At 40.3% G+C, this 144,179-nt stretch overlaps 1 protein-coding gene across 2 annotated transcripts; it reads right to left on the bottom strand.

Annotated features, from left to right (window-relative positions):
• Nucleotides 1-40,957: 40,957 nt before the first annotated feature.
• On the bottom strand, nucleotides 40,958-126,572 carry ZNF608 (zinc finger protein 608; the record flags this gene model as incomplete). 2 transcript variants are annotated; one of them, XM_082337101.1, is made up of 8 exons in its annotated part: nucleotides 40,958-41,043; nucleotides 42,291-42,444; nucleotides 43,357-43,529; nucleotides 44,090-44,507; nucleotides 46,278-48,729; nucleotides 49,217-49,304; nucleotides 86,790-87,045; nucleotides 126,531-126,572. In XM_082337101.1, the coding sequence occupies 8 exons, from the start codon at nucleotides 126,570-126,572 to the stop codon at nucleotides 40,958-40,960; spliced, it is 3,669 nt and encodes a 1,222-aa protein (XP_082193227.1). The 2 variants fall into 2 exon arrangements, with proteins under 2 accessions (XP_082193227.1, XP_082193226.1); XM_082337100.1 differs by lacking the exon at nucleotides 126,531-126,572 and adding an exon at nucleotides 122,324-123,211.
• Nucleotides 126,573-144,179: the final 17,607 nt, after the last annotated feature.

Below are 144,179 nucleotides of genomic sequence, written 5' to 3'. Positions count from 1 at the left end.
CTGTTCTTTATTTGTCTGATAGCTACTCCATTCTTCCCTGTCATCAACACCAAAATATCGTGATTTGGAGCCCTGAGTTACAACTATGCCAAATAGCTGTATTTAGTGTAGAGTATATGTGGGAGGTATGTGGAGTTTTTCTTCATGTATTTCTGAGACATAAAACTGCCAGGTGGGAACTGAGAAAGGAAATTTGCAGTTAGAGTAATAAGGAGGAAAAGACATTTAATGTAATGCTGTAATTCTGCCAATTCAATTGCAGAGTAGAAATCTAGGATAATAAAGTTCCTAGAACTTGTGTGAAAATTGGCAGCTGAGTAGAGGACAGAAATATTCCCAGTGCCCCTGCAAAGGGGAAGAGTGGCAGTACTCAGCCATAAGAAGTGCTCTCTGACAGCAGCTGGCTGGCCAGTGGCTGCAAGAGGGGCTCCAGAGCAGCCTGTCCCTGCCTGCAACGGGGTCAGGAGGAGCGTAGAGATGCAACACTGATGAGATGGATGGCACTGTGCAGGATAAAGCATGCTGCTCTGTAGAAAACCTGGTTTCATTAATTCTCCTGTTCAGTGAAAACCATTTTTTTTAAACCACAATAGCAGCCCACCAGTAAGCTCATGGTACTAACAATAATGTGGGACTTAATTACTCTATTTGTCTAAATGCCTTCACCTCTAGCCCTTCCTTTTCCTGCCAATTTAGACTGATGTTTTTAGGAGCAGAGCCTGTCATGCTGCGGGACCTATGCAATTGCTAAAGCAAATGTTCTTAATAATTGTGAAGGTTCTGCAGCATGACACAAAAATTGTGTCTACTGTTTAGTACAGTGTGACTGATTTGGAGGCCAAAATAACCCAGATGAGTAGGAGAGCTGGATTTGGTAGCCAGTCTGGAGCTATCAAAACTGGCTCAACACCACAGATATGTAGAACATCAAACTGAATAACCAGTGACAAGAGAAACCAACATGGTATCAACACAGGGGCTGATAGCAGGTGTTAGACCCCACAATTAGCTACCTACAATTAAAATGCAAGTGATACTTGATGCTACAACAAGCTAAGACCACTTAGAGATCAGCCAGGTGGGGTTTTTCTGTGGCAGGGAGGACAAGGCTCATGCCACAGCTCTGGAAAAAAAATTGAGACTGTAGTTTTGCGTTTGGTGGTAGGGCCCACCTGATTTTTTTTTTCTGCAGGATTGGCTCCTCAGTCCAGGGTCACCTTGCACCCTTGTGGTCTCCTGTGCTGGCAACAAAATGAGTGACTGACAAAAGGTGAAGACTCAGCTTTCCATGCCTTCGTTGCTACTGAAGACATTGCTGCGAGATCGTAGCTTTAGTTTCTGCTGTTTGACCATATGTGATAACCTGGAGATGATCACTTTCATGGAAGACTTTGTAATTCGCAGGAATGGCTCCCAACAGCCTAAGGGGGTTATGCAGACTAGTACCAAATGCCAAAACTCATTTTTCAAATAAATAATCTCAAAACTGTTTTTACCCAGTCTTTCTAAAGTTGAAGCACAAGCTCTTGAACCCAGTGTAGCTTAGGGCTAAGCAGACTTCTCCCTTGCCATTTCTCTGTTCCCTGGCCTGGCTTCAGAAAAATCTTCCCATGGCACACACAGTGGAGATATCACAGCATGCTTGTTTGGCTTTCTGACAACACCCAAACGGTCCTAGACACTTCTATTTTCCTGATCAATGGTACTGTACCTCCAAACAAGCTGTACTGCACTCTGAGCTTGTCTCTGCTATAAAAATGCACACACGATGTATATAAATACATATACATACATTCATTTATATTCTCAGCACAGAGGATGAAATAATTCTGCACCGTGCACATTTTTGTGCTGTTAAGGCGCACTGTTGCTTTGCAAGCAAAACAGTAGATCTTTCATTTGCTGGTGACATTGCACAAAGTGCTTATAATTCAGTGTTAGCTTATCAGCCGTCCAATCTCCCACTCCAGGGAATGTGTCAACCATCAAAAGGAGTGGAGGAGGTGTGCTGAATCTTAATGGCTTCTGTTTCATCAGACTCACTTTCTTAAGGGCATTTAATCAATGAGGACAAGTAGCAGGCAGATTTTTAAATAAATGTGTCACTTTAGGTTAATCCGCAGTACAGTTGAATGTATTTGTTTATGCGATTCCCCGAATATGTTCCTCTGCTGCTCAGCTGAATTGATAATCTGTAAATCAAAACATGTTACAAGTAGTTTTAAACCAGCCCTTGAGCAATAACTTCATTTGACCTACTGGTATCTAAACCATCCAGAAGTTTCAGATCCAAGGGTGTTTAATGTCAGTGTTTCATATTCAGCAGAGCTTCAAGCAAGCTTTTGGTTCAGTGAATCAAATTGGTTTTTGGTCATTGCAGGTTTATAGGAATATATTTGTGGATTGTTTTTATTTGATTGTGTTTTCTTTTTCTTTTTGTTCTTCTCTTTCTCCTTTTTCTTTTTCTTTTTTTCTTTCTCCTTTTTCTTTTTCTTCTTTTTCTTCTTCTTTTTCTTTTTCTTTTTCTTTTTCTTTTTCTTTTTCTTTTTCTTTTTCTTTTTCTTTTTCTTTTTCTTTTTCTTTTTCTTCTTCTTTTTCTTCTTTTTCTTCTTCTTTTTCTTTTTCTTTTTCTTTTTCTTTTTCTTTTTCTTTTTCTTCTTCTTTTTCTTCTTTTTCTTTTTCTTTTTCTTTTTCTTTTTCTTTTTCTTTTTCTTTTTCTTTTTCTTTTTCTTTTTCTTTTTTTCTTTTTCTTTTTCTTTTCTCCTTCTCTTTCTCTCTTCTTTTTTTTTTTTTTTTTTTTGAAGCAGTCTTTTGGGAAAAAGAAAAAACAAATGAGAAAGTGGAAAAAACCCACAAACATTTGCCATATTTAAGCATTGCCTCTTAGTATTGCTTATTACTAATTATTTAACAACTAATGCAACCATATGATAGGACAACGTATATAACTTAAAAAATCCTATTTACTTTTAAAACAGTAAAAACACATGGGTTGTATGGATATATGTAGATATATTTGTGCTTGTACAGGTGATAAGCAGCTACCCACTATTTCTGATTAACTATGTGAACTCCCTGCTAATTAAAACACTGAAACTCTTTATCCTTCCTGCTCAGATATGAAACAAAGATTATCAGAAAATTAATGGGGGGAAAAGGGTTGTGCATCTGTGTACATTAATAATGTTTAGGGCATTGTAAAATGGATTTAAATTAGCCACTGTTACAATGATACCAATATATATTGGTGTTCAGAGACAGCAAAACTGACAAACTAGTGGAAAAAATGGCTAGCTCATCCGTACTTGACTTGCACTGATGCGAAATATTGGCAAAACTGCTTTGATTTACACTGATATGAACAAGATTATAATCAAGGCTAACAGCTAGATTGAATGCTATTTGTGTTATTCAACTGTGAGAATACAGAAGGCCTGACTGTGTAGTTAAAACCCCCTTGGAGACCAATGCTAGTTTTACCTGCATAATGACCACAGAGCTGTACCACAATAGTGTAGAAATTATTCTGTGCTATAATAGAAAACTTTTACCTACAGACATTTATTGAGGTCTTTGGTGGAAATACTCTGCAGATCGAAGCTTGTGACATTGCAAAGGACATCTGTGATTATGAGAGGCTGCTTGTGTTATGCTATATAAATCATTTGAGCATGGGCATTCAACCAGAATACGACTTTCCAGCTCATGTGAAGAGTAATTACATCGGCAAGAGCACACCACGTGCAGAGTAGTGAAATAAAATAAAATGCATCAACCAATCTCATAGACAAAACAGAAAATAAGGCTGAGGAAGTGTAACAGGTGCGCTCAGCAATGTTCTTATGATTTCAAGGTGGTTGTCACATGACCTTAGCCTGCCGCAAGTGCTCTGTTTCCAAGCTATGCAGTACTAGCATTGTAAGTGCTCTATTACAAACATACATATCATGGGTACTTTCAAATGTATATTCATGTGCCAATTTGTATCACAATTTTGCTCTTCTCCATTCAAGACAAATTAAATTCATTCCTGTGCATCCTACTGGTAATGTACAATTAGCTTCCTGAGACTGCAATCTATTTTTCTCTCCTACCTTGCAGGAGGCTTTGAAGACACCAGGTAAAAAACACCTCACCGCTTTAAGAAGGATCTTTAATATGGATCTGAATGCCATGTAAATCAAACCGTTCTGTAAACTGTGCCTCAACCTCTTTAAACATATCTTCATGTTAGCTTTAACATCATTATGTCCCATTGTGATGAAAATGGACTTTCTGTATCCTGTGATAATGAAAATAGCCACTTTATGCAGTTTCTGTCTGCAATTATCCAGGCTTTTCTCAGACTCTAGAGAAATCTAAGCTAATTGCTTTGGGACTTTTGCTACATTTCCATAAATTCTTTGTTAATTTTTCATGAGAAACTGTTATTGCAGTTGGCCTTAAAGTTCCCATTGTATTCAATAATGTAAAGAAGTCATTATGAAAACATAACCGATTCACTAGTGCCTCCATCAAAGCTACACTCTTTTATCTACATGTATTCTCAGGTGAGACTGAATGACTCATCCAAACCCTTCAATGGCTCTTTTTTTATATTTTGATACATGCTTTTCTTCATCTGAGCTTACTCAAAGCAAATCTAAAAGTGGTTCTATGTGGTGCATGACCTTGTCATTATAGGACATGAATTGAGTTTGCTTTATCTGACAGTTGGCTGTGGAATTGCTTTTATACCTACTCATCAAGCCAAAGACAAAGAATTCTGTTTTAAGTGACATTGTAGTAATAAAACTGAGGCACATTTCCAAGGGAACGCTTCACAACTTGTGATGTTGTATTTGATTTATTGATTATTTTGAACTCAAAGTCACAATTTCTGTAGACTAGAAACAACAATAAAATATTAATCTGAATCCACTGTAGTGCACTTTGTGCAGATATTCAATAATACAAACACAGGCTCTACCCTGGTGGGTGTTGAGCATTTCTTATCAGGATCCTTTTGTCCTTTCCTTACCCAGCTGGACTTCAGTATCCTGATGCACATTTTCCTCTGCAACATTCTCTTAAAATGCAGTGATTATGAATGTTAACTGTTATTAATTAGATAATAACCTACAAAACAGTGAGAAAGCTGATTTTGGATGAGGGGTTCCAGGGTAACTGCAGTTTTTTGTAGGCTCCTGAAATAACAGTTTCTCTCTGCAGCTGGCTACAGCGAGTCAAGCATTTTGTGAAAAGAATACTACACAAATTAGAAACCAAGAGCGGTCAAAAACACGGCTAAAGTTGTGGTACTGAGTGTGAAAATGTATGTCGCTGTCTTTTTCTGCATGCTGCAGTACAAAAGCTTTGACTGCATTCTGAGGACAAGATTCTCAATACAAAAATCAGCAGATTTGCATTCACTTTGGTGGTACCATGCCAGTTTACACTTACTACACCACCAGCCTCGATGAGGTCTGTACTTAAACAAAAGCGTCAGTGCAGTCCACCGAAATGCCACTTTAAAAGTCCCTGAACCATATGAAACCTGCTTGGCTCCCCCAGACCCCTGAAAAACACTAATAACAATGAAAGCACCTACCCCACTTTCAGAGTTTATTGCATATTACAGATTTTCACTATTTAGCTCTTTTTGTTGTGATCATAAAATATTGACATATTTGTAATCAGATACGTGCCACTGCCAGCTCTGAAGCAGTTAATGTAATTTGCGGTGCAAGACAGACTTCCACAATGATTTTCCCTTGAATGTTGCAATAGAAGAAAACATACGCTACTGAGAAACAAAAGAAAATGAAAAGGATCAGGGTGAAAAAATCAACCTGAAAAATCAGGATAAGCCAGTATTTTTCTAGTTAGAGAATATTGCTTAGCAATGTGATTTAAGGAAAGCACAGGTTTTGCTGATATCAATAGTAACCATTATAGATTAGAACTGAATCATTTAACGACCTGTCTTTCTCTAAGGTCCTCTAATGTCTGATTGCTGAAAAAGGCAAGGGATTGTAAGCAAACCTCAGAAATCTCTAAGGTTTGACTCAGAAACATGCTCACAAATCCCATTGCTTATCCTAAGCTTTTCTAAAACGCTTTCGTGTGGTAATGAAGCAGAGGATCATTGTATGATTGGATCTCTTATTCTCTTGTAGGTGGTCTAAAATAAAAAGAAAACCAATACGACTTGCGATATTACTCTTAAATAAGTAAAATGCAAAAAAAATTAAATAAGTAAAATGTTAGCTATACTTTCTCACCAAATAGATAAAGCTGGCTTCAATCTTGTGCACAGATTCAGGTTTTTCACATTTGTTTGTTAGTGATTTCCCTGTGCTGGACACTATAGATTCAAGACCTCTGCCCTTCCCATACTTCCCAGGAGCTGGGGTGCTTTATTCTCCAAGGAAGTAACTGACGTGAATGGGAATATTGGCAGCATATGGCACCACTCAGGACGTCTGAAGTGGATGGTGTGTTGTACTGGAGGGAGATTTACTCTGGTTTAGTTCTCATTGCACGTGCTCCCACGCAGCACACATTCACGGCCTCTCTGAGACGGCAGTTTTACTACCACTGCTTTTTGAGGATTTGCTGCCATTGATGCTAGTGGTGAGACGAGTGAAAGAAGCAGTATGGTAGCAAGCAGGCTGAGATTTTGACTACTAAGAGTCTTAACTATTGGGTTTTTCCTTTTTGCAGTGGTAGGAAAAATAGTGAGTGGTATTAGGAAGCTAAGCCCTCCATGTATACGAGCTCAAAAGTGCTTGAACACAGTATATCACTACTTTATCCTGAGTACTGGATATGTATTTTTTTTCCCCAAGAGGTACAGCCACCCTCTCCACATTGGTTTTCTTCCATACAAAATTGGGCTTGCTTTGAAAGAGCGAAATGATTGAAAGGCCTGCCCTCATCCTAAAAGTCTACACCTGTTGGAAGACTAATGGTCTTAACAGCTTGTCTGCCTTTCTTTTCACCATTTTCCCTCCAACATCTGCTCCAAGGAGCAAATCCAGCCCATGGGTTCAGAGTGGCCCAGGGAGGAAAAATGGATCCACTGGCAGGGGTAGGGGGTCTCTCAATTCCTAAGGGATGCAAAAGGTAGGAAAGTGCAATTATGTTTTTCCCTGTAGTTGCGGAGTGGATCTGAGGAGACAGGATGTTATTTGGGATGGGGCTAAACAAGGTATTAACTGAGAGGGGTGGAATAAAGATTAGTGGAAGAGATGCGGGACATGAAATGCTGGAAAATAAGACATCCAAATAGGAAACGAGATATAAACACCTATGCTTGCATGAATGTGCGTGCACATCTGTCTGCTCACATAGGATTGAAGCGGGAGCCAAAGGAAAGGAAGGAAAGAGAAGCACAAAGGTGCAAATGCAGGGAGTGCTTCCAAGTCTTTCTGCTTAAAAGAACAGCAACAGCCAATGTTTCTTGTACAAACACTGCTGCAGTAATGCAGGAAAACAGACTTTGAACTTCTGGGGACTAATGGAATGGTTTGGCTGTGCTTCCCTAAGCAAGTCATTCTGCTTTGTTTGTGCACAATAATTGCAACAGGCTTTAGAGCTGGTAGTCCCTTTACTAGTAAAGAAAATGTCACTTGGGTAAATTCAGTCCAGCAGGCCAGGTTTATTGTATCTTGAATATATTCCCAGGTTCATACACAGGCTAGGTAATTCCTTCTTTTGTAGCTGGGTCTTAATGGTGTTTTCTTTTACATGTCAGTTACTTTCTAGCTTTTCGGTATTTTGTTGCTCTGATATTGCCAGAACCATGATAGCAAATGAACTGATTACACGAGCTAGTGAATATGGATTGGTTCTTTTCCCTTTTCTTTGCTTCACTGTCTGCTAAATAAGTGATAGAAAGACAGCTGCCTGAACTATTCGGGAAAAAACATAAACAAGAGCAAACACATACAGTAAAGTAGCCTTCGATTTTTCCAGAGCGCTTAGTGTTTAGCTTCAGTCTACCAGACAATAAAGAAGATTATTTAGGGAATATATACACAAGGCACGCATAAAATTTTCTCTGAATCGTTAGCTGGCTATGAGACTGATCACCAAAATCAAAGCAAAAAAGTCCTTTCATTCTTACAACAATCATTCTTTTTCTATTAGCTGAGTGTATGGAAAAATCCCTCAACATACATACATATAGTACCAATTTCCATACAAGCGAGTGCCATCCAGCACTATCACATTCCAGCTAGCTCTGCTGTGAAGACAATTGTTCATTGAAAGCTGTTGGGAAGACAAAGTTCACATGCTTTCAAAAAAACCCAAACCAACAACCAAAACAACAACAAAAAAAACTTCAAACTTTTGACTGTTAAAGTCCATTATGCATTATATTGTTCTTTACTTCAGTGAAGGATTTCATAGCAATGCTATTACAATAACAATGAAAAACACATTGCTTTACATGATGCTTCATTTGCGAATTCCCTGTGGCTAGTGCATTTCTTTCTCAAACTGAAAGAAATTAAGTGTCATGTGTATCAGTTTGGTCTTCACTGCTCACGTTCCTCTTTGTGTTTTTCAGTACAAGAATGCAAGAATGGTACTTTACTTAAAGACACTGCGTTATGTTAAGCAGACAGTATTGTCATTATTTAGCAGCTATGGTAGACTGTGGATGCAGTCCTGTTGATTTTATTAAAGAGGCTGTCAGGATCTATAATTCACACATCATTAACCGCTTCATTAAGACTACAGCAGCACTGTGAGCCCTAAACTTGTAGCAGTTTCAAGACAACACAAGTAAATGCTCACTGGCTGAGACATGCAGGCATCTCCAGTGACTTGTTCACTGTATAGTTAAAAGCTAGTACTGTTTTTTAGGAAACACTTTTTTCAAACTATAAGCATAAATGCATAAAACATGTTCACTTAGAATTGATTTGATTTAAGTTAAAAGCATTACTTTGCAATGAGGTGTGCACTCGCACATCGTCAATCAAAAAAAAAGGCAATAACATACCAAAATGTACAGTCATTTAAGTATTTTCATATGGTTTAGGTTTTCTTTACTGGAATATGAAGCAGTCTGTGTGCTGAAACAATGTGAAGCAGAACTCTAACAGACATGAGCAATGTGAATCATATTTATTTAAGAATTTAGAATTAATGGAGCATTAATTATATAGATAAAATGTTTATTTTCATATTATTTTCCTCAAGTCCTTCTATATTACCATTCTAATATACCCAGACCCTTGCACTTGCTTTCACTTCTTCTCTTTCAGTAGACACCTCCTTCCCTCTCTCCCTGCTTCTTTTGTTAGAGCTACCAACTCGGACATAAACACATAGCATGGATTTTGAGCTGCACTTTGGAGCCTTATAGACTTGAATGGATTTGGAAACAAGCAAAAAGATTTGCATTTCTACTGATTAGGCAGAGCCGACTGTGGAAGCCACCTGGGTGGGATGCATGTGCAGGCCTCACAGCACTGCCCAGCTCTTCTCCTCTCTTTTCGCTGACCTTTTTGCCTTCTTCCATTGTGCCCTGCCCGCCCTGTTTGCATGATCCTTGCCATTTGTGCACCCTCTGGAGTGCAGAAGCAGGGAACCGATCCAGTGGCCAGGCACTGCTGGCTTTGACTTAGCCACCCCTGATGCCTCCTCCCCCAGAAGAGTTCTTTGATACCAGGGCACTGCTCGTATTCTGCAAACACACGTCTGCCGATGGGGAATGAGCTTTTCTTCTGTTGCCAGCAACCACAAATTTCCAGCCTTCCCCACCTCAGAAGCTGCAAGCATAGCTTGCTGGAACAGAGTCCCTAGACGTTCCTTCTTCCATGCAAGAAGGCTTTGGGCACTTTGCTCCATGGGGTGCCTGTGAAGATCCTCCCCATCTGCCCCAGAGGCTGCCAGCCTCCTCCCACAGTTTCTTCACCCCAAGCACCCTGATGCCTCGGGATACCCCAGCATCTCAGCTCCACAGCTACCCCTGGAGCTGCCCTAGCTCAGGGCCACAAGGCCACAGGGCAGTCACTGGGCTGAGGCCAGAAGACCAGGCATTGCGGCTGCTCACCACCATTGATGCTCCAATCTGAGGTGTCCTGATGGGTCTGTAGCAGCATTTCTGGGGCCCAGCATCTCGTACTGGGGCTCCCCAGCAACAGCAGCCTAGCACCCCTAAACCAGGGCTCAGCCCAACCTACAGGTACTCTGTAACAGATGATAGAAAATCAAAATCTACTTTCTTTGCAAAAAAATTAGCAAAAGTTATGCTGATGGCTGTTAACGGCTGGCAGCCTTGTGTGGGGCTCATCTCACTGCTAGCATTAGGGTTAGGGTCAAGAGAAGTGCAAGCCCAAAGCTACAGTAAGAGTGGGGCTGCAAGGGGACTGCCAAAAGAAACCAAGGGCTGCCTGGCAGTCACAGTTTTCGCAGGTTTTTATCATGCATTTTTTGAAGGCTGCTAAATAAAAGAAATGGCATGATATTGTATTTGTTGTTATCAGCCCAGGAGCACTATGCAAAGCATAATTGATTGATGTTACCCCAAAAGTCCATTTGAATTTTGCTAACTTAATTCCTTGCAGCCTTACTGACAACTTAAATAGCATAGTTGTTGCCATAAAGTAAATGTCTAGGTAAATGTACTGTCAGCAAACATATTGTGCCTTTCTTGGAATCAGTATGTGAATATCTGCATTGACATTTTTGTAGAGAAATAAGTCTCATTTTTTTTTTTTCAGAACTTTTTTTTTCTCCTCTGCATTTACCTAGAGAGACATGCAGGTAGATTTCTGCTCAGTCACAGTAGGTTCTTTCAAGGTTAAACCCCAGGTCTCCAGGGGAATGTATTATTCTCTATGTGAGATGTCAATGATTCTAAGAATGGTCTAATCAGGAAAAAAATATCTTTTACCAAGAGCACAATGCTGACAACTGTTTTTGCTGGGGGACAGTGTTGCATAATGGTTACCACTTACAACATGCTTACAATTTATTGGGATGTCTGGGCTGTAAAACTCTGGCTAGGGTTGAGATTATTCTTTTTATGTTTTGGTGTACTAGTGGTTACTGAGAATTTAGATCAGCTATGGTTTTCCAGCCTTTGTCTTTAGCGTCATCCAAATGTGTCAAATACTATAGAAAAAAGCTGGCTTTTGTAAAAGGGGACTGAATGAGGAGCTCCATGTTTTTTTTCTGTAATTATCACTGGTGATTGTTGTGCTTTCATCAGCAAAAGTACTGGTTACATTGGGAGCTGGTGGATTTTGTACAAACCGGAAGCGTAGTCACTGTGTGAAAAATTAGAGGCCAAGATTGTTCACCGTGACCTTGCACTGACCTCAGCCTTGAGGTATAAACTTCTTTGTGAGAGCTAAAACATGAATGCCTTCCTGACTGTCCAGGACAGATGGCCTAAGACATGGTAGTAAATTCAATGTGCCCAAGGCCATTCTCTGCAATGAGGCCAACCTACACAGAACAGAGCACATCCTTTCCTTTAAATTATCTCACTCTTCAAAACAAGGATACAACTTGGGTACAGTTGCGTCCCATGCCCAGCAGATGGTACAGGCCAAAACTGGGCTGAGGCAGCCCTGGCATTGTGTCAGTATGGATGGGTGAGCCTAGTGTCCAGCACTGTTCCCCAGCTCTCCTTAATTTAACAGTATAGAAATAGCAGGGGGCCTTCTTCTGGTGCTCCTCACTCTTTCTGGAGAATAAATGTATTCATTCTGTGTTCATTTTCCTTAGAAAACCTGAAGGAAATATAAGCAGTTACCTCTTAAAGGAACGTCAATAGTCACCACAGAAGCATCTGAGCAACTCAAATCATATTCATACTTTTTCCCAACTCAGCTAGCATATTCCTTTCACAGCTTCATCCTTTCCCTGCAACCTGTATTCATTCTCAAGTTTTAAAAAGATGAGAAAAAAACGAATCAGCTCAGATATTCCTAGCTGACCTGATTTTGTGGATGGCTGTTTGTGTCCAGAGCCAGGATGACAGCAGAATTGTATCTATGGTAAATCAATGAGCGCTAAATGTTACAGAAAGTTAGCAAGGCATAATTAATTAGTCCTGCAAGATACCATTGGGCAAGTCAACAGTAAAATATTTTTCCTAAGAAGAGATCATCCAACTTTGCAAGAACCGAAAAACCCAGCAATCTGTGATTATGCACTGGAAACAAAAATCCATGGAACTCAGCATGAGAAAATCTTTGTGACAGATAATTGTAAAAAAAAAAAAAAAAAAAAAAATTAAAATAACTGGAAAAAACAGAAATGTTTTTCCAATAGATGCATAAAAAGCTAAAGGGGAACTGCCCTATGAATCCCATGAAATTCCAGAAACCTGTAGACATAACAAAAAGATACTGTGAAAGCAGCAAGTATACCTGTGAAATTCTCATGAACATTCCTCCCCGTGACAGAGGATCATCATCATTTAGTGTACTAAAGCAACATTGGTCTGTGCTTAGGCCATGCAAAACTAAAAAGCCCTCTTAGGAATATTTCAATATCACCACAACCTTTTCAATTAAAAAAAAAAAAAAGTACATACTGGATGCTGGCTAGGTCTCAGCATGAAATGTTAGCCTCCAGAGCTCATACCTTACCAATGCTTCAAAAATCAGCTATAGATGATGGCCTAGATGGCCAGTATTATGGGCTACAAGAACTTGTGGTAGGACCTCGCAGGACAGTCCTCAACAGCTTGCCTTTCTGATGGGTAATGTGAATGTCCCTTGCTGGAACTCATTCTTTTACTTTTCAGCCTATCCACAATAGCCCAGAAGTAAATTTACTTTCCTTTTTTGTTTTTCCTTTTATACTGTTGTAAGACTTTCACCTCTGATCAGATTCTTCTCAAAACTGAAATCCCTCATTTCTTACCATTCTCATTCTCCTTCAGATTCACTCTTCTCCATCTGCGTCTTGAAGTGTAACGGTCAAAAGAAGGATAGGGCATGGAGCTGACTTCTTCCCATTGCTCAGTAAAGAGGGATCATTAGTTCATGTGTTACAGACTATGCTGTTTCATATCCCAGTATGATGTGTTGATGCTTTCACAATAGCATGACATTGTTGACATTGTTCACTTTGATCTATGATAAACCCCTACAGAGTCACTAACTAACCACTACTTGCACAACTTATTTTTTTTACCTATGCATCACGTTTTGCTTATCTTTTGCACTGCATTTTTCCAATTTGTTAAGATTATTTAGCACTCCAGTCCCATCCTTTAATGCACTTCCAGTCAATTCCAGTTTGGTAGGAACCGTGTATTTTAAAGGGGCATATACTCTACATACTGATTAATATACAGAAGAGTGGCCTCAGAGCAGCTGAATGGGAATCCCCTCTCAGTACACACTCTAAGTTTGACCAAGAAGTGTTGATAGCTATTCTCCAAACACAGTCACATTTGTTTCTACTTCACAACAGCTTAATCAACACCACACCTTCCTCATTGGTATTTGGGAGCATTGTGTAATACACAGTCAAACTCATACTGAAGTCAAGATAGGTAGCGTGGCGATAATCTGATAGTGACATTCTCTTAATGTCCTATCAGAGAAGGAAATTCAGATTTTGGCTTGATTTGTTCTTGTTTTGTTGACAGTTACTCAACTCCTTGTTCTAAGTGATTACAAAGAGTTTGTTTTATCATTTGTTGTAGTATTATTCTGTGAATTTGAAGATGTTAGCCTCCTAGCCTCAGCTAACAAGCTGCGCTAACCCTGGATTCCCATTTTCTCCCCCTTGCAAAGCTGGTTGAATTATTTCTGCACTGTGACACACAAAACAAATCCAACTGGTCCAACTGCTTAGGCAAAGAATCATTTTTTGCACACTTGCACAGACACTCTCTAAAAAGTGAGAGATTTTTAAGCACCTTGTGGCAGTCAGCTGTTTCAAGACAACAATTTCAACCATAAGCAGTTCACTCATCTCTGCTCTTACAGTAAGTTTTGTATATGATCTCTGAAACATCATAACGTTCAAGTCCAAGGCTTGGGAAGAAAACAAAAATCAGCAACTGATGATAAAAGAAATAGATAAAAGCCTCTCAGCAACTAAATAGAAGTCTCCTGGCATAAACACTTTCTCCCATAAGGTCCTTGGCCTTCTCACACTTCTTCTAACCAGAGTGACTGACAGTTCAAACAGCTCCCCAGCAAAAAGTTAAAACACTTGCTAAGTTTCAAGGTGCAGCTTGACTATGGCTTCAATTTCATTACTGCTTCAAATAGTGTCATGATACTCAGCAGATGCCAATGTAGGTTAAACTATTAGCTAAGCAGGTATCAAAATCTCTCATCAAAGTCCTAGAACAACTCTACAAGTTATAAAATTCAATTGCTTACAGGGTTCTTTTGGCTGTGTGGAAACTTGAGTCCCAAAGTAGTCTCATTTTCATATGTATCATGTATTTCACATTCATCATGTATCCTGTATTTATCAGGTACCTCGTATTTGTGGTAGGTACATATCTTTAATCTTGGTAAAACACTACTTGAACTCTAGATCTAGAGTAACCTGAAAAAAGACCCAATATCTGCAATAATCCCTCTGCCACAGATGCTTTATAAAATACCCACCCAACACCAGTGTGATAATAGGAGTCCAAACGATTGATCAACAGATTTTCAGTCATTTCTCCAAAAAAGAGCCTTCTCATTCTAACTGTATATTCACCATCAAGAGTTACAACCAACAGTTGTAATCACACAGACATACATAGATGAAATTCCCCAGAGTGCTTGTGAAGGTTGGGATCAAAGACAACTGCTATAAAAGTATTTATACATCCCCAACGTCAGGTACCATGCACTGCTGTTTTTCTGGGATCTGGCCCAGATTTCTGACCTATTTCTAAGGCCCTATGGTGTACATCAAATTTGTGTACACAGCCAGGATGTATGTAATACACAGAACATACACATGTGGCACTGTGCAAACACAATCCCTTATGTTCACAGAAGCCTGAACAGTGTAGTGACCTCTTCTTGTAGGTTGATAGACTTTATCTTTCAAATCCTTACTATTGTTTTTAGGCTTAACATTAATCAAACAGAGCAAAACGTTATTTACATATAAGCAGATTTTAAAAAAACAAAAATGGCAGTGGTTTAAAAGTGCCTTTTCTATCATGGAAGCAATGTGAGGACAACTAATTCAAGATGATAACATTAATGAAAGTTGATAAAGTGTTTGAGTAGATAGTTGTATGGATTTATCAAGTGAAGCATGCATCTTAAATGTATTAGAAAATGATCATCTCACACTGATTAAGGATGTAACATTTCTTTCCATCGAGATGTGCTTTACATCTGGGAGGCTGTAATGTGTCTTGCAAATGGCTTCAGTATTTCACAGACAAATTATATGTTTCTCACTTCCACATGTTCTGTCACTAAGTGAATGGACACGCTACAAAACTCAGCTCTAAAAAAAGTCCACTGTTTTTTTTGTCCAAAACAGCCTTTTCATTACAAACCAACCTTTTTGCAAGGGCTTTAATCCATTTTGAGATGTTTCTCTTGTATTCCCTTAGGAAGCTGTGACACAGTTAGACAGACATGAGGAAGCTTCAGCCCTGTGAACACTTGCCCATGAGAGACATGTAATCCCTGGCAGTAGTGCTTAATCACATTCCTCAGTCAGGTGTCAAACAGAGCAAAGGCACAAACACACAAGCAAGTTTTGTTTAGAGGACCTCAAAAAACCAGCCAAGTGGCAAATTTGGACATCTGTGCTAGACTGTGGCTGTCCTGTTTTTTCAGTCTAATCTGTCAAGATAACCATTTCCCCATTCTCTTAAACAAACACAGACTTCCTTGTTTAAACACTGCAACAGTTCTAACAGAGCACAGGTTTTAATCATTCTTTGCTAAGTACACTAGCAAGAGACTCGGAAAAGAAGCAAAACATCTTAAACGTAAGCTGCTGATTTTGCTGTGTGCAAAAGAGCAGGGCATGTGACCCTCAGATTTCAGATGGACTGTAAACAGTGGGCTTGTAAGAAAAACGTGTGACTCAAAAAGAGATGAGCTCTTTTTTGGCCTCTTAATTAAACGAGGCCAAATTAAATTCAATTCCACTCTGAAAGAATAATTAGAATAATTAATGGGGGATGTCACTTTTCTTTTCCTAAAGGGTATCCTTTCCTACAGATTCCCTCTGCTACTCAGATTATATTAATGTAGCACTAGTAAAAGATTTTCCATGAGCAATATAATCATAAAATGTGATAAATGTTGAACATCAGTATATAGGTAGCTGCTGCTCTTAATACCAAAATCTTGGAAGAAATGCCTCACACAGGAAGACTATGAAATACAGACAAACGAATCCAATTAAAATAAGTAATCTTTTTTTTTTCTGAATATTGACTTATCTTTTTATTTTCTTCAGGCTTTTCCCTCTCCTTTTCTATTATTTCTGATTCATTCCATTCACTTGTGTATTATTTATCTTAGATTTTTTATTGTTCTGCATGTTGTTCTCTTGCCTTTCTCTTCTGTAACTATTTGTTCTTTTTCTCTCTGAAAGGAGCATTTGTTTTCCATTCATTCTTTACTGCTTTTATGCCCAGCACCCTTTACTGACCCACACACTTTCTCTCTCCTTCTCCTATGATCTTTGTCTTATTTTCTTTTCTTTTGTCTGTTTCTTTTCGTTGCATTCTACTGTTTCTTTCTTGCTCTTCCCTACCACATTCATCCTTCTTTATCCTTTATCCCCAAAGTCTCCTTTTTCTTGCCATTGAATCCCTCCCCTTATCTCTTTCTCATTATGGGATTTCCCCACATCCTAGTCTTCCACCTTTTTCTATCCAACATATGGTGTCTCCCACCCTCTCATTCCTCATGAGGTCCTTCTTCCTGTCCTGCTCCAGAGGATACATTTCCATTGACAGAAACGCTACTCTCCCGTCTTGCTCTTTCACCTCTTGCTTTATTTACACTACAGCACTAGCTGAGTCTTACCACATGCTTGAGAATCGGTCTACCCAGGGTTTGGATTTTGTGATTTCCCACGCAAACGATCCCCATTATTTTCTACCTGCAAGCCTCCTGGGTGTATTTTGGACGTGTATTCTTTGTCAGGAGCCTCCTTCTCCCTTGGGATGAAGGTCTTGGCCAGGTCAGTGCAGAAGCTTCCCATCACAAAGTTTCTTTGGTAGTTCATATAGACTTCCAAGAGCTCTTCTTTCATGGCACTCTGGTCAAAAGTGTTTCTCCTTGTCAACCATCATTAAAGAAAAGAACACACAAGGTCTGCAGAGGAATTTTTGAAACCCTTTTTTCTTGGACAATACAGGAACCACACAGATCCATGCACAAACAAGAGTACCTACGTATGTCTCTCAACCAGAGTTTATCCTCCTCTCCTCAGTGATTCTGCAGGTTCAATTTATGATTGAGGTAGCTATACTCCCTTCCTCTTCTTTGTTACTCTCCTGTTTTCCAAGGCCAGTTCGTAAGTGAAGTAGGGAGAGAGATTAGGTAGGTCTGGAGAAGATACCCATCTTCTGTTAAAACTTTGCTCACCCCTGTCATGTTACTAACCACTTTGATACTCTAGTCAAACGGCTCATACCCAGCTCTCAGAGAAAGACTAAGACAACTGGCTTCCATTAGCTTAGTCTAACTGCTCTTGGCAAAGACAGTTAACAAAATATCTCTTTTCACCTCTTACATTCAGGATAAAAAGAATTAGGCACCTGGTTTTATAGCACAAGTGGGATGAAAAAATCCAGAAGGAAAGTGTCATGGACAGTGAGTCTGAAATACAGTGTGTTTTGACAAAATGAGATGCAGACAAACTATCATGTTTTCTTGCACAGTAATGTATAGACATTACTTCATCAGTAATGTATGGACACTGGAAATAGTATGTCACATACCTGGAAAATGTTTTTCCTACCCAAAAGGTACAGTGTTCTCCTCAGAGCAATGCTTCAGATTGAGCAAAATAGTACCTTTTAAGTGCTACAGTGATATAGCTACTCTTTTTGCTCATTGCTGAATAGTACCGACACTAAAACTAGCATTCAGAAAGAAGTAGTAGCTGAGGATCATAGATTCAGAAAGAGCCAGAAGGCGTGCATGAAAGTCCTAGCAGACATAAAGTCTCAAATGCTTAGAAACTGGAATCAAAAGACTGCAAATTCACCTAGAAAGTATCCCAGGACCAGGGAAATACTAGTCATAGCCACATGAGGCAGAAGTGAAAAAACAGCCCTGAACTGACTAATGGGAAAAAAAACAAAAAACAAAAAAACACACCAAACAAACACAGAAGAAGCAAAACCCGGCTAGGGCCTGTGACCCAAGTTCTGATTGTCTCCAGAGGTGTGTTCCCCTCATACTATGCTCATCAAGCCCAAACTGCAGTTTGCTATAGGGGGTTCATTAAACTGCCAAGTGCAGAACAACTGGTTGTCCATAGCCTCCACCTGAAAACAGTGATTTTAAAGCTTTGCAAAGATTTCTAGCAGTACTTACACAGAAATTCCTTCTGTTGCTGAAGTGTGTGAGCATCCTTAGAAAATCTTTGAATCTGGAACTTACTTACAGACAGATTTTGGAAATTTCTAAAATTGTACTGGACTCTTCTGTGCTTACAAAGATATGTCCATCTTTGTGTCTTCTATAAATAATATCATTTCAGTACTGTGAAAAATAGGTTGCATCCTTCAAAATTATGAGGTCTGTTTTGGAAGATTTCTGTCTACCTTGTTGAGGTCATCCATCAAAACACATCATTCCTGTGTGGAGTCTTCCACTTAGTGTTAGAAAGTTCTGCTGAGGGTTTTTATGCTTATGCAACATTATGGTGCCTTCCATCAGTTGTGATAAGAAGGCTAGCAAATTCATGGAAGGATCGTGAGTTAGAGACACAATGTTCAGATTGCCTTCCATATGTTCTTTCCAATCCTGCCTTACAAGGAGGTCAGCTAAACAATTTAATAATCCATCAAACACTTGAACATTCTGCAGTTATTAGTCACCTGGAGAAATTTACAGCTTAGGGAAAAGGGCATATTTCCCACATAAATCCAAATATTAGTGAAGGCTGAGGTTATAGAGTTAAGGGATTTTCTCACAAAAGGAATATTGTCCTGAAGATTCAAATGTCAGAAGTTTATGTGGGAAAATACCATCTCACTCAGTGAAAAAAAATGAGGTTTTCATAGAACTAGATGCAAAGATCATGAAGTAAGGAATCCAGAGGAAGACAGGATGGATGCTGCAAAAGTCCAGAACTGGAATAGAAACATCAGAGGCACCAGAATGGAACAAGTGACTAGAAAGGAGAAATCTGAGAATGAAGAAATAGGGCTCTGTCAGACATGGTATATGTCTGACTATCCAGATTTCAGGTTGGTGCCAAGGCTAGCATAAAATTTGGCCTGATGCGGCCCAGGACTGGCCTGTCTTGCTGCCAAGGCACACTGCTAACTCATGCTCACCTTGGTGCTCACCAGGGACCCCAGGACCATTCCAGTCAGACTCCAGCCTGTGCTTTTGCTTTTGATTATTGTATCCCAGGAGCAGGAATTCACGTTTACCTTCTTTGTTAAATCTCATGCAATTCTTTACAACCCAATCTTTCAGCCTGTCAATTTCTTTCTGTAGAGTGGCTATTCCTTCCTGTGTATGCGCCGCTCCTCCCATTTTGGTGTCATACACAAACTTGGAGCAGGTGCATTCAGTCCTATCATCTGCGTCAGTTATACGGATATTGAGTACCACTGGTCCCAATATTCACCCTGAGGATCTCTGCTTGTGAGTGGCAGACAGTTTGACTTCGAGCCATTGACCACCACCAGTCAGTTCAGACAGTTTTCGATACATCTTGTGGTCCATGTGTCCTGTCCATATCTTAATGGCTTGTCAGCAAGGACGTTGTGGGAGGCTGCGTCAAACACCCTGCTAAAATCAAGGTAAGTGATGTCCTCAGCAGTCTGCTCACCACTGAGCAAGTTCTTTCACCGTAGAAGGTGATTGGTCAAGCACCATTTACCCTTGGTAAATGTGTGTTGTCTTTTCCCAGTCACATTCTTGTCCTTCACATACCTGGGTATAATAGCTTACAAGAGGACCTGTACCACAATTTTCCCAGGTACAGTAGTAAAGCTTGTAACATCCTGGATCTGTATCTGCTTTGATCTAATTGTGATTTCCTGTAACTGTTTTCAGTTTAACACCATGTGTATTGGAAGGACAGAAAGGAGATGCCTCCAAAGTTTGTGTATGGCACTTGAGGACAGATAATGAGAAATGGCACAGTAGAGGTAGATGCTCCTGTAACTCATTTAGTCCCTAAGAAGGTCTTTAGAGGTTCATTTGGGTCTTAGAGCATCCTATAGTGTAGCTCATGGAACAACTGGACAGCTAAGAGGAAAAAGAGATGAAAAATCCTATCTATCTAAACTGTGAAGAATGTCTTTAGTATACATCGGGCAAGCACCAAAGATGGTACCTCTCCCCTTTTCCCAGTGACCCAATATGTGTCCAATACTGTGTTGCCCACACACACATGCATACAGAATCTGAGCATGGTGAGGTCCTGTGTGCCTGTAACATCAGTACCTTCACTAGCTTGCCTTCTAAGGAGAACATGCACATATAATTTGTACTTTGGAGGTTTTGTTAGTGAATATGTTAAGGCTGTGTGTGAGTGTTTATTTATGAAGGCTGGGATGTTTTGACTTCCACCTTATGATTTCTCTGTTGAGGAGCTGAATCTCTTGCCTGAACACCCTAAAAAACCAGGAGACACGATGAATATTTGCTTGATAAATTCAATAGAAGAGATACCTGAGAGCATTTCTTATAGGGTAACACAAAAGAGGTCTTACAAAATAACAAAACCTTACTTTGAATGTTTACTAAGAGAAGAAATAATAGGTTTTGTAGAATAATATAATAGTGAAGGAATAAAGTTGTCGCTAATACATTTCTACAATAGTATATACCAGCCTTTACTTTTAGGCAAGGTAATTTCATCTTTTACACTGTACAGACAGCACATAAAGTCACAGAAAGGCTGCATTCTTTTTCAGAGGAATGTGAATATTAGCTACTCAACAGTGAGGCAGTTTCAAGACCCATGTTGGCACAATCGATATAGTTTTATGAATACTTAGTTTATTAGTGTCAAAAATAATTAATTCAATTCAGGAAGACTCCTTTAAAAAGCAATTTACTAAGCTGTCCAACAATACACCAACAAAATACCAGGAATACACTTTGCTAAGAGGCATAATTTTAAAAAAAGGATTAGTTATTAGATTAAAACTATGATAAATACTTTTCTTCTGAACCTGCAGTTCAATTGCAGCATTGTCTTCACAAAAATTCACAACTACATAAAGCAAAAAGGATAAACAAAAGATGTTATTTTAAATAATAAAGATTAAAAAAAAGTAAGATAATATAAGAGATATTTCCCATCCAAAGGAGGTGGTAAATGAATGTATTACTTACTTCAGAATTATTTAAATATTGCTCAATAATTAATGCACTGCTGTGCTAACGTGGCATTATAGAGAAGAACTAATTCAAAGGCAATTAGTAGTATTAGATGAAAGTTTTGCTTTGGGGACTTTTATTATTTAGAAGCTATTTTTTATCATTAGTTTAAACTCAATAGCTTACACTTAATCTTAGGCGGCTGTGACTGCCTGCTACATACAGACTCTGGCGGAGATGCATACTCTCAAGTCAGTCAGTCCTTGCAGCTCAGAGACAGCGATGCCAGAACGGCTCCTTGCATTCAAGCTGTCCCATGGGTGTGCAAACATTTTTAACCCTGCCACCTCCTCGCTATTGTAGCTAAGATATAAGGGAAGAATGTAGCCTCCTGGCTTTGTCTTGCACTTCAGTCCCACGGAGAGGCAAAGGTTAAGAATGAGGAAAATTAGGCAGACAGCCCTGTGTGGCCCAAAGAAAGACATGCTATTCTGTGGGGGCCAACTCCCCTTACATAAATGGGAGAAAGCTCTATGAATGAGATCATTTTGACTTCCTTTGCTCACATGCTAATGTGGGCTTTCTTTCCTTTAGTTAAAGCAGGTCAGCCGTGCAGCAAGGTTCAGCGCCGCATTGTGAACCGTTTCCGAACCCCTGGTGCCTGCGCTGTGACTCAGGTCTGAAGGACGTGACTTGTGCGGGCTTTTCCCGCGCTGCAACCATCGTGCAAGGGTCCGGCGTACCCAGAGCCCGCCGCACGGCTCCCACATCAAAGCCCTTGGCAGTCTGCATGCCCAGAGGAGCCAGGGGAAGCGGGCTAGATTTTAGGCCACCTTTCAGGGGTTTATTAAAATTGGATTGGTGTATGCCCAGCCCTCATCGACAGCACATTAAATTTTAATGGGGGGCAGCTTCCCGGCCTTTAGGAGTGCCAGTGATCACATACTAGTCACAGTAATAAGCTATCAGACAGACACTCTTTCTGCTGCTGTTTGTTCAGTGGCTTTTTTTAATCCTTGGATTACTTTGCCCTCAAATTCTTTTATAGTTTGCTCACTGAATTATGTTCACTCCAGAGAAGTGAATCCAGTTTCTTCTGTTCCCACAGTAATCATCAATTCAAGCTGAAGTGAAAGGGTCAAATTTAGAGGCAAGTAAATGGTGGTGTAAATTTCTCATTAGCAAATCAATGCAAATCTGTGAAATTCAGTGTCATTGAACCACAGTCAGCCCTGCTCTAAGTGAAAACAAATTCCATTAATTTCTGTGGGAATAGCATGTTTTTTACTCTGTGTTTGATCCATTGGGCCAAATTACCTCTACACCCTTGACACCACTGTGAATTTGAATTAATTAGGGAGGTCAGCATCTCTGACACGGTGAATGTAAATCTGTACTGTTCAGCTGCTGAGAGAGGAATGGAGCTGAAGTAGCAAAAAAAGAGTCAGAACAACAAAATAAACTTGGCCACCATAACATTTTTATCATCTTCTTGAACCTTGCTGATGGTGGCAGCTTCTACCTTCTCAAAATGTGTGCTGCATTAACAGATTCATACGCTCAATGGATTTGATGAGCAGATGGCTGGGAGGTGGGAGATAAAGTGTCCAAAAGGAGGCTGCCATGCATACAAAGAAAATCCCGTCCCTGCTGCCCCAAAGCCCACCCCTGGCTGGCACTGTCCCAGACTGAGTGAGGCTATTGCGGGAAGGAAAGTGGCAGAAGCTCTTTGGAGTATTGGTTAAATACGAGCTGAAAGGCAGTAGATTGTCTTACACGTATTAAAATCTTTTAAAACAAATTAGAAATAGCGATGAATGAGGAGAATGCAACATATGCCCCAAAACCTGTAAGATGTCCTTCAACCAACTAAAGAGTCACCACACAGCTCTCCACCAGCACGTGCTGTCTGCTCTCCTTCCCAATAGCTCACAGTGTCTCACGTGCCAGGGAGGGTGGTTTATCTCATTGCATTTATGAGAGTGGTGCAATTTATTGCTTCTGGTGCAAGAAGGGAAACCTGCCACAGATGTCGGCTGGTGCTGGGGTGCACTCTGTACCAGCAGTCATCAGCAGCTCGCCACTTCTACATCCACAGTCTCTGCATATGTTCATGAGACTCCTTAACCCCCACTGGTTTATTCGAAAAATAGCCTTTAATCAGGCTTCTGTATTTATGGAGAAGTTAACCAATTATTTTACTTATGCTTTTGAAAATATAACATGTATTTAACTGTTTGAAAATCCATAATGTATTTTTACATATATATGTGCGTGTATACATGCTTATATATACATATATATCTACACATAAAAAAATTTTAAAAGTAGGCTTACATAACACCACACATTAGAAAAAAGAAAAACCGAAAGGGAAAGAAACACACTTTACTGTGAAATTAGGTCTAACTATAAGATTTTTAATGAGCCCTTATTCATTTAAAGTTTGCATCAGATCCAATTTTCTCCTTTTTTCAAAAGACACCTTACTAATGCTCTATCATATTACAAACCCACTGTAATAGACTTAAATTCTTATGAAATGGATGCGTTAGTCAAGTTAGGTCACGTTGCTCAGCTGCAATTTTTGTATTATTTATTTTTCACCTCGTCCAGATTTGCTTTATATTGTTTTGCATTTTTAGCAGTTATCTCTGAAAGCCAAGATGAAGCATTATACCAGAGTCTTACTATTATCTCTGAACTATATATGAACAAAGGCATATGTGAAGTGTAAGCAGTTTGGAAAAAATACTATATTCAACATTGGAAGTATTTAATGGATCAGATTCTAGTTGATCCCTTTAGGCAGAACTGTTCCTTCCCCATACATGCATGCAATTAATAATAATATACTTTGAAAAGAGATTTGTGGGTACTTAGCTCTGTGTACTTGTCTGCACAAGAGCCTTACAGAACTCCTATAGCGGCTAAAATGAATTTATGAACAAGCCAAAACAGGATGATGGCACCTACAGGTGTAAAGGCCACTGAACTGTATGTCAAACACATGAGGACTCGTCCACTTTTCCTGCAATAGATGTCAATATATGTTCAGGCAGACCATGTTGTCTGGAGTTAGCACTGGAGTCTGAGTTGCTGTCATGTATCTATCTGTCTGCAAGAAAAGCTAGAGCTTGGTTTGCAGTCTGCAACACTTCCTCATCTGACACTCACTAAACACCCTTTTTGGAAATGGTAGAGAATTGCAATAAATTTCAGGACTGTAGACGTGAGGACACACAGCCTGGATTAAAATTCTTGGCTCTGAATGTTTTAGATTTCAGATCTGGATCGCAATCTAAGCAGTCAGTCAATGTTGGATTTACCATGGTCAGAGTCTCATGTGAGCTGCTAACTGTATGTCCTATCAAAATAGCAGGAATTTTATGAAAGCAGCTGTTCTGGCAAGATTTTTTTATGTTCTCCAGGCTGATTTCAGCTGATTTGCCTTTATCTACCTCGCACTGTACTCAGACTGAGAATTGAATATATTCAATATATATATGTCACCAGCAGACTGAAAAGACTCATCTCACCTTCCCACTTTACTCCCTGGTAGGCTTATATACATGAAATAGCGAAATGGCAGAGGAGAACTGTGTGGTGTAGCATCTAACACACTGTCAGACAGAGGAACAAACACCCAGCACTGTGGAGAAGGCTCTCTCTGCCTCCCTGATGTGAAGCCCCATCTTCTGCTAGGAAGCATCCCCTTCTGCTGGGAACCACAAGAATACCAAGAGCAACACACAGCTGCTGGAGGCTGTAAGACCTCAAGTATGCAAACCAGCAGTTAAAACCTCAGCTGGTCTTTGCAGATCCACTCTGATAGATCATGGTATTGAAATCACTTCAGTCTAAGCTAGAGCAACTTGAATTGCTTTAATTTCTACCTAGATTTTGATGGGCCCCTCTGGGGTCATTCTTCTATTAGGATTGAACTTTGTAGCACACATGGTCTCTGCCCTGGTACATACTATACATATTACATCATTTAGCCAATGCTTCAGGAATTATTAGTCACTGACTTCTAGCACAATTCTTTAGGTCTAATCACCTATTTTTGAGTAACCTGATTAAAAAACTTGTTAAGGATTTCTTACAACTCCATGTGGATAACACTCACATCCTGGCCCTGTCCCATTCATTATTAAGAACAAGAACTTAAACATGCTGCTGCTGTCAAACCAATGCATCACCTCTTTTTGGCTAAAAAAGAACTGGGTTTATTCAGCCTTGAGAAAGGAAGGCTGAAGGGAGATGTGACTGCTGTCTACAGCTACCTAATGGGAGGATGTAGAGAAAGTGGAGCCAGACCCTTCCCAAAGCTAGACAGGGGTAGGAGAAAAGACAGAAGATACAAGCTGGAACATGGGAAATTTCAACTGGGTATAATAAATGCAATTTTCAGCGTGAAGGTGGTGAAATACTGGAACAGAGGCCTAGAGAGGTGTGGGATTTCCATCCTTGAAGAAATTTAAAACACAAGTGGACATAGCCCTGAGCAACCTCATCTAATCAAACCTTCTTTGAGCTGGATATTGGATTACAGACCTCCACAGGTCTCTTCCAGCAGAAATTATTCTGTGATTCTAAGAGCAAAACAAGGAGGTGGATTTAATAAAATATGGCTGAGGGTACATGTTTCTCATCTTCCTAAGTTGTCTCCTGAAAAGTCTCCTAAGGACTATGTCTCATCTGTCCTATTCCAACTCTGTATAAAATCTCAAGACAATTCATAGAACTATATTAAAATGTCAAAGTGCCCATAACTTTAAGTAACTTTACTTCCCTTTCATGCTGGGTACAAACACAAAATGCACTTTCAGACTTGGCTTCTGTATACTGCTTCTGGCAAGGGAAGTCCTGCCTTACAAACCTCTTGGCAGTCAGGGGATCAATGAGCATATGGAAAAGGATGATTCAACCAGATCACTCCTATGATATTGTCTACTTGGCTTTCCAAAAGGCTTTTGACAGGGACCTTCACCATGCCTTTTAAAGAACCTCACCAACATAAAAGCACATCATATAGGAAAAAAACCTGCCTAAAATCCAGGAAGTTAAGGGTAGTAATAAATGGGCTGTTCTACAGTGGAAAGATAGATATGAGTCTCTACAACTATAAAGGACATATTAGAAATAGAAAAGGCTCAGAGAAGAATGACAAGGATGATTAATAGGTTCCATCTAGGAAAAAAAAAAAAAAAAAGATTAGGCTGGGAGTCTTTAGTGTGGAAAAAAGATTACTTAAGGTGGAACATGTTAAAGTCTATAAAATCACGAGAGGTATAGGGGGAAGATGACTAGGGAAGAAATTGTTTGCTGTTACTTCCAGTACAAGAATCCAGGGTCATCAAATAAAGGTAAGAGAGACTACATCCAGGACACACAGAGGGTCTTTAAACAATTCATGTGGGAAACTCCTTGGCAAAGGAGGACACTGTGGATACTGAATTCAAGAGGAGATTGAACAAGCACTTTGTAGAAAAAAGTTTGTAAATTATTGCATAGGAAAAGCACAATAGAAAATCCCCTGGCTGAAGACTGTCAGAAGATTGGAGAGTATTAGCATAGACACCTTCCCTACTCTTGCTCTTCTCTAGGCATTTGCTTGTGGCCACCACTGATGACTGAGCTAGCCAAAAAGTGGTTGGGTTTATGTTCTTTGACCTTCCTTTACCCAGTGTACAGAGTGTTGAGTGAGTAGATCCCCATGCCATGCCTGAGTGCAGTTGGCTCACCCATGGCCATTGGCTTTCCTCCCTCCTGATGGATTCCCCAGTGCTTTGAACTCCCGCGATGGCCAATGTACGTGTGTCCTCCTGAGCAACGTAAGCGCGTCCAGAGGCTGCCACATGAATCTTGGCCATGAAGCTAAATCTCAGCAGACCTGAGACGTTGAGAGTGGGAAAGTGAAACCGCCAGTGGCCTCTGCTATGTGGCCTGAACCTTCCTATGGCAAGAGCAGCTGGAGTCCCAAGAGCATTCAGGCTCTTTGCAGGAATCTCAAAATGTGTTTCACAAGATAGTTGCCAGATGCCTAACTCGCCTTGATTGCAGTGCGATAGCACTTCTGAAAATACATAAGACACCTATCTACATCTTTAGGTGCTTAAATCTCTCTAGCGTGCTGACCCTGTGCCCTCCAGAACTTAAAAATAACTTTGCCTAATTGGACTCCTACTTGACCCCGTGTGGTTTGAGGCCTGCTCCATCTGCCTAGGCTTGACAGGGCAAATGAAAGTATATTAATCTGAAGTGAAAAGCACTTATTGCAGATGGAGTGGGATCCCTTGAGGTACATTTCTGATCCCAAAGTTATGGACAGGCACAGCAATTTTAATATTAATACTATGTTTTAAATAATAGAGAAGCTGTGAGATTATCAATTTATGACCTAACAAAATATGAATCACACTGTTATACACCAGATTAAAAGACTGCAGTCTATAACTTTTCATGGTTCTCTACAATAATACTATAGTGGTAAATACTATTAAACAATAGGAAATTGCTACGTGTGGTTTTTTTTTTTTTCCTGAACACAACAAAAGAGAAAGAAAGGAAGAAGGAAAACGGCAGGGACAGGTCTCTGTCTGTAAGTGTGTTTGTGCAGCATCGAGCTGAGCAGGCTGGAAGCTTTGGTGGGCAGGGTAAAATAATTTAAACTCCAAACAAAAAAGCTCAGAAAGGCAAAAGACAGAGCAGGAGGCATGTCAGACAACAGCATTACACTCACTGTGTGCACACATGTGCCGAAGGTATATCTGATCACCAGATGATCTCGCACATATGCATATTTATCTAAGCATTCCACTTTTTTTTTCTCTCAGAGAGCAGTTTTGTTATCAGGCACAGGCATTCCCATGTTTGGCACATTCACGATTCATTCCCATGTCTTTGCTATTTTTTTCCTTTGTTTTTTCCATTGCAGTATGAGGCACTGTAAGCACATTTTTTTTGGCTCCTGATTAGGCGGAGAGATCTTGTCCAATTCAAGGATGCATTCACTCACATTTTCAAAGCAGATTATTATCTGTCCCAGGCTTTGCCAAGACAGTGGGAGTTGCATCGCTAAATCCTTGTGCAGGTCTTTGAAATTATTCTCCCTTGATAACTAATTGCAGCAGCTGAACTTCCCAGTTTCACATCCATCCACAGTTTCCGAGCAACAGTGCAATGCACCACCTACTATGCCAGTTATCCAGCAGCCATTATTAGCAAAACTGCACAAAAAATTTTTTTGTCCTCTGTACTTAGTACACTGCTTTAAACTCAAAAGTGGGGAAATGGGTAATGTTGTGATCCTGAGTCTGATCTTGCTCATCTGACCTCAGTGGTAGCTCAGAGGTTTAGGATGTTGCTACCCCCAGCTGCCCTCCTTACCTTTTTTAAAAAAAGTCACGGCCATGTGAGAAGTAGCCAGCCAGGCCGTGTGATTGTGCCTCCAGTTTCCCCCACTGGGGTCAGCACACCCCAGGGCAGACGCAGGGCAGCCCTGTGCCATGCCACTGCACCTGTCCCCAGCGCGATGGGCACATTTAGCCATGGGGCAAGCAGAGCACACATGGCAACAGCATCCTAAAGCCCCAGAGTTAAAATTGCCACAGCTTTTCCCCCTGCCTCCCGAGGTTACAGCTTGGGAGGAGCAGGCAATACGGAGGCTCTCCCAGCCTCAGCAGAGGCAGTCTGCAGCATACTTGAAGGCTTCTTTGGGGTACAGTAATTATTAGCTTAATGTTTACTGGACCACTTCAAAGGGAAACAGCAACACTACAAAGGGCATTTGATTAGCAGTGGAGATGAGCCTGCACCAAAAACCCAGATTCAGAAAATTCGTGTTCAGCCTTTGTGGCTGTAACCCTGCTCAAGTCAGGATGTACTCTTCCCCCAGCTATTTACTTAGCTGAAACACATAAAACTCTTGTTAGTGCAGCTAGGGTTGGATATTTCCTTTTTCTCTGTTCCAAGAGAAGCATTGTTCTACAAAAAGAAACAGCTTGTGCCTAAAAGTAAATAGGTTAGCAAAATAGCTGATGTCAATGGGCAACAGGAGCACTCTCCTCATAGAGAACAGCTCATTATTTGTGTGGTTAAGTAAGAAAATAGGAGTCTGACTTTAGGTGCCCAAGTTTGAAAGTATTGGACTATGTTCCTGAACTGAGTCCTCACATGCCCTAATTCAATTTATATCACCTTTCTGTACAGCAGACTGGTGAATCCTAAAACTGGACGTTTGTTGTAAACAAACAAACAAAAAAAATCACCACTGCAACTTCAATGACAGTTATCTGAGCTCAGCACTGTGGTGCAGGTATGTTCTTTGTATTTCCCAATACTAAACATACATGTGTATGAAAGGGAAAAAAGATCCCCAGCAGCCGCGCCAACCTCAGTTGAACATTAGATTATTCACTTTCCCAACTAATCAATAATTGTTATAATTAAAATTGATAGCTGCAAATAACATGACAGAGTGCTGCTGCCAGAATACTGATTGTGTATTTGGCTTGGAAAGATAGGCAGTAGCGTGGAACACTTATTTTCCAATTTGCTTTTAGCTGTGTGCAAATTGCTTTAGCTGTATCCAGCTGATTTAGACCTTGCCTGGAGGTACACTAGATTAATTGGGAGCCACACATTCATTGCTTACAGAATGGACTCTGTAATTGGTGAAATTTGTTAGTGCCAGTTATAAAATAACTATATAGTTCTGCTTTTTAGTTGTCCTTTCATTACTCTTTCAGAAAAGGGGAAAAACAATTAGAACTTTTCAGACGATCAAGATTGCTTTTAAGTCTTTATGTAGAACTGCCAGTGTGACTACAGTCAATATTTTATGCAAGCAAACATTAGTGTGACTATGGTATTGATTTTTTTTTCAAAACTGAAAAACTCTTCAGCATACACAAGAGGGACTTTTTTTTTTGTCCTTGTTGTGACTGAACTTTAGATAATGAAACCATTATGTTGTTACTACCCAGAGCTTTCAAAAATAACTCTTTGTTCTTTTTTGTATCTTAACTAGCTTATTATTAAACAGTAGAAAAGTTCATTGTTGTTTCTTGGTGCCCAAAAGCATTAAAAAAAGCCTATGGCCATAGCTTTTCTTAAATCCAGTCTCATTTTTTGCCTATGGGTAAGTAATAGGACATGTAAAGCCTACAGCTAAATACATAATATAATGGACTACTTCCAAGTTACACATTCTTGTGATCATTGATGGATTTAGGAGTCAAGAGCCATGACCTAGGCTTATTTCAGTTTCCCTTGTTCATAGCTTCACCCTAGAAAAGAACAAATTATAAACCAGTTACTTTTCTTTGCAACAGCTGTGATGTTGGAGAAGTTCTGCATCTTACTTCTGGTGCAGAGCATGGCGAAGAGACTGGAGTAATTTCACAGAGAGGGTGCATGCCTCGCCCTGAACACACCCCATCTTTGTGACGGGAAAGCATGCTGTTACGTTCAGTGCTACCTTTAAGGTTTTTGACTGCTCAGGATACACACACAACAAGGCCATGCAGAGGAGACCCTTGCACAGCTGTCATTTACAGTTCCTGTGGTCACACCATGTGTATAACCTTTCCCTTGCACATAACATTTGAGCCCACTGACCAGTTGCAATTAAACTAGACACTCCAAAGACACTCTACAATTTCACAAGTATTGGTAAGCAGGCAAAGGAGAGCCAGCCTGTTAGTGGCCTAATTTAGAAAAAAATTTAAGAAGTTCACACTTTATTGAACATCTGAAAGTCTAAACAGGCAAGAACACCATTGAAAACTGGTCTTTATTAGCTGCATTGGTCACAAAGCTACTTGTTGTTCTTCCAGTCTCTTTTCCTTAGTGATTAGCTAGCAATTTGCTTTTGATGGTGTCAGAAGATAGGGGTAATTCAACTGGTGATTCAAGTAGAGCATCCAACCTTGATGCTATCACTAGGGACTAATGGATAGTAAATATAAGAAGTGAGCCAGGGGCAAAGCATAATCTAAAACAGGGTGTGGCGGTGTGAAAGGGAGATGGGGAAGTGGTCTGCATCCCTCACTGCCCTGATAAAACCTTCTCCTGAAACCAGTGTCATGTGTTTGCTTTACAGATTTCACATAGAGAGATTTTCAATTCTTATCTTACTGATCATTGTATACTAGTCAAATGAGTTTTAGCGTGTTAGAGGGGTAATTATATTACTGATAAATGTTGTCTCCATGAAATCAGTTACTTGTTTTGAAAGTTGTTTTCCTTTGGATCTGCTACCAGATGCTGCTGAGAATCTGAATGATCTGTGAATGAATTTTGTCCTTTTAAAGAAATAGAAAAAAAAACCCAACTGTGAAGTTGAATTCCTGGAAGCTTATTTTTTCCTTTTAAATGAATGAGATTCAAAACAAAACAGAACAAAACAAAAAAACAAACAACAAAACATTACGAAATATATGTGGCACTTAATACGAAAGTCTAGTACCCCTTTTGAACTTATGAACATATGAAACACTGCATCCTGAAAATTCAGCTGAGACCTCATCCAAGCTGCATGCTGAAGTGCTAATGATGTCTAAAAATATAGCAGCCAAAACAAAAGCATCTAGTAAGGACAAAACTATCATGTTCATGATGGAAATAGCCTTCTTACAGAAAAAAATACTCAAGATGGCTTCTTACACATGTATCAGCCAATTAATGAGGAGATATGGGTCCTTTGTACTGGTGGCTAGTAACCTAATACTGCCATTTAATGGGCCCCAAAAGAATGTAAGTACCAATCTACTTAATGACAACAAACAATGAAAGAAAACAGGACCAAAGGTTTCAACTTACTGCCGCGAGAGGAAGTGTAAACGGAGACACACACTTCTTATTTGCCACATATGGTCTCCTGGCTGATAATTTTCTAATCTGCAATAAAGTTCTCTTTCTCTATAAAAGAGGGACTCTTCATGGCAGACAGAAAAGACTGGTTCTTGGTGTATAGCAGTTGGAAGCAAGTGAAAAGCATGTTCCCTTGGGGTAGGGGAGTTGCATGTGAGTAATGGGACAGGTGCAGTGCCTTCTAAAGACAGTTGTCAAGGCCATGCTTGAGCTTTAAGGCTGCCTCATGCTTTATCCTGTCTCATCTTCTGTAAGTTGCTCAGACATAAGATAACTCTCACCGTTCTTTGGGTGGTAAACACCCTGTCTCTTGATGCTGCAGACCTGTGCCACTGAAGAAAGCAGAGCATACTGAGATGGCACCTCAGAATCCAGCAACATGTGAGCCTGTAGCAAGCACCCAGGTGCTTCAGGACAGTCAGATCTGCTGCAAGGGAATTTGCTCAATGTTAGCTGCATAAAGAAGATCTGCCTGTCCAGTGCCAGAGCTTTCTTTACAAGGAACCACTGCAGTCCCCAGTTTGGGAACTCACCTGCGCTTGCTCAGGGACTTATGCAATGCCACTCTTCCTTGTGCTGCTTGGGTGACCTTGCTGGACCCATGACTCTCCAAATCCCTGTATTTCAGTACAGAGCTCAGCACTGGAGTCTTTAGAGCAGACCCAGAAGTTTTCAGCCAGGTCACTTTTATATCAAAGCCTCCTGTCCTCCCTGCCCATCATTCCTTCCCCTTTCTGTATACATCTTGAAGGACTTGCCAGGCCCATACAATGACATATACATACTGCTCTTCTTTCATAAAACAGAATTTTAGTGTATCCACAACTTAGGACAATTAACCTTTTACAAGCAGCACAGGTTTTAAAAGCTCGTGACCTAGTGTCAGGTACAGAGATAAAACTCCAAAGCTGAGCAGTCATTAGTACCCTAGAGAGCTATTTTATTGCCAGTGGGCTACAAAAGAAACCCCTAAGCAAATTAATATCAAATCATGCATATAGCATTTATGTGTGACCCTCTAACAAAGGAGAGAGTGAGTACATGAGCATCTGAGAGAGACTTACAAGTCTATGTACTCAAGGAAGAAGTAAAGAGCTATACCAACTAGCAATTACTGCTCTGCCTCAAGGGACCAAATCCTTATCTGAGTTGCAGAAGCAGAACTCACCTAAGCCTAATGAGAGGTGCTCTAGCATAAAAAAACCAGTGGACTCCTCTGTCTTGCTATTTTTAGTGTTTTCTTTCTATCGTAGTTTCTTCTGCACCTTGGTTAGGGAAGTAACTCCAAAAATGGGGACAGACTTTTGGCAGATAAAAGGGAAAGTGGTCAGCTGGTTTCAACAAAGCCACAAGCCATTTACAGAGGCTGAGGATTTGGCAAATTCTCTATTAAAGGAAGCCAGCTTCCTTCAAGTAGGAAGATCATGAATTAGCACAGCAGATACTTGCGGCAAAGCTTGGTATTAAATTGTTATGTTCCAATGTACGGCATGGGGAGACATATTGTGTCATTGACATTTTAATGACCTTTTCTGTCTGGAGCTCTGCTTAAAAATCAGTGGCTTGATGAGGCTCATCACTGCAAACACTTAAACTGACAGTGACAGAGCTGGGGAAAGGTGCAGACAAAAGGAGATTATAAAAGCCTTGCTCTGGCATGTGTAAGCAATGGAAAAGCAGAAACTTTAACTGTCCCTGCAGTCTGTCTAGCCCTTGATCTGGTTCCTCCCACTCTCTTCTGGGGAACACGGAGCCCCAAAGGAAGAAGGCAGAGTTACGTTTCTGAAGCAGCCAGCAGAGCTGACCACTGCTGAATGGGAGCTTATCAAAGAGAAACCTGTTCTGCTAAGGAGGGTGCCTAGTTTGAGCACATGTATTAAGGGCCAGCTCCTTTGAAAGCTAATTGCAAATCTTGTCCCTTTCAGTCACCCACACTGGATGGCGAAAAGAAAAAATTCCTCTCTCCCCTCAAGTTATTTCTAGTGTCACTTGGATTCTAAACCACAATTTTATACTATTGAGGAAAAAGGAGAAAAAATTAAGGAAAGAAAGGACTGTTTTTTCATGGCAGACTGTTAACTATGCAGGAGGTTCTTCAATCAGAAAACTCTGGGGCTTTTAATTCCACATCTCATTTCCACTATTCTGTAAGAGTTTGATTTGAAACATAAAGACAAAATTTCACTTTCACCTTTCATTTGTCTAGTTAAGAAAATATTAGTAAGGGTCTTACTGAAGCCCATTCCCTGCATACCGTTCTATTAGAAACAGCTGGGACCCAAGCCTTCCAAAAGCAGAAACTGCACATCCTCCTTCACAACCATGAGAGCACAGCCAGGGCTGGGGGCTCCTGGGGACTGGCAGGTCCCATCCCACCCACCCCAGCCAGGGAGCAAGACAACTGGGGCACAGCCCCAGCCCAGGGCATCGGGCGGCCATGGGGCAGGGATGGACAGCCACTGGCTAAGCTGAAATGGGAGTCCTGGTCCCCTGAGCAGGGGTGGGGAAGGCTGCATGGGAGGCTGAGCAGGCCCAGCAAGGCTTGGTAGCACCCTCAGAGCCTTGAAAACAATTAAGAGAACTGCAGTCATTTACTCTACCTCTGAAGATGCATGCTTTAAAATTAGTCTCCTATATTAAGGTTTAAACAGGCTTTCAGAGAATCTATGCTTCCTAATTTAGCTCTTTTTTTAGCAGGCATTGGTGCCATCGTTCAGTTTCATGAAGAAATCCTGTAGCATTATGCTCAAAGCAGCAAGTAAGCACTATTCTACCATCAGCAAACTAAATGATGGAAATCCTGTAATTAACTTACACCATTATATCATACAAAATGACTGCAGAATGCTGCTGAAATGACTGTGAGGCAACTGGAACTGAACTACAGGTACCAGCTTGGTCTGCAGGAGTTCATTTGTCTATAACAAAATCTGCTTTCAAAGTCCCCAGAGCACTTCTCTATATTATTATGGTGGAGAATAACAAGTTTTCTGCATGATAAATATCGTCAGGCTGCAAGTAATAATTACCTTTGCTAAATCCTTAAATTTGCTAATTTATCAGTCCAGGCAAGAAGTTTTAGAGTTGCTACTAAGGTTGAAAGCACTATTCAGCATATGCTGCATAAAAATTACTAATAGCCAGTGTGAGGATTTTAATGCTGTCTACGTTCCCACCACTGCAACATGTGTAACTTCAGCTGATGTCTCCTCTCCTGAATGAAAACTTCTTGCATTTCTTGGTAAAACAGTAAGATTCCCTCAAAAAAATCTTACAGAAAAGGCTGAAGCTATGACAACTTAGGAAATACTAACCTAAGAAAAAAAAACTATATCAAGGAGAACTGTACTTCACAGTAATGCTAGAAAGTGTTTAGTACAGAAAGCTAGGTAAAGGACTAAAACTGAAACAAATGAAGAAAACAGAGCTCTTTCTAAAGCAAAACAAAGCTGGTTCATTAAGTAATGACTGTATGTCTCCAGTTCTCTCTGATACAAGCAGCTACAGCTTCAGACTTCCTATGTGGGCTTGGTATCATTCCCAATTTTTGAGGCATTAGATGGTTTCAAAATACCTTTTAAAACTGTAATGTTTTTTGTCAGTTATCTTAAGCTCCTTGTTAATAATGGTCTGCTCTAGCTATTCATGGCATCTTGTGCTATGATCTATGAGACACTATAGCTGTTATTCAGAGGGAACTATAAATATGAACTATGCTGCATTAATTTGAAGTGAGACATGTTCTCTGTCCCAAACACTTCAGGATGAAGAGAGACAGGATACATTAACACAGCATAAGATATACAAAAAAACACAGGTCAAAGGAGGGAGTGTGACAAAAGGAAAAAGAGAACTAATCAAGGGCTGAGATCACAAATGTATGCTGAAGGTTTTTAGCTGCACAAATAGAATGAGTTTTGATTATATCAATGGAGGTAAGAGGGCTTATTAAGCAGGCAAGTTGGGTAGAGAGGGGAGAGAAGAAAGGAGAAATGAGAGAGCATGACAAGCAAACATTAGAGTGAGATTCTGAGGCAGAAAGATGAGGACAGTACATTTGTCAGTTGTGATAAAGATAGTGACAAGACTGCCAGACCAGAAGGCAATACGAACGAGATTCCCTGCTTGACTCTCACACTGGTTCCCTGAGAAGAGCCAGTGTGGAGAGGTGCAGAAAGGCACTGTCGTGTTCTTTGTTTACACCAGTTTTTGGGCTATCAACAGTTCCTGGTGTGTTTTAGGATGGATTCAGGGGTTCTCTAACTTCATGTCCTTTGGGGGCACTTGTCCTGCCAGCACTTGTCAAGACTGACAAGTAGAACTAATGACCCAACGGTTAAGCCCAACCAACCCACCTTTTGGAAGCAAGGAGGGGATGGCACAGCACAAAATTAGCTCTGTGAGTTCTCAGGTGTTCCCTAAGGCCACGAGGGAATCTAAAATTACAGAACTGGAGGAATGTTACTCCTAGTCCCCATTTTCACCAGCTCTAGTCTAGCCCTGGTAGCCAGTCAGCTCAGTCAGTCAGACCCCTGTCCTCTTTCAGCCTCTAGAGCTACATGATTGCTCAAAAAAAAACCCAACCGCTTCTCTGTTTGCATCCATTTTTTCCCAGTGCAAGCAACACAGGCAGTAGCTCCCTGGCTGGGTTTTTCTGGGTCTGTGCGATGGGCTCCCACTGACAAGACCTTTCATTTCTCTAGCTGCATTCCATGGACAGGCTAGAAACTCAAAGAAGTAAGTGCAATGCATATGCCCTGCTTCACCTTTGCAAGACATCCAGCACATCTGGATGAAAGACAGGAGCAGGGTCACTGCTGCTGCTAGAAGAGCAGAGTGGTAGAGGTGTCAGCTGGAGGTCACAAACAGTACAAGCCCTTCCTGTGGAAAACAGAGTGAAAATATATCTGCATCATGCTGCTTCAGCTGGTCCTTTCCAGTGACCAGACCACAGCCCTTAGTTCCCAGGTTTGTAAATTGTCTTCCTTGTGTTACTGCTTCAGTTTGTTCATCCTTTGGACGCGCACACAGTGGCGAAACGACCATAGCATCTGCACATCAACGCTTGGACATGTGGGTGGATACCTTTTGGCTTTGGGGAGTGTTGAACCAGGGAGCCATGCTCACTGTTGCACAGCCTTTACCTTAAAGGTAAAGCATGGCAAGTGTTAAACCAAAAGGAAAGCTATAAAGATAGAGGGAAGACAACAACCTTAAGTGGAGGAAGACAATAAATGGCAATGAATGTTAGCCCCTCTTAAAGACTTCAAGGGTATAATAAAGCTGTAATGTTCATGATAATTTTAACTGTTTCTTACCCTGTATCAATCAGAGCAATTCATTCCAGTTACTTATGACACTCAATCTTAAACCACACTAAATCAAAATCACCAATAGTGTGAATTTATAACATCTGTTTTGCTGCAGAAGCATTAATGGTCTAGGCTGAAAAAAAAATCAATGACACATTTCAATACAAAAGCCATCTGAGCCTTTACTATAGAAGTAATAAGGCATTTATTATTTCAAGAGCCCTGCATTCACAATATCCCCTTTTGAAAGAAAACACCCCTTCCTTCCCATTTTTTATGAGGCTAATTCGTAGCATGTCACCACTGTGAGACTTCGAAATGTGTTCAGAACAAGACAATAAGAGTAAGCCACAGATGAATGATGTGTAGTAAAAATCAATAAACCTTATAACTAGTCACTAAGGGAACTGATTTTATGCCTATAAAAATAAAACAATTATAGCAATATTAATGGCAGATTCATCATAGTAATATAAAAAGTCCAAGTGTGCTTGTCTGTTGGGAATCTTTAATTCATCCTTCTGTATTAAGTATTCACAAGGTAGAAGAAATGGAACCGACTTCAAGAACAAGCTTTAACTTGTAGTAATTCACCCTGTCAAAAAAACAAACACAAAACCAAAAAAAACCAGTAAAACTTTAAAAAACAGTTTTGACAATCAATATATCTGAGATATGCAGGAAAGGACAAAAGTTAAAGCCTCAAAAACCTGACCAGTAAATCTGATTTTTTTTCATGTCATGATTAGTGATTTCATATTACTGGGTACTGTGGTAACCACAGTGTAACAAAAGAGGTGGTATAGCCACATAAAATATTTATTTTGTGGTAATGCAGGTTAAGTGAAGCAAGGGATTTTTTTCTTTTTTTTTTAATTGACAGGTCCTCTGTTTTAGGCATCTATTCATTGGGGGGGGGGGCAATACAGATATAATAGAAAAAAATTGCCTATAATTTACAGCACACAGAGCTGCTCTAAAACAGGTATTAGAGATTTAAGGTCCACTAATACCATCCAAGGTGTTACTATGGGCCTTTTTTGAGCCTATCAGGGTCAATTGAAAGAGGTCCACTGCCATCTGGCTTGGGCCCCGCATCGCCCGCTGGGAGAGGACACCACCACAGGCCCAGTGGGGAGGCATGGGATGGCTGCAGGTGCACACCAGTAACTGAGCCCCAGGGAGAACCTCTGGGGACACAGACGAGTAGCTGTGTGGCAGCTGCAGCCTCTGCTATCTACAGCTATGACACATCTTTCAAAGTGGCCCATAGACACCAAAAAAGTACAAAACCAACTTTTTTTTCTTTATTCTGATTGCCAAATTATTTAAGGCAGGTATAAAAATGAAAGCATTCAATATACATTTTACATAAAATAAACTAGATTACAGCATAAAACAAGTAACCAGGCAATGGCATTAAAGTCTCTCTTCTAAAACTGGGTAATTGTAAACATTAAAAAAAAGACTGCAGGACTATTCAAGTAATAGAACAATCACAAATGTCTTCTGGTATGCAGGCTATTAGGTTATCTGCCATTCAAGATTATCAAAAAAGACATTTCATTATTCACAGATGCTCATTATCTCCATTTAAAATCTATACATTATATACAACACAGTTTTTGTGGTACTAGGATCCCCATGCCTTCCAAAGGTATATTTTTCACAATACACAATTACAATGAAACAGTGAATACAGTAACATTTTACACTGATGCATCTTAATAGGAACCACCAAATAGACGTCTACATTGTACCAAAGTGTCATCACAGTTAGCCTCTCTGAGAGCTTGTGGGAAATATCAGAAGGGTATGCAAGGTTCAGGCACACTGATACATAACATTAGTTATTTACACTTGGAAAGAAAAAAAAAAGACAAAAAAAAGGAAGAAGAGAAAAGAAACAAACAGCCTTTTGCGGTTAACGCTTTCTAAACATGACAAATACATATCTCCTTTTACTGTGTGGTTCGCAACTTAGCAGCAGACCCTGTGTGCGAGCCTTGGTACTGATACAAAAAAAGTAAAGAATATATATATATTTTTATATATATATGTATATATATATATATATACGCATATATATATATATAAAAACAGAAGTCTAATTACAGCAACATTTGTTACTCTGTGATAAAATCTGCAATTTACAAAAATGAAATGACTGGTTTTTGCCTGCCATTAAGGCATTTCAAATTAACACCATGGAACTGATGTCTGTAATAAAGCGCTTCCTCATGTGATCCAGTCACATGACAATGTACATCTCCAAACTCATCATTCTCTGAAAAGAGAAAGAAGAATGTTTTAGTATGCAGCATCCTTTCCTCCTAGTTTTTTTTCAGCACGTCGGATACACCATGAAATGAAATCTGCACGGTACTCTCAATCCCAAGAAGGACAGACAGCAAGCCAGGTCCTCATCCCTCCCCTGCCAGGAACAACATACTAACAAGTAACCTGTGCCGGGATTTATCCTCTGGGTTCTGACACCCTAGCATCCATCAGCTCTTTCATGGCTACAAACCTTTCTCACTCCAATCATTCCAGCTAAGAGCGAGCTGTTTTCAGCGTCAGCTTTAGAAAGACACTCATAACCGTGCAATGTTACAGTACTATTTAATACATTAAACTCATTAACATGGCAGCGATGAAAGAAAACTTAGTGTTAAGGATGCTTTGGGTTTTTCACATGAGATGGGATCATTATAATACAGAAGAGTCTCTTTCCTCTTGAAGAGTAGGGATGATGGTTGAAGAGTAAATTCTACTGAAAACCTGGTAAATAACCGAGAAGCAAATGCGTGGAACGGGTATGTAACTTAAATACGATGTCACCTCTAATGGACTCCCAAGCAAACCTCTCTGAAAGCAAAATCAGCAAACCAGGCAGACTTGCAGAATAGATAAAATCTTAAGTTTTCCTTGTAGTACATGGATCTAACTGAACATGATCTTTAAACCCCTTTTATAAAAAATTCGGATCTTAAATTATATTTCATAATCACTTGTTTTATCTTAATACCAATCCTTAAAACATAGTCTGGAAAATCTCATAAGACAGACTATTTGTTCCTTCTTAATGATCCATGTTACAGTTAAAGGACACAACTAAGGACAAAATGTCACCTTAAAGAGAGTAAAACTACAATTAACTGAAATTCCCAAGTTTTTCTTCATCCTTAAAAACTGTGTCATACAAGGAACTGCAGATCATCAGGCTATAAAATCTATGATTTGCTTTCTCCTCTCTTTATTAAGATATATAATTTAAGATTTACTGGCTATTTACCTTCTTTGTGCAGGAAACATACCAGATGCAGATGCCTGCGCAGCCACCTGCTGAGTGGCAACAAGGGCAGCAGAGGTCAATCCTGAGGGAAAGAAGAAATGAAGGAATGTTGATGTACTTTAATGGATTTTTGTGCTCAGAGAAATGTTAGAAAGTATCTCTAAGGCAAACAGACAAAAAACCCTATCAGAAAATGGTGGGGTTTTAACACTACATAAATGGCGAATATTTCAGGAAACAGTGTTAAGACAGTCTGCCCAGTATGATCAATATGCCTTCATATAGTAAACTGAATTGTCCTTGATAGATATTTTACAAGAAAATACAGCATTCCTACTTATTGTATTCCTTTCCAAGTACTGCACTGCATGATGCTAAGTGGTTTGTATGAGTTCCTGAATAGGAAGCTCAGTAGAAATAATAGGTACCAGGAAACAACAAGAATCAAAAGTCACAGTGAATTACAGAAACGACATGCCAGCTGCTCAGAATACAATACTTTCATAATAACTTATCATTTTTACAGTTTTCCTACTGAACAAGCATAATGCATCCCAGAAGGCATATGGAATCACTGAATCAAACTCAGAAATGTCAAGACTTTTACACAGGAAAAATAACTGCTGAGGCATCAAGTGAACATAATGAATTAATGTCACTTAGCCACCAATTGTGATAGCATGTACTTTGCTGCATGGGAGAAAATCTCCTTTTAATTCAGCTAGAGTCCAGGGTTAGAGAAAAACAGTCAAAGACTGGCATAAAGCCTAGGGAGCATGAATCATATCTTACTGTACTGCTTTTTCCCTGCCTACAACTTTGTGCACTGCATTTGCCAAAATACAAAGAGTCCTCTTTCAGACAGTCAAACTGTAACATGCTCAAACCCTTGTGACTGCAATGCCTTGTACATAAAATATGTTCAGTATAAAAAGCTTTTGTCTTTGCTACACTTCTTTCACTGCTTACAGAACCCTAATTATATAAAAAGGAGGCTGTTTGGCTGAGTTTTTTTACTGCCTTTCAGCCAGTTAATGTCAGTTTGTAGTAGGAATCAAAACATTCACGTGAATGACAGGCTAACTGGTACATCTTTAATAATGCTCTAACACCCAGTTTTGGAAATAAAACTTGGTATTTCTCAGGAATGAAGCTATTAATTTGCTGTTAGTCCATGCTGTGAATTTTCAAGTCTTCTTCCTAAATGTAAAGCACTTCTGATTTAACAAGGGGATTTCTATTCAAAATGCTTCATGTAGGCTTTATTTCCAGTGTCAAGGTAACAACTCCATGAAGCAAGCTAATCCCACCATTGGAAATCCTGCTCACCTTGAAATGGGTCATATTGTCCAGGTATAAGTGGGTAACCCATTCCAACGTGTGTGTGATGGTGCGTATGGAGATGCCGCTGGCTAAAAGGAGAATGACGGTCTCGTTCCCTTTCTGCTTCCCGTTCACGCTCAGCTGCTGATTTTTCCACAGGCTAGTAATACAAAGTGGAAGAAAACTGATGTGAGAATTTTTAAAGCGAAGAAATCACAACAAAACCACACTTGCCTTTACCTGGCAACAACCTTTTGAATTCAAATGATGAAGCTGATTTTTTCTGAAGAAGCAGTATCTCTACTGGATTATTTGCACTTGATTCTAATCTAAAGCTAGTGTATCTGGCTAATGGAAGATTTTCCAAGACACAGAGATTTTTGAGGCAGCACACTGCAGCTTGAAGCCACCATGATGACTTCTAGTTCTGGGCTCTCTTAAGCTTGGCTGACTTGCCAATGCCTGAACAACCTAGCTGAGCTGCTGAAAGCTGATGTAAATGAATCCTCATCCCTCTTTAATGCACTCTGGGGATCAAGCCTGCCTGAATGGCAAGAAAGCCCTTTTAAAAATAGCTAAGTCAGTGACTTGCTCACAATTAAAACTAGCACCAGCTTATCTGAAAGTAAAATAACAGTATTTGCTCCAGTGTGGAAATCTTCAGAAATAGGGGCTGGTAATCTGCTATTTGGAAGATGTGGCTTCTTGGCAAATACAGGGAGGGGATAGTACCATATCCCACAGCTCGACTTCTCATTTCATTATCTGTTTTCAAACAGGAGCTTCCTGTTTAACTGCAATAGACTGTGCACCAGGAGGTATCTCTGAATCTATGTTTCTATATGAGTCCATTTATTTAAGATAGGAAGACTCTGAGCACAGAACTGTTATATGTGTCACTTGCAGTTTATGCCATGGAAGCATCCCTCACTATAAACTGCTTTTATTTTAAGCAGTACTATAAAGAAGAATCATGCATTCAGAGCCTGAGGCCAGACTATGCTTCTTAAAATGATGTTGTCTACCCCTCCCCATATGTACCACTCTTCAGTAACAACAGAAGAAGCCTTACAACAGGGGACTTGCTGCGATACTGGTTGGCATGCTGCTGGAGCAAATCCAGTGCTTTGGACTCAGTGGTTGATTTTGCATTGATGCTCGGGCTGGTATTGACTTTGTCCGCCTCTTCTCTCCCTGACATCTTCCCATAAACTGGATAATGAAATCCTGGAGAGAGGTAGGCCCCTGCAGGTAAACAATAAATACCACATCAAGTTACTGTTTTTACATTTTGGTTATATCAAGGTGGGAGGAGGGAATGCCAGGACAGAGGATAACATCAAAAATGGATCATGTGACTATCAAAAGGCATCTTTGCTCTTCAATTTCTTCACCTAATTTACCCTGATGAATGGAGGTTATAAAGAGGGTTGAGCTGATAGCCATTTCAGACATTTATGGGTCCTCTTTAAGTGAAAGGAATAGTAACTATAATGGTTCTGACAGTAAGTGCTTAGAATATTTTTATAGGCAATAAACTATCTGTCAGTCTAACAGCAATAGCAGACTGTCAAGGGTTGAGAAAACTGTAGCTGGGAACTGTGACAGTTCATAAAAGGAACATCTTGTATTAAATCAGTTTCATCTACAGAACTTTCCCTAGTGGAAGCACAAGTAAAACAAATGTCACCCGTGAAGCTTCTAATTTACCCTAGCTACTAAAAGAAATATTAAAATGCAAGCTTTACTGAACTTTGAGGGTGTAAATCTTAACTAGTGTGCAAAGCAAATTTCAGAATACATACCAGGATAGCTGTGCATTAGGACAGGAGAGACTGCGCGATAGGCTGGATGGTTGGGATCGTACATCTGTGGATAAGGATAAGCATGCAAGTACTGGATGTATGACTGATGCTGACTCATTGGTGAGGAAACTGCTACTCTAGCACCCCGAGAGTCCTTCCAATTTACAGGAGTCTTTCGATCATCGTTTTTTATCTTGCTCTCATCCACTGATTGAGAATCAGAACGCTTGACCTCTTTAGGCTCCTCTTTAATGCTTGCTAATGAGACAGGAAGGTTAGGCAGGGAACTTTCCTTGTTAGGTGTTTTTCTAGGGCTGTCTTCTTTTAACTTTTTCTCACGATCAAGTTCTTCTGATTTTTGCTGATCAAGGTATTTGGGCTGATAGACATAATGATGCCATGTTCGTGAATCTGGATCCTAATATGGAGGAAAAAAAAATTGTGTTCTGAACTTAGATGTTGAAATAAGATCGCTATTGATATTTCCATACTCCAGTTAATGTATTTTTAATAGCTGTTTTAATAACATATCCCTATTACATAGAGGAGAGGTTTGCTTGCTACAGTGCCTTGAGCTCAAAGTCAAACCAATATTCCCATGAAGTAGCAAGAGACTATTATCAAAATTTAATTCAATTGCTTCATCTTATATCCTTCTTCATGCCTTTAACTAGTTTAATCATGAAATACATATGCATTGTATCAAAGTTCTGAGACCACGCTATTCATAAAACATTTTAATTAAAGCCCACAGAGAGATTTTCCCACTAGAGAGCAAAAAATATCTGTGAACCATAAAATTAAAGCTGGCTAATGATATGCCAGAGCACTTAGATTACCTGGAACAATGAACCTGAAAAACTGATCTAGCTGGAAAGATGCTAATGCTGCCTCTGATATTACAAACATCCAGGAATCAGTGGAAGTCAGACATTAAGGCAGACTTCTTCAGCTGACAGTCTTGTTTCAAGTTTGTAAAATTACACATGGATAAGTATTTACAGGATCAGGACCACATGGTTCAAAGAACATGTACAGGATATCATAAACACATTTTTGCATAAGACGTTACATAGACCGGTTTATAAACACATTATAGAACTAGGTAGGTGACTTCTTTACAAGACTACACCAAATCAGTACCGAGCAGTAATAAGAAGACTTTTTTTTCTAATACAGGATATGTGAGAGCTAATTGTAAACATTGTCTCCAATTGATACATATTTGTCACATGCAACAGAAACATAAGCACACAACTAGACGCTTGGACAGTCTGGTTCAAATACTCATTTGAATCAGCAGAAATCTTCTCCTACTTGGGGCTGTACCATCCCACTTCCTTTTGAGCTCCCTAACTCCCACTCACCTGACCCCGCTGCATCTTGAAAGACAGCCGGTAAGGGTGAAGTCTGGGAGGTACCGTACACCAGAACATGAAAGCATCAAGCATTCAGGCTCTGGTTCAGAGCACAGAGACAGTCACATTGCCTCGAATGCAGGCAATGTGCCATCTAGGAAGGTCAGCACGAAGCCACTGGATGAAATTCTGGTTCCACTGAAGTCAATGGCAAAACTGTCACTGACTTCAGCAGAGAGAGGATTTCATCCATTGTGTAGGTCTGTAGGGGCTTGAGGTTGGTTGAGGAGAGAAGGGGAACTTAACTGCTTCAAAAAGGTCACCTTGGGTTAAGATAAAGAGCTGAGCTTCAAGCCAACTGTTCAAAGAACGAGCTCACCCATCTTTAGTAAATGCCAACTGTTATTTAACAAAAAAACCCACTTCAAACCATGTTTCAGTTCTACTTTAAGTCCTCTCACAATGAAAGCTGCTTATTTTGCTTGAAATTTCTCATTTCTGAACTAAGCAAATTGCTTAGAATTTACATCTAAAAGAGAAATCTAGTTCTATTTTATTCATGCATGTAATTTAAAATAGTCTATTCAGGTCTTAAGCCTGGGTTCTCCTACCACCATGCTAGATCTTTTTTTGTTTTTTCTTTCTTTTCAAACAGCTCAACTGAAAGGTCTGTTGGTCTATTCACACACTACAGTACTATCCAGCATGAAAAAACGATGGCGGAACTTGTTTGGCTGCAACGGTAGAACAACATAGCAGAATCAGGGACAAAATCTCACATGACTTAAGGATAAATCAAGACACTCTTGCTCCATTTCCTGTGATCTCACCTGTTTAAATCTTGTGGTTGGATCTACCCCTGTTTGCTTCATGGAGTCCATAACAGATTTCATCTCCACAGCCTCCTTTATGAGCTGGTGGTTTTCCATTTGTTTGGCTTTGAAACTGTCAGACTGAAGCTGTTGCTGGTGACTGGAAAGGATCTGTGATTTGCTTGTCTCCTCACCTTTGTTAGGGACTGATGACCCTATTTTAGTGTTATTTTTGCTGGACTCTGGAGTTGAAGGGGCCTTTGAAATAGTGGCAGATGGAATATTCTTCTGCTTGTTGTCATCTTTCCCAATCTCCTTCAAGGGGGGGTCATTCTTCCTTTCACAGTCCCTCCCAGTTTGTGCCATCTTCTGTTCTGCTAGTCTCTGGTCCTCATAGTATTTTTCATACTGCTGCCTGTAAGCAGGGTTAGAGGCCATTAAGGACTTTTGGTCCATATAGAGCCCATAGGCATACTGTCCATAATAAAGTGACTGAGCAAGTGCAGGGTGTCTTTGCGTTATTACTGACTGATGTTGTGGTTGCAAATTAGAGGAAGTGCTTTCGCTTTTCTTGGCATCTGACGGTTCTGCCTTCTCTTTCTTTTCAGCCTCTTCCTCAGCCTCTTTTTTGATCTTAAGTCCCTGTGGGGTACTGCTGTTCCCAGCTGCTGGGGCACTGACCTGTCCAGAGTGCATGTAACTTGGGGAATAATAAGGATCGTAGCCATGGTAATAGGGAGAATGGGACTCTTTCACTTGAGCCGATTGTGCTGTGGTTGAAGAATGTCCTTTTACAACACTGTCCTTATTAGAAATAATATCCGACGGAGAGCTGGCCTTTGACCTCATGCCCTCTGACCTGCTGTCAGAGCCACCATCATCAGCCGCATCAGAAATATCCGAGTAAGCAGGGCTGTTGGTTTTCGTGGCCGCACTATCCGCACCGTTTTGTGTCAACACGTGCAGTGGCGCCATGGCAGATTGTCCATTCACCAAAGTGCTGCATTCCATCCTGGAAGCACTCCCTATGGAAGGGCTGGGCGCATTGTCTGTGAACGTGTAAACCTTATCAGCTTCAGCCTTAATACTTGCCATCCTGCTCTCTTGAGACTCTGACAGTCCATTAGCTAGCACTTCATTCTTGTTGAGATGGTCCTTTAAAAAATGTCCAGATAAGTCTTTCCCAGATCCTTTTGAATCCTCCAGCTTTCCCAGCTTAGAATCCATCTTGGGACTTCCCGTCTCTTTGCTTTCTTTGTCCTTCAGCTTTCGCTTCTCCTTTTTCTTTTTGTCTTTGAGTGATGTGAGAGCTGGGTTTACAGTGCTTGGCTCTCCCATAATTGTGGGCTTTGGTTGAATAGGTTTTAGCGGAGGGCTCTTTGGTGTAGCCTGAACAATAGTAGTTGTTAGAGAGGGCAGTCCCGGTATTGTCCCTGTAGTGGTGGTTGTAAAGGCTGTAGTAGGTATAGCTATTAATTGGGGAGGAGTTGGTGCTGGCGCTGGGGCAATGGGCCTGGCTGTTTTGAGTTTGGAAAGGTTTTTGTCCACTTTGCAATTGTTTGCTTTCTTGCCTTTATCACCCAAACTCTTCTTGTCGATTAACCCTTCAGCCTCCAATTTTGGCATTTCGGTTTGCAAATTGCCATCTGCTACCGAGCAATTATCCAGTGTGGCTGCCATATTAGAAATTACTGGAAGGCTGTTCAATTCACTGTTCAGACCCTTCTTTTTGCCAGAATTCTTGCCAGTTTTGGAACTGATAACTGAACCGGGGCCATTGCTGGTCAGTTCCCTTTTTCCTTTGGGGGTCCCTGGGGTAGTGATGGAGGAAGGAGACGTCGGTGCTTTTAGCGGATCAAAGCCTGGCAAATTTGTGCTTGGCTCACTGCATTCAAGTGCCACATTACTCAATGCTTCCTCACAGTCTGAAATTTTGTCCTCGCTGTCAGGCTCAAACTCCAGTTTGTTTTCTGGGTCTAAATGTGCATGAGCCTGATGGTATCGTAGTCCATTAATGTGCTTGTACTTTTTGTTGCAGTTGGGGTGAGGACAGTCAATCAGCACTGGAGAAGAGCAGCCTTGGTCCAAAAAAGTAGCCTCAGGTTTCCCCTGTGGGGTGGTGGGAGTGCTTCTAGAGTTAGTACGAACACGTTTTCCAGATTTATTGTCCTCCGAACTGGAGTTCAAATCTAGCTCCATTGGAGGCTTAGTTTTCCTCTTGTTTGTGGATGAGGGGCTGGCTTTGACTTCATCCATGGCGCAGTTTGGGGGTGTCCTGCGCCCACTTGAGTTAAGGCTGCCCCTCCTCCCCTTCCCATTGGCACCACCTCGATTCTTATTCTGAAGTCCTCTGGACTCTGCAAAACTCGCATCATTCCCAGGTACAGCTGCAGCCGCAGCGGACCTTGCCCGCTTTCCCCTGCCCCGTCCTCCGCGCATTTCCAGGTCACTTGTTGGCGATTCACAAAACCTATATAAACAAGAGCAGATTTCATCAGCAGGAGCTGTGAACTGAATAAATAACAACACACCACGACTTCCCATTACAGCACCTTCATACATGTTAAAGTAAAGATGTCCTTCTTCCAAATGAGAATTGTTACAGTCTCAAAGGCAAAGTCATCAATAAGGACAAAAATGGTAAGAACAAGACCACCTAATTAGAACAATGGAGAGAAGATTTTTCCAGACTTTTCCAAACTTACAGAAATGCATTTTTAAATTAATTGCCCTCTGATTGAATCTCATGTATTTCCCCTTCCCTCTCAAAAACACAAAACAAAAAGAAATAAAAACTCCCACCCCACATTTCAGTGTGGAACAGAGAATTACTCATTTCACTAGTGCATGTTTTCAATTACAACCAGTTGTTTTTTATTAATCTCTGTACAGTCTCTTGACAGAGACCGGGGGTGAAAATACAGCAGAGAAAAAACAGACTCTGAATGATTGCCTACCTAGGAGGGGCCCAGTCATGCTTTGTGCAGTCCAGCAGCGTTCCCACGTATGTCTTGTTCCTCCATGTAACATTTACCACTAGGACACCTGCCAGTGGGGGAAAAAAAAGTTTTATCACAGTCAGAACAATAATTGGGGCAGGCTTTTTGTTTTGCTCTTTTTGCCTTTTTTCTCTCCTTCCCCACCAAGTGAAAGCTTTATTCTCATTTGCTTTTAAACGCTGTGGTCTATACTCTTCCTCTTTTCTGGTTTCAGTGACCTCAAGTTAAAACCCACAGGAAAGACAGCAAACGACAAAGAACAAGACTGTGTTTGCGCATGTGTACGTGTGTAAGAGAGTGTGCCTGAGTGACTGTGTGTGTAATCAAGATACAGCTGACAGAAGGAAATGGGTTTTGCCATGTCCTGCTGTAAAACAGCAACACTCACCTCTTAATTTTGCTATTATTGCACATAATTGCTTTCTCTTGGCAGCCAGCCAGCATAAACTAAGCACCAGTTACAGTGTTTAAATCAGTAGGTGACTGAGAAGAACCTGCTTTGCTTTGAACAATATGATAATGATGCTTCTATTTATTTGAAATTGCATATATCCAAACACACAAACACACACACACATCCGTTTTGCAAGTTTTGTTCAGCAGATATAGATGGAAACATGTATTATTTGCCTTCCTTTTTCTTCTGTGGAGATCGAGGGACTAGATGTGAAATTGCAACCATACAGTAAAGCTAAGAGGAATCGCAATACAGATACATAGAAAGAGGGATCCTTTAAAAAATGTACTGTAATTTAATTGCTTTTCCACTTATGACTTTTATTAAATGTAAACTCGTCTGCCCACCTAAAGCAGACTTCTAATTTTGGTTTATTCAAATCATCCCCGTAAAATGTGTGCATGGGAAGGATATGCTAAGTAACAATAAAATAAACGTGGGGGGTGTCATTCAAATGCTTTCAGGTTGCCCTCAAACACTTCTTCACATAATTTATCATCATGTTTATAGACTAGCCAGCTAATGACCCCTTTAATTTATTAACTTCTGCAGATAAACACAAGGTAGTATTATTGAATCAGCCATCTCATTAGAACATACACTTAACGAGAAATATATTTTACTTAGCAAAGAAAGGCATGATGCAAAATGTTTCCAATCTGTCAGAGGCGCGAAGACACTAACTCGCAGCCGCCAGCCTTGTGACTTGTTTTCCCTCTACGCTTCCCTTGTTCTAGCTGTAGCGTTTCTACAACGGATATAATAATGGCATTGTGCCAGAATGCTTCCAGCCAGTCTTTTTGCTTTGTCTTACCAGTGTGATTTCTGATTTTGCACTAGAATGGTCCCGCTCTGCTGCACCAAGGTAAAGTAAACATGCAACCAGCCGCCGATTTCCTCAGGGGCCGTTTAACAGCAGGGAAGTATCTGAAGTGTTGTGTGTGGAGGTACCAGGGAAGAAGGGATTTCCTTGAAAATTCCCTGTAGCAGATTTGCAAATTGTTCCCCGTATGGTTTTAAGTTGTCATTACGATACAGCGACTAGAATTTCGTATGCTGGGGCGAAGTGGTCTGAAGGATGAAGGACAGACGGCTCCTCCAGCCAGGGCCAGAGCCAGAGCCAGGCTTTGAACGCCTAGGAGGATTAGGGTTAAATCGCTATGCCGTATTTTTACGACCTGCGCAAACTTGGCGGCCAGGAAAAAAAACAAGCACGTTTCACCCTCGTCCCCCTCACGCGAGAACCACCGCCGCGGAGAGCGGCGCAAGGTGCGGGGCCAGGCCGCCCGCCTCGGCCTCGGCGCCGGCCCGGCCGCCGCCCGCCGGCGCTGAGGGGCCGCTGCCACCGGCGGCCCCGCGGGGCGCCCCGGCCCCCGCCGCCATTGGCCCGCGCCCGCCGCCAGCTCCGGCTCCTGATTGGCCGCGCCCCGCTCCACGGCTCCCGCCGCCGCCAGCCCATTGGTGGCGGAGGCCAGGCGGGGCGGGGGCGGGGCGGCGGCGTTCCGCGGCCCGGAGCGGCGCGGGGCTCTGGCTGTCGGCCGGCGGCGCGGGCAGCGCCCAGCCCCGCCGGGGAGCGGGGTCGGCCGGCCGCCGCCCCGGGGCGCGACGCCCGCGGCCCTGCAGCGCTGAAACCGCCCTCTGCCGCCGCCTGGGCCCGGACGGCGCCTGCGGGGTGGCAGGCGGCCGGAGGAGTCCGACCGCCGGGAAGCGGCTGCCGCGGCCGAGGGCGGCCCGGTGGGCCCCGCCGGAGCCCTCCCCTGTCCCGCAGCGCCTCTGCCACCGGCGCCAGAGTGGAGGGGAGCGTGTGGGCGCCGGGGCAGCAGATGCCGCGTCGTTCTCGTCGAGTGCCGAAATCACGCCGCGTCGTGAAACCTTTACGCCCACTCACGCGTACGGGCAAAACGCGCGAAGAGGAGAACGCGTCAGCAGATCCACAGAGGAAACGCCTGTCCGCGGAAACGGGGTGTCTTGCCACGAGCAACGCTAAGCTCTGTTCCCATCTGCCGCTCGCACGCTAGAGAGAGAGGTTAAAAAGGTGTTTCTCTGGTAACCTGGATGCTTTCCTTCCACCGTAATAGCTTGTCAGCTGTGACTCCATAATGCTCCGAGTGAAAACCACGGGTATTTTCCATCACTAAATTCTGTCATGCAGCCCATCTCCCTGCAGCAGCAGAATTGCTGCCTCCTGTCCATTCATCAGTGTTTGTCCAATCTCCTCTTAAATGTACAAAGCAAGGAGGGCTTTCTGACTTCCCACGGAGCATTACAGAAGAATTAACTCTGCCATTCATTTCTCCCCAGCTAGCTCACCTATGCTTTTGTTAAAATGTAATTAGGTTTTATGTAGGTTTTTTTTTTGTTTTTTTTTTTTAAATCAAGGTGTATTCCTAAATAAGTTTCCATCTTCCTCAATATTTGTAGTTTTGTCTGTCTCTGCGTGTGCTTTATTTATTTATCAATTTATGTAACACACCTAGGGATAGTCTTGTTACCTACTAATAGAAAAGGCAAAGTAGAAGGCATAGAGTAGGTATAATAATAAAACCCCCTGAAATGAATACACATTTCAGTAATTCTTAGAAGACATTCAAATGACCTTCCAGTGTAAGAAAGTCAATACTTCAAACACAAGTTCCTCCCTTAAAGTCAGTTACATTTAGCATCTCATTAAGTTTGTTAGTCTTAGCAAAGGCCCCAGTATGTAAGCAGGAGGAAAGATTAATCTCCAGGCTGCATGAGTAACTGTGGCACGGAATAAATTTCCTTGCCCTAATGAACAGCACATTACTCGGCCACAGGAAAGATTCCACAGAACCGGCAGTGAAGGTAGCTCATTTAATCTTCTAAGATTCTCATAGAAATGGCTCAAGAGAATATAAGTAAGTAACATGAGAGGTATGACTGACCCCTAAGGAAACATGCAACTGGAGGCTTATCAGACCAAAGCACTGGAAAATCAAAATGGACGTGAGAGAGGCAAGTAGTCCACACTATATACTAGATGCACTACTGAGGAGAAAGGATTATTCTTGCCGCACCCAGTCAGGGTGTACTATTACAGGTTTCTTTGATCCAAAATACTTGTCCCAGCACAGAGTTTAAGCTCAAAACAAGAACCTCTGCTGGGACTTCTCTGTACTGTCTCAGAGGCAATACACAAATAGTACTACAGCAGCCTTCAGTTCACCTCCGAGTACTACGTCTGAGTACACTGGGCATGCAGTCATAGATGCACTAACCCTTCTCTAAGTTGTTCCAACTCCTCTTTTGAACGTGTGTGTGCTGGGGCATAGTTCTCCACATACTCCCTCCATCTTATGAAGTAAGTAACATCACATACAGGACCAGACGTCACTGGGTGTGTGTCAAGTCATAAGAAGTCCCTGTAATGAGACTTCCAATTATATTAGACTGTACATTACACTACACATCATGTAACAATCATTTATTTAGCTTTGCCTGAACAAGAGTGAAAATGCAAAGACAGCCGAGAAACCCACAGGTTTCATACTGTCTGAATACGGAGATGTATTTTCACCTTAAAAAAAAAAAAAAAAACAAGAGGCTGAACTATTTATAGTAACCGTTACTGAAGAATGGGAGAAAAATTCAGATGTTTGTAATGCAGTGCACCTGAGGATATCGGGACTCCAGGATTCCAATTCAAGAAACCTGGGCAAATACCTAATCCTGTTCTTATGAGGACGGGTCAAACAATAGTGAATACATTTAGACTACATGCAAATGTTTCTTCCACCAAGTAAGAGTGTCAACTCGAGAGTGTCACCAATTACCACAGCACAGTTCACAAGATTTGGATGCAATAGAGAAAAACTTATGCCAAAATGAGGGTGTAAATTTCTTGATTTAATTTGGTTTATCATTCCACTTGCAAACTACGTAACTATTCAGTTACAGTATATCTGAAATTAGCAATATCCTCCACAGTCTTCAGTGTCAAATATCCTAAATTAAAGCAGCCAAGAATAAGAAAATTAAAATTTCAAGAGTTACTACCCATGCTACTCTTTATCATTAAGGAGTAGACACAGTAAATGGTGAATGTGTTATGTCCAGGAATTACAAAATGGTGTCTAACACAAGAAAATGGGGTCATGGTACCTGGAAGTTTTACAGTTCACCTACACTAGTCAGTACCTTTTCTGCTGAAATCCACTATTAGCCAAGGCAGGATCATACACAAAAGCCTTAATGTACGGCAAAGGTGCACACAAGATGTTACCTAATGCCCACCGCTGTCAATAGAAGTTCCTCCTTTAACATCAAGGGGAATTTCATTAGCCTGTTAGGAGCAAGAAAATATTCTGTATTGCAGTGTTTTCCTTGTTCACAGTGGATGTACCATTACGAGCATTTTTCTTTACTCATCACATTCATAACCACAATGTTTATGGCAAAAAATTACCCAACAACAGACAGGAAAAACTAACAGATGTTAGAGCACAAAACCATTTTACATAAGCAGTTCTGATAGCTATAATGTAGTAATCTGTACAAAATAACTGTGACAATTTGTACTTGGATTTTATTATGGAATTAAAGGTCACATGTCACAGAAGTGATCTGTAATAAAATAATTTTCAGAAATCTACAGAAAAAAGCACTTTTTATGAGTTCTGTGAATATGTTATCTGTTCTCTTTCCTTCCCCTTCCCTTCCTTCTTTTCAGTGACTGCATAACAAAGACCAGAACTAAAATTGGCTCTTTGCTATTAACTAAATTTATAGAATGAAATATGTCATCACAAATTGGAAATGAACTACCTCCATTTGTTGTTCACTATTGGAAAAAAGAGCCATGCTCTTTTAAAGTAAGCCTAACAAATGCAGATGTGCTATTCTGATGTAAAACCAGCACAATCACAAGGCATCTTCAGTACCAAGCCAGGGTACCATTCATGTTGACTACCTTGACACTGCACTTCTAGCAGCCACATCAAGCTTGTAAGGATCTACTCAAATATAACAGGATATACTCTTGCAGATGTTCCTTCATCTAAAGAACAAAAGATTGAAGGACCTAGTCTAAGCCAGATACTAATCCTTTTGCTTTTTTTACTGTTTTCTGCAATGAACATAAGCCAAGAATTTTTATGCTTTGTATTCAAAACTTTGAAATGAGATCATGTGCTTAGGAATCAAATTATCACACTGATATCTTAAATGCAGACCCCAGTTTTTGAAAATACTGGCTTTAGAAAACAAACACATTCAGATTCCAATATAAGTAGACATTACTCAATTAATCAGACTGGAAAGCCTGACTTAATGTTTACAGCATAGGCTGCTTTTGTGTTCAGATCACAGCAACTGCTACAAAATTCTGGTTTAGTTCAAGTTAATTATTTTCCCAGAAAACTCAAAAGACCAGTTATCTGAACGGGTGAATGGGTATGCCTTCATTTTTGCAAAAGGAGCTGTTCCCTCTGTTCTGAGCAGAGAACCTTGCCAAAAGTATTGGCAAAATTCTGGAGAAAGCAGATCTGCACAAAGTCTTTCTGAACACTTCTGCAACGGATTTGTTGAAGAGTATTATTTAAACAATCCGCCAAAACTAGGAATCGTTTGTTTGCTTTTGAGTCACCAAATGTGACTTATATTTAAAAGTCACTTAGGTTTAAACTGGGGCCAACTACTATATGAGGTTCAACAAGGCTCAGTGCCAGGTCCTGCACTTCGGTCACAACAACCCCATGCAACGCTACAGGTTTGGGGAGGAGTGGATGGAGAGCTGCCTGGCAGAAAAGGACCTGGGGGTGTTGGTTGACAGCCGCCTGAACATGAGCCAGCAGTGTGCTCAGGTGGCCAAGAAGGCCAATGGCATCCTGGCTTGTATCAGGAAGAGTGTGGCCAGCAGGACCAGGGCGGTGATAGTGCCCCTGTACTTGGCACTGGTGAGGCCGCACCTTGAGTACTGTGTTCAGTTTGGGGCCCCTCACTACAGGAAGGACATTGAGGTGCTGGAGCGTGTCCAGAGAAGGGCAACAAAGCTGGTGAAGGGTCTAGAGCACAAGTCTTATGAGGAGTGGCTGAGGGAGCTGAGGTTGTTTAGCCTGGAGAAAAGGAGGCTGAGGAGACCTTATTGCTCTCTACAACTACCTGAAAGGAGGGTGTAGCCAGGTGGGGGTCCATTTCTTCTCCCTAGTAACAAGCAAGAGGACGAGAGGAAACGTGCTAGAGCTGCACCAGGGGAAGTTTAGGTTGGATATTAGGAAAAACTTCTTCACCGAAAGGGTAGTCAGGCACTGGACCAGGCTGCCCAGGGAAGTGGTTGAGTCTCCATCCCTGGAGGTATTTAAAAGACAGGTAGATGTGGTGCTTGAGTACATGGTTTAATGGTGGACTTGGCAGTGATAGGCTAACGGTTGGACTTGGTGATCCTAAGGGTCTTTTCCAACCTTAACGATTCTATGATTCTATGAAATGTAAGTGGAGTCCTACTTTCTCAAAATTCCCATTCGGTTAACAGTTCTGCCTACTGCGTTTACTGAGTACCATTCTAAGACAACTTTTGCTGATGCCAGAGGATGACCTACCAAAGTATACTATGCTTTGTAGTAATTTTTATAAGATTACTTCCTAAAGAGTTTAATATGACAAATTCTTGTAGCAATATTCCTGTGGCATAGCAGCTTTTCAAGGTTGAGATGCAATTCTCAGTATTGAGAAGGCATCACATCATCACTTGACATAACATTACTGCAAAATCAATTCCTCTTATCCTTATGATCAGTGAATCCACAAATTTGTTTGCAAACCAAATTCCATTTGCCTTTTGTCTCAGCTTTTCCAAGTACAAATAATACGGACATGGCTGAGATAGCCAAGCCATGGCATATCTGTCATCAGTGAGTACGCTGCCGCCATGGATTAAACACATTTTATTCTGCATTTGGCACTGCAAATTTTTTAATCCCACATATATCTATTTGACATCACTGTTCTAACAGTAACTAAAGTATATGAAGTGCAAAAAGCCACAAGATTAAAATCTATAATCTTACGATTATCTCAAGCTTTTTCATTGCCATTAGTTTAGTCAGAGCAGTATAACTCATTTGCCTCACAACATCCGCCATATCATCAATTCCAGATCCACATATACACCTGCAATTCATCCAGGCATAAAAAAACACAGAACAATGTTTATATTAGACTTGCAATGCAAATGGCTTATTTCCCCCTGATTGCTTCCATCAAGAAAGTAATCTAAAATTAACAGTAAACATTCTACGTATAAAGTCAAATCTTCTACACTGAACACTGATCTGGTAGACATAGAATTTATTTACTACTTTAATCACACTCTCTGTCTAGCATGGCACAAGAACTTAACTACATCTACAGCAGGTGCACATGTAACAGACATCAACATCAGCAAGCCTGAGAATGTAATGACTGTCAGGTGGCCTGGAAATGCAAGACTGGTGGGTTTTTTTTTGCTTTGTTGGTGTTTTTTTTGTTTTGTTTGTTTGTGTTTGTTTTTTTTAAAAAAAAAAAAAAAAAAAAAGCCCTACTGCTACACTGAATGTTTGAAAAGTCACTTTAACCACATCCTGTAATCAAACCATCTGGACCACAGATCTGCAATTAGTCATCCTGGACATTGGACTTTATCTGAACAAATACTGTATAGTAATGAAGCTGAGAAGATTGGGAAGCATTAAAGAAAAGAAGCATAATGAAATACTGCTGGTACAGTCATAAACCTTTGAGACGCTTAGCTGTGGTGTTAATTTAGTACTTTATGAAAGCATAGTAACCTTAAAGGTTAAAGGGCTGAGAGGCTAAAACCTGCTATTTTAGTTAACGTTGCCCTGCTGGTGGCTAAAGCAGGTTGGCATTACTCTAGCCGCATAAACTGCAGCAGCTTCTTCAACAGCATAACAAACTTAGTTCATATCCATGTGATTTCCAGTAAGTTCTGAGTAATAACCTAAATTTCATGGATACTTTATTCAAATGGCATGCCCTTTCTTTCCCCCATCATTATGAAGTCATCAGTGCAATATATTTAGAGTAGCAACCACCACCCTAGCTTGAAAAAGCTGCGTTACACCTTTAATGATACACAAACAAAACGTATATTCCCTGGACTTGCATTACATACTCCCATTTGCATTCAGAAAAGAAGCAGCAATTATAGAGTGAGGAGTATCTCTTGAAGCCATGGAGCTGGGCCATCAAGGAGACAACTTTTTCATCCCACCTAATAATAACAACTGTAATATATTTTCTTAATCTAGAGGTTTATCCCAGAGCATAAACAATAAACACTGAGATAACTGAAGAAGGCCTGTTTCCCCATGAGTCCATGTGCCTAATAAACAAAAGAACACACAGCCACTTCCATCACTGTCACGTCTCCCGCAGCTTTTGTTCTGAAGCCTGATGAGCTGTATTGATTTGGGAAAATCATTGAGCTTCTTGGAAAACTAGACTCTAGCTTATTCACCACCATCCATTTGTTTCTCATGGAGACAGTTGGTAAATATTCAGCTAAATGGCAGCTAAAAGAAGCTCTGGTTTCTTTTCTTTTTCTTGCCTCCCTAGTAACATTATCCTTTTCCAGCTTTAGTATAAAACGAAACAGCACGTTAGGAAGACTTGTTGCTGAGGGTGAGCTGAAATGGTAGCACCTCTGGACAAAGCTATGACTGAAATGCTAAAGGCAGGTTTGCTCCAGAAAACAGGGCAGCATCTAATCAAAGAGCTTATGTCCCTTATCAGTTATAGTAACAATGCCACTATAATTTTTTCAGTGTATGTTTCTTCTAAAGATGGTCTGCCTAACAAATAACGAATAAGCAAGATCTAAATGCAAATGGAGAGCTGAAAGAAAACCAAATGGTCCTAATCAAATACAAGGCTAAATTTTACACTCATTAAAAGAGCAATAAAAGACCCAATGAAAACTGGGTAATACCCCAGAAAGTACATCAGATTGGGTCCCAAATGGTTTGTAGGTTTATCCACAACTCAATAGTTCCAGTAAAATATGAGCTACTTAGAATGGTGATTCTGAAAACTATGAAGCCACAGCGACTAGCATAATTTTCTCCTGTCAGATTTATATCAAAGTGATTAGATTTTGGCAAGACTAGGAAAACTTTTGGATAAATTGCTGTTACACCTCTTGAATGTCAGACCACATGTTTGCAGTGTTTACAGGAAAATGTGCAATTAATGTTATAAACTAACCATAGATTTCTGACCTCCGGAGTATAACTAAAGATTTGTTTTTGTACAAACCTTACCTTTTCTTTGGCCAGAGTAACTGAACCACTTCACTGTTCTACTGAAGCTTGAGAATAAAACTGCAGTCTTACTTTATTTCAGCTGACACTAAAAATGCAAGTTGAAAATCATTTAACATCTGTGTGTTCTGAAGAAAACCAAATCTGTTTCAGAAATGAAGTATTTTGTTTCTAGCAGATTTTTCTTCTCTTTTACTTCAGTAATCATAACTGTGATTCACATAGCCTGACACTGAAAAATGTCACATAGTCTCAATTTTAGAAGAAGGAAACGCTGTTCTGTAATCCCCTGAATTTCCCACTCACTTCTCAAGGAGTGTTATTTCAGCTCCTACATTGCTGCCCTGTGGAACAGACACTCCTGCCTTCTACTAGAGTGAAAGAAAAAGAAGCCCCACAATCCACTGCCTTTGCTTGTACTCTAGGACCATATGTCACTTGAGATAAGCAACAGAACATAGGGCTTTTCAACTCATCTGTCACACTCACTTCCTGCAGTTTATATTAATTACAGGATCTCTTCAGCTAGTTATTTCTCTCCCAAACTCTTTCACCCTTAAAAGCAAGTAAATAGCAAAACAAAACAAGACTGGAGTGTATGGAAAAGCACCATTGTTTAAATATGAGAAGTAAGACCAAAAAGAGAAAACCAAAACCATTTTTTCTTACCCTGACAAGCATTCAGGAGTTCCTTTAATAATTATCTGCCTCATTTCTATTCTTCATCTCAGACACCAGACCACAGAAATACTGTTTTCATCAGCAGACTGTTGAGAAACAGCTGCAGAAATAGGGAAGCTGGTATAAATTTATGTGTGTAGGCATGTGTGTGTATATCTGTCTATCAAAAAAAAAAAAAACCTCTTAAGGAGCTCATATGTTTTTGTTGTTCTTCCTAAGGTGAGTATTAGGACATCTCAACAGAAGTTTGTATCCCAGCTCTGAACTCTGCCACTGTAGGAACAATTCACTTGGAGCGTAAAAACCAAGCAAATAACAGATTACAAAATGCACCTATAAACCTTCAGGTGTCTTTGGTGATTAGTTCCCCAGTGCTCTACATCACGATAAAGAGCTGCCACGTGCAAACAGTAGTACAATTATTTATGAAACAGTACAGCAGCTAATGAAACATAAAGGAATGGAAGACAGAAGAGAGAGAATTTGTGGAAAAGAAAGAGCATGGATAAAGAAACAATTCCCAGCCCAAACCATGAAAATGCTTCCCAATCTGTAGACTGCAGATACCAGAATTGCAGTTGAGCCAGGCAGACAATTCTGCTCAACCTCAAAGAGCTGCTGCTTATCCATGTACCTCATTGGGATTGAGAAGCAGAGCCTCTTATAAATTATGATGCTTTATTTAAAGTCAAAGCATTTATTTGCTTTTGTGCCAGCTTTGGATCCTATTCATCTCTAGCTACCAGGCCCAAGAGAGAACACATTCCTGTAGCTCTGCTGGCAGCCAGCTGTGGCCTCAGTAAATCATAAAGCCTCCTAACAAGCCATTCTTTACAAAGGCCAACTGCACTTACTAGACATGATAACTTCTCTATTATTCCACTCACTGGAATTTAAAATAGCAATTTAAAGCAGTGTCTGAAAACACTGAAATCTACTGAACTGCATTTTCTCTCTCTCTCTCTTTGCATTAAGCTTCACTTATTTCATGAAGACTTCATTGTCCTCAGCCTGGGAAAAGGGTAAGTAAGCACCTGAGACAGACATATCCAAGACAAAGGGGAGGGAAAAAGCCCATTTGGGATTCCTTTTGCAGAACTCCCTCAGGATTTCTTAATACAGCTTATAGGAGACAAGTACCTCTTCTTTCATGCAGTTTGTGGGACTTGCAGGGACACATCTTTTATGTTTGTGGAGGTAAACTCTATTAAGATCCTAATACAGTAATACCCTACTATGAAACTTCACAGTAAAATACATAAAGCTAAAAGTGGTGTACAGTCAAGCATGGGATGTACATTAGTCCTATGAATACTGCAACTGTAAACGAGGAGTTCTGTCTCTTTTACCTCTTTCCCACCCATGCACTGAAAAGGAATCAATTAAGTATAGTATGGTGAGGCCCACCATTCCACTTTTTCCTCTGTCTAGGAAAAGCAGATCAGGAACCGTACACATCTGAGGCTTTTCTTCCTATACAATTGCTTCAGTTCAGGATTCGGAGTAACCTTATTGTAAGGTCTTTTGTTGCCATAGTTAAGACATTAAAAAGAAAACTATGCTTGAAACTCCACCTTCTAGATTTGAAAACCACAAAACAAATACTATGCATTGCCAAATGCTACATAATTTTTACAGCTCTTATCCCACAAACTAGTTCTTTTCCTTAAAAAATGGTAGGCAGTGCTGTCCTTCCTATTACAAAATTCTTGTATTTTAGTGGGGAAAAAGATGCCCAGAACAGTTACAAGTATTTCAGTAACACACTTAAGATACCAGTTCTGTTTTGTAAACAAGCCTAATGAACTATAACTAATAGTGTTCTCCTTGAGCAGAAGAAAGGTAAAAGGCCTTTTGTTAGCATCTACTGAAGCAAAGTAGTCATTTTGCTGGGACAGAACAAAAGTGAGCTACTTATCAACTAACCAACTTCAATAGGTGTCAGAGTTCTGCAGAGCAGTTCATGTGATTTTCCTTCCTGTGTCTTAAATTACCTCCCAAGTGGGTAAACTAGTAAAACATCCAGTTAACCAGTTGGCTTATTCCAGCTGTTTGTCAATACTGATGCAATGCAAAGGCAAGCTGCCAGCAAACTGATTTCCCACTAGCAATCAGTACACTTTCTGCTAGGCTTCTCTTCTGTTGCCAGCGACTGGTTGGACAATTTTCTTCTAAGAGTCCTTTGTGCAGGCTATCCCAGTTTCTCCACTTATTAATAAGAGCCTGGCTAGTTTTCCCTGACCTGCTGTGATCTATGTCACTACTACAGCTTCTCTTGTTTTTTTCATGCACTAGAGCTGATCAACCTTTGACCCTCCTAGGTTTAGAAACAAAACTATTTAGACACTGAGGACAGACCAGTGTTGCATAAAATGTAAGTAAAATCTTAGGGTTCTAGGAATCCTAATATCATCTGTTAAAAATCTCTACGTTTCTTTTGGCAACAAAACATCCCTCAAAGGATCATCATCACAGGCATGCCCTCCCTCATTAACGTACAAGCAACACGATGACAGAAACACATATTTCAATATTAGGAGACTATTTTCCCATGTCACTGAAAGAAAAAAAGAGGCTGGACTTTCAGACATGACTTAATTCTTTCCTTGGGCAGATAAACAATATCATGATAAAGCTTGCTTTACTCCAGAATCTACACACAAATTTCTGTATAAATTATTGACTGCACTTTGGCCTCGTCTGAAATGTTGGCCCCTGAGGCTGATAAGCTCTGACCCCAGGTGGCACATCCAGCCCTCTCACAAGAGGCAGGAACATTATTGCTTTGCACTGAGGACTGCAGCCTGAGAGCCAATCAATCAAGCTCCCTGACAGGTTTTACAGCCTCCTCACATTAGGCCTAAGTCAAACTCCATGGCTCTTATTGTTCACATTATTCTTTTTTCCTCTGCTCTGATGAAGTCAGGGCAAGTCCAAGGCTTCAATGAGAAAGAAAGGCTATTATGAGCAGCTCCGAGTGTATTGACTCTGAGCTGTACAACAATGGCTCAAAAGCCTTTTCCCTGAAAGTAACACATTCCTAATTGCTAATAATCATCAGTAACAAAGATCAGCTCTTAGACACATACTTGTATGAAAGAAAGGTGTAACACTCAAACAGCTAGACTCATCATCTTTACATACTAGGAAAGATTACCTAAGATAATTTTATGCACACCAGGAATGGTAACCTTTCAGTCACACAGAACTGTCATACAAATGTTGGTATGTTCCGTAACATAACTTGTGCATTAGGAAACCAGTGACCAAAACTGATTTGATTAAAAACATCCCTTGTGGAATCGTGCTATGCTAACTGGACAAACGGATATGTTCTTCTTTGGTCACTCTACAGTATTTCAAGATCAATATCACATTGTGCTCAAAGTGGAAAAACACTTTCAGAACTAATCACGATGTCATTATTTTTCCCTAGCGTTCTCCTGAGGTCTGAAGAGCATTTAAGTGGGACTCCTACCTGTCTGACATGGAAGAATACTGACTTGTCTTTGAAAACTTTCACCCTTAATGATTACTATTATTTTTAAACAACTGTGTATCATTTCAGTTTGCATGCATAAATCTTACCACCAACAGGTCATTTACAAAGTCGTGATGTGCTGTCATCAAATGCGCAAAACCACCTTTTTTGTGTAATTTCAACATTGTGTAACATGACTAGATTTTACAGTTGGAAAAGTCTTCTATGTCTTTTTTCCTATTTATCGAAGTTAAAACTGGAACAAAACAATGGAAAGCAGTTTTTTAAGGACTCGATTTGCTAGGAATGGAACTTGTGATCAACTAGCAGAAACCAACTGCAGTAACTCCAGAGATCAGTTTCCCTGGCTATTGGAGAAACAGATGTAAGAGAGTGGCTCTTTTTTCTTTCTTTCCTTTTTTTTTTTTTTTTTTTTTTTAATTAACTTAGCTGTAGCTTTAGATGATTCTGCCATTATAACTTCAGCTTTTAGGAAAGGATAATCTCCTTTTAAATTACAAAATAGAAACTGATAGCCATAAGTGAATATTTATTTACTTTCTTAAATCTGAATATCAGTACTAAGACAGCGAGAGATACTTTCAGTTATATTGTTTCATCCACATATTTGTTAGTGCACCAACCTCACAATTGGACTGAACTGGTAAGAGATTCAGAGCGCTTTCTGGGAAGGTGCTGGCTGAAAGAACAGCAGCTTCCTTCTGCTAAATCCCCTGATAGCAGCTTGCCTTTTCAGCTGTCATTCAGTCCAGTGTGGCTTTTCATACAAAACCAGAGGAGACCAAGTGCAGACTAAAAGGTTGTTTCAAATGAAGGATTCCCCTCCCTCCCTGGCTCTCAGCTGAAAGCATATTTACACTCTGAAGAATGAGAAGAACTCATAATTTGTAGTCCATCAAATAGCTTGTTTTCAGATTCTGCTGAAGATGAAGTTTCACAGTTATCTAGGTGGACACCTGAATAAACAGTAGTAAGCATGGGTAGGGCTAGAGTAGCATAATAAAAATTAAAAATACAGCAGGTCTTTCAATTTATTTATGTAGCTACTGTGGATCAGTCACAGTATTAGTAACTCAAGTTTTTATCCTTATGAATATTCTCTTATTTCCTTTCTTAAAAATAGTAGCAATGTGTGCAACATTACATTTCTTGTCCCTACAGGGACATAAAACATGGCTGAGAAAAACCGTCAAATCAGTGTGAAAAAGTAAGCACTGCAGCCCCCTGGACTGTACACTTGCAGTGTACAAGGATTCCTGTTTACAGTGCTGTCAATTAGCTCTCACTCACAGGCACTGCATTCAGTTTGAGCATTTTTTTAAAGGGAAATAAATGTAATGCTATTCTTGTCAACTTACAAAGCTGAGAAGTAATGCTGCTATATTTAACCTAAATGCTGTTTTTCATGGGTGCTGTGTAGGATGAATGATACCTGATTTAGAAAAACGACAGTGATTTTGCTGAGCTTTCCAAAATCAACACCCATTTTAGTTGAACAAAACAAGGGGCTGCTGAAGCACATTTGTCTCTCTGATGATGTATATTCACTAAGTACAGCCCATAACCCACCTAACTCACAGCAGCTTCAGACAGCTAGCCTCACCCACATATCCTTGCAATTTAATGAACAGTCATATCCAACAAATCTTTTACCAATAGCCTGACAGTAGTTATTCTTTTAGACTCCAGGCCCAAAAGAGAAATTTGTCATTGCTTAAATAAATTTTACAGATGTAATGGATAAAGGCAATAAAGAAAACAGGGCTTTTATAAAACAAAATCGACAGAGCAGAAAGCTGTTCCTCTAAACTGTGCGCAGGCGCGCGGGGCTTGTGTGCACCGAAGGGAAATAGACAATGAAGGTTAGGAAGCATGAAATGACAGCCGCCTTTGCTTTTCAGGGAACGTAAATTTTATTCACAGAACGTAAATCTCAAAGTCATGGTTTTCAGTCTGCATGCGTGATCACACGAAATTGATTTCAAGGAGATTTGGAAGTATTTAACTCATTGCTCAGAGATGCAAATCCCATCTTGTACAATCATTATTGTAAAAATAGAGAAAAAAATGGGTGATGTTTCAAGGGCTCTGCCTATACGTTTTCATTTTTCAGATAGTCACAGCTCATTAAGCTTCCATTTCAAATACAGACCTGTCTGTATTGAAACACCCAAATAAAGCTGTGTATGTCCATATGTTTTAGGGCAGCTTAAAACTCTTAATGAATAATACAGCTTAAATGAAAGACATTCTTGAATATGTTTGCCACAATGTAACACACCCATGCTTATGTTCCTCCCTAAATGAGCAGGAAAACATCGTTCAAATGCTTCGGTAAACATGGCAGCAGCCCTAATGTGGATGCAGTGCTGAAAAGTTTTTGGAAACACATAAAAACATTTCTTGACTTTGGCACGTCTGCTGCATCTCACGGTGGTTTTCTTATAATTTGATACCTCTTTCTTGATACTTCACTGCTTATCACAAAACCAATCAGGTAGAAAAACTGTTGTTGTTAAATTAAGAAATCCCAAACCACAGATGTTTAAGCATGGTGTGTCAACTTAATACATGATAGTATTAAAAATATCTCTGAAGTGCAGCCTTTTCTAACAGAAAACAGATATTCTTGAACACAGATGAGCTTCCTCTGTGTCAATAAACACAAACTGACTCTGTTTAAAACACAGAGGAAACTGGTTAATTTCTATCTCAATAAAATTTATGAAGCAATAAAAACTTTGTAGTACAAGCTGTGTGGTTTGTTTCACTTCCTTGTCACATGAATTAATGAGGAAAATTCTTCCCTTCATTCTGTTACGCAGACTCATGCTGGAGAGAGCACCGTACACTGACCAAAAGTCCCGAGAGCCTAATTCTGATTTCCACTCCTCACCCACAATTTCTTTATAAAGTTTGACAAGGAATATTTTAATTTCCTATCTTTGTGATGACAGTGTTTGTGAACTCGATCGCCACTACACTGTGAACTGAGCTTAGCAATATAGCGTAACTGATGGGGAAACAACCAAAAGAAATGGCATGTCTGAACTAGGGTAACTGTCACCAGATCACGCTAGTATAACCCTTAATCCTCTATGTACGATACTGAAAATGTCAGCTAATTTAAATTTCTGCAACCCCTGAGCAGGAGCAAAAGGGAGGGAGGGAGAAATGTACTGAATGGATGAAAATATATGCCTGCAACAGCAGGAGCTAAAGACTTTATGCGTAATATTTAGTCAGATTAAGTACAGCTCTTCACTGCATGTTTTATTGTCATTTACGTTTTCTCTGACCGCATGAAGAAAGCTGCTTCTGACAGGCCACAAAAGGAAGGCTTCTGGGAGTGTTTTGTTCTTTCTCTTCAAATCCTCTGATGCATTAATTTCCTGACCTCTCTCCTGATACAAAACTACAGCTCACTCCTTACATGATCATCTTTGTCAGAACAACTTCCGCTCAGACAGCAGCTAATCCAGTACAGCTAATGGTTTCTGTCAGGAAGGAAGGAAGTGAAATGATGCCATCATTATACTACATGGCATAATCTACATACCTCACGTGGACCTCCCCTTTCGTGAAATACCAGCATGATGTATCAACCACATATAAAATCTAGATCCCTCAGTCCTAACGTGTGAATGTGGTTCCATTTAGCCAATGCATTTTTTGTTATACCCCTGGAGATTGTGGGGGTTCACTGGGTTGGATATTCACCCTCCTGTAGGCTGGGAGACAACTTCATGGAAAGACTGCTCCCTTGCTCTTGGTCCTCCACACTATTTGTATAGTTGTTATCATCTTTTAACTCACCTACCTGCCTTATAAAGAGGAGTCTTGTGTTTCAGAACACAAGGTCGCCTGAAGATGACCATCTGAAACCACAAAAGTAATTAGCAAAAGGCAATACTGTATTTTTCTCTCCCTTATATATACCCCTGTGTGATATTCACCAGCAGGTTAAGGCTGCTTAGAGGGAAGGATGGAGTAGCATCACACAGAATCAGGGCATTTCATCAGAAAAAGAAGGCAGCACTGACAGAGAAAGGGTGCCAATGGGGAAAAGGTCAGACCTCCATATGTCTCCACCCATGGGTTCCTGTTGATGGACCACATCTCTGAGCAGTAGACAACCAAATGCATAACAGCAGATGCCACAACAAGAAGTTTGTAACACTTCAGGAAGGTGTGAAAGGAATGACAGTTGGCTGCCTTCCTTAAGTCTTTGGCAGAAGCCTCTCTGCTCAACCAGAAGGCAGCTGAGGCTGTGGCACCTTTTCCTCACAGTTTCACTGTGTTCAGAGGTTCTCCCAATGATCTTTGGGTATTTTATTCAAGTAATTACTTAGATTACAGAGGCTTGGTTTCTTTCTCATGGACCCTCCTCTGTAACAGAGACAGAAAAGAGTACTGGAGATCGAGGTAAGACCATGCATTTGTTTTGACTGTTAAGGGACACAAGAACATGCAGGTCTTTCTGCCACTTTTGGGAACTGAACAGAAGTAGGACATTTGTCCATTGGTAAGGGAATGTCTTCTCCTGGAAGATCTTACCTATTCTGGTTGAAGAGCTTCTGCAAATGTCATTTTGAGAAAGAAATGTTAAAATTATCTATGAAAACTCCACAGAAGGGGGGCACCTTGCTTTTCAAACAAACACCAGTGGAGATTTGAGGACTGCAGATTTAATAACAGGAACTGATATATTCTTCTTAACAAAGATCTGAAACCACCTAAAATAGCTACCAGACTACTCAAAAAAGACTGTAAACTAGGTTTTTAATGAATGTCCCTGGAAAACATTTGTAGAGGCTATTTCTTTTTCCCTTCACCATATTACCGACAGCCCAGATGCAGTTAGCATCTTAGGAGAAGCCGTCTTTTTCTTTGCAGAGTCCAATGCACTATGCACAATCAGAAACAACCTCTTTTTAGTAGGAAACCTTTTGGGGATAGGCAGATAAAAAGGCTGCTTGGTGAACTGAGCCAGATTCCAAGGAAGAAGTCTTGAGGATACAGAAGAACTAAGGAAACCTACGTCAGGTTTTTGTTGTCTCTTTCCAGCTGACAGGATTGGTAGGCTGGTAGAAAGCTGCTACTTTTACGCTTTCATTTGAAGGTTTTGAAAACTGAAGGGATGCTATGGAAAAACCTCTTCGGCAAAGATTCCCTGTTGACCAACAGACCCATTCTAACTTTCCTTAAGTTTTGCAAACTCACTTTACTTTTTGCTTCTCTCCTCTGAAAAGCCCCTTTTTTCCTCTCTTGATAAAACTGCTTAGGACTGAGGACACCAAAATCTGCATTTGGTCCGTCAGAAATGCAAACTTGACCAAAGAGTTCATAAACACTATTAATATAGAAATTTTGTTTACACTGATAGGATCCCGAAGGTATAAGCACACTCACAAAACAATCTGTGTTTCCTAAACAGTGATGAATTTAACAACCATTCCTTTCAAGAAGTTTGTTTTTTCTGAAAAGAAAATTTTATATTATCTTTAATCACCTACAGACTAGTGCAAAGACATGACTCTATTTCAAATGACAAAAAGCAAATCTGGTAAACTTGAAAAAATGGGAAGTGGAAGTAAGACATCCTTAAACCAAAAGACTGCAGGTGATTCTTTCAGTAGCTAGCCTTTAAGGTAGTTCAAAAATTATTCCATGCAAAATGGGAGCCACTGAGTTTATTCCAAGTACTTTTACATTTCACAAATCAACGCCCACTCTTTTAGAAAAATTAAAACCTATTTTTGTCTCTGATATGTCTGTCTTTAGGGGTTAAATATATCCACTTCTAGCACATTTGGGAATTGCTGAAAAGAAGTCTATAGACATCCATGGATAGGAGGCTCTGCCTGACAGGGACTATCAGAAACATTCAGAGAGTAGAAAGATAATTTCTTTTCTCCAAAGGATTGCCCACCTACATAATTAACAGTCCTTTGGCAGTCACTGCAGAATGCTTCCAGAACGATTTGAGTCAATTTTGGTCTTTGTTTTTGAAAGCAAAGGCACTGCATACAAAACCTTCCAAATTGCTCTGGATTTCAGATATTCACAATGATGGCTGCTACAGACATAAAGGATGAATCTGTGTCTAGATAAAACTGCTTTAAACTTATTTTTTCTGATTCTACCATCTCACCTGTCCTGTCTAGAGAATGTAGCAGGCACAATCAAAAGGTAGGTTGTTATTGGCTGAAGATCTCTTTTCTTCAAGGCCTTCTTAATGGGAGATTTGTAAACTATCTACATGAAATACTTTTAGGGAAGTGTTGGGTTTTCTCTTGTTGTCCATGAGAAGACATGCTTTTTCTTTTAGAGATTCTAGACAGAGAGAAATGTAGTGTATTTGCAAGCCAGGTGCTCAGTGGCAAAAAGGTTCATGGTTACATAATCAAATGACTAAAGGCTGTTCTTTGATGAAATTATATGGCTGACCAACTGAGAAATTAATATGAGAAGTTTAGACTTCGTAAAACTTCAGGAGTGCAAGTGAGGACTGCAGAAAGAACCCAAATGAATGATGAATCAAAGAGAACATTGTTGGTAAAGCTCACTATTACTCTTTCTCTGTCACAGGCAAGTCAGCTATAGGGAAAACAACACAGAACTAGGAAAATGTTAAATACTGCTACCGATAGGTGGTAGGAAATAATGAGGAAAGAATGAGAAAAGTGGAAAGACTAAGAGTGAAATTCTGTCTCTCTATGGCTAGCTGCGAACTGTCTTATAGATGCCATAAATAAAATATGCCTGGCTGTATCTTTGAGACCGTGATGAGGTGTTTTGTTTTTTTTTTGTTCTCCCCAAGCAAAACTCAGCATACAGCCAACACCCCTCAAGAAAGAAACGAACAAAAATGCTAACACATATTTACACCTGGAAAAATATTCCATTGAAAATAGTCTGAAAAACTGAAGGAGAAGAGCAGTATATCTTTATTACTCTCCAAACTGAAACCAACAGCTGTCCTCACAGAAGGAAGATTAGTGTTATTTATGTGCCTCACTCAGACTCAACGGTATTCTTGGATCTCAATATGCTGTACTATGTTTATAACAGTGCCTTCCCTCATTCCTCATAAGACAGCTTTAAAAGATTACGTTACAGAGAAGCAAAGGTTACTGGAGAAGCGTCCTTCAAAATTATGAGATATTTACTAGCTAGGTATTGGTATGAAAAATTAAAGCTTAAGCCAAGCACAGGGGTAACTTTCCAGCAAAGAGTACCTGCACACTCTCCTCCTTTTTCCTTCAGCTGTACAGATTCAACAGTTGGTCTCTTCATTGCTAGGCTGTCCATAAGAGAGTTGTTCTCTGTTCCATATTTGGTTCCCATGAGCCCTTGATTAATAGCTGTCTGCTATAATTTATATATAGCCCTGGTTTAGGCAGCACAATTTCCTTTTTACTGGCATTTTTTAATATTTCACTAATGCCGTTCAACTGATTTTAAATCTAAAAAAAATAAAGGTGACACACTGTGTCCTAAGTTCCTAGGAAATCCCCGTGTGAGAAGTAAAAAACCAACCAAATAAATTATGAACTATCCTGCTCTTAGAAACACTGAACTACAGAGCTGAGAGGACCTCAAGAAGTTGTCCAGTCCACCCCCTCTACTTCTGAAGCATTTTCTATTCTGAAAAATGTTTGCATAGATTTTCCTCTAACGGAAGACTCCACAAGTTGCTAGACAACCTACTCCACAGCCTTGTTATCCTTGCTGTTAGAAATGCTTTTCTAATGTCTCACTTGAATCTCTCTTGCCACAACTTAAGATCATTATTTTCTGTCCTTTCCGCCATGGTCACAAAGAACAGACCAACCTGTGATAAACAAGATCTCATCTGACTTAATACCCTTCCCAAACCAATCAAACAAACAAATCCTAAATCAATTAATTTATTTCAGTATTGTGATATATTTTCTAACCTATGCTGTGAGGTTATTTTCTAACCTATGCTGACCTTCTTCAGTCAAGATTTGGGTTTAAAGAGAGCTGGGGGGCAAAATGGAAACTTACTAAATCCTGTGATTAGGAACATAATGCTATTTACCAGTCTATTTCCACCAAACCTCTATTTCCTGCATAAATGCACTGTGACTGACCCAGACTTTCTGTCATAAACACCTTATACTACAGCAGCAGTTAAGTATTACGTATTTTTCAAAAAGTATTTCAAGGAATGGGTGTGGCGGGTACAGCTTTTTGAGGACCAAAGTGGAAAGACTGTTGCACTGCTTTTTTTGCACTGCTTATAATAGAAACCTCTTGTGAGGTCTTCTAAAACAACAATTCAGCAAAAAGCGAATGCTGAAGCCACTGAGTCAGCCCTATAAGCCTTCCCCCCCCCCCCCCCCCCAAAAAAAAAAAAGGCAGCTTTCAATGAATCCATTTTAAATGTTTCTCACCCCTCTCCCCGGTTATTCTTATATAAAAACTTTCCCTCCCAACCCTTTCTCTTTGGAAATTTGGTAACCATAGTTTCTGTGTCCTGCTGAGACTTGATATGTAGAGCTGTATTCTACCTGCTATTAAGCTGCTGATAGCAGTGTTTCTGTTGCAATTTATGAGAAATGTCAGTTGAAGGCAGAGAGTATTGTACACACTATATTTTCCCAGCTGGATACCTCCGTGAACAGAAAGCAAAAACATGAATATACATGCACCATACGTTTGGGGGAGGGGAGGAAAGAGACTGCAGGAAAAAAAAAGGCTGCAGGTTAGACGTGATGTTGGGTGGTCTAAAGCCAGTAGAAAACGAACATGTGAATGGGAAGATACCTCTAACATTATTAGAACACACCAGAGGTTCTTAATGCAGTCCTTGGTGCTACATCACCAATACAAAGACCCCTCTGTAGACCCCTCAGATGCCTCTTTCCCTTACACATATAAATTGAATTGTTGCATTTTGAAAACTGTCACATTCATCCATTTGTTTCTCTGACCCAGACCTGCAGATTCTTGTTTAATGTTTAGCACAACAACATTTTAATCCTGAATACAGTTTAGCCACTTTAGCAGTAATTATACCTGAGAGTCTTTTGGTTTTTTTAATCTTTCTTTTTTTTTATTTCCCCTCCCCTCCTTCAGTAGAATGAAAATCAAGTCACCAAGCACAGGAAATATAATTGTGTCTCATCATGCTCTTTAATGCTCTTCAACAGCAGTTTACTTACTTCAGTGCTAGTGATAACGTATAGCAATACATTTGTTTGTGAAAGTATTTTAGCCTTTCCTGGATAACAAGGATAGCAGTTTGTGTGTTTCTTCATCACCCTCACAGTTGAAGGTAGTAGACTTTACACAAGAGGAACTGAAGTCCAGTTCAGCAAGGAGTGTATAGGAATTAAAGCAAAATGTTGGTTCTGCTTCCTAAAAACATCATGGGACCGTAACTTGTTCTACGCCAGAAAGTATTGAGGATTACAGTAGAAAGTATTCACCAAAGATTACTACTCTTCAAGCACTGCCTCCCTGGAGATCAGAGTTTCGTGGCCACGACCTTCTCTGCAGAGAGTACTGTATTGAACCGAAAGTTTGCAGGCAAATAGTTTGACAAACCCCGTAATTTATGTCTGCTTCACAGTCCACAATACATAAAAACATTCACCTGTCAGTGAGGAACTACTCCAGATGTAAAAGTCACCAGTAAAGAAGAGACAGATTATTTTCAGCGGCAAAATCATTCATTATGGAACACATGTTGCTCAAGTAGCATATGTGCTTTCCCAAAAGTTATCAACTCTTGTCACTAGTAACTAGCTTCCAAATCTGCAATTAATCTTTGTCATTCCCCAAATCACCTCCTCCATTAGAAGCACAGAACTGAAAATAATGAAAATCCGAAACCTACTAAAGTTAAAATGCTCACAGTCAAACTGAGGATAGAGCCAATTACCATTTAAATAACAACATGAAACTCTTTGAAGGAAAGGCCTTTTGATCTTGAAGATTCAAATGCTCAACAGTGAGAATCTGAGTTCTTTAAATTTCCAGGGAAAAAGCTACAAAAAAAAGAACTATGACCCAGGCTGTCAGTCATGTGCTTAAATCCCTAGCATTTTTTACTGTTAAATGTAGCTCTCTTGGCGTGTAATTAGTGGCGATGTCATCTTCAACACCACAGTTAATAAATGCTTAAGTAACTTTTCTTGCAGGTCGTTCTGGTGTGGAGGTGCAGGAAGTAGCAAGAAGTGAAGGAGAGACAGACCAAAGGTGAAACATGAGTTGTATTTTTTTTATCTTCCCCCCTGTGGAACGTTAAATTTATGATTTCCAAGTTTTGATCAACTCACACTTAGTTGTTAATGCAGATTTTGCAAATTTGAATGCCTTGTTAATTTAAAATACAAAATAGCGTAGGGTCAAATGGCATTAAAAATCTCATTTGGGTAGAGTTACGAACACTGTGCCTTTTGAGTGGCAAAGGCAAACAATAAAACTGTACTGAACTGCAGTTCAAATTTCTGTCATTTTTTTAATCCTTCCTCTGGAGAGCTGTGAAGGAATGATGCTTTGAAAAGTGCTTTAGCCTTTGACAGCCTATGGAGTTTGCTGATGTCACACTTCCTAATTGACACAACACAGGGTCTGCATGGCACATTGCTACAACATTTGTTTTACAAGTGCACATTTCACAGGAAACCAACGATTAATTTCCCAAAGACTTACAGGCATACATTTCCAAAAAGGGAAAAATAAAACTGTTACATATCCACACAAATCAAAATTTACAGAATCGTGGCAGCCAGCCAGCAAAACTATTCCAGGTCTGCTTTCCCATCTGCTTGGCCTGTTAACTGAAAGAAAATAAAATCAAATTGCTCCTTCTGCAACTAATTCTCAGAAGAACTCCCTAGAAAGCAACTTCCATGACACAATTTTAATAATGCAGAATGCCTTATGACAATCAGTAAACCTCCTAGCACTGTGCAATGTAGGCACAATAGCTCAGAAATGGGTATGGAGACAAGAACAGTTCCCTCCTCCCTCAGCATTGAAAAGGCGCTGTGCCAAGCCACTATTGCTGATCACAAAACAGACCTCTCTTGATCCTTATAGCAAAGTAAGCCCTCCAGCAGATAAACTTGGCCAAATCTTAATGTAGTGGGCAATGCTATCCCCTCCTGGACATCTGCCCCAGCCCTTTGCTTGAGGCTACAGCCCTTGGAACAGGGAGGGTAGAAACAAATGTGTGTCAGATCCTTGGTCACCTGCAATCATAGCATTAATGTAAATGAAACTAGTGCTGGCTTATGCACGTTTGTGAACTCGCTGGCACTGAGGGCGCACACAATCCCTGCTGTTGCCTCTGCTAAATGGGAGGTAACTTACACAGATCAACTGGCTGAGCAGTTGAGGTCAATAACGCCTTCAGCTATTTGTCTGCTGGAGCCCTGACAAGGGATTCTCAGTTTATGGCAGTCTACCATGTCAAAATCATTACTTTTTGGTTTAATCTATAAATTAAAAACCCGTAGTAAAGACTTGCCCAGCTTTTGTCTGTCTACCATTGCAATGGTATACAGTAATTAATATACTACAGGTTTCTACTTCACAGATGAAAAAATAATTTGACTAAGAGCACTTTCAACAGCTGCCCATAAATCAACCCACTCTCAAGAGTTCAACTCAAGAGTTATTGTGTCTATTGTGCATCTTAAGGTTCAAAGAAAGATTATTCATGCATTCATTCATAGCCAAGAATGTATCCCAGCAATGAAATTTACCCTTCAAAGCTGACCCAAGCTTAACCACTGGATTGACTAAATAATTTAATTGCTCAATGATATGCAATATCCCTTCTCTGAAGATTGTATTTTTGGTGAATTGAGCTAGGTTTATACCAGTGGTATGTTAATGGCACATATTCCAAAAGTGTAAGCAGCTGCTGCCCACAAACACTGCCAAACTGAATAATAGGAATGCAAACAAATCTCCCGGTGCACAGTTACGTTTTTTAAAGTATTTAAAAATTGTAGGGTTACAAAATTACTTTTGTGGAAGAAAGAGGCAGAAAATAGATGAAAGCAAAGCTGTTATTTACAGAGAGCCCCTAATAATGGCGTAACGTTGCCAGTGTAAGAACATTAATTCTGTCACCTCCTTTTCAAACCTAACAATTTATTTTCCCTTCTGCGCAAAAGGGTTTCTGCAGCTAGATGTAATCATGAAAAGAACAGCAAGTGTTCTCCTCACATACTAGAAAGCCAGAACCGAGTCCCAGAGCAACTCCTCCTCACCTGTTAGGAGAGACTATCCGGTGCAGCTAATTCAGTCAACATTCCAGCCTTTCCTAGCTACACTAAACCAATGCAGCTAGACTGAAGATTAAGGAGAAGGGAAACAATTACATTGCGTATTACTGCCAAGGATGCAAAGACTCTAAATCTCCTTGAAGCTGAAAACAAATTAGCAGCTTTGCCTGCATCAAGCTGTCTGTCCAAATGGAGGTTTCCTTTCACAATAGCATTACTCACTGTGCTCCTTGAAGATAACGCTTTGGGGATACAAAAACATTTTCTCTTAAGTTATTTCCTGTCACTTGCTTGTCCAGACCAACAGAACCATTTGTAACCCAATCACCACCCACTGCCTTGAGGCAAAACCAAGCACAGATTTACTCCCGCCCCTCAAGAGTCCCTCTCCCCCCTTATTTGTACTAATTTCGTGTGCCACTTGCATGAGCAGAATAAAGATAAGAAGAAATGGCGTTAGCCTTCTGGTTCACGTTTCATAAAAATGCACCATCAGTTGGTAAATCTGAACCTCTGTGCCACCTTTAATCTTTATCTGAGGGAGAAACTGCCTGTCAGTTCTTATGGAAAAACCTCCAGACAAGGTATCATGAAGTAAGTTACTAAAATGCTACTGTCAATAGGAAGGTGTTCGCAGGGGAGGTGTAGTCATTCGAAATCCATGTCAAGCTCGCTGGCATCTACGGTTTCCTTGGCCAGCAAGAAGCCGTACCTCCGTATAACAGTGCAGCGGTCGAGGCTGTCAGAACTTCAAGTGCTGGAGAAGGGAAAATTCAAAGAAACCAGTCTGCACAGCTTTTGGGACACACACACGCGTACACACACAAAACCTAGGAGACAACTCTCAAATAAGATGTGAAGGTTAGTTGTGGGAAGTTTCCAAAAGAGCTAGACTGAAAGAAAATGCATGCGGTTCAATGGATGCCTCCGTTCTCACATGCTGGATCAGCAGAAGTCAGAAGCACTGTGGAGATCTCTCAGCCTTCCACCAGCACTTGTGAGGACAACTTCGCTGCTGCCTTTTCTCTTCCCACCAGAACTATGTTTGAACACTTCGCCAGCTAAATCTGTTTCTAACAAACCCTGCCTAGCCAGTTTAATGAGAAACAAACTACTATGTCACTGTATTTCAAAATCAAGATCCTTCACTCCCATCTTAAGCAGCCCTCCGCTCTGGAAGAAATGGGGCCTATCTGGGATTTACAAAAAATTGGTGAAGTTGAAAAAGCTTAGAAATTGGTTACTGTCAAAGAACTAAACTATACTGCCACTTAAGAGTCACCCAGGTCTGACATGCTTCAAAAGACTGAATTCTTAATTTTTATAAGACCACCAAGGAAAACTTTTCCTTTCCTTTATACAACAATGGAAAAATGAAAGGCTTTTTCAAGTGCATGCAGACTGTCCTGAAATGTCATCCTTTCTTCCAGAATCCAACAAATATTATCTGATTTTCATTAAGTAACAAACATTAGTAGCTTCCACTGGTTTTAGTTCAAGCTGTACCACCTCTAAATACATGTCTCTAGCTGGGAATTGTTGCAACCCAGGAACAATTTTTTTGGTTTTTTTTAATTGCTCAGGCTTGTAACCAGTGATACTTCTTACTCTGAAGCTAAATGAAGTCTACCAATAGCCAGCGGTTCTTCTGGATGGAACTGGCTTGGATGCAGACAAACTTGTACTGGCTTCATTGCCACCAGTAGTGGTTTGAACAGAATTTCTCAAGAAGCAAATATTAATTCATTGCAAAACTTTGTCAGAAACCACAGAATCTACAGTCATAACTTTCAGGACTTTAATAAAATTGTAGAGAATAACCTAAAAAGTAAGCTTTTTTTAGAAATCCATAACACACATTAGAAGTCATACTCTGCTAGAAGTTGACATCAGCTTATCTCTTCCCTAAGGAAAACAGCTCCTTTAGTGAAACCTGAGACTCTTCTTTCTGTTTCTAAAATCTCCCAACCAGAGGGGGTCACATAGCCTCAGGCTTTGAAAGACCCACAAAAGCCAGCTCTGTATGAATGCAAGGTTAAGAAGTACAGGTTCAGTCACTGTAGGGGAAAGTAAACAGGCAGTAAAACATAATTACTTGTTTCAACCTACTTAAATGCAGAAGTTTTAAGTGACTGGGGAAAAAAAAACACCTCTAGATTAATTGAAGATTGATCTGGAACTGCCCCTGCTTGAAACTGATCCTCCACAACACTTGTCCACAGTGTTAGGGACCAGCTACAGAATTGCCATCTACTGACAACTAACTTCAGTTCTGTTTTATTAATGGAGATCATTATACTATTGGCTAAGTCACTAGAGAAAAAGCAAATGGTCTGATCTGCCTGTTAATGCTCATATAGAAACAACAAAACTCAAACAAAACAGTATCACTTAAACACACTAAAATATCACCCCAAGGAAAGCCCTAGTAAACTTCCCAACTAAGCCTAACAAGTAACTGACATCTGTTAAAACAAACAAAAAGGAGGTGAAAAGAAGGCTTTTCTTAAGTATTCTTTTTTTATTATGATTAAATCTTTAACAAGGGTAGTAAGTTCTGCCCTTAAAAATTAATTCTGTGGCTTTTTATTTCCATAGCTATATCGCCTTAAAAATTCTTTGAAATTTAAATTTGCAGCTAGTAAATACAAACCAATGTTAATTTCAATGGACATATAAGTGTTTCTGCTTTAGTTTATAGTCCTTAAAAAAAAAACAAAAACAAAAACAAAGCCTCAAATAGACAGAATTAAAGCAAAGTGCTCTAATAGTGGCCTTTTGGGTTTTTTTATCCCAGATGTTTTTGCGTTTTTTTCCCCCTAAATCTCATGGCATTTGGGGATATAAAATTGATTGTGGTTTCCATTGCAACACTAGCTTTAATAAATCTAGACCTAGTTTTTCAGTCTCAATCAAGAAAGCTATTTCCCTTGAGCTTTTCTTTTTTGATATTCTTTGTCTTCACCCTCAACCTCTACCTTTCCTGTCTCCCTCTTTTTAGAACAAAAATATAAGCTGTAATCTCTTAGTAACCCTGAAGGCCAAAGAACTCTTCACTTCAAAATTTTTAAATTGAGGTTTTCTTTCTGCTTTTTGGATTGCCTCTTGTCACCAAGAGTTCCAGACTAGTAGCTAGTTACTACCACATCAGTAATAACTGGAAAGAATTATTAGTGTGCCCTCAGGGTGACAAAATGTAAGTTTCCACTGATTCTAAAAAAATGACAAGCTGGATGTTAGGCCAGCCACTGATCTGATACTGGCAAGTTACTCCAAATGCCAAAAGCAGGTTTTTGCTACGTAGCCTGAAACGCAGAAAAAAAAGATTATTTCATTAAATTGATATTAATCTGTATTAGTGAAAACATACAGTCCAGCAACTGACAGAACCTCTCATTCACCACTGCAGAAGACCAGCAATACTTAGGAGTGTAACAAAACTGGAAGACCACAGCTTGTCCTAACTAGTTAAACCGTGTACAAAATTAGAGTGACTGTGAGAACATCTTTAAATAAGTGGTTTAATCCCTGAACCACATCAGTTAAAGATACCATTTCAGTTGTGCTTTCATTCCTTACTCCAGTGGTATTTATTTAGTAAGAACACACTTGCACGCATACACACTTTCTTCATTAGCAGTCCTCTCTCCCCCCTGCTATCTACAAATCCAAACACCACATGTTGCAAGTATTTTGTACTGGAATGGTCTCACTTCTAAGCAATCTGCTGCTATTGAGATTTTGCTTTTGAGCAGTAAATGCTCAAAACTGTTGCTTTTCTTAAAACAACTCCTTCAGTGTTCATAAGCTCACTGCTTGAGCAGGCTCAGTTTCACATTCAAATAGCTCCAAGCAAATGTTTCCAATCTCAATTATCCTCTTTCCTTTTTCTATGCCCCCTCCCTGCCCCCATATGCTTGTTTGTAAAAGGGATAATTTTCTATGTATGTACAAGCAGCGCAGGGAGTCTTCCTCTGTAGCAGTCTGGCAAAATACAGCTTTTTATGTAAGCACTGTCTGGAATTTGTTAAGTTTTTTCATTCTCTGCTTTGGGTTATACCAAGAGAGTTGCACCCAGTCCACACTGACCTGTAAAATGTGGCATTTGCCAGGTTGCTTTAGATGAGCTGGGTGTTACTACCCTGGCTAAATAAGACACTTTGGATGCTTCTGGTCAGTTATTGCAACTGTACTGTGGCCATGCTCTGCTTAGCATTACATCTGTATCCATAAGAGTGAAGCAACAAGACAAGCACTAGCCAGTAAATGAATCACGCATCCCTCCATGCAATAGACATATACAGCTTCTCTAAACAAAGCTGTAGGACTAGCACTAGTTAGACCCTGCGGTGTGTGTATGTTCAAGGAGGAACGCTGACATTTAAATATAAAATTTAACATTTAACAGCATCTTTACACAAATTTCCTGAGTGCTTTTCTTCCAGTGGTGGTCTGCAGTCTTCAAAAATATTCTGAAGCAATGCTGTTGGGAAGGAATGGAAGGGGTGATGAACTAGTTTGACTTCTCTGCTGCATTAAGAAAGCCTGGAAATCAGCAATGGTTCTGTTTTCACCTCATTTTTTTCATTTTTTTCTGTTACAGATCTTCACTAATCTGTGATGCTTTCCATCACCTAGATGAACAGCTTTAAACTTAAATTACTGTTTAAATAAATGTCTAATTGAACATTTCTGGAAAAAGGATTGCTTTGTGAAAAAAATCAGAATTAAACTCAAGCAGGTCAAAATATCTCCCATCTCACGTATAGCTCTGCCAGCAGGGAACATCCATAACCTATTTTGCATTTCTCCTTCACTGTGAAGGTTTATACTGACATGATTTATCTGCTGTATGCTGTGAACAAAGAGCCTGCAAAGGTTTGGTTATCACAGCCCAGCTGATTCATGGCAAGTCATTAAAGCCACATCAACTCAACCATGTACGCATGGTCCATAAGAGCCAGTCCCAATGGTTTAAAACCGTTTTAAGGGGCTTCCGCAGATACGCGGGGGTTTGGCTGTAAAATTACTATTTGCTTCCTTTATTTTAGATGAAAATGGTAGTTGTCTAATTGTGAAGCTGAAGGTTGTGTGTGACAGTGTCTTATGAGGAGTGGCTGAGGGAGCTGGGGTTGTTTAGCCTGGAGAAGAGAAGGCTCAGGGGAGACCTTATCGCTCTCTACAACTACCTGAAAGGAGGGGGTAGCCAGGTGGGGGTCGGTCTCTTCTCCCAAGTAACAAGCGATAGGACAAGAGGAAACGGCCTCAAGCTGCGCCAGGGGAGGTTTAGGTTGGATATTAGGAAAAACTTCTTCACCGAAAGGATAGTCAGGCACTGGAACAGGCTGCCCAGGGAAGTGGTTGAGTCCCCATCCCTGGAGGTATTTCAAAGATGTGTAGATGTGGTGCTTAGGGACATAGTTTAGTGGTGGACTTGGCAGTTAACAGTTGGACTCAACTGTCTTAAGGGTCTTTTCCAGCCTAAATGGATTCTATGATTCAGTCAAAAACAGTTCCCTTTTTGGTTCTCTCAGCACAAACATTTTGTGTTACAGCAATAAAATGTATCAAAATTAAATTACTGTCATACTGGCTTTGACCAAGGAGTCCATCTAGCCCACTCCTTGCCTCTAACACTGGCCAGCACCGTAGGTTTCAAACAAATACACAAGAAACACTGCAGAAGCCAGTTACAGGACAATCTCAGAATTTATGTCCCTAAACAAGCGCGTACACTGATAAGGTCAGGCAGACTGTTGAGATGGCCAAAAAGGCCCCTCAGACCCAACAAACCTTAGTGTATCTACAGCTAAATCCCTCTCAGTCTGAATCCTGTAATGTTAAACTCTTAAAACTGTTCTCAGATATGTGTACATCCCAAAGTACAATCTCCCAAACTCCTTTTGTAAAGTAGGTAGAGCTTTCATAAACCACAAACATTTTTATGCAAGCCTGTGGCTTCCCACTGTGAGATATAGCCCATTTCTCTTTTGCTACGTGTTCCTACGTAACACGTACTAGGTGTCACACTCCAAGTGCCTTAGATAACACAATGAGACGGTTGAGGTCTATGGAGAATCACCTATCTCAGGCTTCCTTAAATCCATTGATTTACTGGGTCTGATATTACAGACAGTAGAAAGAGGAAAAATTAAACATAACATCTCAAAATATAACCACATGTATATGCTTTTTCTGAACAGGTGACATTTTGATACTGGCTGACATTCATACTGGTCAGGAGATGACCCACATGACAGTAGAAAATAGCTGGATTTTAGGTGTTCTATTAATGTAGCTAGCCAAAAAACTTGTGTTCTCCACAAACTGCTTCTTTGTAACATGGACATAACAAAGCCTGATTTTTGAGCAATGATTATCTTTATGCTTCTCTCCTATAAAAATACCCACTGTCTTTCAATTCTAAACTGAATATGGTGGTTAACAATACCAAACCACTGCTTCCTGTATGCAGCAAGGCAATGATCTACATCACACAGAAAGGACAGAAAATAAATGCAGCTAGTCTGAAAGCTTACCTGTTTTTTACAACTGTATCACTTGGTTTAATAAAGGATATTACCTCTCTCTATAAACCTTGCCTGAGCTCACGACAACAGTGTGATTTAATCATGGTTATCTGAATTTCTATGAATTATTGTAAGGTTCTTTGATAAAAGAGATTTTTTAAAAATCTCTAATTTCTGCATTTGTTTACTTACATATTTGACACAGCTTTCAACATTACAAGTTTCAGTGTTTCATCATGCCTTTGTATTTGTGAAAGTAGGAAAATGTGGGTGTTAAACCACAGAAATTGCTAAGGGGAATCAGAGGCAGTCACACTACTTCTCATTCTTCTATTTCTATAGACACGTACGCACCCTTACTTACACACACATGTACAAAGACAGATATATAACCAAAGACATTTAAAACAGACTGTTCATTTAAAATAGTTTTTGCAAAACTAAGACCACATAGTAAGGCAGGGAGGAATCCACGTCAGCTCTGTGCAACAGATATGTTTTCCAAACAACATCTATGCACATTAGTTACAAACGTGGCAGGCTGGGAAAGCCATACACAACAAGTACCAGCATGCCTCTCTGTCATCTAAGCATTTTCCTTTCTACTGGAAATTTCTGCAAAATAGTGTCAGAACTGATGCTAGGATAAATTTGGAATACCCTGAAGATGATCCCATCAGATTTCTGAGATTCAGCAGATTCCTATTTCTTACATTTGACAACTAGTCTCAAGTTATAAAAATTAACAAGCTAACCCTGATAAGAGGACACTTTAAAAAATACAACTCATTTCCGCATTATTTGTTACCGAACAACAAGAAGTTGTACCCAAACTGCACAAAGAGGAAGAATGTCAGTGCAGCAAAGCGAGAACTCCAGCGCTGCATGTAGACAGCTTGTTCTGCACACAAAGGCAGCAAGGTGACGGATGGCTGTCTCCTATACAGTTTTCAAGCAAACAAGACATCGTCAGAACTAGTGCTTCCCACATTTAAAGGCAGACTGTACTACTAGATGCAGAACCAAAAACAGGACATGACCCAGGGCAACTGCATGTGAGAAACTAAACAAAAAAGCAAGCTCTAAGCAATTTAGAAAGTTGGTTCGTTGTTTCCCTTTTTTCTGGGTCATTTTTATTTCCTCCAGGCAGTAAGAGACAATTACTGCTCTCTTCAAAACTGTTTTCCCAGAAAATAATTACATGATTTAGCAAGTACCTGATTCTAGATAAACCTTATTTCTCAGTATAGAAATACAGACTTTTAGCAGCTGTTTCTCAGAGTATCAGAAGACCCAACCAAACAAAAAAATACACTCCAATAGCACTATCAAACTGTTTTTTGTGAAGGACTTTTCCTGTTACTGGATGGTAGTTTCTGGTGTCAAATATCTGCATTAGCTGCCAACTTTCAGGCTGAGTTGCCCATAACCATTTCTCGTTCCAGTACTACAGGGTAGCCTCAACTAGTTCCTTCAATATTCTTCTCTACAGCCATTAACACCACTTTGGACACATTATCAAGTCATACCCAAACAAGGTTGTTATGCAGATGAAAATACCTACTGCATACATATGCAGAAATTAAACACTACACAACTTAGTAGTGGAACTGAGAAATGCCCACGTGATAACCAGCAGTCTCAGTCAATTATATGAGTAACCAGCTATGGTTAGTTACGAAGAGTCCTGTAATAAAATGTGACAGACTTCCTATGCCAGCTCCCCTCTACATGCCTTAAGATTGAAACACTCTGGGAAAAACAGTCTGATTTATTAAAAGTGCTGATCAGGTCAGCTGAATAGATTGGCGTGGAATAAATGAAAAGAACTGTAGTAACAACACTGTCTTTGATCCGCCACAGTTTTGTCTGAAATCCAATACTGCTTCCCCTCCCCCTCCCCTTCGGAGTGATTATCTTAAAAATATGACTAATAAAACCAAACATCATCCTTTTTCTGACCTTGAAGAACAAATGCAACAGAATGTGACTTGTTTAACACTTCTAAAAGAAAACTGGTTATTTCAGATACCGAAAACCTTCAAAACATGAATTCTCAAGTATATGCCTGCTCCTCTATAAAGCATATATTACATTTAATAATGAGTTCTACATAAACTATCTGATTTAATCTTTCTCTACTCACTCTACTATTCTTACTATAATAACTGTGATCACCACATCCTTTCTGTATTTGCATTCCCACAGCTAGTTGCTGCAGCATATGAAGGCTCCTCAGCAGCACATTTGGTTCATGGTTCTTACATGCCACAGAGTATGCAGGCATCCTACAAGACTATTCTAATCACCTCACAACTCATCTAACAGAGTGGCTGAATCAGGTACAAAGTAATTCAAATATCTCAAAACACAAGCCAAGGTCAGAAATTTTTATACCTTAGCTTCTTAGAATTGTTTTACATTAAAAAGCTATCGGATATATAGACAGCTAGATAGATGTCAGTTTGCATGTGTGTTTATATTAGGTTTTGGAAAGCAGTGAAGGGAGTGGATATGAAAGAAACATATGCGCATCACGAAAAAAAATTGTATTTCAGTTGGTCATTATGAACATGAAGATGGTTTTAGATGTCACCAATGACAAAGATTTCAGTTAGAGTATTCTGGATTTACACCAGTTTAGGAAAGGTCACGTTCTGGCCTAATTAAAGTCAAAATCATAACTAAAGAAAATTAGTATCTGATAACCTTCCTTCTGTTAAAGATAAATAGAAGACCCATCTGCACCCTGTTTTCTAAAATTTGGCAGAAATGGCTTCATGCAAGCTGCTCTACAGTTGCTTTCATGAACATGTCAGAAAATTTGAAAACAGCTAAATAGATACATATATGTGTGCCCCAAACATCAAAACTTAATTAAAATGCAAAAACGATCATTAGGAACTCATTTTTCATAATACAGTGTTGATTGTGAACACTGGAAAAAAACAAGTAGAATTTATGTTGTTTTCTTCAGTCAGCAAGGTCCGAAACAGTAAAGCACAAAGAGCACAGTACAAACCACACAATATGAAATCATATCGATTATATTCAGTCTCTTAATCTACATTCCAGCTATATTTCTGGAGTATTTTAGAATTCCACTTTATCTATTACTGTAGTCACTCATAGCTGTAGTGTCGCCAAACAGTATTTGTAAAGCTGTGAAAACAGGCACATTTGAAACCGTTTCACTCAAACATGGTGTCATTGAACTCTGAGTTGTTTCAGAAAATTGTTTTAGACAAACTGGGAAAAGGTTAAGGGAGTTAATTTCTATTAACTAACACGAGTTCTTAAACCGGAAGAGTGCTGTGAAACTGGTACATGGAATGTCATCCTGACCAGAATGCACTTTTTTTAATACTTTATTTCTGGTGCCAAACCTTTAACAAGGCAGGCTTCTTAAATTCAGTGGGGGTCAGAAGTTTAGTTTATTCAGCAAGAATAACACTATTAACAGCTACTGCTCTTTCATGTCAACACAGTTAACGCCCACACATTCCAACTCTGGTTAATACAGGCCAGTCAAGGAAGACTGGAGCTGCTAAGGGCAGTCATCTCTGCAGGGATATTTTAAAACAGAATTTATACTGTGCTTTAAAAACAATCTAAAAGGATCAATCTACCTTATGAATTTGCTGTAGACATACACAGAGAGAAAGATGGATGGATGAAAGCATATAAAAGCAAGTAAATCTGACTCTCTCTATTGATTTTTGAGAGGACATTGTAGAGCACATTGGTGAGGTCTTATATATCACTGCAAAGGACCAAATGCCGTTGTGCGTATGTCTGAAGGATGTCAGGATTTATCATGAACAATGCACTGCTGTATTCTTTCATTATATCCTTTTGTAAATAATCTCGTTTTCACTGTTGAGGGAGGTAGATCACTAAAAATTAAATAATCCTCAAAACAAACATAAGAACAATCACAGGAGGACTCTCAAGCAGCTATAACTAGAGAAATCCACTATTATTAAACCAAAAATTACAGAAATTTAGTGTACACATGCAGTATTTTTAGCATTAACAGGAGAAAGCTGGTATTTTAATAATGAGCTTTTGAAAACCAAAATGGAAAAATCTGCATATCACAGCATAATCCTCTTCCTACTTACTTTGTTCTAAATCATAGCAAATCAACCTTTAGTATTCCCCAAAGCTCTCCAGCACTCCTACTTGGCCAAATGCCTTCAAAGGATATTAAAGAAATCACTCTGGTTTAGACAGCACTTCTTTACCAGATGGAACACTTCTCTTCGAGCAAGAATGCTTTCCTCTTAACGCATGTTTCAAATAACCAAAATGCAAACAATAATCACATCAAATTGAATTTCTGCGGGGTCTCTGGGGCTTCTATTGTTACATAATGGTGGCATATTTGATCATAGTGTCTGAATTCCAAAATATTCAGCTTTCTAAGTTTTCATCTAAACTATTCATATATCCACGCCCATCACATATACCCCCCTCATGATGTACATTCAAATAGCACATTTATGCTATTTTATTAGCTATTTCTTCATATGCTTTTCTCAATATAGCAATAGGAAACAATTCTATTGTTAACTGGGGTTATGTGGTAGGTCGTTTGGAAAATACAATTGCTTAAATAATAAAAAACCTGCCATGTGTTTTTAAAGGAAAAACCCACTAGCTGAGCTATAAGGCTGTGACTGCCATTGTACACAATGGTGTCACAACAGACTAGCAAGCCCTTGGTTAGCACCCAGGCAGATACAGCAAAGTCTCCTCCTCGTTAACATATCTCGCAGACAAACCTAATGGAAAAAACAATTTACCTTCTTCAGTTTCATGCCACACAATTCCTTCCAAGTTCACGCTGGTCCCAGGCTCACAGGGTCCAAGGCATTCAGGTTCTGTTACTACTCCAACCTCGCAAGTATTTACACCCACTGAACGAGTCCGTACCAAAAGCTGCTCGACTGGTGCTGCAATATTGGATGAAGATGGGGAAAAGTAGGAAGGCAGAATCTGAGGTGTGATACTGCTGGAAATCGGAGGTGGAGGTGCAGGCACTGTAAACAGGGGATCAACCTGAAAACAACAGACAAACTTACTATAATGGTGCTGTGAGATTTAAAAAAAAAGATAAATTAAAAAAAAAAAAAAGCCCAGTTTGCCGAGACTGCATTTGTGTACCCGTGATACACCAAATCCCTGCATAATTTCAGTCTTACGAGTTTAATTTTTTTGACATCAGCCCCCAAATGCTGCAGATGAAAAGTTACGTACAAAAATATCTATCATGCTAAACAACACAAATTGCTACTTTTCTACAAGACTATTCCCTGTTGTCATAGACTGCTAGTATGAAACAATAATAAATTTTAAAAACAAGGATTAAGGCTACTTCTTTCTTGGTGCTGACAGAGACTGATTTGTGGACGGAAATTAATTTTGCAAACTGGGAACTTCATTTTCTATTTAAAGAAAAACACTTACAAAAACAGTACAAAGACATATAAATGCCATTTTTTCATGTGTGTCATAGAGAAATTATCACTTGGAACAATTCTAATATCCATATGGCATCAAATATAATATCTTGTCATCCAATAATTTAAAATACATTAGGATCACCCACCTAACAGCTTACAAATAACATTTGCATCTTTCTAGTTGAAATAACAGATGAGGACTTTTACAAGAATCTATCCAAACCATCTAATTTCTCAGGGTTTCCAAAATGCGTAGTTGGAAGAATACAACTTGCCAGACAATCAGTCTGTACACAGACAATTCACACAGAGACAAGATCTATATATGAACTGAAGAAGTTATCTTTCCTGTGTGACTTCCAATATACCCAGCAGCAGATTTTCTGTATACAGATTTGGCCTGAGGGTTCTCAGTATTTTACTATGGCCATAAGGTCTTTTGTGACATAAAAGATAGCTAAATGAGGATATGAGTGTGCCCACCCAAATAGCTAAAACACCTAAAATTCATGTTTATTTGACCCACTGGATCATAGATGTCACACCAAGAAATCATTCTTCAATCCAATGATTTTTAAAAAATGGCTGCTTTCTAGCTGCTTTCAAATAGATGATCAAATGTCTTTAAGTCTATGCTGTTTTTAATTCTGGACCTCATAAGAAGACTCAACAGGAAAGACATAATGACTCACTGTACACTGTCATCGAGGTTTCTTTCAAATGTATCTTAATGTAGATTAAAGTTAATTTTGCTTTCTTTTAAAGCCAAGTTGGCAAATGGGGATACAAAGAGAAGAAAGGATACAAAGAGAAGAAAGGACTAAAGAGTATTATCCTTGTATTATATATCCTCTGTATCACAGGTCAGCTCACTTCATCACATGCCCATTTTTCATAAAGAGAAAATAAAACGGAAATCTAAAATTAAAATGAACTTTTCAAAAATTGTACCAATTGTTACAATAGGCCTTTGCAACAATTCTTTTGCTGTGAGCATCATTCACACATAAAAACTGAGAGCTAACACTTTTAATTGTGCACACAAGCCTTGTGCGTGCTAAATATTTAACAAAAATGTTTTATATGATCTTTGTATGACCAGCCTGGATTCTGATCTCAATAACACTAGAACTAGGGAGAAGAGAGGAGGGACCTATAACCACATTCTTCTCCAAAATTGTCCTTATTTTGGAGGGGTTCTTTTTAGTTAGGACTAAAATAATCTTCAGGTTAGAGAGAGAACAAAAAACCCCAAAGCAAAACGTGAATACTAAAAGCATCCATTAGGAATAAAAATCTGCTAATACCAGCAAAAATCTACTAAGTATAGCAGAGTTCCTGTGGCATAAAACCAATGCAGTTAAGCAATGATATCTTTATTCTTCTCTTTATGCCATTGCAATTGCAGAGTTAAAGCACAGGCAAAAATGCTTTGGAAAGCAGACTTGAATGCACATAGGCAAGTCAAATATCGTCTGATCCCCAACAGCAGCTGTTACTTGCAAGATCTAACAGTAAGCGTAACATAAAACCATAACCGTGTATGCCTAGTACGGGGGGACACTGATTCTATGCCATACAGATTCTGGCTGCTTGATGCCAAGTGCAGGCAAACAGTTGGATGGCACAGAGCCCTGCTGCCTGGCACTGGCTGTGTAATGGGGCTCTGTCAGTGAAACGGGGTCAATATGTACCCCAGGCATAATTTAGAGGAGTTCTTAATGTATCTTGCTTCAAGCCAGAAGAGAATCAGAATCAGTAACTGCCAGGTAAATGAAGCCCAGTGCTTAGGAAAAGCTAAGCCACATCCCTTTATAAAATCAAGAAATGCTGATGAATGGCCTGTTTGATAGTTCACATGGTGTTCTGTAAAGCTGTGCAAAATGTCCTACTACACATGCAACATCATTCTTCCATAAAACATACTCATCACAAAGCCAGAGAAAAAACAAAATGTTTGCTATTATCATACTAAACTAGCCAATGTTTTAAACGAACAGAGACTAAATTGGCAGATGTGTCTTCCATTTTCCAAGTATTATAAACAGTGAGGGGGAGCTAAAGAAAGCATGGATCTGACAGTGTACCCTGCTAAGTTCTTTGTTACAAATATTTGTACTCAGTTCTGGTTTATTTAGACCTGCTAATAATTGTTCATGTTTTCCACTAGAAACACTCACACAGGACAAGGCCAAAGAGTGGCTATTACAGTAAAAGGGGATGTTACTCTGTGAATTAAAACACTAAGCCTTTGGTTGAGAATTAAGCGGACATTTACTGTCCCTGAGGTACATGTTCGTTGCACAAATATGACCTTACTCACAAGAAAAAAAATATGCTGAGCTTAAATATTGCTCCAGTTTTCCATGTTTTAAAATTATCCCATCTTGTTTGATAATCATAACGTCAGCACAGCAAAGTGGTGGTTCTCAGCAATCATTGTGGTGACACAATTGTTTTCATTAATTCTCCAAAGGGCACTGATGTAAGCTATTAGAGGCAAAGAGAGAGGCAGGAAGGCCGCCATCTCCAGTGGAAAAAAGGCACATAAGACTAACATCTGGTGGTGGCAGTCTGTCAAACTGAGGAAAGTTAATGTCAAGAACAGATGCTCTGCAGTTTCTCACTGTTATTTTTGCATGATTATTCCCAGGTGTTGGCACATACTGAGCAGTAGCCTTGCTGTTTATCACACGAGAGTTTCCAATATGAGAATGAAAATCTAAATCTGAGGAAGGTTATTTACATAGATGCTCTCTTTATACACATAATCAAAGGGCTTCAAAAAAAGACAGAAATATTCAAGCAATATTTTCTTCATTCACCTAATTCCAAGAGCTTTTAAGAGCTGATTAGTTACAAAGGCTACAAAGCTGGAGTGTTATTCATGGCAGCTTTCCACAGCCAAGTGTTTGATTGTATCAGAGCGCTATGGCTCTTAGTAGTAGAAAGCTCACAGAAAATGAAGAATGCCTGCCAAGCAATGTAGTCAGTGCTCCATGAAGTGCTCCTCTATCCCAACATGACAAAAAAAAAAAAAAAAAAAAAAAAAGATGGCTGCATAACATTAGTTATGCATGGGCATAAGGGCATGGAAGGGAGAGGAAATATCGTCCTAACTAGAAACAGGCAAGACTTTCTAAAAAACAGGGTTCTCCTTCAGCTGCTCAGGCATTTTACACACTGGAATTGAGTTCTGCTCATCAAAACTCATCTTCTTGATGCACTTTAAGCTTCTAAAATTATGTCTGAAAATTAACATTTTGTGTCCTTTGTACACAATTTCGTGACAAGCAGGAGAGATTCCCGTGGGTAATGCTGAGCTCACAGAAGAAGGTATACAGATTTCAGGGGACTTCCCAGATCAGAAAGTGACCAACATCATACTGTTGCAATCAGCCGTATCATATTCCCATTCCTGCAGGAATGGGAGAATTTTAAGTCTTTATGGGACAGAGTCTCTCAGGTACTCCTGTGCAACACTCACCTGAAAGAAAGAAGAGTGAGATACCAGGAACACCTACAGCCCTATTTGACACAGTACTAATCTGACAGAAGCGGATTTACAGTGGTATTCAAAATGAAATCAATTTTCACAGAGATTTATATGGATAACTTTTGGTCATATTATCAAGTGGAAATATTCTGTATCTATGTATTTCATTCATTTCAACTTTGAAACCTTTGACAGGGTGGGGATCTTAAATGTGAAATATTTCTGTCATAAATCACAAAATGCAAACTAGAAAATAGCTGGCATGCAGCCAGGCCACGTGATATGAACCATCAAAGTGTGCTATCACATGTATAACCATGAATGTATGTGTAGTTCCACCTCATTAATGAAGGTATTTCTTTCAAGATATATCTCAATGGTGACATAGTCTACCAATCTAAGACCAAATGGAGTCATGCACTACTGCAGTGTCACCCACCAGGTGACTTTGAAATGTACATGCCAAAGGCCATTTAATCCATCTATCCATCCAAATACAGCCTGGAGAAAGGCAGACGAGCAGGTTTAAGGCTCAGGATAAGCCCTTCCAAGAAAGCACTGCTTTTTAAGTGGAGAAAAAAATCTACTGTAAGCATTCCCAGTGGGAACGTCTGCATTAGTAGAAAAAATGTGGAAAGAAGAGCCGAATCCTATTATGGGATATACCTAAAAAACAAAGCCTGACCCTTTGCAAAACGAAATCCTTCCTTAAAAAAAGACACCAACATAAGGACTGAAAGGAATAAGAAACCTCCAACCTTGAAAATTACATTGAAATGTTCTTTAGAGTTATGAATTAATACTTCACAGAATCATTACGCCTGAAATTAAAAACAGGAAATAAAGGAATTCAGCCCTATATGGAAGTTTTGCTTTCTCCAAATTGCTTTCTCTAGATTTTAAGGTGAAAGGGAGATTACCTTGTTTTTATATAAAGTACGCTTGCCCTACCTTAATCTTCTAAAGCAACAGTGACCCCAGAAGACCTCATTCTGAGACCACCCTGAGACCAGCATCATAAATCAGAAGTAATTCTAACAAAATCAATGAAACTACTTTGGAAGAAAACAAATGTGGGAGAATGTGACACGGAAAAAACTGTTTGTGTGCTCAGGAGTGTGTCTGCATTTGTAGACATCTCATTGATCTTTAAATCTCTTCTTGCTACAAATCTTGCCCCACAAAGAATTTACACACCTAAAAACTAAAGCTATTCCTTCATATTCTACCATGTAATAGAAATTACCCCTATGAAGAATCTCCATTTCATCTGAAAAATCTCAATTTAATCTCAATTCAGTACTTCTTGCATCTAAATTCACATAAGAGGCGACTCAGGAGCGTTTTGACACCATACTTAGCAGAACTGATGTTTTGTTTTCTTAAATAAACTAGTATTAATTCTGAGATTAATTAAATGAGAAGGATTTAATTATACCTTTGAAATACTGGTCATTACCTAAAGATATTTTATTTATTAAAACCCACACTTATGATCTAACAAAGGCATTTTTGGCAAACAAACATTCTATATCAAATTGTTGGAAAAGAAAGTCAGTGCCATGAAGGACATGCTTAGAAAATAGGGAAGAAATACTAGAAGACACGGATGTAGAAGAGAATTTTTGGCCACAAGACAGACATATCTGTTACAAGCCTTACATTCAAAATACAGGAAAGTAAGAGGTACTAAGGAAGTTACTTATTTTGGTCAACTTCGCTGAGAATCACAAAAGCTTCCACATAAAAAAAAAGGATGAAGGAGATTCAGACTGCCTAAATTTCATCCAAATTTTAGACTTAAAAACCTATGTTCAAGAATAATAAAAAAATACGCTTATGCTATACAAATATTGTAGTATGGATGAGAAACATGACGTGTAATTGTGTTGAACTGAGTAACACAAGTAGCATGTACTTGGAGATTCCCAGTATTTCCTACTCTTAAAATGAACTTCCCCAATCAACTGACTAGTTGGAGAGAAAGGAAAAAAAAAAGGCAAGCAGAAAGACATGCTAATACTAACAGAAACTGACACTTTTTCCCCAGTAAATCACCAAATCACTCACATCTGGAATAATTTAAATATTCTGAATATTTGTTATTAAGCAAAAAAATCCACTTAAAACTTATTATGCTACTAATCTTTTACTACAAGGAACAAGGAAAAAACTCTCCCTTGTATTCAAGATCTCTGTGCCACTCCCATCCGCTGCTGAAACAGCACACACAGTCCTGCAAACTGTCTTTTGACAGTTAATGTTCTTTCTACATGCAGACCTCCAGACCTCCTCAGACATTATGTGCCTGTATCTGCGGCACCTCCACAGATATGATAATGTTAATATTTTTTAGGACAGCATTAATATACAATGAAGACCATGATGAAAACTCAAAGCTTTGAGTAGGGTCTAATGCAGAAACAATGCTGCTAAACAACAGGCAAGGAAAATTCCTTGTCCTCTCTTGTATCTTCTATTCTACCTCAGATGCTTGGGATTTCCCAAAGCCATTCACTCGTTTTACTGTGGGAAAGATTAGCATTTGACAGCTGCCAGCGGTATCCTTCTGCCAAAGGCTGCATCTGTGAAAAACTGTATGTCAGCTCTAACGTTTGGCAGAGTCCTGGGAGGATGCCCAGATCACCACCTGCAAATTTCTAGTGAAGACGTTTCTCCTCTTTCAGCCCAACAAAATCGTATTCACTGAGATAATTTTGTCCACAGGTCTCTGGAACACCTTTCTCCATTGAAACTTGATTTCTCCTGGTCAGCTCTTCAGGCTGCACTTCCAAACTTCTCTTTAGTCAGCCTGGGTGCTTTGCTAAGCTTTAATACAGAATAAACAAGCACTGAAATTCGCTAAAGATACCTGTCCTGTCTAGAGAGATACACTGTATTCCACAGTCAAGAAAGGAATTTCTCTGAACTGTTTGGGTTTAGACATAATGTGCATAAGATGATCTCCAGTATCAGATAGTGTCATGTGACTGAATACAGCAAAAACTGAGGCACAACCATTTGCTGGTAAGGGTTAGGTACTGCTTTATTGAGTTCTGTGATGCTTTAGAAGCTTTTCATTATAAAGAAAAAAGTTTTTCATTTTAAAGATGACAATCACCTCTTTTTCTTCCCAAGTTTCTGCTACACTCAACCCTTCAAGGTTCTGAGCCTTAAAAAAGATAAGGTGTTTGGTTATGGAAATGTCACAGCATTATTAATAAATGGTACCCTGAAGTTGCCAATGTTTATTTCTAACAGGTGTGAGACTTTGACCCAGGAAGGAAGCTATGCTTGTACTATCACATGTCAAGACAGAAACTGACCAAGGAAGATTTTCCCACTTTTAACTGTATATAGGAAGATAATGGATAATTTAGCTGCACCATGACTGAACGCATTTAACTGTTACATTTCAAGTTTTCATTCTCAATGTCCGAGCAAATCATGCCACAACCCCATGACCCCACAGCAGAAGTTCTCCATTACCAAAAGATGGTTTCAGTTAGTCAATGATGTGACTGCAGTCTGGTGGAACAGCTGCCTTTTCAGGCATTCTGGAGTGCAGGGTCATACAGAATCAATATAACTTTGTAAGTTTTTCCAGGAATCCACAATATATAATCCAGTGGCAAACAAGACTGAGAAGAGAAATGGCTTCTTTGCACCTCTTCAACTTTCTGCATGTCAAGGGCCTGTCACTGGGTTTTTGTTGCCTTTTACCCACTTGCCAACTACTCTACCTTGTGAGTGTGAAGTCATGTACATTATGATTCAGGCTGTTGTTTCCTCAACTAAATAAATTTTTGTTGAGAAAAAAACAACTGAACTATTAATTTCTTTTCCAAAAGCTTGTCAAAGAACCTCTATAATTCTCAGAAGCAGAACTGAACTTCCTTGATGGTCTACGTATACCAAGAACTTTTAGTCGCCTAACTGGATTCTTATGGATGACGGTTTTTTGCACATTCTGAAAATTCTTCATCTGACTTTATGGCCCTGTATTTATCAATGACTACAGACCCCAAAATTTTTAATTTAGCTAGCCCTTAGGCTTCTTAGGCAAGACAGGTGGATCTTTGGTTAATATATTCCCGTATTATAGCCCTAGGTCTCCCACTTGGGCTTCTCATTAGGGTGTAGGATCCCGTATCAGCTAGTTTTTCTCTGTATTTCTGAGATCAACTTCATGGTATTAGCTACAAACACAACCAAGTGTATGATACTGTGTCCTAATTTTATTTAAAGAACAAGACGGTATTATTACTTTTAAAAATGGGACATACACACTCATGACTATTTAGCAAGTCACTAAAAGAAACACTTCTAAAATGACCTTTCATCTTTCCTTTTCACTGTGATAGTTCAACTGAAAAAAGAGCTGAAGCATTATTATTTAGCTGTCCCTGCAACCACCTGCTGTTGAATATCTATAGTTAATAATAAAAGTAAAATCTTTATTCTTAAATACAGTTTGAGGTATTCACAGTATCTCAGGGAAAGCCAATTTACCGTGAGTAATTTTTTTCTCTCAACTGGTGTACACCTTTACTCCGGTGTAAATCCAGAGTAGTTCCACTGATGCATAGCTATGGGCAGAATTTGGACTCTAGTGTTTGTTTTACCAGGGAGAAAAGTAATTAGCATTTCAAATAATTTTTCAAGAGCTCTAAAAAACTTCTGAAAGTAATACATGTACAGTGAAGATTTTTAAGAGGAAAATAATCCTTGGGAGGATGAAACCACTAATAACTATTCTCTCCAAATTGTTTTGGGTTTTTTTTCCCCTCTTTCTAAACTGAACATGGTACTGATGCAAAGTGTTCGATAATCCTTAACAATGAGACTGAAGGATTAAGCTTACAGTATGAAGGCAAATACAAGAACTGGAGTTGGCAGGGAAGACCTTTCTCAATGTACTTACCTACTTGCCTCAGCTCTGAGGCCATTCAGTTTTGGTAGAGAGGAGAAACCCAGGTTTAGTGTTCTCTTAAGTCTCTTTCATGAGAGCATCTACACTATCAGCACCAAATCAGCTGATTACAGGCTACTGAACAGACAGCCAAGTCTTGTCCTTTCTGTGGCTAAGAAGCAGGTCACCTTGAGATCTCTGTTCTCATGTCCCTACCTCAAAGACATTTTTCCGTACTGATTTGCCTTAGTACCTTGGGATCCTCATTAGCATGCTCTCTAAGCACCCAAACACAGACAAAAGTGTACATTTGCAGAGTTTCAGTAAGGGTTTATCAGTTCTGTCTTGCTGAGAAAGAATGGAGGCATGCAAAGGACCTGATTTCACCCAGAAAAATCCCAGACACCATTGTTGAAACACCTTGTGTTTCATTACATCAGTCTAACCTCTAACTTCCTCCTTTCTTACACTGTCTCATAGACTATTTTTATAGTGTAACAGTGTGGTCAACACCTGCTGCAAATGAAGCTTCCTTTCTGTTCAAATAAAGAAAAAGAAATCAGTAGTCCAAGTCTTCCACTTTTCATGTGTTATATTCTGCAGTTACCTGCACCTTCTATTCTCTGCTCTGCCCAAATTGTACACATCCTTTCTATTCTATCCACTGAATGATGAGATTCTAACAAACAAACAAAAAGAAACATTTTTGTGTGCTTGGTAGAAATTCAAATATTTTGCTCAACTGAAATAAAAAAATAAACCTAATCTAAGCTGTCATGAAATCATGAAATGACTCTGGCAGTTCTATCAAACTACACAGACATGTACAGATCCTTTGAAGAAATGAAACTGCAGTTTATCAAGTGTGATTTATAAGCAACACTGATTTAGCTGGGAGATAACACTGCTGTCTAATCATTAGTAGTCAGACAACAGCTATGTGAACACATCAATTATGGGCCACTGCCAAAAGCCCTTGAGATCCCAGAGATTAACAGCCAATCCTCTGTTTTACAAGCTCACATCAAAAAGAATATTAATAAGAGGAGGGGCAATGTGAAAGCTTGTCAGAGTAATTCACGCACTAAAACAAGGCATTTTTCCCTTTGCTCTGCCTTGAACTGGTCCATGAAAAAAGCTGGCATCAGCTACAAAGCACAAAGCTGCCAATTTCTCAGAAAATGTTTTTCATTAACATATGGGAAGTTGTGAAAGGCTGCAAAAGCTCTATTTGGTGGATAAAGGCGACAACTTCTATGCGTTCCTTTCCTGAATGTATCAATTATACAACCTCAGTCATTATTCAGATACTTGGAAATGAGCACCCATACACAGAAGCGTGTGATGTCTTTTCTCTCCCTCAAAACCAGAGCTGTTTACTATTATAAACAAATTAGCCAGCCTTCAAGGCATCCATTTACTCTGTCTCACTAACGACTTAGAAAAAGTAAAGTAGAAATATTACCAACTCATCTTCAGGTTCATTTCCGTCTTCAAGTGTATGGAAAAAAATCCCATGATTGTGCCTTTCTTACTGATTTCTATGCAGGGTGGCTGACTAGAGGTTTACTCTTCTTACATATAAATGAATGGAAACAAGACAACATACCTCCAACGGGAGCAGTTTTTCCTCTGTACAAATGTAAACATGCCTATTGAGATGGACCTCAAACAACCTGTTGCTGGCATTTTAAATGCAGCAATATTAACTGAATAGTCCTCAACCTTGGTCCAGTCACTGTCCAGCCATCAATTACCCTGTCTGGGCTCTACTCAAGGGTCTAAAAATAGAGAGGTGTCCTACAGCATGGCTGCAGAAAACCTCCGTTCAATTCTACCAATACCGTATTTAAGGGTATGCAATCTGCAAGAGAGAATTTCTTTTGTGTGGACTTTCCAGAGCTACCTTTATATAAGCTATCTCAGGTACTGCCAGCAATTAACCTTTGAGCAAAGAGTGGGCAAGAAGCAGGAACCTTTTAGACTGTCTCTGCTGCCCCAGAGTAATGCCAGTAATGTGAAAATTATACCTTCAGGCACAGCTCCAGAATACATATTCTTTGTCACATGACCCAGTTTTAAAAGTTCCCACTTTGCTGTGGTCTTCCAGACACTCATTCCCTTCACTTGGTTTTACCTGGAATATTACACATACATATCCTACTGGAGGATGGCATACTGTTAGTCAAACTGACACAGCTAAGAGGGTCATAATCACACATGGAAGAACACACAGGCAGGAAGCGTTTCAAGCAGTGGATTCGTATTGTAGAACTGCCCCTTTAGTAAACAGCTGCAGCAAAGAGATGTCAGTCCCAGATTGTTTGCTCAGGTAACCACAGTAATGCTAGCTTCCACAGCTTTACTGCTTGAGGGACACCTGTAATGGCAACTTTAACTAAGGGTACAGTCCTGTATCGGTCCTTGTGTTCCTACAGCTGAACAAGTGGACAACTCATATCTGGCCAAAAAAAGATCCCACAACTTGTCTCATGCTTTTGGTGGGATTCATCTTGACATGCCAGTTAGTTATCCAGGGTCCATGGGAAAGTGTGACAGTGACAGCTCAGTCTGACATCAGTTTCTGCAGAGGTGGAACCGCAGGCGTTACAACCACAGTGTACGCTTTGCACCGAAGGGGACAGATGACTCTCACACAATCATTCTGCCAGCACAGCCACGGAGACGGCAACTGTTGGCAGCGACATGCAACATCTTAAACTCACACTGATGTTTGATAGTTTAATACTGTGTGTGAGAGTCCTTTGCTCTCTTAGGTTTGTGCTTTATTTTCCCATAGCGAAAGCAATGCCTGGAACACACCAGGTGCTTAAAGATCTATCACTTGCAGCTTAACAGCTGACACAGTTTTAGAAATACTTTTTATCTTATCCTAGACATGTTTTGGGGATATATCCACTGTTTTAAAAGAAAAGATTCTCTCTGATATACATCCAAAAGGATACGTTTCTCTTACATGTCCAAAAAGAACACCATGCTATGAGAGCCACACTAAAACATTGCAAGTTTTTAATTTCACTGTATTCTTTCTTTCTATCATTCTATGAAGACTAGTGATTTTGCGATTCAATTGCTTAAAAGCTAACCTGGGAGAACATTTATCAGGCAGATGTCTTCCAAAGCAGTAACTTCATAAGCACATCATAAAACAAGAAAGTGATTCAACCATTGTGCAGCTGATAATGGGGGGGGGGGGGGGGGGGGATTGGATTGAAAAGAAGTTAAATTTATTAGGAGGCCGTGTTTTTGTTCAGCTGGCTGGGACAGGAAATTTGTCTTCCAAATGTTCTCTAACATTGTTTTCAAATTTGAATGAACTAATACAAACTAATACCAAATGTGGGACTTAATGTGCCAAGTGACATGAGTTAAGTTTGACAGGAGTGGCCTCCCAGTATCCAGCAAAGTAAAAAGAAAGACTGTTTATCTATGACTAGACTGTATTCAAAACAGGGTCAAGATCTTCTGAATTTCCAACTTAAAGATATCATTTTCAGAAAGCACTGAGCAGTCTGTGTACAAAAATCTGGGACTTATGAGAATCCTCATACCAGGCAATTAGAGATCTCTTAAATCATAATTGAAAATTTTGATTTAAGAGCATAAACAACTAACATAGCGCCTGGATCAATGGGATCCTATTAGAAAAGTGGAGACTTTCGCTGACTCTAATGACTCTCAGATTGGCTCTTACTATGCCTCCTAACTCACTACCAATAAATGCAGGATAAAACAGCAAGTGAAAAGAAAGCCTTTCATGAAGTGGAGGGCAAGACTTAAATCAATTAACTCATTTTTGGTGGCAATCCTGTACAAATGCTCCACAGCTTCTACATGGCACAGTTCTCAGGGAAGTGTCAAAATGATATAGATATGAGTGCTGTAAAACAGGGAATGCATTAGAGTATAATAACTGGATGATAGCCCTAATACAGAGCTCCTGATGATGCACAGCAGCAGAATCTTTATTCCAACCAACACTGGTTACTTTTTAAATTCAGTATTAGAAAGGTTTTCAGCACTGTGTCAGGCTCTAAACACTTATTTGCTTTAAGACAGTGTTAATGACTTAGCTAATCACACAATTTTATAGTTCTATAATGTACTGTGCTGTAAAAATTAAACCAGTGTTTATTACACCTCTGCTACCTTTCCTTTCCTTCTTATTGGACTGACTCTTAAATGGGTTAAAGCAAATACTGTACTACAATAAAACATAAAAAGCACACTGGTTGACAACAGTTCCCAATATGTAACACGGCATTTTAGTTCAAAGCCTGCTTGCAAAGTAGTTCAAAACACTACTCTCAGATACTGAAATTAATGGAATGCTTATTTTTCAATTTCGAGGGAGCTACTCCATCTGAAAACATAGAAAATGGTATTGATGCTAAATTACATTAAAGGGATACTAACAGATTAAAAATGAAGCTGCCTTGCTTTATTATTACTAGCATTTTAGGTAACTGAAAAAGGAAGACGTTAAATTTTCTTGTCATTGTTTTTATTTGCTTCTGGAATATCACTCCTCTTGGACACTAAAACCAAGCTAGTCAGTTTTCCCTTTTGTATGTGAAATACAAAAGGTGAAATACAACTCAGTTTGTATTTTTGCAAAATTACAAGTTTTTGCAAAGTCTCTTTGATGTCAACAATGTTTATGTGACAGGCCCTGATACTGTACTGTTAAAACTGCCTTGAGAACAAAGCTTCCTTTATCCCTAGAGAATCAATATGACTAATGGCCAAGCAGAAAAGACTGGATCAAAGATACCTGGAAGATGCACTGCTTGTGTGTTAAGGATAGAGAAACAAGAAAAGGCACACACACACAAAAAGATTGGAAAAAGCATACACAGACATCCGAGATATAGAGTTAGAGGATATTTGAGTGTAAGCAAAGAACTTCATACGCATTCTTACACTGCAACCTAGCTTTTCTATAGAGAAAAAATGGCAAAAAGAATCAGAGAAACACAAGCTTCTTTGATCTCTATAGGCATGATATAAAAAATTTTTCACTTTTACACAGCAAAGGAAGAGGTATTTAAGCTGCCCTAGACTGGATTAGCTTGAGTATCTACTGAAGACTGACCACTTGCTTTCAATCCTATTTATAATTAAAAGGGAATCATCATGCATTTTATTAAAATTACTGTCACGGTACTTGAATTCTGCAGAGTATTTGTTTACTGTTCCATAGAAAGAACATAGTATCTGTTGTTCTGTCCCGAAACAAGTGAATACTATTTCACATTCCCATATCATGTTAAAGAGTCTGATGATAATGTAGGAAGGGATACAGTCAGTGCTTACAGCATAGTATGGCTAATTTCCATGCTGTAATGCAAACAATTTGCTTTGTGGTTCTAAAACCTAGGAATGTTGAGATCACAGATGCATGTCTTTTGGTCTGAATTTAGGCTCTAAAAGCCACTTTTGATGGAGCTATTCAGTGTGGAAATATATTGGCAATTTTCAGTAACTCCATGATCTCGCCATCTCAATTTCACTCGCTATAAAATGGGGATAGCTTCCCCCCCCCCCCCCCCTTCCCTCTGGGTATTGTGAAGCTCATGGCCAGACTGTGTACTATATTTAATTAGAACTTAAAACCCAGAACTGATGCCAGATTTTCAAAATAGCTCACAAATCAAAACAAGAGGCCAGATGTTCAAAAGAACAAAGCACACTGGGTGCATGGGTTTCCCTCTGATTCTCATAATGGGAAAAGTAGGTGCTAGACTGTTCAAAAATCTTACCATAGTTGTAGGCGTTAACCACATTAAAAATCTGCCCTTCAGAAATGAACTCATAATGCCTCCAAGTGCTTTGAGATCCTTGGAAGAAGAATGAAGTAACCGTGCATTGAAATATTTAGACCTAATTCCTCTTTTCATTCACATAAAAGGAACCTGGAATTTGGTCTTCCATCTGTTTGGGGGCAAGGAAGAGACTGTTTCTTGGCTCGCTTCTTCCTTAGTATCACACAGGAAGCTTTCTGCTTTTTTTGCATGTGTTTGTTCTAAGCAAAATGAAGAAAGACGACTAAAACTGGAGTAGGATAGGATGCCAGTGCATAACTCTGACAAATTAAGCCATGTTTCCTTCTCCCACACACAAGCCTTCAGCTTAGTCCAATACATCACAGGAGCACAAGGGAGGAGGATGTATTGGCTTTTTCTGCTACACTCACATTTGCATGAAAAGGAGCAGTCAAACGAAAATTAAGCACTTAAACAGCTTAAAAAAGCACTGGTTCAGAATACTGTACTTCAATAAAACATTCATTGTTATTCAATGCTTGGCAAATGACATTGCCATCACATACTAGTAGAAGAACCGTGAAGAATAAATGCTATCTGAAAAAGAGGCTTGTTCTTATGCAGCGCTAATGACCATCTAAAAGAGCGATTCTGCATGGTTACATCCTCTTTGAGATTCACAGCTGCAGCTTCACAAGAGCAGCCATACATCATAATCTGCAGCCATTTTAGGCTACCCTTGTGCTTTGGAGAGCAATATGGGCAGTAAGGAACTGCTAATCTGTAAAGTTACAATCAAAAAGAAGTTTATTCAGCGGTGATGACTGAGGAGGAGGAGGTATTCAAATTTTAATAATGACAACACCTTTGATTGTAACAGCAGTCGCACAGGGGGAACGGATCTCCACATTTAGTTTCATTAGAGAGAAAACATACTCATTATTAGATTTTGATTCCTAATTCATTATAACAGTGGCATGGAGTAGCACACAAGCCGTTCTTTTAAAAGGTCAGATAACTGTATTTTAAGATTATAACACTCACGTTTTAATTAACGTGAAGAATTTGCTTATTGAACAACATGCTGATCCTATAAACATCATTAATTAACTGAAATACAGTGACTTTTCAGAAAGTTAACAGCTTGGGAACAAACATTATTTCACTGTACTCTGAAACTGTTTGATAATTAAAGGCAACGCTAATACCCACTAAATTACTCACATTTTGTGGGCAAACCAAAGACAGCCTCCACTTTCCAGATGCACAAGACCTACAGCCACACCTATCACACCAAAATATTTTCTCCAATTCTGCACACTTCTTCCAGCTCAGTTTTATGGAAGCAACTATAGGTCTCTGCACAGTACATATCTGGGGCTTATTAATGCAACTCTTTGGATCTTTAATTAGTTTAGACACAGTAAAACAGTCTGGAAACTCTTTTGTCATTACTGTGCTTGTTTGCCTCATACATCAAATATCTTTGTCTCTTTCTACAACTAGCTAAAGCACATTTCTCAGGACACATTGTTCAAGCTAGGTCTCCACTGCCCTGTAAATGGCAACAGTCATCATCACGATAACTCCCACGATATATCTATGTACAAATTTGGTAGAGGAAGCTCGAGAAGAGAAATGGGGCTGGTGCCAGTTTCAGCTGTCAAGAGTTCAACCAGAGGTTAACTGTAACCAGGAAAGATGCTGTTTTGCTTTCAGCCTGCAGTACTGTAACAGCCAACGTACATCTCTTAGGCTTCTTTCGCTGAGATGAAAGTCGCTTGAAATCCAAGTTAATACAAGCATAAGCATCTATATGAAAATGTTGGCATACTGAAAAAAAACTAATCCTTTGGTAATTGGTTACTGCCATAGGCTCCTCTGCACTGTGAAAACACATCTAAGAGGAACGAGTTCATACAAATGTTCATTGATTTATATTGGTTACTGAGAAGCTACGTTTCAGCATTAAATATAGCACTTGCAATATCTGGCTAAGGCCCCAGAAGGACGACAAAGCCAAGATTCATGAGTCACTCTGTGTCACAACCTCAAGCGGGCAACACAGAGACTCGGCAAAGGGACGTCCTTCCCTCGCCAAGGGCTCACACTCTGCTGCCTCCTCTTCCTTTCCAACGAGGTGCTATTTTATTTCCTCATCATGGGACAAGTTATAGAAAGCTAGCTAATATGCATTAAATGCAGAACAGCAGCATGCCATTTCTACAGTCACATCACTACCTGGCTCTCTAAACAGCATAGATTTGCACAGAAGCGCAGAATCTATGAAATTATATCACTTGCACAAGGAATCGTATGGTTACCTATTTCCATAGATTACCATTAACTATTTAACTGGGCACATAGGGCAATCAATGGACCAAAGAAAGATCCCCAAAAGACTGTTTAGCACTCAAGAATGACAGAAAGACAAGGCTGTTCCTGCCTTGTGCCAGCTCAAAAAAAATGTGTTTTCCGGAGTCTAGTGGCAACTGTGGAAATGGGGGGGGGGGGGGAAGGAATATCGCTCCTCATGACCAGAAGACAGATGTTGCGCAACCTCTGCCCCACCCCACCCCCAAAACAGCTTCCTCTGAAGAACTGAAGGGTGAATTTTTGTCTTATCTGAGTAAGCTTCATTCATATGACTCAGTTCCAGCTCTGCCATTATGCCTGAAAACCCTGTCCTTCTTGCTATCTGTGATATTCTTCCTAGCTATGACCAGAGCACCTGGCCACCAGACAGCCAGAGAAGTTTCAAATGTTGCTAAAGAGGATGTCTAGATGGAGACTTCCAAGACAGTACAGTAAAGGAAACAAAGATTTCAGCAATTAAGTTTCTACAGGCACCGTCCCTTCAGGTTAGTGAAAGCTTTTTAAAAAGGAAAGCCCTCACAGAATTGTTCCAGATACACAGCTTACCCTGGAGACTGCTATATATTTTTGCAGTTTCACGACACGTTTTCCTATTAATTTGGAAATACTTTTCTCTCCTCAGTAACTAGTTGATAAGACCATAGAAACAACAGGAGAAACTGACAGAGTACACTAGGGAACCAGAGATTTGACTACGTATACAATCTGTCAAATGAACAGGAGGGTCTTGAGGAAAGTTTTCTTCCTATATTCCACCTCTTCTACTAACATTGAATATGAAGATGGGAAAAAATGAAAAAGGCATTACAATGTGAGATTAAAATGCAAGGAATTCGTATCACACAAATGCAAGCAAAAGTAAGAATAATCACTCATCTTGCAGAAATGAGGAGAAAGAATTATGCAAACAGTAGTGATGGCCTTCATGAAGAAATCAGGTGATGTGATATAATAAAGTAAAAAGACTTTCAGTGTTCATTTATCCTGATTTTTTTTTTTTTTTTTTTTTTAATAAATTGCTCTGGTTAACCAGGAGATTGCAAATGTCAGTCTAGATGCCCAAACAAACTCAGTACATTTAGGCTGGAGTCACACATCTTGTTACAGCTGCAACTAAGCTAAATTGAAACAAGGGTATCAAACCCAGCTACTCATCACCAGCCCCACCTCACCTATTCTGGAGATCACTGCCTTTCCCTCCACATTGCCCATGTAACCCCACCTTTAATCCCAGCCAAGTTGGACACTGGGTTAGAAAAAGCAGACTATTGTGATCACCTGGACTGGTTTGTTGGTTGTTTTTTTTTTTTTTTTTGAGAAGCAGGCTAGGGAATGGCCCACCTTGTAGCAAATAAGGAGGGAAAATAAGAAAGTACTCATCAGCAATGAGTATTGATAGTATTCTGGGTAGATGCGGTTAGAACTCCACATGGCATTACAGCTCGAGTTTCATTTTCAGACACCTAACAAAACTGTTCCACTGATACCGGCAGGCCGAGGCACGCTCTGGCAGTCAGCTACCAGTTTTGTCCTGGCCCTGCTCCATTCACACCCGTTTCACAGATACAGCTTCACTACACATCCAGATGCAAAGACTACACTACAGCCCAGACATTTGTAGGCACTCTTTTGTAAGAAAGCTGTGCAAAACCTTTTGTGAGAGAACTGAGCAAAAATGTGACCTTTTGTGTCCGGAAATCAAGAAAACAAGATTTACCATAGCCCACCTCCACACTGACAGACCCATAAAGACATCAAAGAATTTCTCTGTGCTCTCAGAGGAGTTAGTCTGGGAGGTACTGGTTCCTCTAAGTGCAGCCTGACTTAAACTAAACCAAAGAAATTACGTTTCCCTACTCAAAAGCCTTGTAATGATGCTTTGCTCTCATACCCCAAACCAATGAATGCAGTAATTCAACTCTAAAGTGGGCTATGAGTTTATTTTTAAATGAAGCTGTAATTTAAAAGGAGACTCAATTAATCTCAAAGTAACTAATATTTCCTCCTTGCTCAAAGCCTGGTCTCTCAGCAAATGCTTTACAAATTTAGTAATGACTAAAACAAATTAGCCTCATTACCTGGAAAACATGGTATGCTGACTTTCAGTTTCCAAATCAGATGACCTTCTCTAAGTCAAAACACTGAAAATACCAGCAGTATGAGAATGAACAACAAAGGTGTCGCGCTTCTCATCTGTGGACCTGGTTTTTATTCACAAAAGTAAGTGAACACAGTGACTCCTTTGTGCAACAGAGGCAAGATCAGATCAAAAACACCCATGGGCCATACAAATGCAGGCCAAACAGGACAGAGAAAAATGTACTCTGACCTCCGTATTTAAACTTATCAAAGGTTTGTCTCCTGCAAGATACTGAAAATTTGTTAGTGCACGTTAAACCACTCACTCCCCACTCAATTGTGAAAGTGATGTTCTATTTGCATGGCTTTTCCTGAAAGAATTAAAAGTTAATAAACATAAGAAAGAGGAGCTCTTATGCCACCATAAATATTATGCAGAGCTATTTTTATCTTAATGAGTTAAAGTCATGTCAGCAACTTCCCTTTTGCTTCGAATTTTACCAGCCCCTTGGCTTCCAGTACAACAACGATGACAACAAAATCAAACTAAGCTTGTATCAAATTTCCCAAAATCCTGAGATTAAATAATCTCTTGGTCTTAAATTGTTGATTTAGAATGCAAATTTCCTTTTGCATTTACTGAGACCCACATTCAGGGCAACATTGCTTAATTACTGTTTTTTACTCTACCAAGGACACAGAGAAGTTCATTAAGTCTATCAAGCATTCAGGTATGGTATTAAAGAAAACCCTTAACTTTCTATTACATACTTCACTACACTGATCAAAAATGGAAGGCTTAGCCTGGAGCGAATCTGTCTCCTGATAGTTAAGCCTCACATACCCGCAAAATTGTAATAATTTTGTCTTGAGAATTTATGAAACTTCACCCACTATTTCAATGCTATCATTTTTAACCTGCAGTGTGAAGACCATCCATGTATCTGTTAGAAGCAGTAACAACAATAAAATTCCATACTTATGAGTAGATGCAAAAAAAATATTACCAGACGGAGGCTATGCATTAAAATTTCCTATTGCAAGTTTCCATTACAGACTGGTTTTGTAGCTCTGCCAGTCACATTACACAAGTTCTAAAGTAAAATGTGAACAAAATCACAATACCAGAACATAATGTGAAGTTCTTTAAGGGTCACTTAGGACACTGCTTTCAATCACTTAAAATACGATGTCAACGCTCATTTTACCAAATAGATAATAGGCTGGTTTAATGTTCCAATGGCAATAGTCATCTCACTGCCTAAGGAGAAAATAAAGGGACGTAAATGTACACAAATACGCATATAATTAGACTGCATATGAGAGACCCAATTCTTACGTAACTTTCAACGCAGCATTCTCCTTGCAGAGATGTTAGTGCTAATGCTTCTACTCATTTCAAAGCAACCAGATTCTGCCTCTAAAGGCAGTGGGTGAGGTGGCCTGTTACGTGGGAATACGGCTACATGCACTTCACCATGTACTATCATTCTCTGGAAAAAGAAATACAGGGGAAACTACATATAAAGAAAAAAAGACTCTATTAAGAAGAATACTGTTGTTAGGGTTACTACTTAGTAGACTACAGTTTGAGAGAGTAATATTTTTAATAGCACAAGCTACTGGCAACGGTTTTTATGTTTGTTTATACATAAGCAGAGAGTAACATTTTATGTCAGTAAATTTTAATCAAGCAATATGAAAAGAAACAACACCTAGCGTTGCTAAGCACTTAAAAGGCCACACCTGAAGCTCATTAACTTTTTTCCTGTCCCCTTACAGAAGCTATACAATATATAATGTACACTAAAAACTTTCCTATTCCTGTACTGGATTTCAAATATGAACAACTGACAAGTTCTTTTTTTCCTGCATCGTTTGATTTTTTTTCTTTACATAAACTTGCCATTAGTCAAAGGGATAAAAACCTCAATGTCCATTTTATTATAATTTAAAGGGTATCAAACTAAAAGCATATTTTATAATTACTTCAGATGACCAGACACAACTTGCTAAGCTCAGCTATGCCTACTCCCTCTCTCATGCAAAGTTACTATGGCCACTGAAGATGGAAAGTGGAATATTTACAGCCAGTTTTACATAGACCAAACATATTCTTCAGAAGGTTCATAATCTGATCAAGTCAAAGCCAATTTTCACACAAACAATCATGACACATTTTCCAAGAAGGCTTTGCCTACCAAGCTACTGGCAGCAGGGATGTTCTGTATAAATAAAATGTTTTATTTTCCATGACATTTTTTTCCCTAATACCCATTTTCCCTATTCAGGCTTCATAAATTAATTTTCACAGCGGTGATGGTGGGGAAATTACAGTAAAGAAGTCACAGAAAATTCAACTCAAAAGGTAAAAGTTTTGAAAGGCTATAAATTACTGAAAAAGAGAAGGTTCAAATGAAGAAGCTTAAACAACCTTTACTGTAGAGGTTACTCCACTTCTGCTATAATGCTTTCTTGACTTTGATCTTTAAACCAATGACTCATGAAAATGATATCTTCAAATTTACAGGCCACCAGTAAGTGGGTCTTTAAAAAAATGTTGTACAACAATAAAGCAGGAACCACAAGCACTTCTTAACCATTTGAACTGTCAGCTAATTAATTATGATACTGAAACAAAGGCCCCTTTAAAAAACTTGCTCTTAAAAAGGAGAGAGGAGAAAAAGAGAGAGGGAAAAAAAGAGGGGGAAAAAGGTCTTGTGAGCAAGCCAAACTGCATTTCAGGGAGGGAGGTTCAAGAAAATGTATTATGTTTGCTCACATTAACAGAGGCATTTCTCCCCCACCCCATTGAGACAGAAAACAAAATAGGGCAGCTCTTCTTGCCACCGACTGGTGCCCCTTAGCTGGAAGCAGCTCCAGTTGTCAGGTTCCTGTCAGAGTGTAAAGCGCACCAACACTTCCCTTCTCCCGCCCTTTTGTTCCTCCTTAATATGTGCACTTTGCTCAGCAGTCTTTGCTGTTAAACAATTCATTTTTTCCTTGCCTCCTCTGCTTTAGGAGGAGGCAAAAATAGCAGGACTTAGTCACAAAATATAAAGCTCATTTCCTGTACCTTAGTGCCTCATTCTTTCACCTCCTTGTCCATAGGATTTGGCTACCAAATAGGTCTTAATCTGTAAACAAATGATTTGCTCTACAATTAAACCATTCAGTTCTTTTTTCCTTTTTTTTTTTCCTGCTTTCTTTGGCTGCTTGGCTGCTGTCCAATGTGGAGGCTCATAGGTTCTTCTATTATTTAGTGCTGGTTAAAAGGCAATAAGCTCATTGAGAGTTTATAAAACTATAAGCTATCAACAAAAGCATTTAATGCTTCTCTGAAGCACTGTGGCTTTTGCCTGAAAAATTAATAATGTGTGGCTGCATGTGTGTGTGTACACATACGTGTGGATGTGTGGGGGTGTTTTTTTATGTGCTTGCCGGGTTAAACACTCTGGATGTCTTTAAGTCAGTTATTCTAAGCGACAAATGCATGCATTTCACTCCAGTTTTAATTGTCTGTGTACTTTTTTCTCAACAACTGACAATCACAGGAACTGCAATTCACCGTGGCTACAGAGCTGAACCTCAAAGACTTTGATGGTGTATGAGGAAAAAAAATGTCATGCTGCTGCAGCATTTCACAATGTTTGCAAATATTGTTTCTTTATAAAATGATGTTGTGAATCACAGGAGTCTACTAGAGTAAGCGAAACTGTTAAGAGAAATAAATAACATGTTAGGTTTCTCATCTCTGCAGTTAAAAGAGTCAGTCACGACCCAAGAGAAAACAAAATAACATCAAGGTCATTTTCCTTTATCTCTATTTTTACATTTTTGTTCTTGGTGGAAAATAAGTTCTCAGGGACTATCAACCAAAACACAGCATGTGTGTATGTTCGCCTTCATTCAGATGTTTATTCATACAACATGGGGCTAGCAGGCTGCCACCTCAATGTGGGACAGTAAAGACAATGAAATATATTTTAAAATGTGTCTATAAATAAGTGAATTATTGTAAATGAAAAGCTAAATTTGCAGGTGTAAATCTCATTTAGAAATGACAGGTACTTAGCAATATCAACTTCAGCAACATAGTTCCAATGAAATTCTGCGAGCCTATTTAAAGTCTATTATGGCTGCTGACATCAATCTGCCAAGCTGCAGAGTGCTAAGCTCCACTAAAGATTTGCACCTATAAATTTAGCTACCGGTATATTTGAATTAAATACACTGTGTTTCTCCATATAGGCAACTACAGACATAAGCCATCAAGGTGGACGGGCAATAAAACAGAATTGTCACGGAGCCTCTGATGCCAGTTTTGCCTGAACAAGGACTGAAGTTCAGAGTCCCGCTTGGGTTTAGATTCCAGTACTCTCCATGGTGTTTTAGTCTAGATTTCCACACTTTCTGCTCAAAATTTCACTTCTTCCCCAATGAATACAACAGTAAAAGCTATATTCCTACTGCAACTGCTCACAGGAATATGAACGCTACGGGAGAATCCTAAAAACTCAATTTCTATAAAATATTTTAAAGGTACACCCATGTACTCGTGTATATGCAAGCACATACAAGTACAGACACATACAAAGGGGGACACACACAAACAGATTTTAATTAGCTGTACCTATTAAGACTGACCGAAGACCTGTCTCCCTCCCCCCAGCCAAATGACAACTTCTGGAGTTGCAGATAATAGGTGGCAGGGAGACAGGTGGCACATAAGTAGGTTCGTCCTGAAAAACTACTTAAAGGTTAAAAAAAAAAAGTTGTGCTAGGCCCGCAGAAAAGAAATGCCTCATATCCTGAATTAGCACAGCAATCACAACCAAATTTTAACCTTAATTTTAAGTATTGTTCATTTTTTTAATTTATCCATGTGCAATGTATCTTCAAGAATTACCACCCAGATGAAAAGGTTATGTAAAAATTAAGCAGTAAGAGGTGTTTTAAACCTGTAATAAATACTACAGTTTGAGGAAAAATGTAAATCTTGGAAGTAGTTTGAAAATAGTTGGCAACTTTTCCTCCCAGAGTAAATCTGAAGGCTCAAAAATAAATATTCAAGAGCATTAATTTGTTTCTAGATTTGTGCATGCAAGTAAAACAGCAGCCATAATGTGGAAATTTGAGTCACATTTTGCAACTAATTGGAAGCAGATTAGAATTCTGCCTCAGGGGAGCATTGTCAAACTAGAAGCTGGAGCAAATGAAGAAAGAGGTGAAAGCATCGTGAAGAGCTGACAGATTTACAGTGCTCAAGGCAATAAACGGGTACTAGATGAAAATGAATGTGCTTCACTGTACTGCATGCAGTTTTCAGTCATATCTCAGCAATAACAGCATACAGCCATGAAACTATTCTTTTCAGAGAAATGGTGAAGGAAAGAGTAAGAATGAAAACAACACTATTCAGGTGGTGTGCAAAAAAATAGAAACCATACAGTGGCTCAAGTTGTTACAAGAATAATCAAATTGGTCATACTGGGCCCTGTTTTGTAACCTGGACTCATCTCAAGTAGCGCTTACGCAGACATAATGCAATGAAATACTTACTTGAGTTGAGAAAGGGCTGTAAGCCCTTGCGCACTATAAGCAAGAGTCAAAGCGTTAAGCTCTTAAAAGGGAAAAAAAAAATCACACAGATTTTGTATTTTTAAAGCTAAGAATAATACAGAACCCTGCAGACAGATGAATTGGAGGCATGAGGAAAAAATCCTTTTTAGAGGGTGATTAGGAAAGGTTGGAGGGGAATATAAAAATGAAAATAAAGTGTAGACGCTAATGTACCAATGCTGTAATGGAAACAGCTGCTAGCTTTCTCCTTCAACGTTTGGCATCTGGTGCAGCATCACAGGAAAGATTGTTAAAGGATCTGGACATGAAATGTAAATATAGACTATTAGCCAAAACTCAGTTGCTGTATTTATAAAACAGTAGCAGCTCTTTTTTCGTGTGGGTGGGTGGGTGGGTGGGTGTGTATACACACATACATACATATACACCTCCCCCATATATATGAGTACATATATTGATATACATACACACATACACATATGCAATCCCGTCCTTAAACAGCAACTAGTAACACTATTACATGCCACTGCACCTTACTACTGGCCGAAGTGCGTAAGAACGTGAACTTAGTTTTTCAGTAACACTGGGTGTGGAACAACCACCTTCATTGTTCTCAAACTGCAGCAGTGTTTTTCCTTCAAATTCCAGAACTCCAGTGCAATTCAATGCACACTGCCCAACATTAAACAAAGTAACCAGTAAAACTTTACGTCAAGTATGTTCAATATATCCAGAAATACTCCTGGAATATCAGATCCTTATCATCAGTGCAAGCTAACTAAACAACTCCCTGGATATTTGCTAAATCAGATTTAAAACTCCTAGCAGCAAAACAAAGTTCAACTGAGTAACGAGGTCCATTTCTAATTGTATTTGCTTCTAACTATTACCTTTTGTCTCAGAGATACAGATCTAGTTTCATTTCCCTCCTTCAAAAAGGAAGAATTGGCAAGAACAGGAATGCAACTACTGCCATTACTCCACTGCTATAAACCTATAATAAAGCACAGATTTGATAGTACTATCCATGTAGTGTGGCGAACCACACACAAATAAACAGTTCTCCACGAAGAATGAAAACCCAAAGACCAAACCCTTCCAATTCAAACATTATTGTTGCTTTTAACATAAGCCATCCACAGAAATCAGCCAAGGAGGTGACAGGAAATCCAAAAATAATTTGGTCTGGCCCTACACACTATGAGAAAGGAGATTACAAGTTGCTTTTCACTCTTCTTACTGGTTGAGGGAAGCAGTGAAAACTATAAAATCTATGCTTATGTAACAGACACCTATGGTACCACTCCTGTGACAGACAGATTTCCACCACAGTTCAGCACAGCATCACTGAAATGCATCGATAAAGGTGGCATTTGAGTAGTGTGAATTTATTGGGGGGGACGGGACTTAACAAAACCCCTGAATTAATTCAATTGCTAATGCAAATGACTAAATGTGTGCAAAATCAAACTGTCTAGTGCACACAGTTAAAGAGGCCAGATGTGCCTCAAAATTTCCTGGGAAACTGAGCCTAAACTTGGTGCTTTCTTTTATCAGACTGAAGAAAGCGAGCTCTAAGGGTTTACAAAAGTGTGACCAATTGGAGCTTAGTCTTCTGTTGCTAATTGAAGCATGAAGAAAAGAGCCAGTTTCTGAGGGCAAACTACAAACATATACTTTTTATATCCCACTGCCACATGATAAAAAACAGAATCAAGCTGACTCGTAGAAACTTGACTGGCAACCAAAGACCAAGCTATTATTCCAAACTGTTATGGGAAAGCAATAAAATTGCTACCAGGTCTCCTCATGTTACTCTTCAATAAAAAGGAGTCATCAGGGAAATAAGAGGAAAAGAAAACACATCAAAACCTCTAAAGTTCCTTTAAGTAAAAATACACTTCTGTGGCATAATGCCATCTGCTTCCTGGTTAACTTGACAAGACAATTCAACAACTAGAATACCAGTGTTATGAAAACACCAAGTAACCACAGTCAATAGATTTTAGTTTGCTCTTTTGGCTGCAAAAACTGCATTCACATGCCACTATTGGCAAAGGCTTCAAACATCCCCATGAGGATATTTTTCCTATGTTATTATTTGGTGGAGATTCTTAGGAGACAGAAACACCTCAGCTAAGCTGGGTTTGTGCCCAGGAATAAGGTTTAGGCTAGAAGACTCAAAAACTGGGACAGGAAGATGGGAGAAGATAAGGGAACCAAATGTTCAGTATTTATTTTTTCTCCAGATCGGCAAGTCAAAATGGTTGAGGAAGATTTATCATAAAGGACATACAATTCAACATAGCACATCTTCACTTCAAAATTACCGAAACAAAGAGGTTCACATTTAATTCCCAATGGCTTCGATCTGAATAGCCTCGGTGGATGTTACAGGTAGATGCTAGAAAAGTTGATCCCTTTGTTTTGAGATTTAGCAGTATTTGCCAACTTACAGAAAAAGCAGACCTATTATAAACTTCTGTCACTAAAATGCAACTTTTTACTTGTAATGTTGGCTTAAGATTTCAGAAAATTTAATCAACACCATAGCTACCCCGGACCTGGAAAACCTACATATACAGTCATCAATGCTATTTCATTGCATGCAACATACCCTATGCACTCACTTAAGTTGTTTAAACAAGTAGTCTTACATATAAGCATATATATTATGTATGTGTACATGTACATGCAAACGGGCATCACAGGAAACTACCTATTCCCACCCCCTTGAATTTTCTCTCAGCTTTTTCAAAAAAGGGGAAAAAAAATTACAAAGAACTTGCTTGTCAGTCAAGTCACTCTGAATAGTTTTACAACCTTTCATTCAAATGTAAGGGTTTTGTTCCAATTGCCAAGACCATTTAGTCAGAATTAAAAGAGAAAATGCAATAGAGAGCGCTTACTGAAACCCTGGCTACAGCACAACTAAAAGTCATAGTCTGATCTTCATATTTGCCCAAATGGCTACTCATAGCCTGCAGTAAATTGTGGTTTAAATTCAAGAATGTAATAATAATAAAAAAAATCTTTTGATTTAAAATCTCATTTTAAGAAAACCCCTCCAGTCCTGCTATGAAAACTAGTAATTATCTTTATTCAAATTATCTCATTTCAAACATATTTTTAAGCAAATTAAAAAATGATAGCTTGTATTATAATGCACTTTGGCAAAACACTGCACCACAGAAGAGCTCCACTGGGTAGAAACACTCTGGTGCAAAAAGGGAAAATGGAAAAAAGTTCATAAAATTGAAAAGAAAAAAAAAGAAGAAGAAATAAAACCGAACTTTTCCTGATTTTAAAAAGCTATTTATTTTTTGTAATTATGCCATCATCAGAAAATTTCATGGAACACCATTTCGCTGTCTTTCACCCAAGAGGGAATGTTATGTACAGACCAAAATTTTAAAAAATATCAATATATTTTCCGTGATTATTATTAGGAACTAAAAATAACACCTTGACATGTAAACACACTAAAACAAACACTAATTTTTAGCACAACTATGGCCAGTCCTTCAACTGAAGCCACTGTGTCCACAGATCCACAGATGTGACCCTATCTGAGGACTCATGGGAGGATGTATTTCTGTTGTAGGAAATAAAGCACAATTAAGAAGTCAGATGATCTCTCCAGCCTTTCAGGAAACACAGTGACATAACACCATGTACGTTAGAACATTATATAAGTACAATATAAAGCTGTTACAGTGCTAAGCATATTATGTAAAGAATAGCCTGGTTGTTGGATCATCTGTACAAAGTATCTTAGCCCAGATCAAGGCAGACTCTAAAACTGGGTTATATTCAGGAATCCTAATTGTATACCATAGAACATATCTGGAACATGTAGCTGATATGCCATTCAAAAAGTGAGTACTACATCTGAGAAATACACAACATATGGCAATGACACAAAGATGCCTTAGTAGCTGCGGAAGTAATCTAACTTTTTTTCAAGGGTGGGTGATGGAAATCCAAAATATATGTCTTTATCCAAAACAGAAGTAAAGGTGGTGTTTCTGATAGCAGAAATGTTAGTATTTCTGAGACGATATTCCTGATGATGCTTGTAAAATGTACTCGGATACCACCTGTACCAATAACACTGTGTAAGATGTGGAGAAATGCAGAATTTTTTACTCTTTTACTCTAAATAAGTAAAAAGAATGCTTCAAAAAGAGCACTACAACCAAGACCATAGCTCCAGGGGTAAACAAGCACACATAGGCTGTCGAGATACTGCTGACACACTGGGCATTTTGAAGGAAATTCTAATTCTAAGCGTATTTGGCCTACATCCCCCAACTCCGTTTCTTTATACCCTCTCTTCAGGCAAGGCTTCTCATCTACTGTTTCACAGACTATGTTTGTTGACCTTTAATCCCATGTGTGGTTCCTAGACACATGTGTAATCTCAGTGGCTTCAGAGGGGAGAAAAGGGTGCCAGCATATAATCTCATGCTCATTATTAACCTCACACCCGACACCTTTTTGGGGATATTTCAGACACCTGCTCTCCTACCTGTCCAATTGATTTTAACGAGTGGATGGATGCAGTCTAGCTCTCAACTGAAACAGTCTCGAGGTGGCCTGGGTAGTCAGCAGAACACACACACGTGTTCTGCGATCCAGTTATTGACCAAGGGGACCACAGCAAATTTAGAAAATACACACGAGGTACTGAGACCGCCATCCATCAGGCCAGCAGGTGCAGAACATGCTGGTGGATTTTCTGGCACGTGCAGCAAGGCGGCACAAGGGAGAAATAAAAGCAGATCTGCGTAGCCCTGTACAATGTCAAATTTTCAGTTTATAATGGGTACCATGATGTTCCACCCTGCCACCTACTCTCAACAGTCTTTTATCTGAGGGAACATCATTTTCACTGTTGTGGATTGTTGGGTTTTTTTGAATACACCTGTTTTACAAAGCAAGCACAGGACAAGGCCTGCTCTCCCTGAAGTAACAGCATTTAGCCTACTTTTACAAATACAAATCGCATGGATAACACAAAGCAAATAAAGGAGAACCTGCGTTCGACACGCGAAGGATGCGTCCAGCTAACAGAAAGCAGGCCACAGAATCTCCCACAAACGTCAGTACTACGGAGCCTACAGATGACGCCTTTTAAAAACGGGATCACTCATTTCTTATGGGGGCGGGGGGGGGGGGGCGGGGGGGAAGGCACGGGTTTTGGCATGCAAGAAAAACTACACATTTCAGATATATGATTTACGTTGTTGTCGATAAAACAGCTTTCCAATTATCAAGGCCCTGGTAGGAGAAGCTGGAACGCATTATGTGTTAATGATCACAACCAGGGGTCCAAGCTTTACTCTTTTGTCAGAGCTGTAGCAGATCCTCCCCGCAGCTTCACCATTAACATGTCTGTTTCCTGTCAGACCACTCAGAGATAATGTCATTTATCTCAGGGCGGCACAAGACCAGTCATTAGCTTCAGTAAAAGACCTCAAACAAAGGCCGGATGGCGTTTTATCCAGGGCTCGTAGGCTGCAGCCAAGAATCTCATTGCCTAACAGTTCAGAACTTAAGTTATCTTTAAAAGAGTAATTTTCCCCCTATCAACAATTCTAGAACACTTATCTGAAGAGCAGAAAAGTCTCTGCATGGAAAATTTTAGTCAATGGTTTTATCATATGCAATTAGGTGACTGATAAGACCTTGCTAAAGTTATCCTTTGAGAGGCTTTTTTTTTTTCCTTTTACTTCTTAGGGAAAAATTGACAGAATAATTCAGGTTCTACCTAAATAGTAAGACCTTTAAAGAACTGACCCTTATTGTGCTTGCCTGCAGGAGGTGATTCACTATTATAAATTCTTCAATGACTAAGCTTCTGGAAATCTCTTTAAATGAAAGTGGAACTGGTTAACTGTATGTACGAACACGTGTTTTCACAGTCTCTCCTGTATTATTGCATTGCAGAAAGCTTCTATAAAGTGCCAGGTGAACTTATTTTAAATAATGATAATAATAATAAAGAAAGAAAGAGAGTCGAAAAAATATGAGCAAATCTCAGCTATTCAATTCCTGGTTTTATGTTGAAAACTAGGAACAGATGGTAGTTTCCATGTTACTTGAATCTGGTTATTGAACACCTCTATGGTTACGGGAGATTTTGCTTAGCACTTTTAACATACATTTCATTTATTGGACTATAAAATGCTACTTTGGAAAAACAAGTCTTTATATAGCTATAATTAAAACAGTCTTGCAGCAAAGCCCTTTAACATGGAGAACATGGTTAACCTCATGACATCTGGACAATCAATCCTTTCCTTTTTACTGGGTATTTATGAAGTTATTAAAATTGTAAAATTACCGATGCCCAAAGTGAAATACTTTTCCAGTAGTTCCGAATAAGGTTATCAGCTTCCCTACTTTATTTTATAAATGTTCTAGACCAGCCTCCATTGTGCTACGCTAACTCTTGCTTTGCACAGGAATTCAATAGCAGATCTGGTCATACATATTGGCAGAGGTCAGCAGGTTCACACGGAAAGCTTTCCTCGGCCAAAGGGCAACACCTCTTCACCCAGCTCAAAAAGCACTGTCACACTACTAGACAGCACTACAGAACTTTAAGAACCTTGAGCTGTGCTTATTGTTAGACACCCATAGTTATCAATGTTTTTAACAGCTAAATCCCTTATGTAGCTTTCAAAACAGTTTGCTGTCAAACAACAATAGACTTTGTTCTTTAATTACAGCAAGTGACCTCCCTGCCCTTTTATTTCACAGTGAATAAACTACACTCAAGGCCAGCAAGAAAAGTACATGAAAAGCATATCTCCATAACATCATTAATCAAAGCATGTACTTAAATGATTTACATCAATAGGTAAAATGCACACAGAGTTTCCTGATGAAGTGTTAAACACCCTCAATCCCGCTATTAAAAAAAAAAAAAAAAAGTGAAGATAAAATAAACAATACCAGCCAACATGTTAATTTGCTGAAGACAACTTTCAGATGTGAAATGCAGTCTTAATGAGAACCAATAAGCTAATAAAAGAGAAAAACTCAATCCTGGAATATCACTAGACCAATTCATTTAAAAACTGCAACTAGACACCTCTGATTATAGCTTTGTATCTTCCATATTATTTTCACGTAAACATACTGATTTTCACATGCCAAATACGATTTTCCCGTATCCCAGAGTAAATTGTGACTGCTTGAATCCCAGAATCTCCCTGCAACACACACAAAGCAAGTTCTTCTAGATACCCTGAACGTTTTTCAATGTAACAGCTGTTAAAAACAGAAAAAACTTAGCTAATACAGATGAAAAGTTGATGCTGACAAACAGTCAGTAACTGTGCTAAAAATGGTATGGATGAGAAATGGAAAATGGAGACAGGTTTTAACACCAGAAATCTTAGGAGTGGTTAGCCTACCTGTCAAAGCTACTTATTCAGACATGTCACTGGTGGCTTAACCACAAAATGGGCTGCATGAATATAGCTCAAACATCTTAGAATTACAGCATACTTTGACTTTATCCACATATTAGGGGAGTGGCGACTTTTACAACATACTTGCGGTTTCTGCATAAAAGAACCAGCAGAACACAGTCATTGATTTAATTAGGCTTCATAAGATCCAATTTATCATGTTTTACATGACTTTCTGCAGCAAGGAAACAGAACAAATAGACCAAAAATAGACATTGAAGCATGCTGTGAAAGCTAAACAGTGACTACAACTCCTGGGAATCGGCTCCAAGCTTTTCACAAATAGTAAACAAATGCAGTATTATATTCCACACCACATACAAAAACCTGTAGATTTTGAATCAGCAGGCATGAACTCATTTGTATCTAAGAGGAAACATCCAAATTCATGAGACATGTCTATCACAACATTAAGATAACTGGAAATTGATTTTAACATGCAGACTTGAAAATTAGATTATTTATCTACAGACACAAGGTGCTTTGTGCAAGTACAGTGTATGTGTTCTAGTGTATAAACAGCCAAACCAAGAACACTTAGTGAATCTAAAACCCTTTTTAAAAAAAAAAAAAAAAAACAAAAAAAAAAAACCAAAAAACTTTCTAATGATTATTAAACATTTGGGAAAAAAGCCAGAACAACAAACATAAAACACTTAAGTTTCACTAATAGTACCACAGGCTGGGCTTCAGGTTGCAACCATTGTCAGCAACGTGCTTTATTACTATTGTATGCCTAGAATGGAACATTCTTTGCGAAGAGAAATAGTAAGGGATGTTATTTAAGACAGCAAGCAAGCACACCATTGTGCCAGACAATGGCCAACACTGCACGACTCTAATGTGCGAAGCCTATATTAAAGTCGGTGTATGCCAACAGCAGTGGCTGTTACTGGAAATGCAAGCTCCAAACCCCCTCCTGGAGCCACAACTACAACACAAAGTGTACCACTGGCTCCAAACCGCTCCATACATGTTTGCTCTGCATTTGCATGCCATCCGATTCACACTGCACATAAGATTACTCGCATGTATATGGATTCTTCATACAGTTTCCTGTATGACGAGAGAGGGAAAAGAACACAAAAACGGGAGAAACCACACCACCCTCTAATCTCTGTTGCCATGACAGCAGCCTTTGAGATACTGAAATGTTCAGATTGCCAGCTAAACAAAATTGTTGAATGTGAACATTTGGCTGAGAGATTAAAAGGCTAAGGGGGTTGCAAAAGGGCAGTACCTCCCACATTCCAGGCAGCCACTGAATCCAATCAAATGGCTCTGACTCTTTAACCACAGCCATTGTGAAGACCGGATTAGGGCAATTTATCTAGATAGTTAAAACAGATTAGAGAACTGCAATTTGAAGACTATTGGCAACAGAAGTAAATGCCTACTGTACTAAGTTAATAAAGAGACCATGAGATTTTAGGACACCTTTCCGCCGTGAACAGAACGTTCATAAATCAAAGTGCAAACATATACACATGAATTACAGCAATCTGGTTTTCTCATCTGCATTTAGAAAAGGTCACAAGGCTCATTCAAATTCATCCGTAGATATGCTATGTTAAAAGCAGTAATACGCATACAATATGAAATTTAATTTGTTCCTTGCCTTGAACAGAAGCCCTTGAAATTATCTTCCAGTTTTAACAAATATCTGATGTCACGAACACCCAAATCTAATCCTCTGGTTGACTTAAATACTGTAAAAGCTTCAACGTGACCGAAATACAAAAAAAGCTGGTAACAGGTCGTAAAAAGACATAACTTTTTCCTGAGACCTTCAGCCCTCCCAGACACTTGCAGACCATACAGTTAACACCGACCCGAAAGTTTTCCCATTGCTGAACATTCACTCTGGGAAGTTGTAAAAGCAGGTAATTTAAGACCAACAGCTGACAATAAAGTCACAATCTAACACCCTGAGATTGTTCATTTGGGGGGTGTTGGTTTGCTTTATTTTTCAGGCAGACCAGGTTATCTTTGTTTAGCAACCTGTAGAATTCATTGGACTCATAATCCTGGGCCAATGCTCGCCCCCAGGTCCCCCAGAAGATGCCTTCTGCCCTACGGACAGAGCAATTCCCGCCAACACCAGAACCTCCTTGAACCAGCGGTTTAACAAAAGCCAAGCTCTCCCTCCACCCTTCCCGAAGAATAGAGTCATGGCCATCTATTCTTACAGAAAGTATCCTTCGTAAGGTAATAGGAAGGAAGAAAAACACACACCCCCATCTGATTTCTTTCATACATTTCAACCACTCAACAAATGAGTAGTTCATATCCAAGAGCCAGCAGGGCTCAGATAGGAAAGGTCCCCCAGACAGGAGATAAACTGCTCCCCTCTGTTCCGAAAGCTGTTTTGCACACACGCATCTCAGCACAAGGTGCATTCCCCTCCTCCCAGCCTCCTCCTTCCAGGAAGAGGGGAGGCACCGCCTGTCTGCTGGCTCCTTCCTCCCCGTCCTCCACACCAGCTTCTGGGGCCTCTGGGCTGCCGTACCACCGCAGTCCCCAGTACGACAAGCATCCCGCATCTCCACAAAGCGCAACGGCGGAGCCCGGGTCTCTGCCAATGCCTCCTGTTTTCCCCCCGCAAGCACAATCTCGACTCCGGACAGCGGGTCAGAGGAGAAGGGAGAGGGGTCCCTTTAGACTTTGGGAGTGGAATGGCCCGAATGCCCGCCGGTGTTGCGAAAAAGTGTCAGCACGTACAAGACCTGCTGCTCCTGGAGCCTGAGCTACGCACCCCCCTAGGCAAACGCACAGACCTCCAGCCTGCAAACACATGCCATCCCACCGGTACCAACACTGCTGCTCTCTGCTAAAACCGGGAACAGCTCAGGCAGGGTCACCTCAGGGTTTCTCCTTCTGGGTGAGTGCGATCAGAAGGAACAGACAAAACAGAAACGTTCTCCAGGTCTGAGGACAGGGAGGGGAAATCATAAGGAAGAGCAGCACACTCAAAACATGGTGTCTTCTGTGTAGGGAAGAGGTCTCAGGGTTACGTGGGTTTTTTTTTTTAAGAGGAAGAACAGATGCATGTGACACACAGCAGAGAGGACACAGGAGCCAAACACACAGTTGTGGGACATTTATTATAGACATGGGGAGACACAGAAGAGAAGAGGTGGAGAGGAGCTTTGTCCTACCTTTTCTGTTTTCAATTTCTTGATTCGTCTGTGGCTCTCCTCCTCCTCCTCTTCCTTCTTTACCAAAATAGAGTTCCCCATTAACCCTGGATCCGGGGTACTTTTGCTCACCTCCCCCACGGCAGAGGAGGTGCCGTGGAAGGGGCTGCTGCTTCCACCACCACCTCCCTTGGCCCCGAAGCCATAGAGGTGCCCAGGGGGAGCTTGGCTGCTGCCACCCCCACCGCCGTTGGGGTGGCCCTGCTGCAGGTCATGCTGCTTGTCCTTCCTGGATTTTCCCGCATCCTTATCCCTCTTGGAGCCTCTGCTGCCCGGGGCTTTACCTGGTTTCTCCTCTTTGTTTTTCCCACAAGAGGCAATGGTGGTGGTGTTGCTGGTGTTGTTATTATTGCCGTTTGGGTTACTGCTCACGCTTTGACCCAGTGCTGAATTCATGCCAGTTGCCTCTCCAGGGCGCCCTTGGACTTCCTGCCTCTTGCCAGCACTGCTGATCTCAGGAATCCCATACAAGGCAGCAGAAGGCAGAGATTTATTAGCATCCTTAGAAGTTTTACTCCTTTTCACTTTTGATTTGCTAGTCTCTTTGTGAGAGGAATTCCCCTGGGGAGCAGAGGGCTGAACAGAAGCAAATTTTAGGCCATCAGCTAAGGCTGAGGTAGCATTAGCCCCACTGGAAGCCAGACCCCCGCAATCCTTGGAGCTGGTGTTGCTGCTGCTGGTGGTATTAGTAGAATTATTCATCTCAAATTTCTGTCTGTCCTTCTCCAAATCGGCGTCCAAATCGATTATTAAATTCCCAACACCGATTTCCCAATCATCGCCACTGTCGTAAGTGTCAACCGTGTTTGGATCCACACCTTTTCCTGCAGTGGAAGTGTTCAATGACATCCTGAAGATGAGATCTCTAGAGTAAAAATCCGATGAACTTTCCTTTGGAGATGTGGGGACATTCGTTTATCTCCGTTGGGCTCTCTTAAGTTCAACTCTTCTTGTCTTCCTCCCCCAGGTGTGCCTAGGTTCACAACCTGCAGTCCACGTCCACCTTGTCCTGTGAGGAGGGGAAAAGTCGAAGATTGCTTGTCTGGGTGTTACCAGAATATAACACGACTAACAAAAAGGGGGCAAGGTAGGGGGCGCGAAATCATTCACCGTTGCCACGTTTTTTTCTTAAGTTTGTTAAACCGGAGGCAATGGCTGTGATGCTTTCATAGAGAGCATCTTTAATCTAGTTGTATACTAACGTCCACAATCTCTCTTAAAAAGTCATATCCACAAAAAAGGAAAAAAAAGGGGGGGGGGGAGGGGAGAAAAAAATTAACTACATGATTTAAATCCACAAAGCTCAGGAAATACAGTCTTAGGAGTGGTGCCTAGCTGTTGGAGCACATGTTGTAATCTAACCCCTTGGACCACCACCTAGGCACGAAAGGGAGAAAAGGAAGGACACAGATTCACTCTTCACTGCATTCCATGGATTCTGTGGCTTTAAACCAGACCCTTGAAGTTTTGTGACTCTCCTATATTATCTTTTACCCCCCTTCCACTTAATCTCTTGGGGGGGGGGGGAGGGAGCGCTAAGGGAAGTGGGAAACCTAATTTTCCTTGCCACAATACAGCTTCTGTTAAAAACCAACAACCTACAAACACAAATGTTTACTGGAAAATATTAAACTCCATAGGTTAAAAATAAAAAAGAAATAAAAAGGTCTTTTTTCTTTAAAAAAATATTCTCAAGATAACAGTTCTAAAAGCAGTTCTAATGTACTCCTAGGTCACACAATTGTTAGGTCTGTTAAATATAGTATTACTGACTGTACAGGAAACTGATTAAGACATACACTTTAAGTGATCTGCACCAAGGTGGCCTCAGTGACCGCAAATGAGTGTGTGTTTGACAAAGCTTAGTTAAAACGATTTTTAAAGGGATCTCTCCCTTTTACAGTCGACTGTCGAAATATTTATACATATATATGCATAATGCTTACCTTTAATCCTTTATCATTTTTAATTAAACCAGCAAATCAAAATGCTGTTCCCACTCGTCTCAGCAACAACTCTGTGCCTCATTTTACTTAAAGAGCAAGTGATCAAGAAGTAGAAAGCAAGTATCATCTCAGCCAGTATAAATCGGTCAATAACATATCTCCCCCTACTTTGGCACACGGATCAGAAGTCCTTTTTTTGTTTGTTTAGGTTTTTTTTTCCTCCTTGCTTAAAGAAAAAAAAATTAAAAAAAAAAATGCTGAGCCTCACAACTTTACCAGCTGGTAGGTAATATTTCACATTCAGAACTGAAGCCTCAAGGACCAGATTTTTGTTTGTTTGCTTTTCCTGAATAAGCACCGAGAGGTAATAATCATCACAGTAATTTAAAGAAAAAAAAAAAAAAAAAATGTTTCCCCAACTTCACACTCCGTCTTCAGCCCCGGACCTGGGAGCCATCCTGATCAGTAAGTAATGATCCCATGAAACAAACCTACAGGCGCCCGGGTGTTACAAGACAGAATGTGCTAACATCGGGATAAATTAGTGAAAGGGAGGAAGGAAAAAAAGAAGAAGAAAGGACTGAAAATCTGGGCTGGATTCCGCCTGTTAGTTGGGAAGTGGCATTTTTTTCGCCCGTCCTGACAGATCTGATTTCTTGAAGTAACTTGAGGGGAAACGGCGGGGGGGGGGAGGGAAGGGGGGGAGGGGGGCGGCGAGGAAGAGGAGGAGCGGGAGGGGGGAATCACTGATCTGATAAACCGGTTATCAAAACATTTTGTGGGAGTGGAGGAAGGACAGCGTGCGCTCAGACGAAGTAAATTTTCCCAGGGATAAGATTTCGGGGCGGGGGGTGCCTGTCCCCGTCTCCCCCGCCTTAAACCAGCGCTCTTTAAAAATAGTAATAAAAAAAGCATAGGCACAGATTAGAGTTTCAAATTGCTGTCTCGGGGAAAAAAAAAAAAAAAAAAAGAAAAAAAAAAAAAGAAGAACCCGGGAGCTTGGGCTAATCAGTCATGCGGTAAGTAATTAGAGTCCGAGGAGATAAAGCAGACGACCTTTTTTTCAGGACAGATCGCTCCCACCTTATTGTCTCGGCAAACCTCGCAGTCTACTTCTATCCCCCTCCCTCCCTCCCTCCCTCCCTCCCCACCCCCCCCCCCCAAGTCAGACGGTCTCGGAGCTTTAGCTTAGTATTTTTAATTAGCCGGCGATGGGAAGCTAAAAGCCGTAATGAATTGCCGGTGGCGGGGGGGGGGGGGGGGGAGGGGGGAGAAGGGGGGGGAGGAGGAGGAGGAGGAGGGGCGCTCGCGCCAGCAACCGCCAACCCCCGAGGCGCGGCGGTTCCGTTACAGCTCCGGCCGCCCGCGTCACGTGAGGCTGGCGGGCTCCATTGGCCGTCGTGAGAACAAAAATGGGTGACAAGCGCATCCAGCGAATGCGGGCCGGGTCTTTAACACACAAAAAACACACCGCGACGGATGGACGGACGGACGGACAGGCAGGCAGAGCCCGTCGTGTCTGCCTCTCGCCCCGCCATCCCTGCGGCCGAGGGGAGCCCCCGGAGCCCGGGGGTGCCGCGGCGAGGCGGGTGCTCCCCAGCAACACCTTACGAACCCCCGCCCCGGGCGGCGGGGGGTGCCGTTACCTCGGGGCTTTCCCCTCCTCTCGCCTCAGGACGGCGAAGCGGCGGCCGGCTGGGAGACGGGGGCGGGGGGAAACGGCCGAGGCACCGGCGACCAACGGGCGATCCCACCCTCCCCCCTCGCCCCCCCCCCCCAGCTCCAGCCTCGCGTTTCTGGCGTCTCGGTGTGACAGGCGAGGTGCCTGCCGCGCCGCCGGGATCTGTCGGTACCCCATCACTCCTCCTAACGAGCGTCTTGCTCTCGGGGCCGAGGGGGGAGGGGGAGGTATGCAGGCTTGTCTGTAATCGTGTCACTTTTATTTTTCCCCCTTGGTTAGTTAAAACCCCAAAAAGGCACTATGCTTTAACGCCCCCCAAGTGCACCGTCAAGTATGATTTGTGTGACTACACTGCTTTCACCCTCTGATTTCCCTCAAATAACTCATCCTGCTTGTGGGATTTTTTTTCCTTTCTTTTTAAAACCCCCAAAAAACCCCTAGTTACCTCAACTCTCAAAACTCTCTCAACACTCCCCTTTGCAGAGAAAAAAAATAAAAATCCCCTCTAAGTGCTATAGACACACCACGCAACCGTACTTACGGTCTGTATTGGATCGAGTTGACCTTTTCCTTCTAACTGCATTGAGTGTGTTTTTGTTGCAGCCGCTTTTTATTTTAGGAAAAAAAATCTAATGTCTTCAACAGATTTATTGTGTTTGGAAGAAGAGAGCACCAGATACCATGAACCTTCCTTTCTCTCTAGAAACAAAATTAAAACAAAAAAAATAAAAAAGGGGGGAGAGAAGAAAAAAGCAGCACACACATCTGTCCCCCCGCACGCTGGCTGGCTGGCTGGCTGACAGACAGACTGACAGACAGACTGACAGACAGACAGACACCCACCGGGGACACGGGCGCTGCCCCCACGGCGGCGGGGGAGTGGGAGCCCGCTCCGCCGCGCTACCTGAGAGGGACTTTTCTTTGTTCACAATGCCCTTTCCCTCCTGGCCAATCAGAAGCCAGCTTTTATGAAACCGGGCTCTCTGATTGGTCCTCCGCTCCTCCTGCCTGCCGGCGAGGGCGAGAGACAGAAACACGCACACACACACACACACATTGTACACACAGGCATTAGGCGCACACATACACACACACACACACACGCCACACACACACACACAGAGGCATTAGAGACACACGTACACACAGACACAGCCCCTCGCTCCGCAGCCCTCAGCCGAGCGCTACAGCCGGCAGCCTCCTGCTGCAGCCAGATACAAATCATGTTTCCCATTTCAATTATCCCATATAACATTTAGGGCCTGGGGAAAAAAAAAAAAAAAAAAAAAAAAAGAAGAGAGGGAGGAGGGGAAAAATAGAAAACCAAGGTGGAGAGTAGCTCTGCCAAGACTCACACGTTGGGAGGAAGACTCCCTCATTTCGTTTTAATTTAATTTCAGGGCAGTTTTCGAGGCGATGATGAATGATTTTTCTGTGCCGGTTTCAAAGAGGCAATTTAGAATCTCACTCATAATTTTTAAATGCCCCCTCATTCAAAATTATAACAGCTTGAAGCCGGCGAGAGAGGGCTGCTGATACACATGTGCGATTATTTTCGTGCTTAGTGGAGGAGAAAAGCAAACAGTGCCCGGAGGAAGGGGCTGGAGGGAGGTGCGGGGCAGGGCAGCACCCCCGCCGCGGCGCGGGGGGACACCGAGGCGCTGCTGCGCTGTCGGAGCAGCCCTCAGCCTTGCTTTCCCTCTCTTCCCCTCACGTATTTTATTCCATGTTCATTTTTACAATATGGCTCAAGTTAGGCAGGTCGGGTTTTATTCTTTTTTTTTTTTTTTTTTTTTTTTTTTTTCGGAAGGAGGGGGGAGCAGAAAATAACCCTTTTGTTTCCAGGCTTCTGATTTACTGCTGCACGCACTGAACTGTGAATGCCAGCGACCGTATAACTACCACGTGAACATCCTTTCACAGGAATTAGTAACACAAATCTTCCCTATCGGGCTTTGTGTAGCTCGAAAATATCCCCCTTAATCATTCCTTTTGTTTAGGTTGGGAGCCATTATGCTACACCGCTGCGTTAAATTGCGTTTAACCCTTCGCAGACGGCGGTGGGGGGTGGGGGCGGCGGCCGCCCGCGGGCACCGGGGGGGCGGGGAGGGGAGGGGGGGCTGCCCCCCGCCGCCGGGCACCCGCAGGCACCGGGGGCCCGACCCTGTCCTTTTCCATACCCTTAAGCACGGTTTACTTCCCCCCCCCTCTTCTTTCCCCCTTTTTCCCTTGATCTCTCGGGGAATTATCTCCCTGTGAAAATCGATAGGGGATGTTTTTCTTGCCAAACGCACGCGTTGCCCAAGTCAGGGTTTCCGGCGAGAAGTCAAAGCGTGGCATTTACGATGTCCTGCACACCCGTGACAGGGTGACAAAATACCTCTTTGGACGTCATCCAGCTGAGCAAATTACGGGCATGAGCGTCCTCCCCGCGTTATACGCTTCCCATCAAAGAGGTGATTAGTGGAGAGGTAGAGGAGGAGTAAAACCGCCTCAACCTGCTCGCTGCGGGGCATCGGGGAAGGTGATACAAGATGGGGGAGGGGTAAAAGCCACCCGTGATGTGGCACCCGGCTGCGCCTGGGCCACCAGGCCACCGTGAGCAGGGCCCTCGGAAGGCAAGGCTGCCCTCCCGGTCCCGTGAGCCCCGGCTCCCCATCGCCGCCCCGGCTCCCCACCGCCCCTCCAGCCCCGCACCGAGGGCACCGGGGTCACCGGCACACGCTCCCTTGGGAGGCCTGGAAGCCGCCCGGAGAAAACCCGCTCCGTTTCTCCCAGTGTAAAAACACTTCCCCTTCAGGGGCTGATAATGAAGGGTTTATTAGCAGGGATAAGTTCATTGCCACGGAGGCCCTTGATCACATTAAATTTTTAAGTGATTACAAAGAGGGGAAAAAAAAAAAAAGGCACGGCATGTGTGCAGCACAAACAAGAAATGCTGCGGTGTGAAGGCATCCCTGGCCTCCCGCCCTGGCATTCTGAGAGCGCCGGGAGGATGGCAAGGAGTGGCCCGAGATGGCTGCGGGCAGGGCCAGCGGTACCCGGGGAGGGCCCGCTTGCACCCACGCATTTGCAATTCGTGGGAGAACAAGCATGCATGATGTTGTTACAACTGAAAATCACAGGTTCCCCGGGGTAACGTTTGGGTGATTTCACTCAGTGGTTGGCGAAACTTTTAAGGTCAGCACCACCAAGCCTACTTTTTTTAGTCTACTTAGTCGCAGATCACTGTTCCTGTTTCTTTACAGTATGTATTTTTCAGATTTAGGTAATGGCTCTGATTTTTCAATATCGACCTCTGTTTAGACACGTTTCACTTTGGGCTGCTTCTCGTCTGCGAAATTACAGTCATTTTCACATTATTATGCAGTGAGTAGGAGACAGTTTGTATTTAGCGTTGGGTGGGGGAAGGGCTATTATGGGAAGTGATCTGCTACGGTCAGCACATAATTTCAGCCCAAAGAAAATTGCTTCTGAATAGATGGTCTGTTAACTAGCCAAGGAACAGTCACTGGGAGAGATTGCAAAAATGCCTCTGCTTTATCTGCGTTACACCATCATTTTAATTTCTGAAAGCAACGGCCCGTGGAAGAGCCGTTTCTCCAGCCACAGCTGCCAATTGATGGGTAAAATATCCTCACAAACCTCCTCACATCACAAAATCCGGAGGGGAGCCTCCCCTCTCGCCACTCTCCCTCCTGGCTTTTGTGTATGACTGTACGGGGAAGGTGCCTGTCCAACCTAGCGCACGATTACCGAAGCAGGGTTTTATTTATCTCTTTCTGTGGCAGCAAGACCACTCGCCGGCCCGTGGGTGCATCTGCAGCAGTCGATTCCCATGAGTGGCTGCAAAAAGACCACTTAACTCACATTGTCTTGTCAGGTTGGAAGTGTCCCTATTTCAAAAAGAGGCCGGCGCCCGCTGTGTGATTTAGTGGCTTTTTCGCCCTAATTTCTGCCTGCTCGCCAAATTAAATTACAACTTTGTATTCGTGTACGTTTTACAAGACAGACAGGCGGCCAATAAATTAGTGATGTTTGTCTAAAATAGGAAACCCGTTTTTAATTAATGCAGCTGCAGACCGCTAATAATCCCAAAGAGATCCCCATCCACCCTCCCCGCCCTCCCCCCCCCCGTTGTCTGTTTGTTTGTTTGTTTTTATTTTTAATCTGCCCAGACAAACGCATCATATACGCTAAGAAAAATTACCGGGAAACGCCTGTTTTTAGCGAAAGGAACGCGGGGCTGTTATCTCACGCTCCCGGGCAGTTTAAACACACGTTTGTTACGAGGAAACGCTCCTTTCCCCTTCTCCCCGAGCAGCCTGGCGAGCAGGCGAGCCCGCAGCCGCCGAGCGCCGGCCGCCGCTCTGCCCTCCGCCCGCCGCCCCGCTCCCCCCGCCCGCCGGCGCCCCGGGCCGCCGGGCGGGCGGCGGCCAATCACCGCTCCAGAAATCGCTTTCCCGCCCTCTCATTGGCTGGGCCTGGGCGCTGGTGTGCGGCTGGCGGCGGCGGCGGCGCCCGGCCCCGCTGCACCCCCCGCCACGGCGGGCGGCGGCCGGGCCGCCCCGCTTTGCCCCGCTCCTCTGCCCCGCTCTGCCCCGCTCTGCCCCGCTCTGCCCCGCTCTGCCCCGCTCCCCGAAAGCCCCGGGCACCTGCGGCCAGAGGCAGGCTTCCACCGGGAAGTAACGACCACGGCCAATAGGTATTCACGGACTACGCCGGGAAGGGCTTCTTTCAGTCCTTGCCGATGCCCCCGTCCCGCTGATCGGACGACCTTTAAGATCATCGGTGTTAAATTTACTAATGTCTGAAAATGCCACGTAGTCCTACCGTCATTTGCAGCTGAGCCTTAATTACCTTCCCTCAGACGATCTCTTCCAACTGCACCCTTTGTTCCTGCGTTTCATGTTGCAGGAGCGGAGGTACGGGTATGTGCAGACAGCCAATCTCGGTATTGCACACAGCGGGCCTGCAACGATTAAACCACCGTTCTTTTTTCTTCAACTTTGCCCTAAAGAGAGGACAAAAATCTTGAGGACTTATTTGCCAGATTAATTAGGTAAACAACAAGTGGCAATTCTCTCGTACACAGCATTTTGCACGTTCAGGGTCTCTCACAGCAGATTTGAAAGTCGTACATCGGAAATTACCATATTGATCCGAAAATTTTGGATTAGCATGTCCTTACAACCCTCAAAATTCATCACAGCCTGTCCCGCAGACTTACGAACAAACTTTTAATTGATGTGCGCAAACGACTGGCTCTGCAGATTAGTTGTGGGTAATTTATTACAGCTTTGCAGACTGCCAGTGATCCACAGACTGGAGTGTGGGAACTGGTGATGCAAGCATACAGAGGAGTCATTATACACTTGGCAGATACTTATGTTAGATACTACTTTTTTTTTTTTTTTTTAAAGAGACGATGTTAACAATGTTTTTTTCTTCTTTAGAACAGCCCATAGACTCTTTTACACTTATCTGCATATTCACAAGGAGATTCAGTTTGATATCTAATCTAAAGGTCAGTGTCTCTGATGTTTCAGCGGAGAAGTATAGGTTATATATGGAAACAAAGTACCGCTGTGGTGTTTATAGAAGAGCAACAAAAATGGCCTGGCAACTGGCAACTAGAGGGAATGATTTATGAAAGACTCTGTGTGTGTGTGTGTGTCTATGTGTATTTATTTGGGGGTAGGGAGAGAGTGTAAAAGATAGACAGGACAGAAACTATCTTTCTGAGAGCACAGGGGATAAAAAAAAAAAAGAACAGCAGTTGAAGATTTAAAAAAAATCCTAACAGTGAAACGTGCTAATCAGTGAAATAAATAATGTCCCAAAGGAAGTTCTTAAGTCCCATTGCATAGGACTTGAAAATTAGGCTGGAAAAAGTGCTAAAAATAAATACTATGGGGAATGACTCCATTTTGGCATTAGAATGGAGTGAATGACCTAGTAAGTCTTTCCCATTTTGTAACTTAATAGTTCTGTGAAGCTCTGCTGTAGAATTTGAACTACAAACCTTTTACCCAGACGTGAATATAGCCTTCAGTTCACTGCATAGATACTCAATTTCTCCTCAAGTAATTTAAACAACAGCTTATTTACTTATGCAGTGCATTGTGTAAACATTCAGATAATATTAAAAACGTGTATTTCTTGCTTAATAGACTGTGTGCAATGAGAAACAGGCAATACATGTTAAAATCTATGTTATAGCCTTTTGTCATAGCCTTAGTACTCTATTACAGTGTATTTTTTACAGCTACTTTCATACAAAATAGCTTAATGTTTCACAGTCGATTATAATTTGTAATAGAAATGATGGATGCAGATTCAGCATTTTAGTCGGGCAGCATCCACATTATAGTAGTGCTAAGGTGAAAAATGTTCAAAAGGCCAGTGGCTGGGTGTCATACTTCAGAATTTCAGAGAGAACAAATGAGCACAGGGAAATGAAACTGAGACTTAGGGAGTAGGATTGGATTGTTTTATTAGAAAGAAGGCTAGGAGTCATAGGCCAGGGAGAGGGGAGATGAGTCTTGAAATGGAATTTGCAGAGAGGTAGCCAGTTAGATGTAAGGAATCTGCAGCAGAAGCGGGGGTGTGAGGGATTTGTTGTCCAATGTGAACGGAGAAAGAGAAGCATGATGCTGGATGAGCAGAAGAAATAGGCCAGAGATAAGGTCAGATAGTACATAGTAGGAGTAAGATAAAGATGACTAAGAGGCAGAGTGTGTGCTGGCTGGTGAAGTGAGGAATGAATCTGTGAAAGTTTTTGAAGCCAGGGTTAGGTGTATCATCCTCAGGGGAGGAATGCGGAAACGTGCTGCTACATTTTTGACAGAAAGGAGCTTGAAGAGGAATGACCCTGAAAACTCACCAAACAAGTTATCAGAATGTGTTTGGGAGTTGACGTCTGGTGGATTTAAAAACTGCAGAGGTGTGGAAGGAGAAAATAAATGTTCTAGGACAAGATGAATGCCTGAGATCTTGATAATCAGGCTGAGAGGCATTTTAACAAATTAAGTATGTGGACCGCTGGAGCTACAAGTGAAGACGGTATCCCCAAGAACTTCTCTATGTGTACCAGAGCAGGCAACTATGGCCTCTTGCTTTCCTGACTGTTCTTGTTGCTCTCCTGTTGTTTCCTTTGCTGTACTGGGGCAGGAAGAGAGAAACGGAAAGAGAGAAACAGAAAGAGAGCTTCATACCCTCAACTGCACAATAGGGAACCTGCTGGTGAAGAAGCATGAGCAGACAGAGATCAAGACAGTAGGACAGAAGGAGAGAGGTGTTTGAGACCAAGAGAGGCAGACAGAAAAAAGGACTGTAAATACAAAAGAGGAAGAATGGTTTCATTAGTGCAGAGGATGGGGAACTGGGGGATCTGTTCTCAGCTGTCTCACAATTCTTACGTGACCTTGGGAAGGTCATGGTACTTCTCTCTGTGACTTGGCCATCTTGCCTTGAAATGGTAAGTAAAACAATGTGTGGATGTAAAAACATCCTCAATTCCTCAGCAAAAAATAATGCAGCTAGGTTTTTTAGTGGAAGGGGAGCCTGGATCAGGTGAGACATTACTCACTTTCAAGGCTTACATTCTCTATGGAGCTACCTGAACCATTGCAGAACTACATTCTTCATGCTTGAGGATATTTTCTGCATAGATATGATCACAAAAGTTTAATTTAAAAAGAGAAGAAGCCTGATAAATAAAAAAGAAAATAGTGAGAAAAAAACTCTGAGGAATGCATAGATTTAGAAGTCCGGTGGTAAAGGAATATCAAGTCGCAAAAAACTTTAATGTTGTGAGAATTTCCCACAAAAGGCAATAAATCACCTGAGAATACAGAAAATTTTATACAACGTTCAAAAATATTTCAGTGTTGTCTTACTCTGTCAATATGTGGTGTGTGTACAACACTCCAACAGTCTTGTTATGCTCCTTGGTTCAACATCTAGGAGTTGTACTACAGCAGGGGCCATGAAACTTAGCTGGTGTTACACACCACAGCTGTGATACAAGAAAATAACAAACAACATCATCATCACTGGTTGATCATTCTCCTTATTAGAGAAGAAAGTTATGATTGTAGCTAAACTGAATGCACCACTTATGTCTCTGTTTTAAAGCAGTAGCATGTGCTCTAGCTGGCAGTGTTCCTGTCAGACACAAGGCAGAGGTGATCCGTTTAGCTGGTGAGCCTCTGCACAATCTGGACTTTGAAACCTGTGGGTCTTCTCACCAGAATGCTTCTGTTTCCTCACTTGTAATTTCGTGTAACAGTGATTACTTACCTTACAGGGTGCCCTGAGGACTGTGTTTGTTAAGCATATTGAGATCAAGTGTAATGTGATTCAGAACATCTGCATTAGATTTAGACATGTGTATTGCAAATAACTACTATTAAAGCAGACCTTCCAGTGTCTGAAACTGCTCTCTTCTTTGGGACTAGAGAAAAGAATGACAGTCCGAAGAGTCACACACAGGTCTCAGCTTTATCTGCCTTACGTAAAGATGGTCTGTGCTTTCAAACCCTTTAAGCAGGGGTGGCAGCAGACTTCTTGTCTTATTCCCTGAACAGCCACGAGGATGTGAAAAAAGACCTGGTGCACATTTCATAATTCTGGTTAAAGAAGTCTTGAGTCCTTAGGCGGTGCTCAGGGATCCTTCTGGAGCCTAAGGTTTTCTGTGGCGTCCTGGAGCCAGAAGTGCTACTTTTTCAACCATCTTCCCACAGAAATACTGTAAAAGAACCTGGAAGAAACACTGTGAGGACCACTGCTTCTACAGAGTGTGCTCTAGCTTGTATTCATCAAGAATGCCCAACAAAAGATTTCCACATTGTACTTAAAAGACAAGAATACTTACGAACTATTCTGTACTGTGGACCACAGAATAGTATTTTGCAGAGTACATATGCTTCCTTCCCTTTCTTTCCAGATTTGAAATTTAGGAATAAGTTATAGAATTTTTATTATAAAATTTTGCTTTTTCATTTTACACTGCTGTAATTATAAGTACACAAAGATAATGCCCTCAGAATTAAAACACTTGTGTTAAAATTTTGCCCAAAACAAAGTTTTATAGCTTTTGAACAGTGTTATTGGTTTTAATTTTAATGGTGATATTAAAAGATATCTGTAAGTACATTGATATTAATAAGAAGTATTAAAATGCAGTGTTTTTATTTGGAGAAATGAATTTGTGTGAACTATTTCTAGCTGAAAATCTTTTTATCTAACACTCTGTATTTTGCTGGTTAAAAGCATTCCTCTGAGGTCAAATAAAAATTTGTAATCAAATGCAGACCAACTCTCTCTTGTACTGCTGTTCAAAATGGTGAACTAGTTCTGAAATACAATCTGTTAGCGTATTATTAATGAAAACATTTAGCACTGAGGTCAAGGCTTGTGGAAAAAAAAAAAAAGGAAAGTGCACTTTTTCAGGAGAATATTTGCTGTCTACTCTTCTTACTTGTTCTTTGTAAAAAAAAATGGGTTGTAATTTGTCTTTTGGGGGGGAAATATTGTTGACAAGAACGCATCACAAGTGTACAAAATAGGTGGACAATGGCTTCTACATGATTAGTTTGCAAGGAGTAGGTGTGAGAACTGTGCCTGTGTTGAGCACTAGCCTTATCACATCCACAGTTCCACATGCTTCAGGGTGAGGAAGAATGCCAGAGTGTGACCCTAAGCAGAAAATATGAAGCCCTAGGTATTATCTACCCAACATTTTAACACGTTCACATACTTCAGAATGATCAGAAACTTCCAAGGATATGTTGCTGTATTCACACACAGTGTCACAACAACTCAGATTGCAGATAATTGTTCCTAAGTTCAGTTCTCCAGAAGGTATTTATAGAAAGAGCTTTGAGGAAAATGCGATTGTGTTCCTTTTATTTCTCTCTATTTTAGCCTTATTAAAAGGAGAAACTATGCATCTGAAAAGAAAAACATGAAGAGGAGACCCCATTGCCATTACTTTGGAGAGCTGAGAGGTGGAGAATGAAAAAGCCATTGGTCTCAGTTTTACTACCACAATGGTCTTTTATGAGAGGGATTAGATATGCCTAGAGCTGGTGCAGCATTCAGTGCTGCCCTGGACAACAATCTGGAAAGAAAGACGATAAAAATCAGTTTGTCATAAGGTTAAATCACCACAGACTAGCTAGATTGGCTTTTCAGATTGTTTTTCATTTGAGGAAACGAGGAAAAACAGAAAGAAAGAGAGAAATATGGCTTAGAAGCTGTTGGTGGTTTTTTTTTCCTTCTCTCCTTGTTTTTTTTTTTTTCCTTTCCTGCAAGATGTAGCATTCAGAAAACATGTTGAGCGAGTTGAGGCATTAAAAAGATCAGTCTTTGGTTGCTGAATGAAAGACTGTTGTGCGTGTGACTCACATACTAAACAGAAATCTGCCTTCAAAGCCTATTTTACTGCCTAATTATATATACACAAAATGTAGCTGTCTGTTTCAATCAAATCCTAGGAAAAAGAATAAAACTCCTCTTAAGATGCAATTTTCATGGTTTTTCATAACCTTAGAACACACACTGCTAATGCAAAAGAGGGAAGTACAGCTGCAAGGTCCAGATAAGGCACCAGTAATTGTTTTTCTTTTAATTATTACTTTATAAAGACATTATACCTCCTACTCAGAATGAGGAAAATTAGTGTCCTCTCTCTTTTTTTTTTTTTTTCTTTTTAAGGTTTTCCTTACCCCAGCCCCCCACCCCCCCAAGAAACCTTGTTGTTATGCATTTCAGGAGCAGCCAGCAGCTATGGAAAGTACTTTTAAGCAGCCTCTGTTAATAACAAGCTTTCAGGAGGGATCTAGGAATTCCAACACTCTACAAACCTTTGTATTACACCGAGCACTCCATATGAACAAAACCAAATATAGAGTGAAAGAATGCACCGTAAAATATAAAATAATTGCTGGCAATCAGGTCTCTTGGAAACTTTCAAGCTGGACAACATGTGTCAGCCATATCTCTTATGAGAGACAAAAAACCCTAAACTGATTTTAGCTCTTCCTGCAGTAATGTGAGTATGTGCATGTGTGTGCGTATATGTATATACATACATATATATAACTTCTTTAATCATCTACTCTTCAGAGGTCTTTTTTAATAACTTCAACTGTGAAGTTTGATAAGCCATTACTAATTTACATCCTCTTGCAGATACAAATCATTAAAATGAAATGATGTTTTAATGGCTTATCCAATATATATCTAATTGCTCCTTAAAAGTTTCTTATTCTGAAGACATCACTGGATATCTCCCTGGGAGACCAGAGCGGTAGAGATAGACATTGTGCAGGTGGAAGAGGTACTGCCCATTATCTGCCTGGGGATAGTACATCATGTTCTCCCTGACCTGAACACTCCCTAGATCATTCCAGCCAAAATGAGACAAATTAGTAAAACTATTTTCCCCACTGTTTAAGCAGTTGAACTCACTTAAGCAGAAGAGAGAGGGGGCTCTTACTGGAAGAGGTGAAGTTTAGTAACTTCTGGGAAGACGCATGGGAGTACAATGATAAACAAGTCACAATAGACTTTTAGAAAATAACTCTATTTCATCTCCAATCGTTGTTTACAGTCTAATAGTCATATCCTGAAGCTGCCTCTATTGTTGTTAAACCATTGATTCTAGTAGAATATTCTTGCTAATTATTAGAGGGAATAAGGTCAAAACTGGTCACTGAAAATTTAATTCAAAACCACATTTTCTGTCCCAGCCACTGGCATTACTTGTGCTCACAAAAAGGCTGATCTCTCCAAAACTGGGCAATGTCTGTTAATTACAGAATTAATTAGATAAGGGGCCCGACATGCTCTGCTGTGCCATGTATGTGCATTCAGCCAGAAGAAGTTTTCTGGCAAACCTTTCTCCCACCTAATCAACGTCTAGTAATTTGAACTCTGACATAATGCAGCCATGGGTAAGATTTAGGACTTGTGGTTGGTGTGGTGAGCTTGCAGGTTTGCTGTACTTCTGAATGCCCTGGCAAATGGGTATCCAACTCACATGGATTGTGTCTTCTCTCTCCCAGACTGGTTACAATGGAGGCTTGTTGAACATAATGACTGTACTTTAGCCAGACAATAGGTATGCTAAGGAGATTAGCTGAAGCTACTTCCCTTACCTGCCTGCAGGGAGGGAATTTGGAGAACAAACACAGAACAAAAGACTTATGGATCAAGCGAAGTTACTGCAAAGTACGCAAGGGGTGTGACTTTACAGCACACTAACTACCGCACTCTTTCTCATATGGGCATCCTTTGTGCACGGTAAGGGTGCAGCTCAGCCAGACACTCGAGCTGCTCTAACAGCTTGCTGCTGCCAAAAGGGGCAGTCCCATTCTTCAGGCCCTGTTTTCCCACTTTTTCTCCAGCCCTTCAAGCTGTGTGGTCTCATCCTCTCCATTGCACAGCTCTGGCACTCATTTGACCCCTAAGTGAGTCAGTGGAGTTTGTTAAGCCAACAAAAAACTGTTGACTGTTTCGTGGGGTTAGTTTGCTGCTGGCTCAGTGAGCTGAATCAGCTCACTCTGCAGTCAGAAGGGCAGTTGTGTCACCTCTAAAGGAGTCACTGGCAGCATGTAGGTTAGGTGGGAGTGAGGGAGAGGAAATTGAGGGCTGAACAGAGCAAGACCGCCCCTTTTAGTCGCAGTAAACCATGAAATGGGGTTATGCCATTTCATCTAACCATACCGTAAGGATGGAGACCTGCCTCTTCTCAGACTGCTGTCCCAGCTGCCATCACCAGATCTGCCAGCTGAATTGCCAGAAAATATGTTTTAAACATAAACCAATCCAGTTCATTTTGCCAGGAGCAGACTAAGACATACTCATGAAAGCACCTCATTCAGAGGAACAGGTAAAAACTTTTGGTACCTAGGGATAGAAACCACATCCTCTGGCATGGCTGCAGTAAAAAGAAATGATCTCCCTCTGTCCTTAGAGCATCCGCACTGTGAGGGATTTAGTGCAGAAGAATGACTGTGCTATAAATTCACAACAGTATACTTTGCAGTAACTTTCTCACTGAAAAAAAAAAAAGAGCAAAAAAATTAAGGTGTTGGAACAAGGACTCACAGAGACACATGGGAAATCCTAGGCAAATGAAGGGAAGAAATAAAACTGCTTTCATAGCAGAGCAGAGAGGTTTGGCTGTTAGATCAACATATGTAAAAGATGATGAGCTGAGCTGAAGGCAGTAAATGATTTGGAAGACAAATGGTTTGGAAGAGTCACACAGAATATTCTGGGCCAGGCCATCGACTGCAGAAAAATATACCAAAATGGTAAGATATCAGGAGTAAGGAAATAATTGCAAGAGTTACTGTTTCTTGTCTTGGTCTGTGTATTTCTGTGTTAAGTAAAATTAATTGAGCAATTGTAGAAACACAAAGTAAATCTCTGTATGGCTTCTTTCAGATACAAGGAACCTGATACAAAGTCACCTGATTTCTTGCCATGTTGCCCACTGGTGGCTTCCCTGTCTTCTGGGCAGGCTACTGATTTGTTGAAGCATCGCATGCCTGTCTCAGACTTGCCCATAGGGATTACTTTGTGCTATATCTCCCTTGGCCTTCAGTGCATCAGTCTAGGATGCATTCACTGGCACACATGGAGCCACAGATTCGTATTTTTTCACAGAGGATTTCAACAGTCTTATTCTTCACTGTGAATTTAACAAAATCAGAACTTTTTGGTGACATTCTTCACATGTTCGCTTTGTCTCTTCAGCTCTGAAGTTGAGCATGGAGAAATATCTCTAAGAGGCATCCCTGCTCCTACGACTGGCATAGACTCACTATTAATTCCAAATCTGTAATGGGATATCAGTCATCCAATCAATCAATCAATCAATTAAAAAAAAAAAAAGGGACTCAGAAAAACATTGTCAGGTTGTTATGGTGGTGGAACTTTAACTGTAGTAATACTACCAACCCAACATAATACTATGGCGTCACCTAAAGCCAATGGGACACGTACTAGTGCAATTTAGCCTCAGCTAAAGCCAGTGGTAAACTCTGATTTCCAGGGGCAATGTCGCACATGCAGTTTGATATATTGCAGGTCCTGTCAGTTGACTTTAAACTTACATTAATGAAGATTTTGAAAGCAGATATTCTCAAAGACAGAAAAGAGGGACCAAAACTTTTGGGTTGTTTTTTTGTTTTTTTGGTTTTTTTTTTAGTTTTCTTACCTGTTATTGTCCACAACGAGTTAAAAAAAAAAAAAAAAAAAAAAAAGAAAGTGTGGTTTATTTCTCAAAAAGGCATTCATAAATACCCCTTTGGATTACGTGGCAGAAGCCCAAATATGACAGAGGTATCTAGCAGATAAACTGCTAGATAGACAGGTAGTATGGATGAGTGCAAGTTCAAGTGTCATGCATGAAGTCTGTAGCAGAATTAGGAGCACAGGCGGAATCTCTGGACTCCTAGCCATTTTGTAAAAGAACACCAGAGTATGAGTTTGGAAAGGACACTGTACAAGAAGTCCAAATCCCTGCCATTGCAGAAAACCACACAATAAGGGTTTTAGGAGGTGCACAGAATATATATTCTACATACTACTGAAACATTGTAGGCCACAGAATTCATTTGCAAGTCCTACAGCAAGTATGAGACCTATATCCAAGCAATGAAAGCCACACCTATAGTATGTCCCAGGAAGGCAGCAGACTTTTTTTTTTTCCAATGTTGTAAGCCTTTGCAGCAGAGGGGAACTTGTTAGAGAAACCTCCTGGACAACCACTGGGAAAAAACTAATTCTATAGAGGAACACCAAGAGTACATGCCAATCAGATTTGAATAAAGATTGTTCCCAGACATCAGTTTGGCATAAAGTTGTGGCAAACACACATGAAACAGATGTCTCATAAAGTTCGTTGCTACTAGAAGCATCTCCTGCCTTCAGCTGTGACCAGTGCCTCTGATGATCCATAAGAGGAACACTCAGATTTTCTAAGTGCAGGGAGGCATTAGACTTTCTCCCTGCTTTCTGCTCTGGTCTCCTACAAAAACCCACTCTTGCTCAGTGAAAGTTCATAGGGAAGGAGATAAAAAATGTAATAGTGTCTGAACTCTTGCAGAAACATCATGATTCTCCCAAAGCTTGTAGAGTTTGGTGCTAGGTGTCCTTTTCAGCATGAAGGTCTTTACCAAGGTGAGATGCCACTTACCTTTTCTATAGAAAACGGTCTTTCTTGTCCAGGACCCTGAGGTGTCGATATCCCTCCTGCACAACACAGAAGTCAGGTAGGGAGTACGGGACTTTCTAAGGAGAGAAGGATTGCCTCCAACGCTCAGTCCATCCAGCCCCAGCCAGGAGTCTTTTTTGTGCTCCAATGAGATGACTGTGTGAGAGTGTGTTTTATTTACTTCCATGACTCTGTAGAGCTCTATATGGCCACAGCCTTATACAGCTGCAGTTAGGGCAAGCCCAGATTTTGGATGTTGGCTGTATCAGCAAACTTTCTGTTATCGTTGAAAAAGAGAGCATTTGATATTGCAGGCCCTTGCTAGGCCATTGCAGAATGGCAAAATAATGTTAATCTGCCTGCTTTAATTTTATAGTTCAGCAGTTTAGTTTCCATTCCTGTTGCTGAACTGCCTAGTTTCCTAATTTTTTTAAAACATGAATCTAGTGTTTTTGACACTTCAATATATTCTCAAGACAGAGATAACTGACTGTAAACCTCATGCCATCATAGGTTTTTCTCTTTGGGGTTTTCAGTGGGAATTATTTGCACTTCAATTATCCTTTTATGACTGTGTAACATAATAAAAACAAACAAACATTTAATGGAAGTTTACAGGAATGGACGAAGGAATTGTTACAGTCTACCATGTAGAACATAAAGGCATAGTGTAAAATGCATCTTTTACACTTGCAGTGACATCAGCATGAAATATGAAGCATTATGGTACTAACGTATGTGCATATACAGAAACAAGAGAAAGTATGAAAGGATAACTGATTTTAAATACTCTTTGATTATTAACTTTTCTATCTTAAAATATTGCAGGATTTTATTACTTGTTTTTTAAAAATCCCAGAAACCTAATTTGAGTTACATAAGAATACATTCATGCATTAAAAAAATGTATGAATAAGTAAAAAAGGGGGAAAAAAATTACTCCTACAATCTAGAAAGGGTTTTAGTGGTTTTATTTAAAACTTCTAAAAAATGGGTTAAAAGAAGGAGACAGCAACAAAGCCTTAAATATAGATGAGCTGACAACAACATAGTAGGAAAAATCTCATAGCATTCTGAAAGCCTGCTACAGCACTGCTAACATATTTTGTTACAGTGCTCTCTTAGTCCTTCACCAAATGTCTAATTTCAGATCCGCTTCACGTGCTTTCCTTGCAGGGTTTAATGTACGTGATTAATCTTGACTCGGCTTAATACTGCTAGGAATGTGGCAATGACCTCAGCTGAACACTGGCAAAAAGTGATTAATGTTACATGAACTGGGATATTTTTTACTCGGGATCCTGAATAAACACAGACATGCTGTATTCCGTTACAGACCTTTGCTCAATTGAAAATGTACTGTGGTTTCAAAGAGTAATGTTTCAGATGCAATAAACAATGTTAGAGGAAACATGGCTCTTGTTAAAGAAAACGCTGTTTCAGGCTAAAGTCCCAGTGATCATAAAAGATATATGATGCAATAAACAAAATGAACCACAGGCAAGACAGGTCCATTCGATGACTAACCACTGATTGAATTTTCCAACACTCCTAGACATTCTGTGAGATAAACTATTCACAAAAGGTCCCTATTAAATATAAGGTTGTCATTTCTTTTTTATTTTTATAGTGAGGTCCAAGAACTGTATGAATGTTCCCTATTGGTTGTTTGTGTTTTTGAATTTTTTATGATATGGGAAGACAGGCAAACAGTTGCTATGATTGTCAAATGTCTTAAATCAAGTAGAGAAAATGCAATAAAACACAGTTTCCATGGCAACACATTGTAACCTAGTACCTCTGGATTATGAACCAGCTCACATCTATGATCATTATTTGTTGACAAGCATAAATTGAGCCTAAAAGCATTAATTTCAGAGATAAAACTGGAATGTTGAGCTAAGTAATAATAATGTTTAAATATTTCCAAGGTAGTGGCAGCAAATCACGGCTAGTTATGTTGCCATTTGCATAATGTTAATAAGCTAAATGAAAATGCATTTATTTTCAAGCCTTTCAGGAAAGATGTAACAAATATATACATCTCCAAACCTGCAAATAGTAATTGACATGTATTCCATGCTGCTAAAGGAATACAATAGGACCAATTATACAGAATGATATACAAGACATTGTAACCAAATAATGTGATTTTGATTTGCAGTTGTTTGACAAAAACCTGCAGAAAAAAAGAACAAATATTTGCGCAGCTGTTTACTAACACCATCTCCCTCTTCAGCACACGATTTTCCCTATTGCCCATTGGACTTTTTTGTAGGTCACTATGAAGCACTAAAGCAGCAAAAGGGAAATGAACTTTGTTGGCAAAATTTATGTATGCCTGTCATCACTACGTACATTTCAAAAGCGTAAAGGTGATCTCTTTTTGTCCGGTTTTCACAACTCAGTAAAAATTGACCAAAACAATCAACATGGATAATGAATCTGTTTCTGAGTGCTTCTCACTCTTACTGCTAGTATTCATGATCATCTCAGAGAAGGAACCCCTGCAGCTGCAGGTCTCCTTCACAGAGGTTCCAACAGCCATTGCAGGAAGCTCACCACCAGGACGTATTGCACATTCCCTACAAAGCTGCTCTGCAGCCCTGCAGGTGCCCCTGGAGTTGCCTGGGCAGTGATGATCAGCTACCTTCACAAAGCAATGGAGAGTAGCCCCTGCACTGGAAGTCTGTTCCTCCATCTCACTGTGCATGCACAGAAACCATATCCAATGCCTTTCAAATATTTGAGATCTTCCTGTTTCTAGAGAGGATCCAGTTTGTCAGTCTGTGGCTTTTCTCTACGAAAGCTAAGGTCTGTGAACGTTTTTAGAAATCTTCTGGTGGCTTATCAACAGGCAGGAATGGATATTCATCTTTCTTGTTGCTGAATCAAAATCCCCTCCATTCAAAGGCTTCAGTATAACTTTCTTTAAGGCTCTGTGTCTTGAATATT

Source organism: Platalea leucorodia (assembly GCF_965183815.1).
Source record: "Platalea leucorodia genome assembly, chromosome: Z".
Classification (NCBI taxonomy): Eukaryota; Metazoa; Chordata; class Aves; order Pelecaniformes; family Threskiornithidae; genus Platalea; species Platalea leucorodia.
Note: the sequence above shows the minus strand (reverse complement) of the source record. Positions and strands in the feature narration are given on the sequence as shown.